General features: G+C 44.6%; 3 protein-coding genes, 1 long non-coding RNA gene and 1 pseudogene across 5 annotated transcripts in view; 2 read left to right on the forward strand and 3 right to left on the reverse strand.

The window, feature by feature from the left end:
• The window catches only part of LOC121105765, a 13,367-nt gene extending 4,363 nt beyond the window's left edge, over window positions 1-9,004 (forward strand). Inside the window, exons 2-3 of the long non-coding RNA XR_005838413.1 lie at window positions 1,310-1,515; window positions 8,322-9,004. This is a non-coding gene — a long non-coding RNA (uncharacterized LOC121105765). The remainder of the gene's footprint in view (window positions 1-1,309; window positions 1,516-8,321) is intronic.
• A 10,293-nt stretch (window positions 9,005-19,297) lies between these two features.
• On the forward strand, window positions 19,298-49,686 carry DLD (dihydrolipoamide dehydrogenase). The gene is made up of 15 exons (XM_008703616.2): window positions 19,298-19,447; window positions 21,109-21,187; window positions 29,786-29,865; window positions 30,367-30,435; window positions 31,169-31,238; window positions 33,506-33,606; window positions 33,948-34,091; window positions 34,489-34,590; window positions 45,816-46,006; window positions 46,577-46,747; window positions 47,037-47,156; window positions 47,261-47,294; window positions 47,709-47,846; window positions 48,748-48,837; window positions 48,925-49,686. Exons 1-15 carry the CDS (start codon window positions 19,409-19,411, stop codon window positions 48,988-48,990), a joined length of 1,494 nt encoding a protein of 497 aa, XP_008701838.1. The 5' UTR covers window positions 19,298-19,408; the 3' UTR covers window positions 48,991-49,686.
• Window positions 28,269-28,369, reverse strand: LOC121105979 (annotated as a pseudogene).
• A 2,465-nt stretch (window positions 49,687-52,151) lies between the features above and the next one.
• Window positions 52,152-118,555, reverse strand: LAMB1 (laminin subunit beta 1). Of its 2 annotated transcripts, XM_040644400.1 has the most exons (33): window positions 118,504-118,555; window positions 117,240-117,415; window positions 114,605-114,740; window positions 111,538-111,611; window positions 105,331-105,519; window positions 105,179-105,242; window positions 101,416-101,618; window positions 99,029-99,149; window positions 97,343-97,531; window positions 96,990-97,169; window positions 96,743-96,855; window positions 95,192-95,271; window positions 87,883-88,018; window positions 86,786-86,944; window positions 85,833-85,960; window positions 85,454-85,577; window positions 84,805-85,009; window positions 82,096-82,239; window positions 81,654-81,885; window positions 78,348-78,511; window positions 77,486-77,710; window positions 75,992-76,206; window positions 75,239-75,335; window positions 66,715-67,084; window positions 64,062-64,246; window positions 62,955-63,196; window positions 60,123-60,326; window positions 59,359-59,503; window positions 57,318-57,525; window positions 56,952-57,093; window positions 54,102-54,278; window positions 52,637-52,796; window positions 52,152-52,481 (listed from the first exon to the last, which is right to left on the reverse strand). In XM_040644400.1, the coding sequence occupies exons 1-33, from the start codon at window positions 118,538-118,540 to the stop codon at window positions 52,345-52,347; spliced, it is 5,361 nt and encodes a 1,786-aa protein (XP_040500334.1). In that variant the 5' UTR covers window positions 118,541-118,555; the 3' UTR covers window positions 52,152-52,344. The 2 variants fall into 2 exon arrangements, with proteins under 2 accessions (XP_040500334.1, XP_040500333.1); XM_040644399.1 differs by lacking the exon at window positions 118,504-118,555 and having other exon boundaries at window positions 117,240-117,772.
• Window positions 118,556-137,426: 18,871 nt separating this feature from the next.
• LAMB4 (laminin subunit beta 4) overlaps window positions 137,427-143,703 on the reverse strand; it is an 89,596-nt gene continuing 83,319 nt past the window's right edge. Inside the window, 2 exon segments of the mRNA XM_040644401.1 lie at window positions 137,427-138,196; window positions 142,894-143,047. Of these exon segments, the coding sequence (XP_040500335.1) occupies window positions 138,057-138,196; window positions 142,894-143,047 (294 nt within the window). The 3' untranslated portion in view covers window positions 137,427-138,056.

Genomic DNA, 143,703 nt, shown 5'->3' on the forward strand with positions numbered 1-143,703 from the left:
GGGAGTGCTTTACAATACATGCTTCTTCTTCTTCTTTTGAAAAATATTTATTTACTTTAAAGAGAGAGGGAGAGAGAGAGAGAGCGCATGAGTGAGTGGGGGGAGGGGAAGAGGGGAGAAAGAATCCTGAGGAGGACTCTGCCCTGGGCGCAGAGCCCCACGCAGGTCTCGATCCCAGGACCCTGAGATCATGACCCGAGCTGAAACCAAGAGTTAGCCACTTCACTGACTGAGCCACCCAAGTGCCCCTACCATGCGTGCTTCTTAAATAAATCTACCCCCTTGCTACTTCCAGGATTATCTTCCTAAAATTTGTCATCAGGATCAGAATTCTATCAAATGTCCATTCTTGGAACTGCGGTCCTGGTGGGGCTGTGACAAAGGCTCGTAAGAAGTAGCAATTTTCTGGGATCAACGTCAGGATCGTGCACCATAGCACTTAATTCCTGCCTGTGGAATAAAATGTTGTTAAGAGATCGATACATACTAGGGGGCAAAAAAATCTGAATTTACTCATGTATTTTTCTCACATAAAACAAAGAACAGCATCAATCAGCAGTAGGATAATTCATACTCGGGCTGTTCAACGGATAACAAGAAACCCGAAACTATTAATAGCATTCTAAAGAGATAGCCCACACCTCCCATAATTGTAACTTGTTATAATTTGAAGTTGAGGTAAAAAGTTGTCCTTTGGGAAATGATTCGGTGATCAGAGGAGAAGTGGTTTAGAGGAAAGATCACAGTATTTGATGTTCAAAGGCCTCACTCAGGCCCTGAGTCCATAACTTACTGCTTACTTTGAATGTGTTTTTTCATTTATACAACGTGGTTAATACCACTACTGCTAACGTATTCTTCAGTGAGTTGTTATGAGATATGTATGTGGAGGTGCTCTGGAAATTGAAAAGTATTACATCGTTATTGTTATTATTATTAACCATGAGGGAACAATAGCTGATGAGTTGATTACTCTAGCTTCATCAAGAATTGCCTTCTAACCATTCATAAGACAATATTTATCAGTTAAGAAAAGTAACTACTGGTTTTTGTTGAAAAAACTGTAATACGTGGCAGATGGTAAAAAACACTTGAATAATATGAGAGTATCTAGTAAAATGTAGATTTATCTTCCTTATATCTTTCAACCCCTGTCTTCTTCCCTGAAGGAAATTAATTGCGTCTTGAGTATCTTGAAATTTTCTATACGTACGTGTAGAAAGACATATACTTTAAATTGTAGAAGTAGGATTGAACTCTATTTCTATAGAAATAAGAACATCGTTCTTCCTCTCGCTGTTCTTACTAGTATATCCCGGCAGTCTTCAAATCAGCAGGCGTCTTCAACGAAGATTTACCACCTCAGCTTAGCCTCGAATACTAAGGACACATCAGCCCGCGGTGGACATTTGGAGGGTTGCTATTATATGCAACACCGCAGAGAATAGCCTTGAACATTCATCTGTGTGCACTTGTGGAAATATATTGAACTGGATACTTCAACACTTGAAACAGGTAAAGATATCCAGGGACCTGTCCCGTTCTAAGGAGATGAATTGCATGCGGGTGGGAGGAGTGGGATGTTGTAACTTGCTCCTGCCTAGGCGAGGTTCCCAGGTCTACAAAGTGAAGGCAAACATCACAGGGCCATAAAGCTGAAAGAAATAATTGTCACAGTTACCAAGAAAAATCTGTGCTCCCACTATTCCATTCAATATAGTGCTGTAGGCATCTGGATTCTGGAATCTGCACCAGTTTTAGTTTTACAGGATCATCCCTTTACTGAGATTTTTATTAAAAATTTTTTTTTAAAAAGGAAAATTCTAGAATAGGTTACCTGCCAGGGCACCTATGTGGCTTAGACAGTTAAATGCCGGACTCTTGATTTCGGCTCGGGCATGATCTCAGGGTCGTGAGATCGAGCCGATCGAGCCCTGCATCGGGCTCTGTGCTGGGCATGGAACCTGCTTCAGATTCTTTCTCTTCCTCTCTGTCTCCACTTTCCCAGCCCCTCTAAAAAAAAGAAGAAAGAAGAATAGTTTACCTGTAATTAATGTCCATGGAGTCGCCCTGAGTTCTGTTATTCTGCTATTGTGTGTGGGTCTGGGAATGCTTACAAGGTAGTACCTAATAGTTCCTAGGAAAGACAAAGCCAATAGAAGTGTCTTCCTAGTCGTAAGTGGTGGCCTTCCACTTCCCCTTCCACCTTTCTAATTCATTCTCCAGTGCCTCCAGTGCCTCCAGTGCACATGCCTTCCAAAGTCTGCTACATTTCATTTTAATTCAGCAAATATCTACTGGGTGTTCACTGTGTGCCAGACACAGTCCTAGGCTCTGGGGAAAGAAGTGCTGATAACCAGGTACAGTCTCCACCCTCATAGAGTTTACAATCTCCTGGGAAGGGAGGGGATGCAGAGAAGTAAACAGGCTTTCATTCATTCACCCATTTAAAACACACTTAATAAGTGATTCCTCTGGGCCAGGCGCCATGCTAAGGAGGTAAAGATAAAAAGATGAATAAGATGGTCAAGGCTCCAGACTTCTTGGAACTTATACTTTAGTGAGTAAGATAGAGAAAAAACAAACCCCACAAATAAGAGAATTATAAATTGTCACAGATTCTATAAAGAAAACTGGTGTTGAGACAGAGGGCAAGAGAGGGTCATCCTTTAAAAAGGGTGAGTCAGAGAAAGTTTTTTTGAGAAAGTGTCGTTTAAGCCAAGACTCAAAGAGGAGAAGGAGCCAGCCCTGGGATTAGTGGAGGGAAAGAGAGTTCCAGGCAGAGGCCACAGCCTATGCAAAGGCCCTGGGCAGGCATGAGGCTGGCATGTTGAAGAAATCAGAAGAAGCCAGAGTCAGAGAGTTGTGAGTGAATGGAAGAGAGGCTTGAATGAAGTTTGGGAAGTTCAAGGTGGTGTCATTCAGGGCCATGGTAAACGGCTTGACCCTGATTTTGTACTAAGCACAATGGGAAGCCAGGGCAGGATTTTTATGCCAAGGAATCCCGATCTAATTTGTGTTTGAGAAAAGTCACTCTTGGTACTGGTTTGTGAATGAATTGAAGAGGGGAGAGGGGGCAAGAATGGGAGCAGAGAAAACATGTAGAAAGCTTTTCCAGTATTCCAGGTAAGAGGTGAGGTGGCGTGGTTTGTGATGGGGCCGGTGGGTGAGTGAATTGGAGTTAGAGTTGAAGCCACATTCATCAAAGCTTTCTAAAGGAATGAAGGTAGGAGGGAAAATAAGGGATCAAGACGATCTCTGGTGTGGGGTTCAAGAAATCGGAGGGCTGGTATCAGTGAGACAGCTGAGATTTACAGGAGGAACAGCAGACCAAGGTGGAGGGGAGGGCAGAGAGGGAGTAGAAGTGGAAGTTCCTTATGATGTGTCTTGGGGACATCCCACTGGAGGGGTTAAATAGGTAGGATGATATACTTTGATGGGGATGACGGTAGATCATGGTTTGAGAACTGCTGGGCACTTTGGTCTCTTAATATGCTTGTGCAAGTAGAAATGTCCAGCAGATGATAAATGACCCAAATCTGGAGCTTGGGAGAGAGGCCAAGGCAAGAATTCTAGATAACAGGGGCACCTGGGTGGCACAGCAGTTAAGCATCTGCCTTCAGCTCAGGGCGTGATCCCGGCGTTATGGGATCGAGCCCCACATCAGGCTCCTCCGCTATGAGCCTGCTTCTTCCTCTCCCACTCCCCCTGCTTGTGTTCCCTCTCTCGCTGGCTGTCTCTATCTCTGTCGAATAAATAAATAAAATCTTTAAAAAAAAAAGAATTCTAGATAACAGATGAGGTCAGACTGGTGAAGAATTCAAGAAAAGGAAACAAGTGATTTGTCACCTGCACCTCTGCGTCATTCATGCCAACCACAGCCAACCACCCCCCCTTTCTCCTCCTATCATACTACACATGCCACAGTGTACAAATGTGGAGAGTCCTCCTAAATCTCCCCAAAAGTCTTCACTCTCAGTGTTGAAGCAGAGGATCCTGTAATTGCCTTCAAGTGAGTTGGCAGGGGAGTGACATGAAATCTTCGAGTGAAATATAGACCTTTTCTGCAATAGAGTCTATTTACCATGGTAAAATTTCCTTATGCCCAAGTTGATTGATTATTAAGGATTTGTCACAATAATAAAACTTGGCCAAATAGGTGTGACTACTGGGTATCACTGCAAAGATTTTGTGTTTATGAGATTCAGTTTCAGTATTGAGTTATCAGTTGCACCTAAACAGTAATGTTTTTATTGCCTTGATAAGCAGGAACAGGATTACCCTAAAGGATTACTTTAGTATGTTATCAGATTTCCTTCCACTTAATATTTTTTACTCATCCACAGTTTGATTTTTTTTTCCTTTAGGCCAAATCTAACAAGGTTTAAACTCTTTCGTGTACATCTAATTTCTTTGCTTCCAATATATAATAAAATATTTCATTGACTTGAAAATTCATAATACCATCTCAAACAACTGTAAACTTAAAAAATATGTATTTCCAACTTAAAAATGTTTCCTCCAGAAGAATTTTGGGCGAAATATTTATCTTCAAAATATTTAACAATCAGTACTATGTGGGTCCTAACCAATCGGGAAGATCACCGGGCATACACAACGATTACAACATTGCCATTGTGTCCTGGCTGGATACTGGCCTTTAGCATAGCGTTAAACAAGAACTTGTTGATTTCTATTTTAAGGCGGGGATTTCAAACTTGAAAACTTATAAGAACCAAGAAGATGATGTATGTAAGGGAAGGAGGCTGAGTGTAAGGCAAATACAAACTGGTGAGATCTGGTCAGACTTGAAAGCTCAACAGTTAACCCACAGAGGACAGTAACTACTTAGCTTCAGCCAATTGTTGCCATTAGAAATGCAGTTGGAAAGGAATTTCAAAATCTGGATTTTGGGATTATGGGCTGGGGGTGGATCAAGGGCTGCCAGGTGGCTCATCTGTGTTCTAAACCCATTCCTGAGCTTTCACTGGAAAAAGTACAAAAGTTTCTCATTTGTTTTGAATACTCTTTGGCCAGGATTGACTCAGAAGAAAGAAAAGTTTAGGACTCTTGTTTCTTTGAAAAATATCATTGTATTTTCTATAATAAGCCTTTGTTTATTTAGGTGTATACGAGGAGAATAATAGGAGAATTACACTGCTGGGTGAATGTTTATTGGTCCTGTTTTAAGGAAACATGAACTTTATAGTAAACACAAAACTGCATTGTGTTATACCTTATGTAACTTACAATCTTTGGCCTTTTCCTGACTCTTGGCTTTTGTACCCTTTTTGCAGAACTGGATTCCCCCCCCCCCATTAAATAAAATCAAACATAAATGTAAAGGGGTAGAAGTGATTCTGGAGGTCACCTCTGTCTCCTCTTGCCTCCCAGTTGGAACCACTCCAGATTAGTCCAATTTCAATTATTTTCTTTAAAGCAGAAGAGTAAGGGATGGGGGAAAGAAGGAGAATAAGTGGAAACAGTAAGGATGGGGGGGGGTCTACAACATAATGAAAGCAAAAAGGGTATTTCTGAAAAACTAAAGACGCAAGAGATTTAGCTCTTATCTCTCATTTCTTATTTATTGAATAAATATCTATTGAGTGTCTATTATATATCAGGCACGGTTCTAGCCTCTGGCAATAGCGCAGACAACGTCCCTGCTCTCATACAGCTTCCATCCTAGTGGAGTTGATAATGACAAAGTAAAAAGAAATAAGTGACATAATTGCAGAAAGTGATTAATGCCTTGAGAAACAAGGGTGATGTGTCAAGGAGAAAGTGAGGAGGCCCCTTGTCTTTGTGAGCTCAGGCTACCATCACAAAATACCATAGACCGGGTTGCTTAAACTACAGATATGTTTATTTCCTCAGAGTCCTGGAGGCTGGAGGTCCAAGATCAGGGTGCCAGCATGGTTTGGTTCTGGTGAGAGCTTTCTTCCTGACTTGAAGGTGGCTACCTTCTCACTGTGTCCACACATGGTGGAAAGAGAATGAGAGGGTACACTTTAGTGTCTCTTCTTATAAGAGCACCAATCCCATCATGAGGGCCCCACCCTCATGACCTCATCTAAACCTAATTATCTCCCAAAGGCACCATCTCCAAACACCATCACACTGGGATTTAAGCTTCAACATGTGATTATGGGGGGGGGGGGGCCACACACAACTCAATACTTAGTATTCCACCCTTGGCTTCCCAAAATTCATGTCTGTCTCGCATGCAAAATACATTCATTCCATCCAAACAGCCCCTAGAGTCTTTACTTGTTCCAGCATTAACTCTAAAGTCTAAAGTTCAAAGTCTCATCTTAATAGCATCTAGATCGGTACGGGTGAGACTCCAGGTACAATTCATCCTCTCTGGCTGTGAGCCTGTGAAACCAAACTAGTTATGTGCTTCCAAAATACAATGGTGGGACAGGCATAGGGTAGACATTCCCATTTCCAAAGGGAGAAATAGGAAAGAAGGAAGGGGTGATGGATCTCAAGCGAGTCCAAAACTTAACAAGGCAAATTCCTTAGATCCTAAGGCTTAAAAACAATCCTCTTTGGTTCAATGCTCTGCCCTCCTGTCACCCCCATGGCTCTGTAGAGCTGCTCTATCCCTTCAGCCCAGCAGGGATCTCTGCTGGGCTCTCTGCCAGGGCCTCACCCTCTGAAAGAAGGAAGCAGCCTCATCCCTGGGCCCATGGTGGGAGCGGCAGCTCAGATGATCTCTGAATCACCTTTGGTTTTATTCCTCTCTTTTCTTGAAGAATGACACAAGTTTGCAGCCCTCCCTTGCTCCATCCAGTTTTCTCTGTGTCCTTTAGTCTCACCTGGCAGAGTTTCCACTGGAACAGTTCCATCTCTATTCCTAGCTTCTGCTGAAACAGATAATTAGATTCATCGTTCATGTTCATGCTAATCTTCTTATCAAATGGTTCTTCGGCCACATCCCTAGCACTTTTTTAAAGAGCAAGCTTTGTCATTTTTTGCTACTTGGCTAGGCTGAGAATCTTCCAAATCTTCAAGTTCTCGCTCCTTTTCACTTGACAATTGCATTGTTCAAAATTTATCTAAACCATTCCATAATATTGCTCTTTGGCATCCATTTTGCGAGGCCAAGCCCCCTGCGGGGGCTTTTACTGACACGGAGCCCCTCCCTTGAGCACATGTCCTAGATAACAGCCTGCAGAGTCGTAAGTAAATGTAGGTTCCTGATAGGACTCCCTCAATGTCCTTGTGGTAAGCCCTCTCCTCTCATGCTAGGGCCTTACCCTTATGCACACCTTAGTAAGACCCTGCCCCCAAGCTTAACAAAACCTAGCTATTTTTGGTATGAGTTGACCAATCTGGTCTTAGCCCAGGAACTTCAAAGCACTCCACCTGAGGACTGTAATAAAGGCATACGTCTCAAGTCCTGCTGCGTTCTTTCTACCTGTACACTGCCTTGACCTCCCCATGTGGCCCCTCAGGGGGTTCTGTGTAACTCCGCCAGGCCCTGTGAGCAATAAACTTCCCTATTTTGCTTTCTCTTACAGTATTTAGTTGAATTGTAGCTCACCTTCTGAAAGCCAAGGGCTCTACTTACCAAATGTTAATTAAACGAAATCACAACATCCTTCAATTCATCTTTCTCCTTCATCTCACTATGAGCAGTCAGGAGGAGCCAAGCTGCACCTTTAACACTTTGCTTAGAAATCTCCTCAGCTAACTATCCAATTTCATCACTCACCAATATCTCCCTCCACAAAACACTAGGGCACGTTTCAGCCAAGTTCTTTGCCATTTGATAAGACTGCCTGTCCTCCAAGTTCTAATAACATGCTCCTCATTTCTGTCCGAGACCTCTCCAGAAATGTTCTTAATGCCCACATGTTTTAGCAGCCTCTACCCATTGCCCAATTCCAAACCTGCTTCCATATATTTAGGTATTTGTTACAATAGCGCCCTACTCTTGGTACCAAAATCTGTATTAGTCAGCTTGGGCTGCCATAACAGAATACCATAGACTGGGTGGCTTAAACAACAGAAATTTATTTTTTCATAGTTCTCATGGCTAGAAGTCCAAGATCAAGTTTCCAGTGTGGTTGGGTCCTGGTGAGAGCTCTCTTCCTGACTTGTAGATGGCCACCTTCTCTCTAGAGTGAGCTCTCTGGTGTATCTTCTTATAAGGGCACTAATCCCATCTGGAAGGCTCATCCATAGCACCTCTCTAGAGTGGTGATCACAGAAGGCTTCTCTAAAAGATAGCATTTGGATTGAGACCTAGAGGATGAGAGAGAACCAGGATTTCCTTCTGATTTGTTTGCTGTTGTATTCCCACTCCCTAGAACAGTGCCTGGCAGAAGGTTTAAATGTTATTATGAATGAAGATAAGACTGAATCAATGACAGAAGCAAGCAATCTAAGCAGAGCTGGGAAAAGAGTCTTCCAGATAGAAGGACCAACAATGCAAAGATCCCACCATGGGAAAGGTCTTAGCCCGCTGTGGATCAGAAAGAAAGCCAGTGTGTCTGGAGAACACAGAACTGGGGACTAGTGGAACGAGATGAGCCTGGCAAGGTAAGCAGTATTATCAGATGTTGCTTGGTGATCTGTACTAAGTGCACTGTGCCATTCAGGGATGAAATCTGGAACAAGGTTCTGGATTCAAATCCCTGAACCATCACTTACTACCTGTGGGACCTCGGGTGAGTGAGTCAACCCCTCTGAGCCTCAGTCTCCTTGTGTATAAAATGGGAAAAATAACAATACAGATAATGATAATATAAATAACAATAAATAATAACAAAACAATCAGCTGTTTTGAAGATAAAGTGAGTTTATTTTAAAATGAGCTCAAAAGGTCCCAGTCAATAATTGTGAATAGGTGGCATGTTTCATAACGTTTATAGTTTGCTAGGAGGTTCATGTGTCTTCTTACCACGGGTGTTCTGTCCTTTGTGAATTACCTTTTTTGTTACTGTTGTTATTCACCAATTTTTCCACTGGGATGTTCTGTTTTTTTAATCGTTTTCTGACTTCCCTTTGAATATTATGAATATTAAAACTTTGTCATGGGCATTGCAAATATTTTTCCTAGCTTTTAATTTGCCTTTCAATGGTCTTTATGGCATGTAGCCCATTTCGAAATTTCAAAGGTTCTTATAGTCAATCTATTCTTGTACTATTTTAGTTTCTTAATCATACAAGGCATAAGAATACTTTCGCATATTGCACCTATATTTCTTCTAATACATTTTACATTCTTATATCTAAATCTTTGTTCTAAAGAATTTTTTTAAAAAAGAGTGATATAAGGGGGTGCCTGGGTGGCTCAGTTGGTTAAGCATCTGACTCTTGATTTTGGCTGAGGTCATGATCTCAGGGCTGTGAGATCGAGCCCTGAGTTGGGCTCAGGGCACTGAGCGTGGAGTCTGCTCAAGATTCTCTCTCTCCCTTTGCATCTCCCCTCTCGCACTGTCTACCTCTGTCTCTCAAAAAAAAAAAAAAAAGGAGTGATATAGGGGTATTATCACTGTTAGCACTTTGGTAAATATTTTTTAATACATAAATACGTATTTATAGATATATGCATATAATTTTATATAAGTGTGATCAGAGGCAAACTAAATAGCCCCTCTCGGCATCAACTACCACCCCTGTACTACCTGCCCTCTAAATAAGGAAAGGGCTGGAGAAGGGAATTCATGGAGGAGTAGAAGTCAAGAGTTCCTGGCCTTTTGGTAGTGAGTTTATCCTTCTATCTATTGGGAAGATTCTTCCCCACCTCATCCCCAAGCAATGTGCTGTGGGTCTCCAGGAGAATCACCCGTGAGAAGGGGAGACCCACCCCTCCATCCGTGGTCGGATACTAGCTGGGCAGTCAGCCACACACGCAGTCTGCTGTGGGCGGAGAGTCCAGTCCGCTGAGCGTTCCAAGGAGAGCTTGATGAGTGTCCCCTGAGGGTAAGGGATTTTCTGTGTCACGGAGACTGGTGTCTAATTCTTGTCTAGAGATCTCCAAAGACAGAGGGCTCTTTGCACTAGTCCTTTGAGCAGGGCCGGAAGGGACTGTGGTATAGTGTGACTGGGGAAAAAAAGGTTGGGTGGCAATCTTACCCCCATTTTCTGTGGTTCTTGGAGAGCGCTCAGAAAAATGAGCACGTCTAGCCCCTCACTCTTCCATCATATCTGCTCCTTCTCCTACGCTTCCTAGTAGATGAAAACCATCACCACAAACCGCCAACTGTTCCAAGTCAGGAAACTGAAGGTCATTGTCATCTTCCTCTCTTTTACCCCTTACCTCTAGTCAACTGCTAGCTAGCTTTATGGCTGTGTATTCTTACAATTTCCTCAATCTCTCTTTTTTTCTCTCCACCTCGGGCATGCACCCATTGTTGCTTGGGTTACTTTAAGAAGTCTCCTAGGGTGAGGGAAGCCCAGATTTTAAGGCGACATCCCCGAGAGAGGGATGGGAGAAGTCCTTGTTCTTGTTGACCCCAAAGCCAGGAAAACAAAGAAAAGTGAGCATATTCCAGTTCTCAAACCAAAACAAATAAAATAGACCCCAAGCAAACAGAAAACCTGCTCTCCTTCACCCATTGCTCTTTGAGTAGACCCTGACCTTTCTTTCTTTTTGTAGAAACATATTTATATTTTTCTACATTTTTTACAAAAAATGTTTACATTTTTTGCCTACATTTCCTTACCACTCAGTTTTCAATTTTTGAATTATCCTTTCCAACTTTTTGGCTGAAATTTGCTATTAAGATGATCAGTGTCAAATACAAAGGTGTAACAATTAGGAATCTTTTCTGTTGCAAGTGATCCGACTTCCAACCTAAACTGGTGTGAGCGAGAAAGGGAGTCTGTTAACTCCTGCAACTGAGGTGGCCCTTGAACTAAGGGCAGGCACGGCGTCATCAAACACTCAAAACAAATAAACAAATAAACAAAACAAACCACCAAGAAACCATTTTTCTCCTTTTATTGGCTGTAAGACCTGGTGTTGGCTTCATCTTAGGGCCATGCATGGGAGCCAGACAGTTGCAGTCGAAAGAAACGGAAGAAATGAAACTTAATTTATTTTATTTAACCTAGTGTATGCAAACTATTATCATTTAATCAATATAAAATATTACTAATGAAATATTTTGCATACTTCTCTTACACTTAAAATTAGCATTTTAGCAAGGCTTTCCAAGTGATGATTGCGTGTGTGTGTGTGTATGTGTGTGTGCGTGCACACGTGTAGGGGGGAAATAGCTCTGAAACGAACTTTGAGAAACACTGTCCTATAGGCCCTTTTCTTTCTTCTGTGTTCCCCAAATCACATTTGTAGTGGTGGGAGTGTTGAGTGATCACCTGAAATATATTTTAGCAATTGAAAATAGAAGGCAGTGTTGTTACTTGTTAGATCAAGGTTAGACTTGATGCTTTAATACTATTGCATGTTGCTGCCACCTGTTGGTTATAAGACATATTGCAGCCACATAAACAACAGGACGGGTTTTGGTGTTTTGTGAGCCCTTGGCATTTCTGGCAACACTCCTCCTCGACTGTATCTTGAGATGACTTTCCTTTGGAATTTCCATTCATGCCAGAGCATGGAAAGTCTTAATAGATTGTATTATGAATTCTCAGACTTATATTTACCAGGATGATTTTTTTTCGGTCTACTGCGGCACACAGATTTCTCCCCCCCACCCTTAAAGCCCTTGTTATCCATATTTTTTTAGAGATACATTTTGAAATAGTTTCAGAATGAAATGATGTGACTACTGGGTTTTGCTTTAAAATGAAACAGGAGAGGGGCGCCTGGGCTCAGTTGGTTAAGCATGGGACTCTTGATTTCGGCTCAGGTCATGCTCTTGGGGTCATGAGATCGAGCCCCGTGTCCGGCTCCGGGCTGAGCGTGGAGTCCGCTTGAGATTCTCTCTCTCCTTCTCCCACTGCCCCTCCCCCTGCTCATACACTCTCTCTCTCTCTCACATAAATAAAATGAAACAGAAGGGAAATGTGTGGTGATATACGTGAAAAAATATTGGCATTGAGCTCATAATTGTTGAAGCTGGTGATGGATATATGAATATCATTATATGATTTTGTCTATTTTGTATGTGTTTGAAATGGTTCATGGAAATTAAATAAAAAAGAATTACAAGATTTTCTGTCTCTCAGCACAGTACACAGGATCAGACATCCTGTGGCTACTACCTGATTTGTCAATTAATTGCTACCATGAGATAGAATTTTGGCATTTGTTAGGAGAAAGTTATTGTCTTTTTAAAAGATGAGCTTAAAAGAATTGGCTGCACATTTTTCCAGCAAAATGTTAGATGGGAGCATGTTTTGGCTTCACAAGTAAGACTCGTTTTGTCAGAAAAATAATGATAAAGTATAACACCATCAGCACAGGGAAATTTTGCAATTCATTAAGAGATGCAGAAAGAATGAATGGCAGATGACTCTGAGCATCTTTCTTCTGGGGTCTAGTAAACAAATGAAGAAAATACCTACTTGGCCTGTGGACAGTAATAAAAAAAAATACCTAATTTGTGCAGGTGATGATTACGTTCTTTAGTACGGTGTATCAGAAATCCTGCTTAATCACAGGGATAGCTATATTCCCACAGTAGTTACATCCCACAGACACTGCTCATCTAATCTCATTACATCAAGTTCATTCACTGACCTGCCACTCCCTCCCTCCTCACACCCCGTCATGTCAAAAACAAGGTCCAGTTCCTCCCTGCTCAATACATTTTTTTTTAAGATTTTATTTATTTATTTGACAGAGATAGAGACAGCCAGCGAGAGAGGGAACACAAGCAGGGGGAGTGGGAGAGGAAGAAGCAGGCTCATAGCGGAGGAGCCTGATGTGGGACTCGATCCCGGAATGCCGGGATCACGCCCTGAGCTGAAGGCAGACGCTTAACCGCTGTGCCACCCAGGCGCCCCCTGCTCAATAGATTTTCTTTTCTTTTTTTTTTTTTTAAAGATTTTATTTATTTATGTGACAGAGAGACAGCCAGCGAGAGAGGGAACACAGCAGGCGAGTGAGAGAGGAAGAAGCAGGCTCCCAGCGGAGGAGCCCGATGTGGGACTCGATCCCGGAATGCCGGGATCACGCCCTGAGCCGAAGGCAGACGCTTTAACGACTGCGCTACCCAGGCGCCCCTCAATACATTTTCTAACTCACCACCACAATTTTCTTCTACATTATTTCTAGCTCTGTTAATCCTTGGATATAGCAAAACCTCACCTCAACATGTATTTACTCCATATCCTATTTGGATTCTTTCTTTCAATTTCTTAATGGCTAGGATGACCTCCTTAAGTGGAAACATATGATGAAATATGTTGAATGAGATAGAGCAAAGGGTATTTCCGATTCATCTCCCTTCGAGTACCATTTCCGCTTGAAGGGGTTTAAATTCTGTGAGGACAAAGTCTGTGGAGAGGAAGTCTTCCATAAGCTGGCAGAAAGTGGCCTTGAGAGACACACTCCAGTTCCCCAATTGCTCTTACCTTAATCTCAGTGAAAGAGAAACAGGGAAAGAGACAGAGCCACAGAGAGAGGAAGAGGGAGAGAGGATGATGTGTAGGCGGCTACAGGGAAGCATCAGGAATTTTTCAGTTGGTTGAACACATCAACAATGTAATTGTGTGGCTCAAATCCATAAAAACGGTTAGGAGTAGAGAGTCACTTAATAAAAAGAGTCATGGGCCTGGAATCGGGCATCCTGGATATGAGTCCTGCCTTAATCACTTTGTAGATGTCTGGGCTTAGATGAGTAGTTTCATCACTCTAAAGCCGGGGTTTCTCCTCCTCCTCCTCCTTCTTCTCCTCCTTCTTCTCCTCCTTCTCCTTCTCCTCCTTCTCCTGAAATGATGACCCTAATGCTACCGGTGTCGGGGTCTCTCTGTAGACCAGAGCCAGTGTTTGTGTGACACATTCTCATAATGCCAGTCACACAGCCACTCTCAGAGATCCTTAAAGATTCACGCTTCGTGACCACCTTAATCCCTCTCATGGAAAATGGACCTGCAGAAACTCAAGTCAAGTGACTCCAAATGTATTTTGAACGTGAAATCGATGAACTTGCTTGATACATATCCCAGCATGTGAAAGCAGTGTGATAATAATTTCCCATTCTAAGGACCTACTATGTGCCAGGTGCATTATTTAAGTTTTAAAAAATCCTTTTAACCATCTTCAGTGTAAACATTATTCTATTTCACAGATGAAGAAACAATTTAGAGAGATTAGCAAATTTGTCCAAGGGCACAAGCAAAGTGAATTATAGAGGGATTCATGACCCGAAAGCTTCTGCCCTTTCCCTCTACCACACTGTAAATTACTAGCTTTTTTTGCCCCTTATTTCTCCATGCCTGAGAAGTCATATTCTACTTGGTTTTCCTGTCAATATCCTACCCACCCTCAACGGCCAATTGAAGTGATAGATCCTGCACAAAGACTTCCCTCGGGTTCTAGCCTGTTGTGATCTTTCCACCTCCAAATTCCTGTAGCTCTTATCTTTTCTGCTTACTTCCGTGCATTCAGTAATGCTTTCAGAGTGCCTGTTCTGTGCAAGTCACTGTACTAGGCTTTGGGGATCTATCAGCGAACAAAACAGACAGGAATCTTAGCCCTTAGGGAGCTTAGATCCTTGCGGGAGCAGAAAACTTTACCAAATAAACAGAAAATAATTGCACAGTGGGCTAGAAGACGGTCAGTGCCATGGAACAGAATGAAGTGGGAGCAGGGAGGAGAAGGAGGGTGAAAGGCAGAGCTGGTGTTTGTCAGGGCGTCAGGACAGACCTTGCTGAGAAAGTGCAAGTTTTGAGTAAAGACATTGCCTGGTCTCAACTGGATTGGGAGTTTTCTGAGATTAGGGAGATTTGTGATAACGTGTCTGCCTTCCTTTCAGTATCCCACACAAAATTCTGTACCTTGTTAGGCGAACAATAAACAACGCTTGGCGCTTGTTGGTTTATTGATTTCGCACATCAGTGGCCTAATATCTTCGTAGTTAGGATCATTTTGGAGCATTAACAGCCAATCCCTCCATTCCCACCCCTCCATATACATTTCCTTTTAGGAGTTTCCTGCAGAGGCCGGAGTGAAGGACATAATGGGAGAACACTGCCCCCTTCTGGGCAGGTGGTATTGGCGCTTTGACTCTGAATGATTTTCCGTTTACCTACCCGCTGTGAACTACACTGTTTGACTGGTTATTTCCTACTCAGTCACCCACGAGTGCCTAGATTAGCAGTTTGATATAATTTTGTTGTTGCTGTTTAAGCATCATCTAAATAAATAAAATTACGCAGGAAAAAAAGGAGATGATTAAGAAATGAGGGGCAGTTATTTCCTCAGTAAAACCACAAAATCTCCAAAAGAAAGGGCTGTATGGCAGTAACTCTGGGACCATTTGAGCTGCTGAGTTTCACAATCGATGGGGAAAGAAAGTGCCAAGGAACTCGGTGCCGTACCAATTAATACGGTGTCCGGCGTGAATGGCTGTAGCGTAGAATTGTGGGGTGAGCAAGAGCGCACTGGAGTTTGTCACTTAGTGACTGCAGGACCTTAGCTTCGTTATATAAATGCTCATAGCTTCTGTTACCTTCCCTGGAAACTAAGGTTAATACCTGTCTTGCAGTGTTACGAGATTTAAAAAAAAAAAAAAAGGTTCATTTAAAGTGTCTGGCACACAGTAGTTTTTCAATATATGGTAGTGTACCACCCATGATTCTGGGTTGCAAGTAATCTCGAAATAATCTCTGGTTCATTTTTGCAAAAAGGAATTTGTTGGCAGGCTGAGAGCCACAGAACCAAGGTAGAGTTTTGAGAAGGAGGCAGGGAGCTAGACAGCTCCAGATGACATTTTCCACAGGAAGGGTCTGAATTGGACCCTGTCATTGCCACTACCGACAACCAACACTGGGGTCACTGCAGCTGCCAGCAGAGTGAATCCCAGATTGTCATCACACGGTGGTGATCCTTCAAACATAAAAAGGGAATTCCAATAAACAACAGCCCCAAAGTAAGAAACATCTACTATAGATTGCTACTGTGACTATTACATGGTTTTCTATAAGCCAACTCTTAGCAACTCAGTGGAACAGCTTTACCACTGGAAGGGATCTTGTAGCCCCCATTTTAAAGTATGGGAAACTAAGGTCCCAAGAGATGACTTATGCTAAATTACACAGCAAAGAGCAGTTACATCTAGAACTTAGGTCTCCTAATAGTCCAGTTGCCCTCACAACATTCTTTCCCATATGTCAAATGAGCTTACTTCGGGGAACACTTCCTCACTGTTTGGATCTTAGCTCAAGCATCACTTTATTAGGGGAGACTTCTGTCTCTAACTTGTCCAACTAGTACAAATGCCCTCCTAGATCACCACAGCACTTCTCATGATTACACTGCTCTGTTTTATAATGAGGGTGTTTAGTGGTTGCTATAGCCCCATTAAGATGTAAACCACAGGAGGGCAAGGGCTGGTTCTGGTTTTTGTTCTGGGCTGCTTTCCCAGCTTTTAGCACAGCACCCAGCACACAGCGGACCCTCAGTGATGATTGGATCAGTGAAGAAGTGAATGGATAAAGAGAGCCTGTGGACCATAAGGACAATTCAGATTATTATTAGAGTTGTTACTTCTTATTGCAGTAGTTACTATTTATACTACAAGTGTCAGGTGCAAGTCTTTGACTCCTCATCCATTTGGGCTCCTCTTTTCTTCCTGCTTATGCCCTTCACCTGATGTTCACTCGTCATTGACTCTGCTCTATCCCTCCCCAACCCCCCCATCCCAGGTCTTCCCGGTAGGGGAAGTTTCCAGAATAATCCCTCTACCCACTTGAGGATCTTATTTCTTTTGCCAGCCTTTCAGAAAATCCACTGATAAACCAGTTTACAGGGCTGGGTGAAAATTAAGAGGAAAAATGTTGGAAAGCCTCTAGCGCAGGGTTTTAGGACATCTCAACAGATGTTGATTCCTTTACTCTTTTTTCCCTAAGGGGAAAGTTGTAGCCAGCAACTGATAGCTTATTCTAATAGAGAATGTTTGGAAAAAGAACAATAGGAACGCATCCCTTAATGGGAAGCTTTCAGGCCAGGAATTAGGGTAGTGGTTGGGTGGCACAGAAATATTCTAAGGGAAGGGCAGTTAAGGATCCCTTAAATCCCACTGTGTAGTCATCACCAGTTCTGCCTTTGTCTGAGGCAGTTTGGAGGAGAGTGGCAGTATATGGGGCAAATAAAAGTAATTTAACAAATAGTAATTGGGACTTGCTTCATGCTGGGCACTGTATTAAGTGTATCATCACTATGACAGCTCCTTCTCACTATCCTCAGACACTCCCTTAAAGGAGCGTTATCCTTTAAGAATGCATTTATTCCTGAAAGTGTCAATCACTACCCATATGCCAGCAAACTTGAAAATCCATGCCTAGAGTTTCTAAGTTCTAGACTTGTGTTTCCAGTAACTATTGAAGATCTCAAAATGGGTTGTCTAGCTGGCATCTCAAATTCAAAGAACTTGACTCATTATCTTCTCCCCAAAGCCATTCTGTTTTCCATGTTTCCTATCTCTGTATCGGTTTCACTACCCACCCAGCCGTCTAAGCTAGAAATTTGGGATCCATCTTCAAAGTTTCTCTCGCTCTCATTCTCATATTCAGAGTTGACAGAACTTGGTGATTATAGCCAACCTTATTGACGGCTCACCTGTACCTTTTTAGCCCTCACTTTTCCTCTCCTTGCTCACCCACAAGCCTTCTTATTGCGAGCATCAGAGATGCTGCCTGAGAGCCTTCTCTGGCTGCTGGTGCTCACTCTGCCCACGTATGGGGCAAGCCAGAGTGCCAGGGGGTTAAAGTCCCTGGGAGGAGTCCTCAGCTAATGACTGATGGGAGTTGATGGATGTATTTTGAGTAGGACAACTCTGAAGCATGTTCTCTGCTATCTCCCAGAGGTCTCCAGTGAGTCTGAGCACCAATTGTTCACAGTGGTAATCTACTCATTAACATATCTGAAATAGTTACCGTCCCTTTTTCAGCCCCTATCAATGCTTGTTTGGATCACCTCTCAAACAAACTCATTGTGCTCAAATGCTTATCTCTGGGCCTCCTTCTAGGGGTAGTCAACTAAAACAGTGACCCATTAGATAATGGACTAAAGGCAGGAGCTGAGAATGGCTACACAATTTTTACTAGGGATCATTGGCTATTTGGAGGTATCATTAATCATAAGTGAGAAAATATGTATTTTTAAATAAGATATTGGATAATTGAAACTAGGTGCTGGTAGGATCACCCAGTTGGATGCGTTCAGTAGACAATTGAAAATATAGAATTAGAGATTGGGAGAAAAGTACGGACTAGAGAAAAGGATCTAGGAGTTATCAGTGTTTGTAGGCAGGTGCTAAAGCCATGAAAATGGTTAAGATGGCTAAAATGCTGTGTATAGAAGGGACAGGGAGAATGGAATTTGGGTGACAACTAGCAGCCTCTATAATAAACACTAAATAAACATCATGGCTACCTTCTTCCCTAAGACTGAGTACAGCTAGGTAAGGAGTCATTTCTAACTAGTGTCTAAACCCACAGGGCCCAGCACAGTGCCTGGGCAGTAAACTTCAAGAAATGTACAATTACGTTTTATTCACACTATATAGTTTTCACAAAACAAGAATCAGACCTTAAACATCTACGCTCAATCTTGAAGACAATGTTTTTCTCGGTCTCTTATGAAAACCTAAAGTCTAAACCACTACCCCACCGATACTAATTTGCTTGAACAGAGAAGATAGTGTGTTTTCTGTGTTTTGCCAGTTAGCTTAGAGTAGGATGTTGGTGATGCCCAAGTCTGTAGCCCCGTCCCTTATACAGTATTTGCTTTGAGAGGAGAGGTTATGAAGCAGTCATCTTTCCTCTGCGCGACCTCGGGGGTATTAACCTCTCAGGGCCTCATCCAATTAACTGGTAATGCTCCTAACCCTTCATATGGTTGCTGTGGAGACGGTGCCTGGAAAGAGCTGAGATTCCTCAGCTTAGCACAGTCAAGAACCTGTAAAGCCTCGTTTTCTGCAGCGTGCACGAAGCAAACGATAGTCTTGTTTGTTTATTTCGTCCTCCAAGTATAAGATCACATTACAACTCCTCACATTTTCATACGACCGGTAAAATGGTACCGCAATCCCTCGCTGCCAGAAAGCACTACGCTTCTTACGACAGTGCGCGACTCCGCGCCTGACAGGAACGCCTAGTCCCGTGGCCCCTGACGGCGCGGGCCAATCGCGCTGCTCCCGACCCATGACGTAGGCTGTGCCTGTGCATGCGCAGGGCGGGGAGACCTTGGCGAGGCGGCGGCGGAGGAGCTTAGCGGACGCGAAAGCATTGGCGGAAAGGAAAGTTGAGCAGCAACATGCAGAGCTGGAGTCGTGTGTACTGCTCCTTGGCCAAGGTGAGGGCCGACAGGGTGGGTTCGTGCCGAGCCAGAGGCGCAGAACGGCCCGCTGACGGGGTCCGGGACGCGGCCTAACTTGAGGGGGAGAGAGAGGCCGGCTGTCTAGCCAGGACGGAGCTGGGACCGGGGCGGTGGAGAGGCCCCTACTGTTGTGTGACGGCCAGCAGTCCGCTTGCAAGCCTGGGCTCTGGGACATGCGGGTCACACACAGGCCTCTCCACCTTGGCAGAGGAAGTACAAATCGCACTTGACCCGTCTGGTCTTTTCATACCCTCTACCTTTTACTGATCCTAACCCCAGTCCCTGAGTGGCAATGGGCAGGTAACCTTGGGGCCGCTCCTTGAAACATCCAGAAGCAGTCAGCCCCGAGAGGTTGCCCTAGGGATTCCTCAAAGGCCTCTTCATTGTTTGCAGCTGTAAGCTAGCGTTCACTGCCTTGTCTCCTAGAGGCTTGCATTTTTAATTGCAGCAGTTTATCGTTAAGACAGCTTTCCCTTTTCATCCACGTACCGAATACAGCCAGATTGTATGTATGTGGGATTGTGGCTGGGTACTATATTGATGGATACCTTAAAGATAGTAATAAGATTCCTTTGTTTCTAAGATGAGTAGTCTGTGTTCTGAGAGTTAATGTAATATGCTAGGAGTCATACTTCTAGGCAGAGGCAGAACTGGGACTAGAAGTTAGGACTGACGTTTGGTCCGCTCCTCTTTGGCCTGCTGTCCTGATCTCAGGTGCCTTGAATTGCCTTGCAGTAGAGTACATTGCTGCATGAGTGTGGGTTTCATCATCTGCCTCTCATTTACCTGGTGTGATAAGAGCTATTTGCATTGTTTCTTTGTGCTTCACTGTTCATAGAGATTGTTCTGGGGATCATGATGGACTTTGGGAAATTGTAGTAGCTCTTGAATGTCAGTAGTAGTGCATTTTCCTAAGTTAATCTGGCCTAATTTTCTGTTCCCCAGTTAACTGTTCAGGAGCCTCTTCATAGGTTGTAGGTGGTAATTTGAGATAGGAAACAATCATTACAAGTAGATGATTGTAATAATAAAGATTATTGGGTACTTAAGTTAGAACTTTAAGAGCCCTTTTTAAAAAAGATATTTATTTGAGAGACAGACTGAGTGAGAGAGAGCACAAGCCGGGGTGGGGGAAGAGGCAGAGGGAGAAGAGGTCTCCCCACTGAGCAGGGAACCTGACATAGGACTCTATCCTAGGACCCCTGCCTCCTGACCTGAGCTGAAGGCAGATACTTAACTGCCTGAGCCACCCAGGTGCCCCTAGAAACTTTAAAAGCCTTAATTGTGACATTATAATGATCTCTGGCACCAAAAATTAGCCATGCTTTCTGAAAATTAAGTAACACTTAACACCTCTGAATAACACGTTTTGGGTAGGCTTTAGGCCGTATTTATATGAGGTGGTTTATTGAATATTCATAATGAAAAGATAATGTGGTGAGCTGAGGTTGTAAAGTTTAAGTAATTGTTACGAAAGAAGAGAAATTGATATGTAACCTCTGTTACATAAATAAAACCTCTTATATAAGTAAGTGCTTGACACATGTGCTCCAAGTCATTATGTTTTCACTGACCTTCAGTAGTTCTATTTTGAATTCATATTTTACATAATACAACATTTTCTTTCTTTTTTCCAGAGAGGCCATTTCAGTCGAATATCTCACGGCTTACAGGGAGTTTCTGCAGTGCCTTTGAGAACTTACGCAGATCAACCAAGTAAGTACTTAGTAATACAGTTTTTCCTCAAATAAGCTCACAGATCCTTTGTGTTAAAATGTAAAAGCAAGTGAATGTTAGAGTAATAATAATCGGTCATAGAATTAATTTGTCCATGTATTTGTTCATTTAAGTGTTTATTGAGCACCTAGGATGTCTAGGTGGTGAACTAGGCAAAGCCTTGCTCTTTTGGAACTGACAGTCTGATGGTAAAAAACAATACTCAAGTAACAGGAAAATATTTTGGTTAGTGATTGAAAATTAAAGCAGGTAATTGGGAGTGAAAAGACTATTTTAGATAGGATGTCAGGGCTTTTCTAAGGAGATGACGTCTGAGTGAAGAGAGTGACTGAGGTTATTTCAGGCACAGGGAAACAGCAGTGAGAAAGGGTCTAAGGTGAGAATTAGCTTGTAAGGTTTAAGGCATTGCAGGAAGGCTGGTGTGGCTGGAGCAGAGACCCATAGGATGTGAAATCGGAGTGGTAGGCAGGGATCAGATCATGGAGGACCGTGGAAGTCAGGTGAAGGACTTTGGATTTTACTCCAGGTGTCATGGAAAACCACTGAAAGGTTTTGAGCAGGGGAGTGATTTTTTTTTAATGTTTACATTTCAAAAGTTAATTCTGTCCACTGAGTTAGATTAAGTGTGTTGGTGGTTTGACACTGTGTAGGATGTTGAGATGACTTTTTTGACATTCTGGTTGAAAATTCTGATGGGCTTGTCAAAACATTTTAAAGGCTGGAAGGATATACCCTGAAAGGAAGCTATGGAATATGGTTATTTTCTTCTTGTTCTTTTTTTTTTTTTTTTTTTTTAGTATTTTTGAAGTTTCTGTAAAGGATGTTTGTTTTTAAAACTGGAAGTTAATGGGTTTGTGGTAAGGTATTTTAGCCTCCCAATACCAAGGGTATTATTTGAAATCATCTGTTTTGACATTTACTGGAATCGCCCATATAAGTAAAGTTGCATTAAAACTTCATTGTAGAAACCATTAGCTGGTGACCATTAGTGTCCCTGCATTCTCTGAAATAATTTTATCCTGTACCTTAACTGCTGCCAAACTAGTATCATCTGAGATATTTTATTGTTGGAAGAAAGAGTAGTGGGAGGATTTCCGTCACCAGTGACCAACAGTGAATGATTTACCTAGCTTTGAAAAGGGCAAGAAATCCTTTAAAAAATACTAATTTGATGGTGGGGAGAAGAGTTGGACCCATGATAACCTTTTTTTTTTTTAATGTTTCATATTTGTTTACAAAGGAATATTTTTTTTAAAGATTTATTTATTTGAGAGCAAGGGAGCAGGAGGGAGAAGGAGAGAGAATCTGAAGCAGACTCTGCACTGAGCACAGAGCCTGACATGGGGCTCGATCCCACAACTGCGAGATCGTGACCTGAGTTGAAACCAAGAGTCTCAAGGCCTAACTGACTGAGCCATCCAGCTTCCCCGTTATACCCTTTGTTCCTTTTTTTTTCCTTTCAGTTTTATTGGGATATACTTGTTATACATCAGTTGTCTTTGTTAAATGGGAATAGTACTTGTTCTTAACTCAAGCAACAGGAGAAATGTTGGCTTTTCATTTCCAGAGCAGACAATTAAAGATGTTGTGGCTAATTCTTCACCTTTGGAATTAACAAAGATTTATTCAGTGTCTTCTATTTGCCAGGTAGTCTTTGAGCAGGATCTTAGATTTTAATGGAATGAGGGTAACTGAGTGCTCATGAATCAAATTGTTTAGTGATTCCTTGACCTTGAATAAGTTATAAATCCCTTAGCACCCACATTAATACAGTGTGTAAAGTCTTTGGTTGGGTGAAGTAACAAGCATTGCATGTTCATATTTATATTTATCTGAGGTATTTATTATTTTTTTGAAAGATTTTATGTATTTTGGAGAGTTGAGAGAGAGAGTGAGCGCGAGTGAGCACATGTGCTCAAGCGGGGGGGGTGGGAGAGGGACAAGCAGACTTCGTGCTCAGCGTGGAGCCATATGCAGGGCTTGAACTCACGACGCTGAGATCATGACTTGAGCTGAAACCAGGAGTTGGACACTTAACTTCACGTGCCCCTGAGGCATTTATTTAATGGCTGTCTATTCCTGAAGGATTTACAGTCATTAGGGCAGGTCCCTGTGATTGTTTAATGCCTTTAATGGTACAGTAGGTACTCAGTACGTATTTATTGAATAAATATGAAAAATGGGACTATGTCTGGTTTAGTGACTGCTTTATCACAAGCATCCAGTATGGTGCCTGGTACAAAGTAAGTCCCCAGCAACAACAATAATAATATTAACTGATTCCCTGAGAGCTTCTGTCTCAGGCAGTCTTTAATCCTTGTTGCCATCTTACAAGATATGTGCTGCTCTTTCCCCCTTTTGTAAGTAGAGGTGCTGAGTCAGGAGAGGTCCAGCTAGGAAGTGACAGAATTCGGAAAATTATTCTGATTCTAGAACCTACAGTCTTAATCTCTGTTCTGTTTGGTCTGCTTCCAGTGAGTATTGGTTGATCAGACCAGCTTGAGAAGTTCAAAGCTTATTATATATAATACAGTCCCTGTTAAAACATCTGGATGGGGGCACCTGGGTGGCTCAGTCTGTTAATTATCTGCCTTTGGTGCAGGTCGTGATCCCAGGGTCCGGGAATTGAGTCCAGTATTGGGTTTCTTGTGCTCCCCTTCCCCCACGTGCTGGCTCTTGGTGCACTCTTGCTTGCGCGCTCTCTCCCTTGAATAAATAAATAAAATCTTAAAAAAAAATCTGGAAGATGTTTGAATATCTGTATGAACGAAGTTCATCAAAATTTGAAGAGTAGTGTGTATTATCATTGGTAGGACCTGGACCTTCCATTTCATAACAGGAATGGACTCCTGCCACTTAATCTCTCACATTTGCTACATTCATTCATTCATTCATTCATTCATTCAGCAAATATGGACTATGCACTATGTGCTGGTTATTGGGCTGGTTGCTGGGATAGAGCAGTGAACAAGTCAGACAAGATGCAGCTTTAATAGTTTATAGTCCATTTGGGGAAGACAAACATCCAATAAATGATTGTGATAACGACTTCACAGGCTAAGCATCTGAAATCTGTATATGGATTGTGAATGGTCACAGAGTTCTCTCCTAAGGAGATGATGTTGATATCTGAAAAGGGTTGGGGTGCGAGTGGGTCTGGGAGGAGGTGTTCCAGGTAGAAGGAACAGCATGTGGGAATATTTTGGTGTGAGAAGGAGCATAGTGCTTTTGAGGAGCTTGAAAAGGGCTGGTGTGGCTGATGTGTGTTGAAGATGGAGTTGATGACCTTTGCAGATAATGGAAGACCCTAACTCTTTATTTTAAGGGCAGTTGGAAGCCATTGGAATGGTTTAAGCAGAGGCATGATAATGATTTGTTTTTAAAGGGCATTCTGGTTGCAGATTGGAGTTTTTATTGGAATGCTTTTTCTTCTTCTCTCATTAGAATATAAGAACCAGGGCTGTGTCGTTTTTAGTTATCTCTAGACCTTAGAGTAGTATCTAATGTGAAATGCATGCTGTCAGCATTTATTTCTAGGTATATGGAACAGAATGTACCTAGGTAGACCAGCATAATTCTGTGGGTGTAAGCTAACTGTAATTCACTGTTGTGGAAGCTTAAACTGCATGGTATTGGCACAAAAGCAGAATGTGGTGGATGATGAGGCTAGAGAAGAGATTTGGATGCTGTATTTGGGAACTTGGATTTTATCCAGCAAGAGACAGGGAGACCTTCCTTAGCACCTGGCACAGTTTCTGGTGCTCAATAAATATTTGTTGAATTAAAAAAAAAAAAAGAAGAGGGAAACCAATGAAGGAGGGGAGAGTAACGTCTGAGTTGGATTTTAGTAAGAGATAACACTGGGGTAGCAGTGTGTAGGTTGGGAATGAGATTGGAGGTTGCGAGATTGGGAGGTGGATCTGGGAAGGAGGAAACATTTATTGAGTGCCTCATATGCACCTGCCTCTTCCCAGGGTCTTGACTGACATTATCTCTGACCTCACAACCTTGGGAGGTAGGTATTACTGTCACTGTTATTCCTCTGTTACATTAAAGCCAGAGAGATTAAATTATTTGCCCAAGAATTTAGGAAGAGGTAGAGTCCATATTTGAACTCCAGTTTTTCTTTTTTTTTGAAACTTCAAATCCTTTTTTCTTTTAGTATATTTCTCCTTTATGGATTAGGGAGGTTGTAGGGTTATCATCAGAAAGTAAGGTATTAGAATTCAAGATTTTAGAAGCTGAGCAGTTTTGGGTGATGACAAATATAGGGTGTAACTATGGAAGGGTCACTAAAATAGATTGGAGATTAAGGCCATTGATAATTTAAAAACAGCTCCCTCGCTCCCAACAATAAATAAACCTTACCAAGTAGCTCTTATACTCATGTTGTGAATTTGGTCATTAGTGATTACTGCCTTATGATATCTTTTCTTATTCCTTTTCTTATTTTTAAAAATAAGCTTGATTTATCTACATTTTGATATGTGCCTGTTTTCCCTAACTATATGTTAGGTTACTGAAGGCAGTGATTTCCACAAAAGGTGGATATTCATAAATATTTGTTAGTTTCATTATGATAATGGAGGAGCTTCTTGTCGTTTTAGTTGGCGTTCCTGATTTCCCTGGAGATGATGGGATCATCTGAGTGTTTTGAGTGGCCTTAGAACGAAAGGTGTAGGAACAAGGGCTTCTAAATAGAAAGAACCTGCTCTGAAACCTGGCTACATCAGCTACTAGTTGGGCGGCCTAATGCAGGTTATTTAGTTACTCTTGGCCTTATTTTCTCCCTGTGAAACGGAAGTATAATAATTGTGTCATAGAGACATCAGGAGGCTTATGTCAACATGAAGACACGTTGACAACATGAATAAGACAACATGAAACATTTAGCTCACTGCCTGGTACAGAGTAAATTACCCATATGGTAGATCTCTCGGACTGACTTCTTAGTATACATCTTGCAATTTGTTGATGACTATAATTGATTTGTAACTTGACACCTTGATTTCAGTGGTAGCCTTAATAACATGGTGTGCTTATTTTCCTCACCATGTTATAATAAGTAACATTTGTAGAATACTTTTTCCTGCCTTTTCTCCAGTTTGTTTCATGGCATTAACTGCCATGTCTGTTGAAGTCAATCACGCCTGATTGTACCTCACTATTTTTTAAAGTATCAAGCTGATTGTTTTTTTCCGGGTAGTTCACTGCCTCCTAAAATGCGGATTGCTATCCAACTGTCTTCTGCCGTATTTCTAACTTAGTCCTCTTTCTCATGATACCAATTTGTATATCCTATTCAGTTTTTCACTCCAAAAGGCTAAAATTTTCCATCTGTTTCATTGAACTATTTGTCTGTATCCTGATTTTTAAAACTGTGAAACAAACTGACAAATGTTTTTTGACAAGGGGATGGTAATGTGTTGTAAGCTTTGACCTGCATGCAGCTTTTGGTATAGGTGAGAGCCAACTGTTGGTTTTTCCAACATTTTATTGTGCAAAATTGCAAACATTTAGAAAAGTTGTAAGAATTTTACAGTGAACACTCATAGATTGTTCCACTAACATTTTACTGTACTTAAATTATCACAGGTCTGTTCATCCATTTATCAGTCCACCTTTTTTGGTACATTTCCACGTATATTGCAGATATCCCCTAAATACTGGCTTGTTTTTGAATGTTTGTCACTGAATCACACCCTCCTATATTCTCAGCTGACTGATCTTTAGATAAATACTTCATTTTTCCCCTCCTTTTTCTGTGCTCCGTAGCACATAATGGAATGGTACATCTAATATCTTCAGTGAGAGGTGAATAGTTCTGAATTTCTGGTATTTTGTGTAGTTAAGAGAAAAAAACGAAGATCACATTGGGATCACATGAAATTCAACTTTTTTTGGCTTTTCTGTATTTAAATTTACTTAATAAACATATTTTAATCAGAAAAGATGTTAAAAATTCAAAAACCCTGCTTTTGTAGCTTTTGTTTCATTACTGTGCTTTAAAAATTAGAACCCAAATTAAGGGATATTGTTGAGGCCATTGTTTGGTTCAAAACTTGAAAATAGATATGCATTTTATCGTATACTTAATTCTGAATATGAATCCGGGAACCAAGCAGTGTAGCCAAACAGCACAAATGGATCAGTGAAAATTGAAGCAATACTTTTTTCATGTGTTCGACTAGCTATATTTTTTTTGTGTACTGAGTAATCCTAATTATCATCTGATATAACCAAGGAGAATCAGTCCTTGTATTTATTCAGTAGGAAACATTCTTAGATTTTGTCAGTTGGATAACTTCTTAGTTATCTTCCAACACTGAGGTTCCATGATTTTTTTTTTTTTTTAAGATTTTATTTATTTATTTGACAGAGAGACAGCCAGTGAGAGAGGGAACACAAGCAGGGGGAGTGGGAGAGGAAGAAGCAGGCTCCCAGCGGAGGAGTCCGATGCGGGGCTCCATCCCACAATGCCGGGATCACGCCGTGAGCCAAAGGCAGACGCTCAACGACCGAGCCACCCAGGCGCCCCTCCATGATTCTTTTCAAGCCAGCAAAGGTTTTTTGATACTAGCACTCCCATCCCCTGGGGGATAGGTGTTTTGTTGGGCAAAGGGTGACCAGAGATCAAAATTGCCATCTTCGTAGGTCAGAATGTAGCTACCATATAGCAAATACTTACTATGTATGTTCCAGATACTATGCTAAGCTATTTATATATGCTATTTTATTCTGTATTATGACCCTATGAAGGAGTTTTTTTTGTGCTCTTTATTTTGCAGATAGGGCAACTGAAGGTAAAGCAGGTTAAACTATTCTCAGGTCAGATAGCTAGTAATTATAACACTTGATTATTGCTCTCGGGGTTTTAGTTTATGATATTTTAAATTTGAGAATAGAATACTGTTGAATAATGGAATGACCACTGGAAGTAAATACAGAAAGCTTTATTTTGTCTCTTCCACTCACTTGCTAGGTGACTTTGGGCAAGTTAATTGACCTCTCTGAACCTAGCGTTTCTTATCTGTGAAATGTCAGCTATTTTTATTTATTTATTTTTATGGAGCGCCTCACGAACGTGTGTGTCATCCTTGTGCAGGGGCCATCTTCTCTGTATCGTTCCAATTTTAGTATATGTGCTGCTGAAGCAAGCACTGAAATGGCAGTTATAAGGCATTCCTCCTCCTAGGAAGTGCCAAGAATCAAACAGGATAATAGATGTGAAAATGGGTTATAAACTGCTAAATGTTTGGGGTTGTAAGGACAGTGGAGGGGGAGGAGAAAGAAGGGTGACTGTCTCCTAACAATTAAAAGTGGTTATAGCTTTATTTGAACTTGGCTTGAGAACAATGGGAATAATTGGACTTTTCCATTAGTGTTATACTTATTACATTCCTAAGGTTGCTGATACAAAGTTTAAATTTTGTATCTTTTTATGGTAAATATCCAGAAGTGTTCATTTAATGTTCTGGTTAGCCTGTTACCATAAACTGTACAAAATTTATCAGCATTCAAATAAAGTTCAAAACATGTTTGCCATCCGTTACAGGGAAGCTGATCTTTGTCTCTGTATCTCAGAAGTACCTGAAAAGGGTGTGATCAGTCTTACGTTTATTGGTAGTAATAAGGTATTATACAAATAATTGTCTTATTTAATCCTAACAATAAGTCATTTAAGGCAATGTTATTGTTCCTTTATGACAGAAAAATCAAGTCCCTTGGTCACGCAACTAATAAATGGCAGGGCTGAGATTTGAAGCAAAGTATGTCGGATTCCAAAGCTTTCCTGGGGCACCTGGGTGGCTCAGTTGGTTAAGTGTTTGCCTTCGGCTCCAGTCATGATCTTAGGGTCCTGGGATTGAGCCCCACATCGGGCTCCCTGCTCAGCTTGGAACCTGCTTTTCCCTTTCCCGCTCTCCCTTCTTGTGGTCTCTCTCTCTCTCTCTCTCTCTCTCTCGCTCTCTCTCAAATAAATAAAATCTTTAAAAAAAAAAAAACAAACTAACAAAGCTCTTTCCCTCATACAGATAATGTCTTTCAGTGTTACTAAAAACCTGTCTTGTTATTTTTACATAAAACTGTGGAATTTAGGAAGGTCAGTGGATACAGTGGATATAGAACTCAGATGTGGGGTGCCTGGTGGCTTAGTCTGTTGAGGGTCTGACTCTTGGTTTTGGCTCCGGTCATGTGTGGAATCAATCCCGTGTCAGACTCTGGGCTCAGCGGTGAGTCTGCTGGAGATTCTCTCTCCCTCTGCCCCTGCCCCTGCCCCCACTCGCATGCACATGTGCACTCTCTCAAATCTTGAAAAAAAAAAAAAAAAAACCTCAGTTGTATTTCCATATGTCATAATGAACAAATAGAAAATGAAATTTAAAAATCTGTGCCATTTTCAGTAACATCAAAGAACGTCACGTGCCTAGGAATGAGATAGGACTGTGTAGAAAATGCTGGTTATTTTGTACTTTCTTGGAGGTTTAAAATATCAGATTTTTTGTTTCTTTTTTTAATGCATTGTTTATGGCCGATATTAAGCAATTTACTGTTTATATTGATTTACTTTTATTATAGTCGATGCTGATGTAACAGTGATAGGTTCTGGTCCCGGAGGATATGTCGCTGCTATCAAAGCTGCCCAGTTGGGCTTCAAGGTAAGGTTTAGACTAAAATGTTGATACATTTTTATTTGGGAAGAGTTGATCGTATTCACATCATATTCGAATACAAAATTCTTTGCACATAAATAGTAATGGTAAATTTTTGTTCTGTAAATTATATTTAGGCCGAATGAAGAGTGTTTGTTATTCCATTGCGGTGCTCTCATGAAATAGTGAAGTCCATTATTCCCTCCTTCCCCCAGTACTTTGTACATTTGGCTTCTAATTCCACTTTGCAAGCTATGGTAATAGAACTAAGAGCAAGTGTTAATTAACGTTAAACAAACAAAAACATCTCTGAGCATAATTCACTTTTGGGTTAGCCTGCATTTAGCATTATTTCTGAAATGATACATTTTAAAGAATTCCGTATTTTGTTCTCACAAACCAGCTTCAGTAACTTGTTCTGTAGAAGAATTAAGACAGATGTGTGGGAATTTTAGTGTACTGAGACACGGCAGGTTATATCCAGTTAAATGTTTTCTTTGGTTGTAGACAGTCTGCGTTGAGAAAAATGAAACGCTTGGCGGAACGTGCTTGAATGTTGGTTGCATTCCTTCTAAGGTGAGCATGTGTTTTGTACAGTGCCGAGGTGTTTTTCATTAGCCATTGATTAGAAGGATGTATTAGGACTAGAACATTAGGCTAATAGAGTTAATAAAAAATAAACAACCATGGTTGGTGCACTGGGTGTTATACGCAACTAATGAATCATCGAGCCTTACATCGGAAACCGGGGATGTACTGTATGGTGACTAACATAATATAATAAAAAATCATTAGAAAAGTGTTATATAATAAAAATTAAAAAAAAAACAACCATGGTTGATAAAAAACCTGTTTTCTTTTGTGAAGCTTAAATAGTGCTTTCATCAGTCTGCCATACATTCCTAAAATTGCTTCTCTGTCTTAGAATACTCAGCCTTTCCATTCAGACAGGCTCTGATCTTCCATTTTTTCTCTTCAACTTTCCTTTACCAGTGAAACAGATAATAGGTAGTAAATTCTTCTCTTAGGTGTTTTATGTATGTAGACATGACTGCCTTTTTCACCTGCCACCCTGAAGAGTGTACTTACTCCTTTGATTTTTAAAGAAAGTAAAGATGTTTTGTTTTTCATTCCTGCTTGTTGAATGTTTTTTACGTCATTATTATTTGGCTTAGATTAATAACATAAAAACAGAAACTGAATTGTTGTAGTCCTTTGTATTATTCCATGTAGAGAATGTCATTTCGTAAGTGCTTTTTGAGTGTGTATATAGTCTTATTATCAACATTTGATCATTTTATCTATTTAGGCTTTATTAAATAATTCTCATTATTACCATATGGCCCATGGAAAAGATTTTGCATCTAGAGGAATTGAAAGTAAGTATACCTTTCATATTTAACAATTTTACCAGCCATATTTGAGTTAACTCTTTCGGCTAAGGCCTTATGTATGTCTAATGAGTGTGTAACATATGTTTTGTTGAGGAAAGAATAAAGAAGATCTTAAAAATGTAGAGAGATTTACTTAAGAGGGCTTAAATCCATATTTTTACTATGACATCTTCGTCTGACAACTTTGGTGTGAAGTCTGCTGTGTCCGTGTGTGTGTGTGTGTGTGTGTGTGTATGTGTGTGTATGAAGAATTAGTTTTAATTTCCATGAAACCTGGAGATCTCAGGGTGGGGAACTGGCACTGGATTCCTCATTGCTATGGACAGAGAAGGAAAGAAGGAAGGTAGGTAGGTAGGTTGGTTTACCTAAGTTGTTGGTAGTGGGAAGAACGAAGGAGGGGTGGGGTGCAGCACAGTGTAAAAGGAGGACATTCCATTTTACATGTTTTATGTGTGTGTGTGTTACATTCCATTCCATTTTGTTTATCTTGTCTCCTTCCATTCTTTTTGGGCTGTTTTCATTTCATCCTTTCTCACCTATTGTTGACAGAGTTTCCTGTTGTAGCCCTTTGGCCTCAGGTCAGTCCAATCTCTCAGGGTCTCTGTCTCCTCATCTCTGAGATACGTGTTGGTTGAACGTGCTGACTGCTGAGATATCCCTCTTCTGAAGTTGTGTTGAGTTGAGCAGCTTTATCTTCTTATATTGTTGCTTCAGAGTTCTGAGTTAAATGAGTGGTTAAATCCAGTTTATTAAAGTCTTTTATATTAAGTTTTTGTATTTAAAGTTTTCAGATGAGTATTTTTGTTAGCTTTTGTTTCATGAAATTGTTTCTTTTCACTTAGAATTTCAGGTGATGTTTTACCATTTCTATTTAAATCTCATCCAGACCTATCATCATAGGGTGTTTGGAGAATCTGTTGCCACAGTGGGATATAACGTTTATTTTGGACTGAATTTTTCCCAAAGCTGGACTTTTTTTTTTTTAATAATTTTTTACTATGTTATGTTAGTCACCATACAGTACATCCCAAGTTTTTGATGTAAAGTTCCGTGATTCATTACTTGCGTATAACACCCAGTGCACCATGCAATACGTGCCCTCCTTAATACCCATCACCAGCCTATCCCGATCCCCCACCCTCTCCCCTGTAAAGCCCTCAGTTTGTTTCCCAGAGTCCATAGTCTTTCATGGTTCATTCCCCCTTCTTTTACCCCCCATTCCTTCTTCCCTTTCTTCTACCGATCTTCCTACTTCTTATGTTCCATAAATGAATGAAACCATATGATAATTGTCTTTCTCTGCTTGACTTCTGTTGCTTAGCATTATCTCCTCCAGTCCTGTCCATGTTGCTGCAAATGTTGTGAAATCGTTCTTTTTGATGGCTGTGTAATATTCCATTGCATATATGGACCACATCTTCTTAATCCAGTCATCTGTTGAAGGGCATCTCGGCTCCTTCCACAATTTAGCTATTGTGGACAATGCTGCTATGAACATTGGGGTGCATATGGCCCTTCTCTTCACTACATCTGTATCTTTGGGGTAAATACCCAGTAGTGCAATTGCTGGATCATAGGGTAGCTCAATTTTTAACTTTTTAAAGGGACCTCCACACTGTTTTCCAAAGTGGCTGTACCAACTTGCATTCCCACCAACAGTGTAAGAGGGATCCCCTTTCTCCACATCCTCTCCAACATTTTGTTGTTTCCTGCCTTGTCAATTTTTGCCATTCTAACTGGTGTAAGGTGGTATCTCAGTGTGGTTTTGATTTGAATTTCCCTGATGGCTAATGATTTTGAACATTTTTTCATGTGTCTGTTAGCCATTTGTATGTCTTCATTGGAAAAATGTTCATATCTTCTGCCCATTTTTTGATTTGATTGTTTCACGTGTATTGAGTTTGAGAAGTTCTTTGTAGATCTTGGATACCAGTCTTTTATCTGTAGTGTCATTTGCAAATATCTTCTCCCATTCCGTGGGCTGCCTCTTAGTTTTTTTGACTGTTTCCGTGGCTGTGCAGAAGCTTTTTATCCAAAGATGGACTTTTTACAACATTTGAGAGGTTCTGTTTATTAAGATATGCTGTTGGCCTTTTTGCCAGCTACGATTATTGTATCAGCTAAGATTAGTACTGCCTTTTATACAATTCAGTAAGCATTAGGCTGAAATTTTCCAGATCTTGATTAGTGAAAAATATCCTATTGGTTTAAGAATTTAGCTAAGGACTAAAGATTTGTTTAACAAACTACAGTGTCTGAAGTTCGCTTGAATTTGGAGAAGATGATGGAACAGAAGAGTACAGCAGTAAAAGCTTTAACTGGTGGAATTGCCCACTTATTCAAACAGAATAAGGTCAGTGGTTTAACGTGTAGACGTCTGCTTTATTTTACGTACACATTAAACATTATGCTGATAGAGTGTTTCTGTTAGAACTTGTCTGGGCTGTTCTTTTGTTTTGTGGAGGGGTTTTTGCTGGGGGTATATCTATTTAATTTAAAATTGCACACTAACCTGAAATAGATTTCCCTGACATATAGAACAGATTTTTGCTGCACATGCATAGCCTTACTAAGTAAGGAAGCATTTTGTATTGGATGTGTTATTTAATAGAGTCCTTTTTTCTATTAATCATGTTTTTTTAATCACGAAAATTATTTTAAACTTTGTAAATCTATAAACATTATTTTATAAAGGTTGTCCATGTAAATGGATATGGAAAGATAACTGGCAAAAACCAGGTCACCGCTACGAAAGCTGATGGCAGCACTCAAGTTATTGATACAAAGAACATTCTTATAGCTACAGGCTCAGAAGTTACTCCTTTTCCTGGAATCACGGTATGCTTTTTACAACTGGTACAACTTCCCTTCAGAAAGACATTTTATAAACTACTTATTCATGCTATTTATGAACTTTGAGAAATTTCTAATTGAAATACTACATGTTGACAGTCATTCAGCTTTGGGAAGCTGACAGTCTTTATTCTGTGGTGATTTGGACTAGAAATAGAACACTTCATATTAAGATGGATTTGAATTCATTATGAAGTTAAAACTGTTTTGTTTTGAAATACCAAATGATGAAGTGAGCATTTTTAATGGGATTTGATAAAATTGAGTGTATGGATAGAAGTCATAGATGCTTCAGAACAAAAGCCTTAGTATTTTTTGTGAGGTCAGTTTGTAAATCAGTAGGTTTTTCCAAATAATTTTGATTGTATATATTTTCTTATAGATTGATGAAGATACAATAGTGTCATCTACGGGTGCTTTATCGTTAAAAAAAGTTCCAGAAAAGATGGTTGTCATTGGTGCAGGAGTAATAGGTGTAGAATTGGTAAGTAATGCTTTTTCTTCTCTTACTGCCTTCACGGAGCGGGAAGGGACTTGATGGTCCCCTGTTTGGTTCTTTGTACAGCATTATAAGCAGATCAACACTGAGTTTTGCTTAAACACGTGAGTCATAAAGAGTTTTCAGGACAACTTATTTGTGTGATCATTACTCAGGAGGACATTCACTGTTATTTTGAACTCTGCTTCCCTGTATCTGCCGGCCTTCCAGTTCCCTAGAACTGAATTGATTTTTTAAAAGTCCGACAGCCCTTCGGAAGATAGTTCTCATCTGAGCCAGTTGAATTTCAGATGTGACTTACGTGGCTCTTCCCTCCCTCTCCATCCTCATCTTGATCCCTCTTACATTCTGTCAGACTACTCGCAACTCTCTGACTACCTTGCCATTTCATGTTCTCTACCTGCCTTGTTCTCCCTTCCTATCCATCTGGCGACTTTCCTGTCTTACCAGTGACCTCTTCTCTCCATTTTTTTTTTTTCCAAAAATTTTTTTTTTTACTATTTGAGAGAGAGCGTGCACGTGTGAGAGAGCAATTGAGGGGACAGAAAGGGAGAGGCAAACTCTGCACTGAGCACGGAGCCCGATGCAGGGCTCGATCTCAGGACCCTGAGATCATGACCTGAGCTGAAATCAGGAGTCGGATGCACAACCAGCTAAGCCACCCAGTGCCCCTCTTCTCTCCATTTTAAGGTATCCTTTTTCAGGCTGTTGATATCACAAAGAACTGCTCTACTGAGATCACAGATTCAGACATTTTATTCTCTAACCATCACCTCGTTTCCTTTCTTCCTCAGTTATTCTCAACAAACAGGCAGTTCAACTTTATCAGCTGCTCTAGTCCTTAGGTCCCTCTGTTTTTTGCTCCCTGCATTTCCTGTCTTGACTACGTTCCTGATCTGCTTAGGTTCCGTAGCTCTTCACTGTAGCTGCTGTTCTTGAGTCCCTTGCCTCCTTGTTCCATCATCATACCTGCTGGGTAAAACTGGAGTCCTGATTAAATTCAGCTGTCTACTCTTTTTTTTTTTTTTAATTGAAGTATAGTTGACATAGTGTTACATTAGTTTCAGGTATACAGCATAGTGATTCCACAGCTTTGTATGTTATGCTGTGCTCACCACAAATGTAGCTGCCATCTGTCACTATGCAACGCTGTTACAGCACTATTGGCTATATTATTTTCTATGCTGTGTACCATTTATCCCCGTGACTTACTCATTTTGTAACTGGTAGCCTCTACCTGCCACTCCCTTTGACCCATTTTGCCAATTCTCCCACCCCTCTCCCCTCTGGCAACCCCTAGTTTATTCTGTATATTTACATGTCTGTTTCTGGTTTTTCTGTTCAGTTGTTTTTTGTTTTTTTTAGATTCTATATATAAGTGAAATCATATGGTATTTGTCTTTGTCTCTCTTATTTATTTCAGTTAGCATAATACCCTTTATGTCCATCCATGTCGTTACAGATTGGAAAAATCCATTCTTTTTTATGGCTCACTAGTATTCCATTGTGTATATAAGAACATCTTTATTTATCTATCAGTGGACAATTGGGTTGCTTCCATATCTAGGCTATTGTAAATATGCTGCATTAAAGATAGAGGTACATATATCTTTTTGAATTAGTGTTTTCATCTTTGGGTAAATACTCAGTAGCAGATTACTGGATTGTATGGTATTTCTATTTTTAAGTTTTTGAGGACCTCCATACGTTTTCCACAGTGGCTGCACCAATTTACATTCCCATCAACAGTGCATGAGGGTTCCTTTTTCTCCACATTTTGCTAACACTTTTTATTTCTCACTTTTCAATACCCATTCTGACAGGTAGAAGGTGATACCTCATTGTGGTTTTGATTTGCATTTTCCTGATGGCTAGTAATGTTGAACATCTTTTCATGTCTGTTGGCCATCTTTATGTCTTTGGAAAGGTGTCTATTCAGTCCTCTGCCTGGTTTTTAATTGGATTATTTATATTTTTGGTGTTGAGTTGTATAAGTTCTTTATATATTTTGGATATTAACTCCTTATGGGATATAGCATTTATAAATTTCTTCTCCCATTCAGTAGGTTGCCTTTTTGTTTTGTTCATGGTTTCCTTTGCTGTGCAAAAGCTTTTTATCTTGGTACAGTCCCAGTTGTTTGTTTTTGTTTGTTTGTTTGTTTCCCTTGTCTAAGGAGACAGATCTAGAAAAATGTTGCTAAGACTTAGATTACTAGCTATGTTTTCTACTAGGAATTTTATGATTTTGGGGCTTACATTAGTTCTTTAATCCATTTTGAGGTTTTTTTTGTGTGCGGTGTCAAAAAGTGACCCAGTTTCATTCTTTGGTGTGTGCCTGTCCAGTTTTTCCCCCACCATTTCTTGAGGAGACTCCCTTTTCCCCATTACATATTCTTGCTTCCTTTATCATAGATTAATTAAGCATATAAACATAGGTTTATTTCTGGGCTTTCTAGTTTGTCCCATTGATCTGTCTCTTTTGTGCCATTAATAAACTTTTTTGATTAATAGTTTTGTAGTATGTCTTGAAATCTGAAGTATATATTGAGAATTACGTTAACTCAAGTTTTGTTTCTATTTCTCAAGATTGTTTTGGCTATTATAGGTCTTTTGTGGTTCCACACAAATTTTAGGATTATTTGTTTTAGTTCTGTGAAAACTACTGTTGGTATTTTGTTAGGGATTGCATTCAGTGTGGATTGCTTTGGAGAGTATGGACATTTTAACAATATTGATTCTTCTGGTCCATGAGCATGGTATATCTTCATCAGTGTTTTAAAATTTTCAGAGTATAGGTCTTTTACCTCCTTGGTTAAATTTATTCCTAGGTATTTTATTCTTTTTGGTGCAATTGTAAATGAAATTTTCTTAATTTCTCTTCTGCCACTATGTTATTAGTGTATAGAAATGCAACCAGTTTGTATATATTGATTTTTGTATGCTGCAACTTCACTGAATCCATATATTCTGATATTTTTTTTTGTGGAGTCTAGAGTTTTTTTTAATAGCGTCATGTCATCTGCAAATAGTGACAGTTTTACTTCTTTCTTACCAATTTGGATGCCTTTTATTTCTTGTATGATTTCTGTGGCTAGGATTTCCAGTGCTATGTTGAATGAAGGTGGTGAGATTAGACATACTTGTCTTGTTCCAGTCTTAGTGGAAAAGCTCTCAGTTTTTACCCTTGAGTATGATGTTATCTGTGGGTTTGTCATATATGCCCTTTATTAGGTATGTTCCCTCTAAACTTACTTTATTGAGTTTTTTTTTTTTTATCATGAACAGATGTTGAATTTTGTCAGATGTTTTTTCTGCATCTATTGAGGTGATCATATGATTTTTATCCTTCATTTTGTTAATATGGTATGTCACATTGATTTGAGGATATCGAACCATCCCCAGAATAAATCTGATCTCATCGTGGTGAATCATCCTTCTAATGTATTGTTGAATCTGGTTGCCAAGCATTTGTTTTGGATTTTTGCATCTGTGTTCATGGGGATGTTGTCCTGTAGTGTTTTTTTTTTTTTTTTTTTTTAAGTGTCTTTGGTTTTGGTTATCAGAGTAATGCTGGTCTTGTAGAATGTATTTGGAAGCCTTCCTCCTATTCGCTTTTTTGGAACTGTTTAAGGAAGATAGGTTTTAACTCCTTTTTAAACGTTTGGTAGAATTTACCTGTAACTCCATCTGGTCCTGGGCTTTTGTTTGTTGGAAGGGTTTTGTTTTTGTTTTTGGGAGGAAGAACACTTTTTTTCATACCTCAACTTGAGAGTATAATGCCTAGCTTCTGAAGCTTCTTTTTGGTTACGGATTCAATTTTGTTACTAATAATTGGTCTGCTCAAGTGTTGTTTCTTTCTGATTTAGTTTTGGAAGATTGTATGTTTCTGGGAATTTAATGGTTTCTTCTGTGTTGTCCAATTTGTTGGCATGTAATTTTTTGTTGTAATCTCTTATAATCCTTTGTAATTCTGTGCTGTTGGTTTTTATTTCTCCTCTTTAATTTTTTTATTTCCTTTATTTGGGCCCTTTCTTTTTTTTCATGAGTCTGGCTAAAGGTCTATCAGTTTCATTTATCTTTTCAAAGAAAGAGCTCTCAGTTTCATTGATTTTTATTATTTTTTAGTCTCTTTCATTTATTTCTGCTGATTTTTTCCTTCCTTTTACTAACTTTGGGCTTTGCTCTTTTTTTTTTTCTAGTTTCTTTTGTAAGGTTGGATTGTTTGAGATTTTTCTTGTTTCATGGCTGTATCGCTATCAGTTTCCATCTTAGAACTGCTTTCTCTGTGTGCCAAAAATTTTGGACCGTTGTGTTTTAGTGTTCACTTGTCTCCATGTATTTTTTTTTTCTTTATGCTGTCTTTGTTGACCCATTGGTTGGTTGGTTGTTTTTTTTTTTTAAGATTTATTTGAGAGAAAGAGCATGAGCAGGGGTTTGGGGCAGAAAGAGACCGAGAAGCAGATTCCCCTCTGAGCAGGGAGTCCAACGTTGGGCTTGATCCCGGGACCCTCTGATTATGACCTGAGCCAAAGGCAGACACTTCACTGACTGAGCCACCCCGGCGCCCCGAAATGCTTTTAATTTTAAATTTGGTGAAACCTGTTTTGTGGCCTACCATGTGATCTGTCTTGGAGAATGTTCCATGTGCACTTGAATGTATTTTGTTGTTTTTGGATCATATGTTCTATATATATCTGTTAGGCTCATCTAGTCTTATGTCTTGTTCAAAGACACTTTCCTTACTGATCTTCTCCATTGATGCAAGCTGGCTGTCCCCTCCTGTTACTGTTACTTTCTCCCTTTATGCATTTTATGCATATTTATTTTATGCATTTAGGTGCTCCAATATTGGGTGCATAGATATTTACAATTGTTATGTCCTTTTGTTGGATTGATCCTTTTATCATAATGCAGTGCTATTGTCTCTTGTTACAGTCTTTATTTCAAAGTCTGTTTTGTTTAATGTATGTATTGATACCCTGGCTTTCCTTTTTTCTTTTCTTTTCTCTTTTTTTTTTTTTTTTTTTCTAATCTCATGGAATGTCTTTTTCCATCCCTTCCCTTTCATTCTGTAAGTTTCTTTAGGTCTGAAATGAGTCTCTTGTAGGCAGCATATAGATGGATCTTGTTTTTTTATCCCTGCCGTCAGCCTATATCTTTGTTGGAGTAGTTAGACTGTTTACATTTAAAGAAATTATTGGTAAGTTTGTATTTATTGCCATTTGTTCACTGTTTCCTCATTGTTTTTGTAGTTTTTCTCTGTTCTTTTTCTTTGTGATTGATGGCTTTAGTGTTGTGCTTGGCTTTTTCTCTTTATTTTTTGTGTATCTGTTACAGGTTTGTGGTTTGTGGTTACCATGTGGTTCATATATAACATCTTAAATACATAGCAGTCTGCATTAAGTTGATGGTCACTTAAGTTTGAACATCTTCTAAAAGGATTTCATTTTTATTCCCCCGCCTTCCATGTTTTATGTATGTTACTATATTTTACATTTTTTGAGTCCCCTTAACTAATTTTTTTTTTAAATTTATAATTGTACTCATTGAAGTGGGCTGGAGCTGGGGGTGCCTTGGCCTGGAGGGGGATGGCTGGAGCCGCTGTGGGCTAGGGGCCCAGGGCTCACTGAGGCAGTAGGCCATTTGGGGCCCCTGGACCCCGTTCCTGTCTGTGCTGTCAGGGTGGAGGGGGAACGTAAACAATGGCACTTGTCAGCCTCTCCAGCTCTGGAGAGAATTCTAGCAGTTTCCCCTCCATTTGGCCCGTGCTATAGGGTTAGTAAATGAGTTTTCTTCACTTATATAGTCTTTTGGCTCTTTAAAGGATCGTGCTTTTTTGCTGTACCCCAGGGTGGGCAAATCTGCATGTGGCTCCTCAGAGCTGTCCCTCCGTCCTGCAGTCAGTAATGTTGGGGTCGGGTTCCCATCATTACCATGTCTCAGGCTCTCCTCCTGTTCTCTGCGTGCTCCCTCCGTCGTGTGACATTCGGAAGCCGTTCAGCCGCTCCTCGGTTCTTCAGGGGGAGCTGGCGCACCGCCGAGTGCAGCTTCCGGCTCGCCGTGGGAGGGGAATTCACGGTCTTCCGTGCTGCCCTCTTGGACACGTCTGGACTTTTGTATCTAAGTGCCTTTCAGCATCTCTACTTATAGATCTCACAGACGCTGAACTCGGTGCATTTATGACATAACCTTTCCCTCTCCCTCCTCCCTCTTTCACCCTTGAATAAACAAAACCAAACCCGTTTCTTTCTTAATATTTCTCATCTCAATGAGTCGTACCACCTTATATCTAGAAGCTGAAGCAGAAGTTTGGGAATTATACGTGACTTCTGTCATGCCGTCGTGTCTCCTGCTGAGTCAGTCAGTGGGTCCTAACATGATGCTATGGACATATACCTCACGAATAGAGCCTCCTTTTTACACGCATCTACTTAGATCCCAGGTCAGGCCAATGTCTTTCTTACCCTAAGTCTCTGACTTCTTTCATCTTTTTCTAACCTAATTTCCTCAGAGTGGCTGAAGTCTTCTCCTGTAACACGAATGTATTCCTGTCCCTTCCCTGCTAAAAATCCTTCAGTAACTAGTGAGAGTCATTAGGATAAACCCAGAAATCTTTAATGTGGAAAGGCCAGCATGATGTGGCCCTGGCTCAAATCTCCAGCCTCATTTCTAGTGCCTTTCCCTCTCAAACTATGTTCCACGTACAGCGAAATACCAGTTTCTGAACAAGCTGCGCTTTTTCTTTGTTCTGTAGGCCTTCTGTTTGGAACGTGCCTCCCTCTACAGGTCTCTGCTCTCAGCGCCTCCCCGACTATCCCCCCCATGCCCTTAGGTGCTCTTGCTGAGTGTTGCATTGCACCTGTCCTTGCTACAGTATTTATCACTTTACTGATCCTACTTGCTCACTTGTCTCTCAGTAACTCGTCCACTGCCTGGGGGCAGAGGTCATGGCTGTTTCACCAACCATGCATCTTTAGTGCGGGGCACAGTGGCTGTTAGTCTCGGGTTAGCTTTTATTATTATTATTGTTGCCGAGTACACATTTGTTAATAAATACCTTTCAGAAGTCAGCTTAGAAGTTACTTTTTTAGCCCAGACTTCCTTTTTTCTAAGAAAGTGTGCAAGTCTTTCTGTCTTTGAGTCTTGAGTATGGTACGTCTGCATCTTTGTATCGCCTGCTAGGTGACAGTATATTGCATTTGTTTGTTTATGTCTGCCTTTCCTACAGGACCATAAGCTCCTTGAAGGCAAGGACTGAGTGTCACTCATATTTGAATCTCTGTTGCTTTCCTTGATGCTGCTTACCCAGGGCCTGTAGATCCCAGATCGGTTATTTTGTCATCTTTCTGATCCCATCTCTTCTGTCAGGATCACTTGGAAATAGTGTTCAGAACTAAGTGTGATACTCTGCTTTATCTTGCCTTGTGTAATTCATCAGTCTGGGAAGCATGTGAACTAAGGCATGTGGCCTGTCATCTGATCATCTAAATTGATGAGTGAAACTGTCTCTGGTGTCCTTCACATCAGGAGGAAGTACTGAAAGCCACCTGACTCTGCCGTCTTTAGCCTGTTTATAAATGTATTTGAATCTCCACTGATCGTCGTATCTAAGGGATGTGAAGTTTTCTTTTTCTTTCTTTCTTTTCTTGTCTTGTCTTGTCTTGTCTTTTCTTTTCTTTTGGAAGACTTTGCTGGTAATAAAAACATCCTACGTTATTTATTATCCAGTTCAGAAAAGCCTTCGGAAGATAGTTTACATGACCTCTTTGGAACACTCGTCGTGGTATCTAGTGATTATCAAACCAGCTGTTTAAACATGTCTTCTCGTATTTAACAGAGATGTTCCACATTTCAAAATCTATTTCCCAGAATCTTCTTTTCACTTTTGAAAATTTTAGGCCATATGTTGCCTGTCTGGCTTCATTTGACGGTTCCTTTATGCCGATTAAGTTCCCAGAGTTCACTGACAGTGTCCCTGTCCTCAGATCATGATCGGATTTGATTGGAGAGTTAACTTATCAAAAATGACTAGTTTTCTTATCTTAATATTTCCTCTATTCATTCCACTTTGAAAATTGTTCTCATGGGTGAATAAAATGAGCAAGAAAAAGGAATAACATAGATTGACTTTCTTTTGTTGGTAAGTATAATAATACCCTGAAGCAGTAATTCTCTTTCTTTCATTTCAGCACTTTGGCCTTAGGGTATTTTTATAAATGTTGGGTTATTTTAAACATCTCAATATTTTAGGTGTCTCTTCCTATATTGAATGTTTTTACAAATGTCTTTTTAAAAATTTAAACTTATTAGAGATAATTCACTGTGTAGTCATACTTCTCTCTTTAATTTCTTATAAAGATTATTCATGTGACTGTCTTTTTATTTTTTCATAGGTTACTTTTTTCCGTTCCATTTTAATATAGTGCTTAAGAATGTTTTAGAATCAGATTTAAATTTGAATTTCAGCTCTGCTTCTCCGTGACTAAGTCCTTGTTAAATGAGCTTCTCTGAACTAGTTGATTCATCACAAAAATCCCCACTTTAATAAGAGTAACTGCCTTGTAGGATTATTGTTGGGATTTAGTAAGGTCATTTGTATAAAACACTTAACCCAGTGTCTGGCAGCTAATAAGCTCTACCATAGTGCCTGATGTCTAATATCTGGTAGATACTATTAGAGTTTTCCTATTTCTTAGGATTTTGAAATCTGTTTTCCTGAAAAGTAAGGCATTTGTCCAGCTCTCTGTGTTCATTATTCCTTACTTTGAATTCAAAATGATGCTTCTTACTGTTTCCTACTTTACTGTTTCTTTTTGTTGTTGTTGAAAATGTCATGATTTTGTTCTTTTTTATGGCTGAATAATACTCCTATGTATGTATACCACATGTTCTTTTTTATTTTTATTTTTTTGTTGAAGTATAATTGAACGTATTATTAGTTTCAGGTGTACAATATTGACTTGATGTACTCTTACTAGTTCTTACTTTCTAATTTAGGTTCAGAGGAGTGTATTTTTAACACCGTCTTTGAGATACAGGTCTATATCTTTCACCCATTTAAAGTGTACAGTTCAGTGGTTTTTTGGGGTTTTTTAAGTACGTTCACACAGTTGTGCAGTAGTCAGCACAATGTTAATTCCAGAGCATTTTCGTCACCTCAGAAACCCCACGTCCACTGGCAGCGACTCCACATTCCTTCCTTCTCCGGGGCCCTGGAAACCACTAACCTACTTTCTGGGATTGTGGAACTGCCTATTTTGGACTTTTCATGTAAATGGAATTCATGCAGTATGTGGCCCTATGTCTGTGGCTTCTTCACTAGGCATCACGTGCTCAGGGTTCTCCGTAACTCTTCAGAGCCAAATCCTCTGTTCTGTGTCTCAAGACATTTTGTTTATCCATTCATCCCTTGATGGACACTTGGCTGCTTCCCACTTTGGGACTATTACGAATAATACTGCAGTGAACGGTGTACAGGTTTCTGTCTGGACATCTGTTTTCATTTCTCTTGTGTGTAAACCTGGGAGTGGAATTGTTGGGTCAAATGATAGTTCTGCGTTTGGCCTTTCAAGGGGCTCTGTTTGCAGAGCGCTGCACGATCATCCACCAGCGGAGTGAGTTTGGTGGTTCCACGTCCTCCCAGGAGTAGCAGTGGTGCTTTTTTCGATTTGAACCATTCTCGTAGGCGTGTAGTGGTAGCTCCTGGGCGGTTTAATTGCGTTTCTCTAGTGGCTTGTAATGTGAAGCATCTTTTTATGTGCTTATTTTCCATCTCTGCGTTGTCTTTTGTGACCTACCTCTTTAACGATTTTGTCTGGGTTTTTTTGGATTTGCTATTTAATTTTGAGAGATCGTTGTGCAAAGGATCTAAATTCTTTATCATAAAGATGTTTTGCAAATATTTTTTTCTCCGTCTGTGGCTTGTCTATCTCTGTTCTTGATATTAGCTTTAGAAGAGGAGATGTTTTGGGGCGCCTGGGTGGCTCAGTCCTTAAGCGTCTGCCTTCGGCTCAGGGCGTGATCCCGGCGTTCTGGGATCGAGCCCCACATCAGGCTCCTCCGCTATGAGCCTGCTTCTTCCTCTCCCACTCCTCCTGCTTGTGTTCCCTCTCTCGCTGGCTGTCTCTATCTCTGTCAAATAGATAAATAAAATCTTTAAAAAAAAAAAAAAAAAGATGTTTTTAATTTTGATGTAGTCTCTCTCTTTTTTTTTTTTTTCCTTTTGTGGTTGTGTTTATAGTGTCGTATGACCCTAACTAAGGGTCACAAAGATTCTTTTCTATGTTTTTGTCTGTAAGTTTTATAGTCTTGGGTTTTACACTAAGGTCCATGATCCATTCTGAGTTTTGTATATGCTGTGGGTTTTTAGTGTCACGGTACTGCCTTTAGTTAGCGCTCTTTCCAAAACCTTGGGAAATGTTTTAAACGAATACATAAACCTAACTGAAAAGGTAAACCTCTTATTTTAAATTACCAGACGGTTTTAATACAAATTCTTGAAAAGGATATGTTCATTGTTCTTCGTATTTTATATAAGGCTGTAAAATTACATTCATCTTGCGTATTTTGTAAGTAGGCATCCAGATGTTTTGTTAAAATGTTGTCAAAAACCAGCATTCAGTTTAAATTATAATTTGAATGAAAAACATGTTTCTGTTGAGAAAATAAAATATGAATCCAGTTTGATATTTTACAAATACCAGGAACTAGTAGAGAATCTTCTTTCCCACTTGTTTCCCTCTGCCTGGACCAGTTCCCTGTGTAGCTCATTCCCTCTCTTTGTGCACATGTCAGTCCCAGTGAAGCTTTCCCCATGACAGTGCTCTTTAAAATTGCAGCCTTACTCCTTCCAGCAGTTCTGGTTCCGCTTCCTGATTGCTCAGAGCACTTTACTATCCTCTGTGTGAATTTTACTTAATCTGCCTCCCTTTCCAGAATATAAGTTCCCTGCGGCAGCATTTTGTTTACTGATGTGTGCCTGGCATACAGTAGGTGCTCAATAAATGTTGAAGGCATGAACAAACTAATACATGAAATAGATGAAATTTATTTATTTGCCACGGTGTTCGTTTTGAACTTCAGAGCTTCTGATAGGGACATGTCAACAAAAGAGAATATCCGACAACAGATTATTTATGGTGCTTCAGTAAATATTTGCTCTAGAAACCTTTATTTTTATTTTTGTGATTTTTAAAAATTACTGTCTACAGGGTTCGGTTTGGCAAAGACTTGGTGCAGATGTGACAGCAGTTGAGTTTTTAGGTCATGTTGGTGGAGTTGGAATTGATATGGAGATATCGAAGAACTTCCAACGCATCCTTCAAAAACAAGGATTTAAATTTAAATTGAATACAAAAGTTACTGGTGCTACCAAGAAGTCAGATGGAAAAATTGATGTTTCGTAAGTATGCTCCATTTGGTTTTGATATATCTTTATCTGTGTGCTTAAGGAAAACACTCCTTTCTTCAGAATCAGATTTTTTATGACTTAGGACCATTTTATTGCTTAATATATAACTCCATATTGCATATTAAATCAGTCCATTGAAATTCATGAAGAAGTTGATGCTAGAAAACTTGATCCAGTGTTCTCACTGTAATGTACTTTCTCATCGTATACATTCAGAAATATTTAAACTCTCAACGTTCAGTAAAACTCAGTATTTTTAGGTATACTGTGTGCCTGGCGCTCTTATCGAATACTTCTATAACATAATGAAAGTACTTGCCTAAGGTCACGCAGCAAGTGAGGGACAGAGCCATTACTTCATCTTTCTGACTCTAAGACCTATGTTCTACTACCTTTTTTGAGAGGTTTGGATGACTTCTAGAAGATTTGTACATGTTTTCATTGCCTGACTCCTGTTTGCTAGAAGTGTCAGCAGCGCTTGAGAAACGTCTGGCTACCTTTCTCAGTCTGTCAGTGGTTTCTGTCGATGCGTGTTTAACAGTCACATTATTTGTCGTCTAGTATCGAAGGTGCTTCTGGTGGGAAAGCCGAAGTTATCACGTGTGACGTTCTCTTGGTTTGCATTGGCCGACGACCCTTTACTCAGAACCTGGGACTGGAAGAGCTTGGAATTGAACTAGATCCTAGAGGTAGAATTCCAGTCAATACCAGATTCCAAACTAAAATTCCAAAGTAAGTTGGATAATTATTTGCATTTTCAAAAATTTAAAAATTAATTTTAAATACTATTTTGAAAATAAGACTTAAGCTCTGGCTTTGGGGAAGAACAGTAAACTTCTATGTGGAAACAAAAATAATTGAATGTTTTCGTTACCCAAAGATGAGAACCTGCACTCACAGATGTGTATCTTACATATTTTTTGGTTACGTGGTAACTAGAAACTTCTGTTACCATGGCATAATGCAGATGAGTGGCTGTGATGGCAGAAGTTGACTGCGTTTCTTTCCATCTCTGTGGCAGCATCTACGCTATCGGCGATGTGGTTGCCGGGCCAATGCTGGCTCACAAAGCAGAGGATGAAGGCATTATCTGTGTGGAAGGAATGGCTGGAGGCGCTGTGCACATCGACTACAAGAAGAGGTAATTCTGAATGCGGGGTAGTTTTAATGCCATCCTATGAATTGAGTTAATGACAGGTGGCTGAGACTCATTTTATTATTAATACATTTTGAAATTATGTAGAGCATTATAGTTTCTGTGTTTCAATTGAAAGAAGAGGTAATTCTGAATGCGGGGTAGTTTTAATGCCATCCTATGAATTGAGTTAATGACAGGTGGCTGAGACTCATTTTATTATTAATACATTTTGAAATTATGTAGAGCATTATAGTTTCTGTGTTTTTTCCTTTGTTGGTAGCATAGAGGAAACCATTCACTTGCCTGCCTTCAAACTAATAATTTCAGAGTGCTTACAGTTTCCTTTGAAATCTACCCAGATAGACTGACATGTGCATTTGCTGGTGTTCATACCCAAAATGTATTTCATTAGCAGGCAGTTCTGGTCTTGCCCTCAGTATACTCAGAAGAATTGCCTTCTTGGGATTTATTTTCTGAACAAATAGTAGATGATTGCACCAACAGGAGTGCATTTTTTCAGAGTTTATGTAGGTTCTTACTTTCTGTCTCTCACAGGGTATTGAGTACAAGGTTGGGAAATTCCCCTTTGCTGCTAACAGCAGAGCTAAGACAAATGCTGACACAGATGGCATGGTGAAGATTCTGGGACAGAAGTCAACGGACCGGGTGTTGGGAGCACATATTCTAGGACCAGTGAGTATCCTAAGACCCCAGATCCCATTATGATTTCTGGAAACTGTTGCTGTTTAGATTTAAAGCCAGCTGCTGTTTACATCCTGAGGTTATATACCAGAAGTCGTGTGTTGTTTCTGACAAGGCGACCGGTAGCACTCTTACAGGCTGGGCCATCACATCGTCTGCTTTCCATACCGCAACTGACGTTATCCTCTTAAAACTTACTACACCGGGCCCCTTGCCGGCCGAAAACTCTCCAGTGGCCCTTTTCCCGCTTCGGGCTGTTGCATACGAGGCCCCACTCCATCTGTCCTGTCTGCCTTCCTGACCTCTTGCCTTTCCGCTCTTCCCTTTCACTCATTATTTCCCTGCCTCATGGGCCTTCCCTCAGTTTCCTAACAGGCCAGTATGTTCCCATTTTAGAGGCTTTGTGCTTGTGCAACCATGGCTTGGATTGCTGTACCCCAGGTCTTGGCATGACTGGCTTCTAGGAGGTCTCAGCTCAGATGTTACCTCCTAAAAGAAGCCCTTCCTACCACTGACCCTGAAGTAGGCACTTCCCCTTGGGATCTGCTGTAATCGTGATGATAAAGCAGTGGAGTCCTTAGTCTGGAATACATTTTTCTGTATACATGCAGTAACTTTAATATTCACAATTCTGGGGGGCAGGAGTCGCTCTGCCCATTTTTGAAGGAAATAAATGGAATGAAGCACACACAGTGAGTGCTTGAAGGGGCTCAGTGGTAGGATTCAAATCCAGGCCAGCTGGCTCCGGAGTCCAAGCTCTTCATTTCTGTGCCACCTTTTCTGTTAAGCTTTTCTTGACCGGAGGCAGATAGTTATGCTCTAACAGCGAATCCTGTTAGCTTGTAGTTTTTCCCATGGGAAGAAAATGACTTCTTGGTCTGTGATTTTAAAGGGTGCTGGTGAAATGGTGAATGAAGCCGCCCTCGCGCTGGAGTACGGAGCCTCCTGTGAAGATATAGCCAGAGTCTGCCATGCGCATCCGGTAATTATCGTACAGAGTTAGTGGTACCTCAGGTTTCTTCTCCACCACAAATATTTGGTTTCTAATTCTAAATTTTTTCCCTTGCAGACTTTATCAGAAGCTTTTAGAGAAGCAAACCTGGCTGCATCATTCGGCAAATCAATCAACTTTTAAACTAGAAGATTATATTTTTCTGAAATTTCCTGGGAGCTTTTGTGGAGGTCACATTTTTGAACAGGAAATGCTCACAGCTCCAAGAATTTTTAGGACTGAATTATGAAACTTTTGGATGGTTTTAATAGGTTCGGACAGAATGGAATAATCTCATCTATTTTAAATAAATTTAATATTTTGTTTCAGTGCATTAATATTGCAGAAAAAAAGCTACTTATAGTAGCATCCTGGAAATTTTTCTTCAACCCATATTTTCACGCAGTTTCTGAAAGATTCGACTTCACTCAATTTATGTTACATAGCTTTTATCTCTGCTGTTGTAAAATTGGATTTACTTACATGGATGGAGCTGGCGTAGGGTATGTGAACCAGCTGTGTTTGAAGCAAGGTGATCAAGTTATTTTAAACTTGGTTTTCATATTGGAAACAGTCATTAGAATAATATTAAGATATGTATAAGCCAAACTGATGTAAATAAAGTGAGATGATCTCTCACTTGTTTTATTTAATCCCCAAATTCTTGCAGTTTAGAGGTAGACTTTATGTTTAAATTTTTAAGGACCCGTTGAGGTCTGTAGTCTGTAGTTACCCAGTTAACCAAAATTAGGAGGTCCGTGGGATTCAAATATTAAATGAAGACGTAAATGTATTACAGCAGGGAATGAAAATACAGAAATAAACAGTCTTAAATATTCACTTACTGGTTGTTTTGAGTGAATGTCAAGATGGTCCTAGTTCTTTATAACTACCTGTAGTATATATTCTTATTTCTGTTTATTATTCCTCTTCTAGGCCTGGATGTATCTTTTTACCACACTGGGGGACAACGTTAAGGCATTTCAAAGGTCCTTACCTTTCATCTGTTTTAGTGATACCGACTAACTGTGGAGCATACACTTTTTGGAGACACAGCATACAGGAAAATTTAACCTGCTGTCTTCTGTGGATTTCCAGTGTATCCATGGCTGGGTAAATGACTGTTTCTTTAAAAGAGTGCTATAAAATCGTATTTGCTGATTAATGTTTAAAATGGCCAGCTCTTGAAACACTTCAGTAACAAAGTATTAAATGTTAAAATAGGCTTTTGCATATTTTAAATTTAAGAATCAGATTAAGTAGTTCTCAAATTTAGGATAGCATATTCTTGAAAAGCTATCTTAAAGTAGTAGAAATATGCAAACTAGGTACTCACTTGATTGCAACTTAAAGATCACAGCCTAAGAAAAAGTTTAGAGAATGTCCCTGTGTCAGCAGAAAGCTATGTGGGGTACGATACTGTCAGTAGCTCAGTTAGAAGGAAAATGTTGAGTCGTCTTCAGGTTTTAATTGCATCATCAATGGGTCACATTTCCCTTTTTCTTCTATGTCCAGTAGTCTTGGATTGTATTACGGTCATTATGAATGATCCATTGTAAAGACTCTGGATGCTCTTACCTACCTCTGAAAAATAGGGAATTTCTGTTTCAGGAGGCAGTTAACTTGGCTGAACCCCAGTTCCATCATCTTCGCTGGGGGCGGCAGCTGAAATGTCTGCTCTGTTGTTTCAGCTTTACCTCGGCTACATTACGTCTATCCCATGCTTGTGTAGTTCATAGGTCAGTGAGACACTGGGCAAATGATGTGTAGAGTTCGGAGGCCCTCCCCACCATGCCACACTCTTCTGGGGCTCCCCCCCCCCCCATATAGTAGTTATTCTAGTTGCTCCTGACTCAGTCCTCCAATTCCTTAACCGGTAAAACTTGGCTTCTGCCCAGTGTGATACTTGCTAGGACCTACCTTCAGTTGAAAAGCCATTAAAATTGGGGAGTTTCACCCAGTCCTGGTCTCTGTCAAAACTTCTCTCTACCTTCTGCCTGCTTCTGGTTGGTCTCCAGGACCTTTAGTTTAAAAAATACATATTTTGTTCAGAGTTTGCTGTAGTTATTATAGGAGGGCTGGCTTGATACGTGCTACTTTGCCATTATTGGAAATGACCTCTTTTAAAATCTGAATTCACAATATTATGTGAAGTGCTAGTTCATTCAAACTTCAAACATGTCTACTCTGGGGTGGTGGGGAATAGAATTAAGTCCTAGCTATAGAAACACACAAAATAGTTATATCTAGGCAGGAATGAAGTTGTGGGTATAAAACAGGTTTTAAATACTCATTTACCATTATTTACTATTTTCTTGGCTTGTGAAGGTGGGAATTAGTTGTGCAGTTCCCTGAGCTGATTCAAATGAGTGACTTCAAAGTGACATCTTTAGTTGTTTAGCTGAAAAGGAAGGGGTAGTAGTAAAGATCTCTATTTTAAGTAAAATATGTAAAATTAAGGGGAAAAAATCAGTGGCTGTAGTGGGTGGGGTAGAAGCACGTTGCCAGGTGGTAGGATCTGTACCTAAAATGAAGGGACAAATAATTACCTTGAAGGAGAGCGAAGGTCGCCTTATTGTTTAAATTACATCTGTTTCCGTAACTCTTGTTGAGGCCCAGCTGCAGCTGTGTTGCATGTGGGGGGGTGGTCAGGGGTACACAGAAACCGTCTTGCTCTAATAAGAATTTGGAAAAAGGACCACTTAGGGCTTGGCCCCTCCTCCAGCCAGCTCAGCGCTGAAGTTGACATGGGTTTGGCAGTTGGAATACAACTGTTTTCTTTGTCCTGTGGAATCAGTGTTTCGTGATTGGTTTGGCCTCACACAGACTGTAGCAGAGTCTTTAGTTTGTGAAATCTAGTAAAGTTGTAGCATCACTTCGATTGCTTCTGCCAACGGAGCAGGGCCAACGTTCATCAGCTCCGGCTGGACTTCATTTCAGCCTTCCCCTCACCACCTAGAATAAGGCCAGGATTGCTGACACTTAAAAGCCACACTTTCCTGATTTTCTAAAAAATGCTTTTTGTTCTCTTTCCCAGAGCAAGGAGTATTTAGAGGAGTTCTGGAGATTGGAGCGACTGAGCAGCCACTGAAATGGTGATGGGGGCTCAGGCTGTAGCCTTCCCCTCCGCCTGGGCACCCCCCCCCCCCCGGGAGGTGATGTTTGAGAGACAGATGTGGGGAGGATAGCAAACAGGTAATAGCTTGTTTATAGACAAATTAGGGTCCCGTGGAGGCAGTCTGTTTATAAAACCACCTTACATTGAAAATATCCTTGCTTCAAGGGATTCACTAACACGAAGTCAGTAAAATTTAAGAATTATCCCAAATATATATTTATACAAAAGCACTGTACTTTAACTCCGTACAAAATGTGATTAAAAACATTAAATAGGTATAGGTAAGGAGTTGTATTTTAAAGATCATGAAGTCAGTTTTTTAAATGAAGCTCTTTTCCTCTGGTCACCTCGGCCCCCTTTGAGCCCTTCCTCCTCCTCCTTTACAAGCAGGTGCTATAAACAGCAACTTTCTGGCTTATATCCTTTAGGAGCGAACGGACTTCTCCTTCCAGTCTTACTAATTCTTGAGCTTTATCTTCTAAATATTTTTGATTGTCCTCATATTTTCTTTCTAAATCTGTGGGACATAAAAAGAAAAGGTCTGAGCAAATTATATTCAGCTTACCCTTTCAGCCCGTAAGGCCTAAGACAACAGATTTGCAACCTTTTAAATAAATGCTGTGCAGGTCTTGATTTTACAATACGTGGTGACAGCGCGAGCCTGAGACCCACCTTTCAGGAGCTGCAGCTTGCTGTTGGCTTGAGCCAGAAGTGCTTTCGCTTCATTTTGTAGCATTTCAGCTTTCCTTCTGGCATCTGCAGATTCTTCGGTTTTTTGAGCAATTAATTTCTCTACCTTCTTATACTTTTCATCAACTTCACTGTCCAGATCCTGCAGTTCCATTTAGACACACAGAGGGGATACATGTAATCACTTGACATTGAGTATCCTTGTGGCAAGCTCGGAAGGGACTCAGGCTTTAAGCTATGGGTGTAAATAATTAAATATTCTGAAACTGTGTTTAAAATGAAAGACATTTTGGAGTGGTGGCAGGTCTCCAGGGCTAAGCCTCCTGTCAGTTAATATTTTTCTCTAGAGACGTTGCAAGACAATTACGTGGCGGTAAAGAAGGTGGTTTGCTGTGATATCAGAAAATCCATTTGAAGAGCTGATAGGACCATCTGGATCGTGACTGGTGTAGGGTGTGTAGAGATTTAAGGGAAGTAAGGAAGGGGGAGATGAGAAATTGGTGAGGGTTTGACAAGGTGGTTGCAGGTGCTTCTTTTGAGAAACGCTGTTCAAACAATAGCCATTGACGGAGGGATTTCAGTGTCAGGAGGTCTTTGCCATTTTTGGAAAAATGCTCTGTAAAAAGACTACTAGGGAGACGTATACTCTCAGAACTGTGAGAAAGTACAAACCATGATAGAAAAAACGGACAGGGTAGTACACTTTTCTTACTGTTTGGTTCTCTTCAGAGGTGGAAGGTGGTCACCCTTCTGTAATGCCTAAAAACTTTAGTCAAGATTTTTCCTTGAGGTTACTGTAAATTTCAGTTTATAACTCCCTACTATTCATTTAACAGTTGGCACATTCCCCTTAAAAGTGTAAAAAGGTTTCTTTGGAGATAAACATTTGCCCACTGAACATGTGTTTTAATCATTACTTGGCTTCCAATGAAAAATTTGGGTTGTATGAGATTTTCTCTGCAAAGTGTAGCACCTTTCAGTAAGAAGCAAGGGGTGGTTAAGTCAGAATGAGTGTAGAAGACATGAGATTTAGCTCCCTGCTAGTGGTTCTGACGGACTCCTTCAGCTTTTTCTACCCTGCTTTTCAAGATTGCTCCAGGGGCCCAGTAATTACCATATGCCATAAAGGCCTTCCTGATCGAATTACCGAAGTAATAAGCTCTGGGTGCTTGTTTTAAGACTTCCGCCCCTAAGTTAATTTTATTTTTCTGTCTCCTTATCCAAGTTCGGATATGAGGGTTTAAGTCAGGCTTCTTGGCCACCTTCATATCCACTCCCACTCTTCTCCATCTGGGTCTCTAACGACTGCTATTTCAAAACAGGTCACTGGGGAGATTTCTGATGAGTAACTGTTGGGTCTGCGTCCCTTCCTGGTTCCAAGGAAGGCAACCAGGAGATGTGTGGCTCCTGTACGAACACAGCTGTGAAATTACAAAGCTGAACCTACCTCTTTAACATCATCTGCGCTCTGCTTCACAGTGTACACCACTTTCTCGATATACTCTGCCTCCCCAGAGTTCTGGGCCGCCTTCCGCTTCAGTTCTTCCATGTTCCTCTCGAGCTCGCTGATGCGCTGGGAGGCGTTGAGCAAGGTCTCCTCAGAAGCAGTGGCTTCAGACTCAATCTACGAGGATAAGGTCAGTCACCCAGCAAGCCCTTAATTTCACAACAAGTGGTAGGGCGTGCTAGGAATACAAGTTCAGAGGAAGAGTAAAAGACGGCTATGCTGGTTTACTCTGGACCCAAAGAAAAAAAATCACTAAAAGGAAAATAAAATTTCAGGAAATCTTCTATAAAGTAAGCAACTTTATTCTTTTCATAATTCTGATGATCTGTCTAGGCTGGCAGTTCATGTAAGCTTCTTACTGAACCAGCCCTTAGACAGCTTGATATGTTGAGAAAGCATGTTAAGGACACCTGCAAGCTTTGGCTAAACAATGGTCACAAATAAGCAGATGTGAGAGGAAGGATTTCCACAGAAATTTCCAAATTCATGTGGGGGGGAAAATAATAACTCCCAAGTCACCTTTCATTTTTCTTGTCAACTCTAAATGTTAAACTCGAGGGGAGGCTATGGGTCTTCAGAAACTACCTGGAAAGTTGAGTGTTACTACAGGCAGACCAGGAACGTTCTTGAAAAGTCACTCTAGGACCGTGAGATGGCATGTCATCTGGAATCCATAAATAGTCTTTTAGGGAAAAAATAGCTGGGTAATTGGAGAGGATCCACATATCTCTTTTCAAAGAATAATCAGTCAACAGTTGATTTTTAAAAGCTAGCTCAGGTAAGCAGTCTGACCCAAGACAGAAGAACCAGTTTCACTGAGCACCTAGTTTTTTGTTGTGTTTTTTTTTTTCTAATTACCTTCAAGGATGGGTCTAGTCCATAGAATTAAGTCTGAAACTAATCAATATAGACATGGCAAAATTTGTTAACCTAAAAGTTTACCCATTAATTTAACATAGAAAAATATTCTTAGGGAGTAGTTGTTATAATTCTTAGAAGATAAGCTTTATAGTTTTATTTATAAATGAGTGAATCGGTTTCGACAAGCTTTCATTAATAGCATAGTCTAGTTTAGAGATTCTTTTTGCTTCTTAACCTAAAACACTTCCTGTCCCCCAGGGTCCCTGAAAACTATCATTATTCACTTGCATTGTTAAGCCAAATATCCCACCTATAATTTGATTAAACCCTGTATTTTCCATTTTGCTTTTCGGAACTTAATTTTTTTTTAATGTTTCTTTATTATGTTAGTCAACATACAGTACATCCCTGCTTTCTGATGCAAAGTTCGATGATTCATTAGTTGCATATAACACTCAGTGCACCATGCAATACGTGCCCTCCTTACTACCCATCACCAGTCTATCCCATTCCCCCACCCCCCTCCCCTCTGAAGCCCTCAGTTTGTTTCTCAGAGTCGGAACTTAAAAAGATTTATTTATTTTAGAGAGCGTGTGTGCCTGCAAAGAGGGGGGAGGGAGAGAGAATGTCAAGCAGAGCATGGAGCCCGGCTCAGAGCTCAGTCTCAACACTGAGAACAGGACCTGACCCAAAACCCAAGAGTTGGAGGCTTAACCAACTGCATCACCCAGGTGCCCCAAAATTTATAAAGTCACCTAAAGTTCATTAAAATGTTAACAGCACACAAAGAAATTTGCAAAACCCTAGAGATAGAAAAAACAGAATAATCAAAGGGCTTAGAACATAGTCTGGTGGAAACATGTAATTTTTCTACACTTGAACAAGAAGGGGCCTTATGTATACTCAAAATTTAAGAAGGGAAAGTGGCCAATGACGATAGAACTGGGGAGGACAGGTTTGTAACAACCAATGGTAGGAAAAGCAGGTTGAAAGACCACCTCCCAGGTTTTAAACATTAGGGGTTGTTGGTCTGGTAAGTGTGACAATGCAGACTAATGGCATCTAATTTCAGAGCATATCCTGAGAAGGTGGGTAGGGATCAGAGGAGTCCATTTTTATAAAACAAATGAACTTCCTAAAATTGGATGGAAAGATTTGCTTGTAGGACTGCTTTTTGAAAAATGAAAATTATATTTTCATTTCTTTTAAGTGATAGGATTTTTAGAATAAAGCATTAAGTGCATGTGAAAAATTCTTCGTGTATGCTTTTACTAGTCAAGAGAATTCTGCATATGATAAGTTTCTGGGACACCTGGCTGGCTCAGTCAGTAGAGCATGTGGCCCTTGATCTCGGGGCTATGAATTCAAGCCCCACACTGGGCTTAGAGTTTACTTTAAATCTTCCATGCATTCTGAACAAAACAGATGGTTCAACTATAAGATCCCTATTAGGTTCATCTAGAACTGGGGACTAAAAGCATTTTGACCTTCATGGCTTTCCAGCAGTTTTAAAAACAGTAAAATTTTGTGAATGCTCACCTCATAAATTTTGAGATACTGGTCTTCACGACGTGGGTTGCTTTTGGGCTGCTTTATAACAGCAGGAGTTTCCTAAAACTAAATTTTGAAATTAATACTATCCTCCGATACTATTCAGTAGTCTATGTGAGTCCTTGAAGGAACAGGAGATAAAAACATACACACTATGAAAGTGAAGGGGGCTGAATGTTCCAGTGCCTTCAGGGTCCTTTTTTCCCTGAAAACATAATGCTTTTAGCCCCCGTGCTAAGAGAGTCATTCGGCTTTAGTGAAATCAGAGCCGTCCTTTCATGCACTGCTGTAGGAGTTTCCACATCACCATCAAACACGCTTACTCTCCAGGTAGAGTCTGTGAGTGTTCTGCCCCCACAGGAAGGATTATACTCTTACCGAAGTTAGCAGGTTCTGGGTTCCTTGGATGTCTTCAACTGCTAGCTTAATGGCTTTCTCGGCGGCGATCTGGGCCTTCTCTGCCTCCTCCAGCGCCTCCTTCACCGTGTCAGCTGTGACTTTGACATCGGTTGCGTTTTTGCTGAGTGAAAGAAGGAGATGATCTATGTAAACATGAAAAAGTTTTTTTTTTTTTTTTTAAAGTTCTGAGAGGAAGCATTTCTTTTAAAGAACAGCCTTCTTGGAATGACCCAGAGAGACTCACGGAGGTCATTCTTAGAAATTTCTGTGGTTAAAGAAAGATTTTTTTACTCCCTGCTGGACACACAGCATAAGCCCCCTAAATGCCCCACCGTCTTCACATACCTGGCTCTTTTAGCTTCTTGCAGCAGCATCTCCGCTCTGGCCACGTCCGCAGCGCTTTGCTGTAGAATAAGCTCGACCTGAGACAGGCTTTCAACTCGTTCCCGAATATCTTCGGTCAGGTTCTGTAACTGCTGCGGGGTGCTGGGCATTTCCATCTTCAGCACTTCGTTAGCCACTGCTTCAATGCTGTCCAGATCCGCACTGTCCTCTGTGGAAAGCAAAGAGGTCCGCATGAAGTGTCACAGTCACGGATGCGTAACTCACTTCGGGGCACACCAGGTGACCCACATTCCGGGGTGACGCCAAGATGTAGGCACTTCCTGTGTAACTATTTATAGTCTGAGTAGTTACATGTGGAAAAAGTAACTACTGGAATTTGCTGTAGACTGGGAAGGTCGAGGAACTGATCAGGTTTTGAAGGATAATAGGATTTGAAAGAAGATGGACATCTCTGGAAGGAGAGACTGTATGGGCCACGCATGTCCTGTGAAAGTCAAGCAGAGCAAATGGTTCAGATTACAGAAGAGTAAAATTTTAGAGCGAGCACTCACATGCAGATGGGGGAAGGGGAGAGAATCTCCAGCAGACTCTGCGTTGTGCGCAGAGCCTGACACGGGGCTCAGTCCCACGACCCTGAGATCATGACCTGAGCCCAAACCAGGACTCGGAGGCTTAACTGACAGCCACCCAGGCGCCCCGAGTAGCACCAACTTTGAAGTGAGGTTGGAAGAACAGCTAGGAGAGTACTGTAAATGCAGAGGTAAAGAGCTGATATTCCTTATATAAATTAACTGGATTCTGCTAGTTACAGGAAGGGAGAAGATCCAGTCAGAGAAGAGAATCTGATAGCATATTATCACAGAAGCCAAGGAATTTCAAATGTCTACTGTGAAAAGTGGTCAGAAAAATGCCCAAGAGGTTAAGCTACGAACATGCCATTGATTTAAGGGTTTTTTTTTTCTAACTATTAAAAAACGTAAAAATGCACCCCTCAGGGTTTAAGCACAGGAAAATATTTGATCACATGTGGCTGCCACAGGATATTTTGTAAGCTATCCAAAGGAGTACCATTGGCTCCTTTCTTATTGCCCATTTTCCTTGCTAACAGAATACTATTTTGTTCAGGCACCCACCTCTAAGGGAAGGTAAACTTAGAGTTAAATGCTGATTAGTCTGCCAATGATGGCAATCCCATTCCATTTGACATTATGCGTGGGATGGGATGCTTTTCTGGCTGGTGAGATTTATGGAGATGACTGCTCTAGGCTTCTGGGGAAGATTTCCTTCCTTTAAAAGATATACAACAGGTGGTCTCTTCTTCCATTAGGTATTATTGAGGCTTTGTGGCAAATTTGAAACTTTGGGCAGCCACCTTGTAACCAGGAGGAAGTGGCCTGAGAACAAAGCAGATATCCTTCTACGTGAGCCCCAGAACTTCGTGCTATGTGATACAGTGTGCATCTTTTTTGACTAAGTCTACTTCAGTTAAAAGTTTTGTGTAACCTGAGGCCAAAACCATCCTTTACTGGTAACACTCGGACTGTGACCAGAAACACTTAAGAGCTCGACCACAAACTAGAGATTTTCTTTTTCTCTATAGAACACGAAGCAATAGAGCTAACCAGAAGTATGATGTCCTGCAAATAATAGGATTGCAAAGCTCTGCAGGCAACATCAAAATAAGCCACTACTTTGAGGATCTAATGAGATTACACAGAATGTCATTAGATCCTCAAACAGATTCCGAATTCAGTTCTCTCCACGTGTGCTTGACTTGATTTCCTACTTGGGTGGGTATCCTATCTGTGTCTGCGTAGCATCAGAGGAGACGACTTACACACACACAAGCTTAAGAAATGCCAACATTTCTTAACATGGATTTTTTTTTTTTTTTTTTTTTTGAAATGTGACTTTATTCCCAGCCAGAATTGATTTTCTCTAAAGTGTAGCCTTGAATTCTGGTCTCTCAAACAGACTTTTAAACGTTTTTTATATTCAATGAGAGGAAGAAATGTCTGAAAGTCAAAAACCAACTCCTTACGGGTCAGAAAGTTTCTGATTTGCTTGATCAGATTCCTCAGGTCCTCGTTGCTCTTGTCCACTTTTTCTTTGGTAGCGTTGGTTTTCAGCAGGACGTTCTGAGCGTTCAATTTTGCCTCATCTGCCCTCAGTTTTGCTTCAGAGACCTAAATATGAGGAATAAATGACCCAGGGAACGACTCACTCTTTCTACGGCAGACCAGAATACTCTAAATGGCCTACAAAATGATGCTGAAAAGCTATGCATTTGGAACCATGGGTTTTAGAAACAAATGTCTCTCGCTCAGCTGTCCTGTGTTCCTCTGTAGACGGAAGTCCTCCGTCTACAGCTGTCCACACAGTGTTCTCATACAGATCAGGCTGGGGCATAAACATTTTCTCCAGTTGTTTCTAACTCCTCCAGAACATTTGGTGGCCTATGAAATACGATGTTAACATGGTCGCTTTAGAAAAACACTGCGTTGCTCAACATGAATTTTTTTATAGTACAGCTCAATCTGTTATTCATAACCCTGGACGCATGATAAGTAATATAATGATCTCAAATCATTGTCATGAGAAGAGAGCAAATTCTTAAATGTTCTATGAAGAAAACCTCCCCGTGTACTTTCTTTCCCTGACCTCACAAAAGCCGGAACTTTCAGACTTGACATGTCCTTGCCCTGCCCCTTTCATTTCACCCTGGAGAACCGATCTCTCCCTTCCAGATCCTCCAGCCTGTCAGTGAGAGCCAACACCACAGAGCGAGGCTGTGCACTGAATTACCATCTTGGAGAGCTGCTCCACCTCGGCCAGCGCGCTCAGGACGTCTCGGTCGAAGTCCATGGCTTTCTGCCAGGCTCCGTGTGCCACCGTGACCAGGCCCCCGCAGCCAGGTCCCCCACACTTCTTCTCGCCTTCATCCGTTCTGCAGCCAGGGCCGCCGCACTCCGTCTCGGAACACGAGGCCCCTGGGGGCGTCCCGCAGGTCTGCAACGAGGGGGAGCAGGCCCTGGCCTTCAGAGAGGGAGTCTGCCGCTCAGCACAGCTGTGCAGGGCCTGGGTGGCCCCAGAGAGCGTGTAGGTGGTCCTCAGCAGGGGCGCTTGGGAACACAGTGTTCAAGGGGGAGAGAGGAGCCCGGAGCTTAGGAATAAGCTGACCTACTCACTGCCAAGGAAACAGTTTACAACGCTTCACCAGTGCCTTCTGCCCCGATGAACTGGAATGCCATCTGGGCGCTGTGTGGGGTGCAAACATTATCTGCTGCGAGGCTGAAATCTGCCAAGAGGAGAGCCAAAGAATGCTTCCCCTTTATCCTAAAGCATTGGATTAAAAAAAAAAAAAATAGGTACTGAGAAACTTTTTTAGACCTAGCACCATGGTCAACTGTTCTGGTTCATAGAGTGACCTAGAAGGCTCCTTATCTGGCCTTTTTTTAGACCTTCAGATCTAGTGAGGAAGACAGGCTCACTCTCCATAAAACAGCCAAGAGGAGGTCAGATGCTGTAAGTGGAAAGGAAAGCAGACAAGGGGAGACCATGGAGGGTTGTAGTCATCGGGGAAGGATGAGCTGACTGGTGAAATTTGAGCAGGGGAAGTGGGAGAACATTCCAGATATGAGAGGGAAACAGAAAACAGTAGGAACAAAGGTAGATTTAACTTTTACAAATAAGCAACCCCCGCCCCCCCCCCACAGTTCTCCTTCCCCAGATTCCTCTTCCTTACCTACCAGAAACTTCCAAAGATCAGAGCCTGACCATGGCATACACACGCAAATGGATAAATGATAAGTTTGCTACATGATGGAAAAGGCTGAGCAGGGGGAGAACTGTGCAGCTGTCCCCTCACACTGAACAGAGGCAGTGAAAAGCAGATAGTGCTTCCCCGCAAGGAAGGTACTCTTTTTAAGAAAGAAAAAAGTTTTTCAATACTCAACTCCTTAGACTAATTTTATGATGATTATAATCCCATTATATCTCTAATAGTCTCTCGTGTATCTGGTTTATAGCACATAAAAAGCTTCAGAAAAGAAAGTTTATTCTTTGTGCTCTAGAAGAACATGGACCTTAAGAAAAGCACAAGGCCTCAGGGACGCTTTCTAAAAACAATCTGACAACACACGAGGAGATCTGTTTTGTATCAGCTGACAGGCATGAAAAAAACCAACATGGGTCTAGCTGAGTATACACAAAGAACGGAAGGTCCTTGAAAAACACAAAGGGACAAAAACCTCTCTACCCAAGAAACGTCAGTATGCAACCTGTAAAGGGAGATGTCAGGAAAATTCCATACATCCAATGAGCAACCAGAAGCTGGCCAAACCCTAGGTTAGCTCACCCAATGGAAAAGCAATCACGGGAAAAGGGCACCCTTTCTTACGGGCCCCACTCCCTCGCTACCCTCTGATCCAAAGCAAACGTCCTTCAGCACGCCCAGCTGCTTTCACTTTAGTGTGTGCATTTTATTTGTGATTACTGGTTTTTATTAGAATTTCTAAGGAAGGAATCAATCCTGGAAGGAAAGAAGATTGAGAGAACTGTCACCTCACGCTGTATATACTGAATTTGTCCCCTAGGAAGCACAGTGGACACACTGCTCTGGGCCTCCATGTTTCTACTCAACCATGACAGGAGATCTACCTGACTTCGATTCCCACTACATGCTATAAAGTGTGATAACACATAACCCTGTAGGCATCGATGACATTTGGCACCGTACAGTAGTGACGGTCAGTAGTGTTTGCCAACTGCAGAGAAAGCGAACAGGTGGGGCAGGTAAGGAGGCAGGGAGGGAGGGGGCTCTTCACTCAAGACAACATCCTAAGGAAGCCTCAACTGTCCCCCAGCTTCTCTGCATCCATCTGCCTCCTGCTTCTGTTGTCCTCTGTGTTCCTAACGTAAGAACACAAGCCCTAGTCTGTGAACAGTACCCTCCAGATTCTCTCAGTAGGTGTCCTTCCCTGAAAAACAATAAGGAAACGAGGACGAAACAGGCAGAGTGTGGCATTTGCTGGCCTTCTGCCGGGTCTCCATTTCATGGGCTCTGGAGTTACTCTCTAAAAGCTTCTGGGAAATGAATGGAGTTACTCTCTAAAAGCTTCTGGGAAATGAATCTAGTTTCGCGGTTGGTCTCAGGGTTAATCTTCACCAGGTAAAGTTACTGGAACAAAGGAACATTTTGATTTACACCCAGGGAAAAAATTCTTGTGCTCCTTTAATTTTTAACAGTCTCTCCCAGAATGGTTCCCGAATTGCTCCACAGAGAAGGGAGGTCGCACTTCGAATCAGAACTACGTGAAAAAAGAGACGTGCACCCTTGGAAGGGTTCGCATTTGAATAAGAAGTCAGCAATTCAATGTAACAGTCTGGGAAAGTAGTCCTGATTCTTTGTATCACAGAGAAACCTCTGGAAGCTGGTGTGTGGGGCAGGTGCGGGGGTCGGGAAGGCGGATGCTGTTCTGATCTGGCTTGGTGGTGGACACCCATAGGTGGTCCAGAACGGAGGCCAGTTTCACTTCTGTGGGTTCATTTGCAAAGTGAACAGGATTACAGACACAACAGGGTGGTTTTTCTTCCTATTGCATCATAGCCTTGGGGCCAAACCCTCAAAAACCTTACCATTTCGGCAGCCGCTGAAAGGTCTAGACTTTGTAGTTTGCCTGCCAGTTCATCCAGAAGCCTGGCCTGTTCCTCTTGTTTCTCCCTGAACTGGGCTTCTCGATCCATCATCAAGTCTTCTACTCTGTCCCGGGTGAGCGCCGACTGCTCCACGGTGCTGTTGGGATCTGTGGTGGAGGCGTTCACCCTCTCCTCTGCCTCTAGAGACATCTGGAAGTACTTGGTAATGCTATCCAAGGCACCTAGGGCACGAAATGAAATTTCCCGCAGTGAAACCTCTTGTGCTCGGTCTCAGGAATGACGCCCGGATCTGGTGTCTGCTGCCCTCAATTTACTGTATGGTTCTGCTCTAAAATTCAGGGACTAAAATCTTTGTGAAGAAACAGAACTTTCCCCCCTTGAGCAATGGCTATCCTTTGTCCCATTAGCAGCTATCCTGGCTCTGGGGGATGCCAAACATCTGGCCGCAGAATTAACTCAGTCATGCAGATGTTTCTACATACAGGCAATCTTCCAGTTCTTTCTCAATAGCCAACAGAGCCAGGCAGCCTGCAGATTACATATCCAGATATTTTTTTCTCTTTTCCTAGTCATTTAACTATTTAGATCCACTCAAATGGCTAGTATGACATATATAAAACAGCATGGCATATTTTGGCTTTGAGGACCTAGCCAGAAAGATAAAGGATCGTGCGTAGAATAGGATGGTTAGTGGGATCTGACGCTGCAAAAATTCTTTCCTCATCAGGCAACATTCTTGAATATAAAAGAATTTGCTGAAATATCGTGATTTCTGAACTATTTGAAAGAGCCCATTTCCAAGAAACGCCAAGGTGGTTAAACCATCCACTGAAAACAAATCAGGAACCAGATCCCATTCTGCCGCTCGCTCCGGGGAACCTCTGCCGTGTCTTAAGCTCTCCGAGTCCCAGGTCCCACGTTTGTAGGCGTGGACTATAATCCTTATTTGTGCCAGAGACGCGGGGAGAAAAAGCTCTACGATTATTAGAAAGCACTGCGTTTTATTCTGAAAGTGCCGTACTAGGGGGGCAGACAGTGGGTTACATCCATTGTCCGGGACTGCGTATTTGCACAAAAAATGCTCACCCCGAATATCTGAGTTTTTGATGAATTCCAATTGCTCAGCAAGCTCTTTCACTGTGTTGTCCAGGTTTTCTGCTTCTGTCTGCAGAGAATCTAGTTCTCTGGCTGTGCTGTTGCTTTGTGAAGCTGTGTCGGACAATTTCACTTCTACTTGAGCCATCTTTTCTGAAACATCTTTGGTTAATTTCCTGTAAAGAGGAGGAGACATTTGCCAAGTAAAATAAACCAAAGGGGAGTTTTGAAGTCTTGTTTTTATATTTGCTACAAATACCGTGCCCCTTACTCTAATTTTAAACCCATTCCAAACTTTCTATTTCCAAGTCCTGGGTTTTATTCTCTTGATCATTAAGAGACTGTATCAAATCTAACAATTTTTCTTTCTTCAAAGACTTTGAAGAAAAACACAGACGTGCCCATCAGCTGTGTGGTGGTGGAAGAATCCTGAAGGGATTCTGAGCACCTGAGCAAAGGTCCAGGGCATGGAGCTCCGGTTTTGAATGTAACAGTGTTAAGCCCATACAGTCCCACAAACTCAAAAGACATAAGTGACTCCAGTGTAGAATCATGCCTCCCAGCCACCTGCCAAAAAAATACTCTTATCTGAATCTCAGGGATCACCTTCAAGATGGGACATGCAGAAAGGAAGTCTCACAGCCACCAGGAACCACGGGAGTCACCAACAGGAGTTTTTCATATACTTCCCCGGTGGTGAGGCCCCATCAAAGGACCCTCCTACTTCTACCAACAAGCAACCTTTTTATTTCTCAAAAGAAAGAAGTTAGTATCTACCAGGATGGACTTTGATACACATTCAGCTTTCACAATATTTCATTTGTAATCTAAACCCAACTGCATTTTCTTCTGTATTTCACATCTCCAAAGCTGTATTTTAAGCATCTATTTGTATATTACTTATAAATACTGTGTGTGTGTGTGTGTGTGTGTAATCACAGCGAAAGTAATATTTAAGAAGACCTCAGTTCTGGGCTTTACTGGGTCACCTAATTCAATGTCTCCTCAGGGAAATACTAGTCAGTATAAAACACTGGGAAAATGTAGGGGGGGCTGAAAGGCTGGGGACCATTTGAAAAATGCCATGTCAGGCCGAGGTAAAATCACAACCCAACTCAAAAAGTACTTAAAAGGATTTGCATGTTAAATTACATTTTATAAACCCAGCCACTTTTTCCTGAGGCAATCATAAGATAGTTTCTTTTTTCAGTGCCTTCTGTTCACCTGCTGATTCACAGAAGGCTTTCCTTTCTTCTCAGCTCTCCTACAATGCTACGATTTTTAAAGAAATCAAATCTAACACTGTATTTTTTAACAATGCCACTTTGGAGCCTAAGACACCCATCTTTGGATGTTGTGTTGAATAAAGATTAATAAAACCAGTTTCCCTGAGATGATTACTGTCCCTGCGATGAGATGACTAGCGAGGGTAGTAACAGTGCCATTTCAGGAATGTAATCTCTCCTCTGGCAGGCTCTCAAAGGACACCCAGCTTGTTTTGTTCTCCCTTGGGTGCATGAGACCAAGGCCAAAAATCAGGTCTTAAATAGGCTTGTGCTCGAACACAGCCTTCCAGAACTTGTTATTGCTGTGTTAGGAGACTGAGCTGTGCACCGTCTTTTTAATGAGCTAAACTTCCTCATTAAATGCATTATCACCCTGTATCAGATGTTTCCTAACGCTCTGGTCGACCACATGCTCTTGGACACAAAACGTCCGGCTTGGAACCAAGGGACCAGCTACTTGAAATCTAGAAGGTCCAGGAAGGATCTCCCACGAGGTGCCTAAGCGCACGTCAGCTATTCCCTTGCTGCGGCTTACAGTGCTGAAATGAAGAGTCCATCTGGCTTCCTAGAGAGGCTGATTCTGGTCCCATCACATGGAAAATGTGGAAAGGGAATTTCCAGGAGCAGGAGAAATGGTCGAAAAATGATCCCCGGGAAGTTGAGCATCACTCAGAGCTCAGTTCTCTCTGCTTTCACTGGCAAAACAGACCCTATGCAGAGAGGATTACCCAGAGAAGGGCTATGAGGGGAATTTTCCACTGTGGTGAATTTGATATAATCAGAGAATGGAGCACTGCTCTAGCGAGCCAGCGGCAGAGCCGCAGAAAGAACTTGGAAATAGGGGTCTTGCTGTGGGTATGAGTTCCTGGCTAGGAGCAACACACAGTAACAACGACTTGCATTCATCGTGTTCTTGGCAATTACACTATCGTCTCCTAGATCAACCCTTCTGCTGCTCTGTAAGGTAAACGTAAATCCTGCCTTCCCCTCCGTAGGAGGGAAGAGAGACGCAGCCTGAGTCATTCAGATTCTCTGGCCTAGCCACTACCCAAGCCACAATGCGTTTACGGATCCTCGCGCTCGGAAGCCGCCGTCCTTGCCACGCTGCCAGCTCGGAGCACCGTCTGCAAAGAGGCGCGCTGAATGGAACCCGCGCACATTCCACGGTGCAGCCTCCGGAATTTGGTCAAAGTTCACTCGCCCAAATGCCTGGAGTAAAGGCTGCTGGAGAGCCACTGACCCGGCATCTGTGTTCGCGCACAGCGCAAGCCACGCTTTCTGATGGAGGCACCGAGCCTGGCGTCTCTCATCAGGTGGAAACGAGACTGAGCGCGCTCCCTGGCCCAGGGACTACTCACTCTGCTTCCTCAAAGAGATCCCCAATGTTTTTCAGCGGCTCCGCGGCGGGGCTCTGGGCCAGGATGTCTCTGATCTCGTGGACTTTTTTCTCCACCGAGTCCACTGTGTCCCGGTATGGCCCGATCACACCACTGATCTTCAAGGCCTTGGCTTTCTCCAGGAACTTCTGGGTCCGATTGGTCAACTCGGCGATGATCACATCCCAGAGAGCGAAGCACTGGTGGCAGGGAGCGCAGTCGGGGAAGACCCCTGAGTACCCGCGCGTGCACTTGTCGCAGCGTGGACCCTCGACCCCCTCGACGCAGACGCACTGGCCAGTGGACTGGTCACACTGCGGTGTCTCAATGCCCCTGGGGTCACAGTCACAGGCTGGAAGGGAAACAGCACTGGATAATCCACTAGATCACAAACTTCCGCGACAAAGACCGGCATTCAGAAGCCGCAGTCCTGTTTTCCCCAAAGGCTTCGGGAGAGACTGGAGCAGCGTCGTTCCCCAGCACAAGCATTACCTAGACACGTGCTAACCACTTACTAACAGTAATAATTTCTTTAAGGTAACACGTAGCATGCCTGGCATTGTGGAAATGGTTTACACGCGCCGTGTCACTGAACCCTACAGGACAGGTGACTTGCCCCAAGTCTTACAGCCAGGAAATGGCCAGGCCAGGATTCAAGAATGTTCAGCCTGCTGCAGCGTCCAGTCTGTCCTCTTAAGCTCCCGCCCACCTCTGCCTCCCTTTGCTTTGGTCTTCCCCACAGACGCTATCAGGGCAGACAACTCAGGTGACATCCTGACCACACTCACGGACCACTCCTGACACCCCCCGCCCGACCTGGTCACCAGACAGAATGGTGACTACCTGATGAACTGCGATGACCGTGACAAAGAGAACACTCTATGAGAAAGAAGTCGCAGGCATTCTAAGTATCTAGTTTAAAGGCTTTCAATTAGGTAGGGTGTGTGGATATCCACCACCGTGATAGCCAGGCCCAGCGCTAAGAGCACAGGCGCACGGGATGTCAGAAGCGAGAGAAGGGACCTGGGAGCCAATCGGCCCCCACTTCTCACTGGTCTGACAGGGCCGGCACCTTAGCCACAACCAACCAGTAGAGGGTAAAATCAGCGTCCTTGGCCAATGGACCTTGGCTCACATTACTTATCACAATGCCTGTGCCATTGAATCTTGCCTTAGAGCCCCAAATCTCAAGAAACTAACTTTTTTTTTTTAAAGATTTATTTATTTTAGAGGGGAGGGGCAGAGGGAAAGGGAGAATCTCAAGTCACGGGGGTGAATCTCATGACCTTGAGATCCTGATCTGGGCCAAAGTCAAGAGTCGGACGCTTAACCCACTGAGCCACCCAGGCGCCCCGGGATTAACTTGGTATTTCACAGTATTTGTACAGTGTCTGAAAAACAAAAGGCCCATACGAACATCTCTGGCCTTAAATCCTTTCTGGGAAAAGGTGGTGGATACAAAAATATACAAAAAACCCACCTCCCCAAAACAAATATATTATTTCCCTGAGGACTCCAAGGGCAGGAGTCCATCTGACACCATCGCTCCCATTCTCTGTACCGAGCACTGGGTAACCTCCAACTAGCGTTCAACGGTCTTTGCCAACTGAGGTTCTAACTTCATTTTCGGTACAGGCACGCAAGGGACATTTACACACCCCTATAAAACAAAGTCCTCCTCCTAAAAATGCAAGTTCGACTGTGGCAAAACAACACATTCATAGTCTCAGTGTTGGAAAATCTTCCTGGGTCAACAGCCACTCTTGGTCCCTGAAAGACTCACTAATGAAACATCTTCCAGAAGCAGTTTCCCAGAGGGTCCTGAGATTTGCTCACTAGTCTCTACCCTCTAAACCCAGAGAGATGCGTTGGTCGCCCATTCATGGGACCCTCGCCACATCCTGCCTCTTATTACTAGTTTCTCTCTCACTGCCTTTGTTGGCCAACGCCACTGAGCAAGTCTGAGGAGTGCCGCAGTGGGGCTAGAAGGCTCCAGCTGTCCGGCGGCTGCGAATCCTGCCTTCCCCACACCCCAGCTATGCAACTGAGGAAACTGAGTCACCGACCTCACATCTGTAAAATGGGGTAATAATGATACCGACCCCACAGGCTCGCTTTCAAGATATGGAAGAGCTTAATTCCAAAGTGCTTAGAGGAATGTCCAACTCACTGTGAGCACTCAGTGAACATTTTTATTATCCTCACTTTCTGTCATGCAAATGTCTGGTAGCTTCCTGACCAGAGTGTTGCTTGACCACATTTCCATTGGGGAAAAAAAAAGCTGTCACGGCCTCATGTTTATCTTTGTATACTTGCCAATAACATCATGATTTTTTTCAAAGATTTAAACTACAGAATAGTCCAGTATCCAACCTTTGGGTTGAAAACATAGCATTCCCTTAGTGCCTTCGGTTTTCAAAACTAAACTTTTTTTCCCCTTAAGCATATTGTTTCTTTCCAGGCACTGCTGGCATTTTATTTTTCCTGTATTTTGGAGGGACACTCTTACGAGTCAGGGAGCAGCTTGAGCGAGCTGTGAGTAGCGTCAAGGGTGTTCCCTGCACCCTTATTTCTAGGAGATGTTCCCGGAGAGAAGGGTTCCATGATCAGTAAGTTCAGGAAATCCATACAAACCAACCTCAAACAAACCTCAGCACACTGAAGGCTCAGGAGTTCTGCAGGAGAAACCTCGTTTCAGGTCGTTTTTACCCAGCTGTATCCCAAACTCATCTGACCACAGAATCTTTTCCTAGTGGAAGAGTGGGAGACCCCCCCCCCCCGAGAAATACCACTGCCTTCATCAGTTTCTGAGGATCAGAAGAACAGGAAGAAATTTGATAATGAAGAATTAACATTGTTTAAATTTAGACGATTTGAACATTTTACCAAACGTTTGGTAAATTCAGACATCTTTCAGACAGCCAGAATTTACACGGGCCATCCAGGTCCTAGAGCCTGTCAAACTTGGGCGTACAGGAGAATCACCTGGAGGGTTCATGAAACACAGGCTGCTCCCCCCCGATCCTCTCCCCCAGATTCGAATCCCTAGGTCTGGGGTGGGACCTGAGAGTTTGTATTTCTAATGGTTGCCAGGTGCTGCGGACACACCTGTCCTAGCCTTCCTCTTGTATGTTAATGCATGCTTGTAGGGGGGGAAAGTAGGGGAGAGGACAGTGAGAACGGGAGAGGGAAGGAGGGGGCAGGCAGGTAGAGGTGAGAGAACGTGTGTGTATTCATCCTTCAAAGGGTGGAGCCGGAGCAGAGGCAGGACTTTGGAAGCTGACCAACGCCGGCTGGTGCACAACCCTAATGACCTTTGTAAGAAGAGGAATGCGTGACGCCATTTGTAAAGAAATGCTTCGACCCCCGCTGGTCCCAGTAAGCGGAGCCATGCGGGCCTAAGTGGCCCAGGAGACCTGTGCCTACTTTACCCTCTCTCTGAGGCTTGGGACAACGGAGGCAGATGGTGCACGTGCTTTTAGTTTAGAAAAAATTTTCCCCATGGATAATGCAAAGGCACACGTTAATTCAGCCCTAAAGAGGTTCTTACTGAATTCATACTTGGGTCAAGGGATGGGTGCATATATTTTTTAATTTCTCTAATAATTTTTCATTTTCTTGCTCTCATTTTTGCCATAGGCATCTTGGAGGGGGGCGAACATGGGCCCCAAACTGTAGGATTTAAAAGGCAGGTGCACTCCCGTGAAGGCTTTGTCCTTCTCTGGGGATAGGGCTGCAGTCCAGGCCGCACAAGGGCAGGCAGGACTCCGGCTCTGTCCAAAAACCAGGACCACGTTAGCTAAACTGACCAACATCCCTTTCCTCTAACTGAAAAATAAAGAGTCACATTTCACAGATAGCCGGACTGCACTTTTGTCACTGAACACTTCCAGCCCGAACTTTCTCTGGAAGGTCACCAAAGGACTACACTGTATCAGGCTTTCAAACTGCACTGGGGAGACCGCTAAGCTCCCGTGGACATGCGCTTCCGTCTCTGCTGCGCTTTCAGAACTGCTCCTCTCCTGGGGACACCTGGGAGGCGAGCACGGGAAGGCCCACGTGCACCACCTCATACAAGGATCCCCCCCCCCCCCAACAGTACTTCCCACTGAAGCAGAAAGGTTGGTTTTCACCTGACAACTGAAAACTTCACGGTCACTGGAATTACGAAGGAGACCCTCCAATCCTAACTCACATTCGCTGGGATCTAAAACTCAGACACAAACTATGCCCACGGTCTCTGACAAGGCCGATGGTTGTTCTCTCTTCAAAGGAAGGGCTAGGGGTCTAAGTGGACCAGCAGCTCAGTCCTGCTTTAAGAAATGGATTCTCTGGCAGAGGATGGAAAACTTTCTCTTGGAAAAAAGAAAGTATTTAGCAAAAGTTGTGGCCTGATCTTTAAGATGAACAAGTCAGGAAGATGAAGGCTAGCGTTTGAAAAATGAGCCCGTAATCATTGGAACGAGCCATTAAGAATTCCACTTTCATCTATAAATACATTCTCAGTTATGTGGTCAGTTTCCTTTGTTTCTACTAAATTTTCTCATCATTTAAAAAGGTGATCTCTAAGAGCTAGGTACATGAAGAATGCACCCAGTTTACAGATATTGAGGCCTAGAAAAAAACACTAGCAAGTCGGGGCGCCTGGGTGGCTCAGTCGTTGGGCATCTGCCTTCGGCTCGGGGCGTGATCCTGGCGTTATGGGATCGAGCCCCACATCGGGCTCCTCTGCTGGGAGCCTGCTTCTTCCTCTCCCACTCCCTCTGCTTGTGTTCCCTCTCTCGCTGGCTGTCTCTATCTCTGTCGAATAAATAAATAAAATCTTAAAAAAAAAAAAAAACACTAGCAAGTCAACCCCAGAAGAGGAAACGTTAGCCTGTGTGCCTCTTATTCAGTAGGTTTAACTTCCTCCTTCCTTTACATCCATCCCTCTCCAACTCCAGGCCCCTCCAGCAACTGAGGAAAGTCTATCCTCCATGGCCTGGCAGTCAAGGCTTTCACAGTCTGGTGAAACCGAATCTCCCCCCAGTGGGTCCCCAGGATGTGGTTTCCTGGGGGCGCCCCGCCCCCCACAGCCTTGCTGCTGCATATTGTCCTTGTTGTCCTCTAGCCAGGACAAGAATTCCTCTCTAAAAACCTGTCATCTGGGGCGCCTGGGTGGCTCAGCTGGTTAAGCATCTGCCTTTGGCTCAGGTCATGATCCAGGGTCCTGGGATCGAGTCCTGCGTCAGGCTCCCCACTCAGAGGGGAGCCTGCTTCACCCTCTGTACCTCCCCCTGCTCGTGCTCCCTCTCTCTCAAATAAATAAAATCTTTAATGATTTTGCTTTAAATTCTCTACCTCCTCAGCCCCACCAATTTTTTTGGCCTTGCTAAAAAGGTTTGGGGACGAAAGGTGGGAAGTAGTGATTTCACTTGCAGAAATGAGCCACCTGGCTCATCAAGCTTTGTCTATAAGGGCCTGGATAGGAAATAGTTAGGTTTTGCAGGCCACAGGTCTCGGTCACGACCACCCAACTCTGGCGGCTTAGTGTGAAGGCAGCCACAGATGAGACACAAACGCACGGGGACAGGCGGTGGGCTGGATCTGCCCCAGTGGCTGTAGTTTGCCTGCCCGTGGCCTGGCCCGCCCTGCAGGGGACACACATGCTGTGATTAGGATCATACGAGATAAGCCTTCCCTCTACTAACAGAGTAGCTGTGGCCCTCTGGAGAAATTAAAGCTGATTTCCCAAGTCACGCTGCAAATAAAGACTAAGGCGGGTGGTTGTTAAACCCGGCCTGAGAAAAGAACACAAACGTCCTAAAAATTCATGTCTAAGCAAAGGAACGCACTTCATTTTTCTATTAGAAACAATCTGAAATGAGAAACAAGCACGAAAGCCTTCTCACCTATGCCCCACATTTCCCATTTGCGCTGGTTTAAGAGACACTGGCCTTTTCCAACAGCCGGAGGCCCTCCCTTTGCTATCTATGAATCAACAGAAAGATTCCCCATGTGACCCTTTGACTCCTGAGGGGCACAATGCAGAGCTCGGAGCTGAGGTTTTCTCCAGCACGTTCGCTGGTGGGTGGATGGGATTCTCTCCACCCCCGGCACAGTGGTGGGCTTGTTCAGACTTGGATGACTGGCCAAGAGCCCCAACCCGCCTGGACAATAGGAACATTCAACAAGTTATAAGTTTGAGGCTCCACTCATTTGTCTCTCACACAACTACATTTTTTTCCATAAGGAGAAAACTTCACTATGACCTTAAGTCCTCCTAGAAGCATGCTGTTTACGATGTGGCACCAGAAAGTCTCAATCTGTGCCCTGGAAGATTTGACACTGAAGACCACTTGGCAATTGATTACCTATTTTGAGAAAAGTAGTCCCATTCTCTCCTCAGGGTTGCATCTCATTTCGGATAACACCTATTCTCGTCCCTGCTCATTGTCGGACCCTGTCCCCCCATTTCCATTTGTGACCACATTCCAGCCCATCCAGAGCCCTGATCTCCATGTGCTGCTTCATTTTGGCCCGTCTCATCCAGTCATACTAGTCCGGTCCCGCTGTCATCCCGTTCACACCAAGGCCCAGTGGCGGCAGTGACCTCCCCATGGTTAAGTCCCAACTCTCTCTCTCTCTCTCTCTCTGGAAACTTTGCAGGTTAGGAACTTTCTCCAGTCCACCAGGTTGTCAAAAACATTTGGGTCCCAACAGTTTCTTACATAACAAGATGACCTTTCTTCTGGATACAACAAAGTATTTGGTAGACATGGATGCCATGGATTTCCCTCTTTGCAGTTTCTAAAACATGACCTAACTTTTCAGCAGAACAAGTTGATACTGTTCCTATAAGCCACAGTTGCTCTGACAGACTCACAGCTGAAAGCTGGAAGATGAAAGGGGAGGGGTAAAGTTCTGAGCATTCAATGAACAAGTCTCTGATTGACTAACTCCGGCGAACAGGCTTTTCATGCACACAAAGCTGAGATGGGGCAAAAGGTCAGCAAGTCTTGGAGGCCAAAGCTATTTTGCCAATGACACATGCTGGTGGAACCGGGCTGTAAAGGATGATAGAACCTTTATCTGAAGCAAGGCAAGCCCTTGGGGCATTATAAGATGGCGGGATCTGCGAGAAGAGTGATTAGACCCTGGAGAAACCCTGTTTTCAACAGGATGTGACTAGTGGGAGCCAATCTGGAGCAGGCGTCCCACTGAATGTCACAGATCTTGTGGAAATGAGAAAATCAGATCCCGTGAAGAACCAACACCTGGACTGATGACCGATGAAGGGAGAAGCACCCACACACACTGCAGTCATCACTTCTGTGGAACAAACCTGAACCTGAGATGTGGGTACAGACCCTTCTGGCTAAGCCTCCACTGAAACAAGAGATCCTGTGCTGTGTATTCGGGTCTTGTCCACTGAGGTTTCCCCACTGTTAAGGAACAGACGGGTGGACTTAAAGGAATACACGGTATCGCTGTTTCTCATCTTTGATGGGAGATACTCAGTGAGCCACTAACTTGAAGATCTGTATTATCTCTTGCCACAGCTGTATCCAAACAAGAAAAAGGTCACTTTTTATTTAGAGTCCGACAGGGACCTAGAGTTTCAGATGTGCCACAAGGAAACGATATCGAAGAACAGTTTAAAAACTACAAAGATAGTTATCCGTACTTATAAGCTTGAAACGTAGGGAAGAAAAGCCAAGCAGGAAACAAAGACTAGGAAACCGGAACGGAAGCAATCTATCAATCCTTCCCACAAATGCTTTTGCTTTAAGATTTGAAAAAGTTATCTGGCAGGTCAAAACCAAAATTGCAACAGCGTAAAAATTAAGCAATCCTTATGATTCACATGATTTTAACAAGTTTTTGTTCTGAAGACGACGTCAAGTTTTCCCCTCATACTCCTGTTTCATCATAAGCCTGAGTGGAAATCTGGCTTTTGTTCACACTTAACAGACTTGGAGCTCCGGTCACCCACTCCTTTGCTGGGCAGCGCGATGCTCGGATATGGCCCTTCGGTTGCCATCGGTGGGGACAGCACGCTAATGCGCCGAGGGCCTGAACTGTCAGCAGAATCTACGGACACACTGGAACCAAACGAGCGACCAGAACCACCGTTTAACCCCCGTGTGCTGACAAGGAAGCGGCCACAAGATACCATTCGCAGGGGCGGAAAAGGATCAGTTCGCAGAACTAGGTCGTGAAGATGAGCCCGTGTTGGTTAAAAGCGTGTAAAAAAGCCCTTCTGTGAGTCCTCACGGTAGTACACGCCTTGGTGCAGAGGCACAGATCCCCCCCAGGGATGGAGCTGGAAGTCAGCAGCTCCCCCTTTACTACCTGCCCTTCCATGGGGTGGGATTTGTTAGACCGTTTAATGAGCACGAATTGCTTCCGTCACGAAACCTACAAATCAATTCCCCGGTACCGTCCTTGAGTTTACGAAAAGCGGCAGCACACGTCTATTGCCCCCGGTGCGATCAGCGCCCCCCGAGAACACCCGCGGCCTCACCTCGGCACTCCACGTTGGGGTCTCCCCAGAAGAGCTCCTGGCACTCGCTGCAGGTGCGGCCCCCGAAACCGGGCATGCACTGACACTGCCCCGTGAACTGCGGCCGAAAACACAGCGCGTCAGGCGGGCCGGCGGGCGCAGGGCAGTCCGCGTTTGCAGTCCCAGGGGCTGGCTAGGACAGGTGGGATGCAGCCGTCTGCCCCCCTCCCCGACTCTGGCATCCCCCCCTGGGTGCCCAGGGGCCTGCCGGCCTCTCCTGACTGTTCTGTGGCAACGAGGGTTGGAAAGGCCCAGAGCACATTACGCTTTATTTACGGGTTTCTTTACACGCTGCTAGTGAGCCTAGGCCACCTGCGACCCACCTGCTGTGGGGAGCAGGTCGCTCAGGGTGTGTCAGGGAACAACAGTACGGCTTACAGTGCCCGTTGTGGCCCCGTGCCTCATTTCAAGCTGTATCGCTAAGCAGAGTCTGGTTCGGCAGCCAGGTAGTGACAGCCTGTCCATCCTGATGGGGTGGGGGGGACCCACAACAGTGGGGGCAGCCCGGATGAGCCCCCAACGGGAGAAACGGTCGCCAGTCTGTGCTGTTTGCTGAGCTGCGCACCCTGACAGCAAGGCTCTGACCACAAGGAGGTGGGGGGGCCCTTTCCTAAGCGGGGCAAAGCCACCGAATGGGCTAGCCACCCCCTGGACTCCTAAAGGGGCGTCCTCTCCTTATGCGCGATGGCCTCGCCCCCAGCCGCAGTGCCTCACCTCGTTGCAGGACGGCCCGAAGGAATGAGCAGGATCGCAGCTGCACGGGTCACAGCCGGTCCCGCTGGCCAGCTGCCAGGTGTCGGGCGCGCAGCGGTCACAGTTCTGCCCGACCACGTTGGGAAGACACGAGCACTGGCCCGTGGTTTTGTCGCACTGGCAGTCGGAGCCGTTGCAGTGCTCTGGCACCGTGCCCAGGTAATTGCAGACACACTCTGAAAAGGAACGGTGCGATCCGAATTACTTACACTCAACAAGTTCACAAAATCCGTGAAATACACAGACGATACAAAAGTTAGCTTCGTTCTAATGGCTTAGATCATCCCCCCCCAGGTTTTGGCCTGGAAACACAAACAAGAGGAAAAGGAATGGGGGCGCCTGGGTGGCTCAGTTGGTTAAGTATCTGCCTTCGGCTCAGGTCATGATCGCGGGGTCTTGGGATTGAGCCCCGTGTCACAGTCCCTGCTCGGCGGGGAGCCTGCTTCTCCCTCTCCCTCTGCTGCTCCCCTGCTTGTGCTCTCCCTCTTTCTGTCAAATAAATAAATAAAATCTTAAAAAAAGAGGGAAAGGAATGGAGGTGATTAAAAAAAAACCCCAAAACACACAAAAAAACAACAAAACAAACAAAAAAAAACACCCCCACTAAAACTGCTGTTTTTCAGAAATTCTTACGACATAGACAGTTCTGACATTTCCCAGGCTGGTGGGCCCCAGGACACATTTTGCCGACCAGCATTTCTGACATACTCAGAGTTAATCAGCTGCCGGCAAATCATGTTAAAATCGAGGATTTAACTGGAAATAACAACAACAACAAAAATTAGATGCTGTGGGACTTGAGACATCATGACTTCCAACACTCGGCAGGGAGCAGCAGTCACGAATATATCAGACCGGGCAGGTAGAGGCCCTGTGAGCGGGTGAGGGAATCCAGTCCGGCTGGTCCTCCACATTCCACACGTGCTGTATAAACAGCGGGGCCTGGGGGTGCAGGGGGTGCAGGGGGTGCAGGAGGAGCTCCGGCTGATCTCTCGGTAGGACAGAAAGTAGGAGTGCTGAGAGAGACACTGGAGAGACGTTCCTTCCTTCCTCCCCTCGGGCGGGAAGGCTCTATCCACCAACGGCAGGAGGACAGGCGCCGACCGGAGCGGGTACTTGGACTCTACGTCCCGGCCCGGCGGCAAGTGCACGGACAGGACCTACAGTCCATACTCTGTTGGGTGGCACTGATCACTCTGACACGGCTACACAGCTTCCCTTCCGGTTGCCTCCCTCAGGCCCCGAACCACATCTCGAGACTACAGTCCTGCCAGAAAGTAAGGATGTAACCAAAAAAAAGTGTGGGGGGGTCAATCTCATCTTTCTTTTGTCAAAGAGTACACGTGACAGGTGTTTGCCCAGATAAAGCAGACCCCCGAAGAACAACATCCCCCCGATAGAGGAGAAGGCGGTGGAAATCGCTCGAAACGCGGGCAACGGGAAGCCGCGGCTTACTTCGACAGTCCTGCCGCAGGGCGTCCCCGTAGTACCCGGCCCGGCACAGCTGGCAGTGCTCCCCCTCCGTGTGGTAGAGGCACCTGAGGCACCGCCCCGTCTCCTTGTCGCAGGCTTCCGGGTCTGTCGTGTCGATGTTGTGGTGACAGCGGCAAGGCTGACAGGAGCCCCCCACATCCGAGGGATTGCCAAAGAAGCCGGGGGCGCAGTCGTCACACCTGGAGCCTAGGGACCAAGCACAACCCGTTCAGCTCGCAGCCCGACACGTCCGGGCCCCCCGACATTAGCACCGGCCCGGGCGGTGCTGGGCCCCTGGCCGAGCCCGGGGTGACCGCGTCACTAGCAGGGAAAGAGGGCTTGCAATCAGTGCCAGGATCTCTGAACCGCGGTGAGCGCCACGGATATCTGAAACCGTGGCATCAAGGGGGGAGTTAAAGGGTGTTGACAAGTAAGGGCGCTCCTGGAGTGTGGACGGGTCACGGGAGTATAACCGACAACAGAGAACGTATCGAGTTTGGCCAATTCAGCTGTCTGGGCATGAGGTTCCGGTCTTCCCTCTGCCCGTGACGCGGCCACTTCACCACGTGGCGCCTCTTCCGCCAGGAGCAGGTGAGGGGATTTACTCATGGTTCAAATGCCCTTGCTCTCCGGCTCGGTCTTAGAGTGTCGTTGCGGAGACCCAAGAACTTACTCAACGCCACATGCCAAACCGGGAAAAGAGCATCTTTGGTATGTCACGTTCCCGTCAGTTTTAATTAAGGCTTGTGAACAGGACACCACACTTTCTCACTCTTGATCTTTTTCCTTCGTGAACAACTCAGAAAGACACGTCCTTTCCTCCAGAAGTCTGGACCTTACTTACCAATGTATCCCGGGTGACAGACACAAGCCAGCTGTAAAGTCACGGGGTCCTGATAGCAGCTACTGGCGAACTGGCGGCCGCTGTCGGGACCGTCTGGGCAAGGACAAGGGCGGCAGTGATCTCCTGACCCGATGATGGGATCGCCATAGTAACCGGCCAGGCACCTGCACCAGTCCCCGGAGAGAGAGCCATAAACCACCATGGTAAGAAACCCGTCACAAGAAAGAATCTTAGAAACCATGTTCTCTGCTTGGGAACATTCAGTCCCCATTCCTCAAGATTCCCCCTTGAAGGTTTTCCACTGGGGCAGCGGTTCTCCCATGTTAGCTCCAATCAGAGACCCTTGGAGGGCTTGTTAAAACAGGTTGCCAGGCTCATCCCTTCATCCCCGACTTACTCGGTCCCGTGTGATGCTGATGCCGCTCGTCTGGGGATCACACGGGCCAGGGCGCCGCATGGGGACCCACTCACTCCTCCCCAGAAGAGGTACAGCTCACGTGCACCCTGCTGTCCTATCAGCTGCCTGCCCTGAGCATTCTGTCTTGCATTAAAGAATCCAGGGAAGGAGGTGGGTGTGGCGGGGGGTGTGGGAAGCCAGCGTGTGGTTGTCTGTCTGTCTGCCTGTGCCCGGGAGGGGTGAGGAGTTAGCGAGCCCACAGGTGGCCCGTTGTGCATTCCAGCCTTTACCAGTAATCCAGCTGATAAGGACCCTCTCCAGCTGCAGGACTCCTGTGTCTGTCAGGTGGTTTCAAACTAGGACGGGCATGACAAATGTCATATATCCACTCCCACCTCCTCTCCTTACAGATCAGGGATCCACGGTGGGTTCCTGACTTGCAAGGCTTACACAGCCAGTTAGTAATGAGGCAGGATTTGAATGCAGCCTCCTGACTTGTAGCAAGGAATTCTTTTACTCTGTGATGCTGCTTTTCAACATGAGGGATTGCTTCGGTTATTTTACTTCCTGTAACATAAAAGGGGGACGAGACTTTGGAGATCCTCTAATCCAACCTAGTTCTTCCATCAGCAGACGGCTGGACACTCAGAGGTGAGCTAACTCACCCAGGGCTACGGAACAGGCCAGACGCAGAACTGAACCTGAGGTCTGAGGACTTCCAGTTCATTTTGCTTTTCATGGTTTCTGTTGTTTTGTTTTTGTGTGTTTTTTGGGTCATTTTTGCTTTTTTTCTTTTGAAGCAGAGGTAATATTTTTTTAAATGAGGCGGGGGAAGGGAAATGAAGAAATAGAAGGGAAAGCTGTTCGGAGGAAATTAACCTTCTATTTAATTAGACACAGGATACAAGCACGTGTTCTCCAATTCTGTGCCGGAAAGTCAGTGGAGATGAAGCAGTTTTGTACAACGGGTTCTGAGAAAGTTTTCTAGGCGGCTTTTCTAGGTGAAATAAATCCAAATACCTCATGATAGAAACTGAGTGTTCATTTCCTGCCTCTCCCTCCACTTCCCCCCTTGGGAATGAGCCGAGCCTAGAGCTGCTGTTTAAATTCACAGGACTGAAACTCTGCTCGTCTTGGAACGAAGAAGGGAAGGATGAGAAGTTGGCTCACAGAATCCCAGAGACTTTAAGAAAGCTTTGTCATCCAAATGTAGGGCTAAACATTTTTGTCCCTCCCACACCCCTTCACATTTTCCTACAAGAAACAAAATGCTTTACAAATAAAATCCAAACACAGTCACAAATATCGAGCCAGTTCTTCTCACGGGATGCTGGTCCCACCACATTGCCCCCCGCCTCCCCACAGCCCCGTGCTGGATTTCATACCTGCCTGATCCACGACCACCTATGTTCCCCCTCTCACCCTCTTGTTCTTTTTAATCTGATTTTCTCATCTGTCTGTCTCTTTCGAGCTTATTCTGTCTCCCAAAGAACAATAATGAAAATCTTAATGCAGAAAACAAGAGATGACATTATTAATTTCTTCAAGTCTTGTATAACTATTTCCTTATTACTTTCTTACAAGGCAATTTTGTAGTTGGAAGGAATAACTTTTATTCAATAGTTACTGGAACTGCCAAATTTTCTTTTAAGATTTATTTATTTACTTGAGAAAGAGAAAGAGAGAGAGAGAAAGCCCACAAAGGGAGACGAAGAGGGAGAAGCAGACTCCCCGCTGATCTGGGAGCCCAACGCTCCCAGGACCCTGAGACCATGACCTGAGCCAAAGGCAGATGCCTAACCGACTGAGCCACCCAGGCGCCCCTGGAGCCTCCAAATTCTTGAACAGCAGTCTAGCACAGAGCCGAAAACCCCATATTTGCTTCCACGCATATCTTCCCAACATAAGTTAATCATATATTCAATTTCTCGTTCATCTGATGAACATTTTTTGCACTGAGGCATTTGCTGACATTTTAAAAACAAAAGTCCCAGATAGAGTGGATGGATGTTAATTGAGGTGAAAGATAAGACCGTTACTCCAAAAAAAAGGCAGTTCTGGTTGCAGATCTGCCTGTCATCAGTAATGAACAGTGTAAGTCAGCATGTAATTTCATCGTGTGGGTTATTATCTACTGAGCTTGGCCGTAATGTTATTAGGGGCACATTCTAGGTCCTCTTTTGCTGTATCCAGTGCAGTGTGCTTTACATCCTTAATAATTATTCAATTAATTTGCTAACTGGAAAACAGGTCTACTTTTGCACATTTTATGTGGCCTCCTGGAAGCTGGAACTGCATGGAAGTGTTTCAAAACCCAAAGCTGTCTGAAATGCCTAATTCTATTTGGATCTGGTTTCTGCTTTGACCCAGAGGAGCCGTTCACATTTCAGAAGGCTCGTCCTGGGCGAGAATCCGCTGAGACCGAGGATTTCCGTCCAGATCTAGGCTGACCTTCAGGATGAGCTGGGTGGCTCAGTCGTTACGCATCTGCCTTCAGCTCAGGGTGTGATCCCAGGGTCCTGGCATCGAGCCCCACATCAGGCTCCCTGTTGGGAGCCTGCTTCTTCCCCTCCCACTCCCCCTGCTTGTGTTCCCTCTCTCGCCTGCTGTCATTCTGTCAAATAAATAAATAAAAATCTTAAAAAAAAAAAAAAAAGCGCTCCAAGGGGGGCAGCTCATGTGTGTTCTCTGCCGTACCCCAGCACCAACACGGCACCCAGCACACAGAAGGCATCCACTACAGGCGCACTGGATAAAGGAACGAGTCCCTAGGAAATACGGAGGTGGTCAGAAATGAACGAGCCTTCTGGAATCTGGTCGAGATTGTGCCTCGTGCTTGTCTAAGACGCTGTCCACTCAGCCCAAAACCATCTCCTCCTCATAACTTTCGAGAGGCCGTGAGCACGTACCTTTCACAGTTGTGCCCCGTGGTGTAGTCCTGGCAGCCCAGGCACGCCCCCGTCCCTGAGTCGCAGTCCTCGGCGTGGCCGTTACACTGGCAGGGCTGGCAGCTTGGGAAGCCCCAGTACCCGGGTAAGCACCGGTCACACTGCCGAGCGTACACGCCCTGGAAACACTGGCACTGGCCGGTGACGGGGTGGCAGAAGGCATTGACGGATCCTTGCAGGTGGCACTCACAAGCTGAAGAAAGAGGCAACGGTGGGACTGCCTTAAGAAACTCCTTCAATGCAAACACGCCCCCAAAGAGAAGCACCCCGGCACCCGGTTCAGAAGGCTCAGGGCTCAGTGATCGGTTTGCAGAGCAATGCCCCGCCTTCCGGAGGCAGGGAACCCACACCGCTATGTCTCAGATTCATCTCAATGAACAGGGTACGGTTCTGATTAACCTACGTCTGCATCCGCTGGGGCCAAAGCCGAAGGTGCCAGGGGCACATCTGTCGCAGGTTCTTCCAACCACGTTCGGCCGGCACTGGCACTGGCCTCCGTTGGGGTCGCAGACGGAACTTAGTGAGCCCTGGGGGTCGCATTCACAAGCTGCAGGGAGAGAGAAAGGTCAGAACCCGGTGACGCGGAGCAGATAATCCCAGGAGAGAAAGGAACACAGCAAGTCACACGGGCTCTGAACCGGACCACCCCTTTCCTCCGGGTCGCTCTGATCCTTCCTCTTTACTACCTTGGCTCATTCAGAATTCCCATTTCAAACGTCATCCCCACAAAGAAATGGAAAAAATGTTCCATGCTCATGGATTAGAAGAACAAGTATTGTTATAATGTCTATGCTGCCAGAGCAATCGACACATTCAATGCAATCCCTATCAAAATACCATTGACATTTTTCACAGAGCTGGAACAAACAATCCTAAAATTCGTATGGAACCAGAAAAGACCCCATATAGCCAAAGGAAGGTTGAAAAAGAAAACCAGAACTGGTGGCATCATAATTCAGGACTTCAAGCTCTATGACAAAGCTGTAATCATCAAGACAGGATGGTCCTGACACAAAAACAGACGCACAGATCTATGGAACAGAACAGAGAGCCCAAAAATGGACCCTTAACTCTATGGTCAACTAATCTTTAACAAGGCAGGAAAGAATATCCAATGGAAAAAAGGACAGTCTCTTCAAGAAATGGTGTTGGGAAAACTGGACAGCCGCATGCAGAAGAACGAAACTGGACCATTTCCTTACACCACACACAAAAATAGACTCAAAATGGATGCAAGTGAGACAGATCCTAGAGGAGAACACAGACGGCAACCTCTGTGACCTTGGCTGCTAGACACATCTCCAAAGGCAAGGGAAACAAAGGCACAAATGAAGTTTTGAGACTTCGTCGAGATAAAAAGCTTTTGCATGGCAAAGGAAACAGATGACAAAACCAGAAGACAACCGACAGAATGGGAGAAGATATTTGCAAATGACATATCAAAGGGCTAGTATCCCAAAATCTATAAAGAACTTATCAAACTCAACACCCAAAGAATAATCCCATCAAGAAATGCGCAGAAGACATGAACAGACACTTCTGCAAAGACGACATCCAAATGGCCAACAGACACATGAAAAACTGCTCCACATCACTCGGCATCAGGGAAATACAAATCAGAACCACAATGAGATACCACCTCACACCAGTCAGAAGGGCTAAAATTAACAAGTCTGGAAACGACAGATGTTGGCGAGGATGCAGAGAAAGGGGAGCCCTCCTACACTGTTGGTGGGAATGCAAACTGGTACAGCCACTCTGGGAAACAGTATGGAGGCTCCTCAAAAATTAGAAAATGGAGCTACCCTACAACCAGCAATTGCACTCCTGGGTATTTACTCCCAAAATACAAATGTAGTGATTCGAAGGGGCACGTGCACCCCAATGTTTACAGCAGCAACGTCCACAATAGCCAAACTACGGAAAGAGCCCAGATGTCCATCGACAGATGAATGGATAAAGACGATGTGGTGTATATACGCAATGAAATATTACACAGCCATCAAAAAAATGAAATATTGCCATTTGCAATGATGTGGATAGAACTAGGGGATATTATGCTAAGCGAAATAAGTCAATCAAAGAAAGACAATTATCATATGATCTCACTGATATGTGGAATTTAAGAAACAAAACAGGATCCTAGAGAAAGAGAGGAAAAAAATAAGACAAAACCAGAGAGGGAGATAAATCATAAGAGACTCTTAACCATAGGAAACAAACTGAGGGGTGCTGCAGGAGAGGGGAGTGGGGGGATGGGGTAACCGGGTGATGGACATTAAGGAGGGCGTGTGATGTAATGAGCACTGATGAACCACAGACCTGTACCCCTGAAACTAATAATACATTATATATTAATTAACTGAAATTAAAAAAAATAAAAAAAACAATGTCACCCCTATGATGGATGGGAGGGAAGCAAGAGGAGATGGGGTTGGCAGAGTAAAGCAGTTTTCTCCGAAGGGGGGTCATTAAGGTTTTCTACCCTTGCCTTCAAAGCTCAACTAGCACAGACTTTAGACTAAAGCCCAGTGACCTTTGGAAGTGGTCTGACCTTTCAAGGAGAAAAGCACATTTCGATTGTATAGGATGCTCCCTGATTCCATCCCAACTCCCCACCTGCCTACAGAAATGCTGCATCCTTACGGCTTTGCCCCAGTCCCAGTCGTGATTGCGTTTTTTTTTTTTTAATTTAAATTCAAGTTAGTTAACATAATACTGTATTATTAGTTTCAGAGGTAGAATTTAGTGATTCGTCAGTTGCATGTAACACCCAGTGCTCATCACAAGTGCCCTCCTTCATGCCCATCACCCAGTTGCCCCATCCCCCCCACCCACCACCCCTCCAGCAGCCCTCAGTTTGTTTCCTACAGTGAAGAGTCTCTTCTGGTTTGTCTCCCTCTCTGGTTCCATCTTATTTTTCCTCCCCTTCCCCTATGGGATTGCATTTTTAATGGTGCTCTATCACTAAAATACTCCTTAAAAACAAAAAAGACAAACTGTGGTCACTGCCTGCCTCACACCGAACTTATAGGGCATGCCTTCCCATGTCCCATGTCGCTCGTGAAGCCACGCACGCTTGGCCCCAAGCAAGAAGGGCCGGGATACCTACCCAGGCCTGTCTGGTGTAACAAGGCAGAAATACTGAAGATTATGTTTCTGCATACGTCGGTCATTGGTGTTTTCACAACGCTCCTACTGTTCTCCAGACATCTGTATCTCTGAAAGGTTTCCCAGGCGCTGTTGGTGACCAATCCATCCCCTGACCCTCCCACGGTGAAGATGTCCAGTGATTTACAGAACGGCATGAGAACAAGCTGGGAAGAATCAAGAACAGCGAAGAGCTCTTACGGTGGGGTCTGTGTCATCTACCAAAGCAAGTCAACACATCAAAGCCCCAGATGCTACTCTGACTCCAGCAAAGGAAAAATCAGACTCACTCGACACAGTGAAAACCTTCCCATTCTTAAATATTCTTGCCAGAAAAAGTTCAGATACACCTTACATTGTCTGATGGCTTTTGGAATGCCATTTTTAAGATGCTTTTTATTTTCACAGACAATCCACTTGAGTAAATCCTTTTCCCAGGGTAGAGTTTTTATTAAAATCCATAAGCCAAATGGCTTTGGAAGCAAGAGAAAATGATTGTGCCTAACCTCTCCACGCTACCCCCTCCATAAAACCCTCTGGGGAAGCAGAGGGACACTCTCCGCCCAGCTTTTCTCCCGTAACCTTCACTCTGGAAATGACCTTCCACTTACAGAATCGATGANNGTGTAGGGACTCTCCACGTCGCTATCGGAGGACGTGTACTGGGGCAGCTCCAGCCTCACTGTGTAGTTCACACCCTTCTCAAAGCACACGGGGCGTGGAAGGACGACATACCTGCCCCCAGATGAGAGGGGAAAATACCAACACAAAGTCAGCGTGACATATCCAGTCAGTCCTTCCATCCATCCATCCATCCATCCTTCCATCCATCCAAGCTCTACATAAATCACAGCGAAGGAAGAAAGGCAATGGTCTATGATTGGCTCCGGCTCTGAAATGGTAACTGGACGACTTGCGAGGCAAGGTACCAGAAAAAATATAATAATCTGCCTATCCGTTCTATGAGCAGCAAACCAGTGTCACACTGACCTCGAGCCAGGCGATAAGGACACCACCTGGTTGTCATCATCGGGAATAGTGTTACCACATCGGCTGCTGGTTGGGATCTTTCCAGGTCGCTGCACTGTGATGACAGCTTTTTCCCAGCGGTCAGGGAGCTACGGTAAGAAACAAACCATCAAAGCAGCATCCGTACTGGCCCACTGCTGCCTGTTTACAGAGACCTCTCCCAATCGGTCATTTGCCAAGTTTAAATGAAAAAAACACTCACTTGCATTTCCCTTCCCTCTTTCCCATTCTCTCTGCTCTGGCCCCAACTCCAGCCCTAATCTCATCGCACCTAGACACGGAATAGCCTCCCTGCTCTCCTTGCCTCTCCCAGTGCCCTCTCTGGCTATCGGGCCACACAGCTCCAATCAGGACCATCCCCTGCCCAAAACCCTGAAATACAACGTCCAGGCTCATGGGCTGATCCCAGCATTCTTGCCAACAGCATCTCCAACGATGCCCTTATCTAGCTACGAGGAAGCTCTCTCAAAACACTCTCCCTCTGCTCACACCGTTCCTCACTTCCCTTCGTGTCAAAATTCCATCTCTGTTGTAAGGCCTAGAACTCACTCTTTATGGGACATTTTGGCTGGTGCAGCTGGGCTGGTGTAAGATGCAGGACAGTCTGTACGTCTGCCCTTGCCCTTTCCACCTTCGGCCTTGTATTAAAGGTGGGGTGTGCGTCCGAGCCTGGGCCGTGCAGGCTGTGAGGTCAAGCCTACCACCACCTCAGGCCTCAGCAAGGCCAAGAGCCTCATGAGGGATCACTAAAGTCTTGCAAAACTAAATTCAAGAAAAATGTTCATTGTCGATTCCACAGGGGATAGAAAGTCAGAGAGGCTCCCCTATTCTAATGCAACCTCCAAATTTCACAAAAACTGTATCCATTGTTAGAAGATACTTCTACCGCCCCCGGTAGTCCATGGAAGGTTTACCTGTGGTTCGTAGCGAATCAAGATGTCATACTCCATGGAATACGGTATGTTGTCAATGAAAAACTCCAAGTAAGCCCCTTCGGGCACTCGGACGAAGCCCGCTCCGGTCCAGGAAGGAATCCGGTCCTGGATGTACTGCCGCTCCGCTATGCTGACCCCCTGAGAACAAGGGGGACAGTAGCTAGGCTTTACTTAAAATGGATTTCAAGGAAATGTAACAGCAAGCCTAGGAATCACGAGCTATTGCCCAGATTTTCTACAAGGCTTGTCCAGGACGTAGGGGACGTGCCTTTCTCACTGGCATGCGTTTCAAACTCCAAGTACAAGTGAAGAAACGTCCTACAGTCACGAGTGCTCACTGCTGAGGAGCTGATTCTGGTTGTCAGGGAGACCGAAGAGCGATCAATTTCAGTTCACTCAAGCCCGCGTGTGAGTTTGTTCACAGGATCACAGATAACCACCGTGATTGGTCACCTCCGAAGACCAAGTCCTTCCTTCTCTATACGTACGGAGGTGGAACCTGCATTACCTGCCCTCAGATCTGGTCTGGCCCTGAGACTTCTGACCAACAGAACGTGAGAAAAGGACCTTCTGAACCTTCTGAGCCCCGGCTCTAAGGGACCCGGCAGTTTCTCTCTCCTGCTTCTTGGAAGCCAGACGCCGTGGAGAAGTCTCACTGTCCTGACTCCACTGCGCTGTGAGGAAGTTCAGGGCAGCTGCTTGGGGCGGGGGGAGGGGGGGGCGCGGAGAAGAACGCCCAGCAGCCTCCAGCTGACAATGCAGATGTACCTTTGAAGCCACTGCGTTTTGGGAACGGACGCTGAAACAAGGTCCTATTTACCGTGTTAGATCAACAGTAACTTTGGAGCCTGAGTAGAGGAGTGGGAGAACGAAAACAAACACCCCCAAAAAACCCACTAAAAGCCTCATTAGTGAACCTTCCAAAGTCTCTTTGTGAGTTACAGATCTACTTAGCTTTAAATAGGACTGCTCTCAAGAAGGCACGGTCCCCATCCCATCACCGACAAGAGCTGTAAAAATGCCATTACTGCCCCCCAAACCCGGCTTTTCCCATTTGCCCAGTACCCCCTACTTACAGGCCCAAAGTTGGCATCTTCTGCTTCGTAGATGTAGTGATCCAAGGTGGTAAAGTAGTACCCGGATTCCACCTCGTTGCACTGACGCCCGATCACGTGGGGGCGGCACCCGCACTGGCCTGACTCCGCCGAGCAGCTGGGGCGGCGGCAAAGCCAAGTCAGCTGGGTCACTGCGCTTGTAAATGAACCCACCTGACACACTTCTACATTTTCTACTAAACATCAAATGGCTGAAATATTCAGGTAGGGTTTTCTTATTTCTTTCAGAAAATAAGTATGTGGGGGGAAAAATCCTGCCTATGAATTAATCGCAAACTCTGGAGCTGAAAGCTCCCCATGACCTGGTCTTTCCGGTTCCATCTTGCTTGTCTTTCTTCAGCCCGCCCCACCCACACCATGCTGAGGTTTTCTGTGGATACCACCACGTTCTTCTGGGGGTATCACCACGTTCTTCTGTGGGTACCACCACGTTCCTGCTTCGATCTTTTATATCTTCTGTGCCTGATTTCCAACTGCAATCTCTTTCCTGCACCTCAGACCTGAAGATGCAACTTCTAGAAGGTCGGCTCGGACTCGGCAGTCCCCAAGGTTAAGGACAGATCCCAAAGAGCAACACTCCACCCCTCCCCTGTTCTCTGCTGGGCAGAGGACACTGCCAGCCGCTAAGTCGACCGAGTCAGAAACCTACAAGTTACTCTCTTAAGTCTTTCACATCTAATCAGGAACCCAATTCTGTGACTTCACAGCCTAGCCTCTGGCACGTCTCCTCCCTCTTTCCACTGGCTGTGCCATGCCTTTCTTCACTCCCTCACTCGCAGTAAAGTCGGTTCCAGCCTTCTCATCGGTGTCCTTGTGGCCAATCTTCCAGCCTCCCAGCCTAGACTACCACCGCCCACACAGCTCGCTGCCCAAATGACCTTCCTGAGACGCATCGACCGTATCACTTCCGGGCCTTAAGCAGGTGCACCAGGCTTCCACAGTCTGGCCCTTCTCTACCTCTCCCCTCACTTCTCCAACCGTATGGAGCCGTTACAGTTTCTCCCATGCGCAGGGTGATGCAGACCCCTTCCCTTGGCTTACGTCACTCCTGCAGCCTTGAATACCCTCGTCCCCTAGTCACCCAGCAAAGAGCCACCGGTGCTTTCGCGATTCAGCTCACAAAGGACTCTTACTGTGGCATCACCTAACACTCTCCACCCCACAGAACGAACCACCTTCTCTCTCCTGCCACCACGTCCCTGCAGGAGAAACCACGCGGTCACAACACGTACGACACAGCTTGTCACGTAGTAGCTGCTCGTGAAAGCGGAGGCGCTGTGTTTTCAAACCTCCTGGTCTCTGAAAGCCCAGCCCAACATTCGTCCCTCTCGTGGCGTCGTCTTTGGTTCCTGCTGTTCTCGAGTGCTGCCTTCGGAGGTCCCTGCTGTTCTCTGTGTGGTTCAGACGTGTATCGCTTCCTCTCTCGTAGCGCATATACTGACAGACCCATCGGACCCCCTGCTAGACGGGCAACTGCTTAAAAGCTCGGCCTGTGCCGCCGTCACCTCAGTCATGCCCGTTTCCCCGTCACGGGGCCGGGCCCCGCGCCCTGCACACACAGCACGCTCCAACACGGGGGGACAAATAGATGCGTGAAGGACACGCATTCTGAATAAAAAATGTTAAAAAAAGAAAAATAGGGGATTTCGTGTAAAAGATAAAACTTTTTTTTTTAATTAAACATACGGTTTCAGGTAATAAAGGCCTCTGGATAGACTGTCATGTACTCATTTTGTTCTCAGGCTATGTCTCTCTTTCCTTGGGTACAAGGTAAAGCCAAATTATAGGCACCCATTCTTACTTCGTTCAAGTCAAGATGGGGTTTGGAATCGTTACTTGAAACCCATTCCCAAAGTTCAAATCCCAAAGTTCAGTTTGAACCAAGTATCCAAGGCAAGTCACAACTCCCAGGAAGATGGAACGCTCCGAGGTTTGTCACCAGTGTCCCCACAGCCCTCCCCCGGTCCCACCCAAGTCTTCTTCCCGCAGATCATGTGAATGGCTCCTGCCACACGGGAATACAAGCGCTAACATCCCGCAGCCGATTCCCAGAGGAGGAACCCTCGTTGCGAGTGGGACCTAGGCCTCTTCTGGCACAGTCCACGCACAACAGCCATCTGCAAAAATGCAGGCATCAGACATCACGTCCCATGGACAAGAGAAAATCCTTCTTTCCTCCCCAGCAGACAGACACTTCCTGAGGGAACACGTGTGTAAAAACACGAACCCCCAAAGAAAATGACTAGATTTTTCACGTGCCATCACTGGAGAGCAAGCAAATGAAGGGGAGGGTACAGACGACAAGCAGACACCCTACTCCTACTTCTGAACATGGAACAACTCACGAGAACCCAACACGTGAAAGGAGGTCCCGTACACCTGCCCTGCGATCACGCGCCTCTGTGTCCACGGTGGCCAAGGGTTGTCTCCCACAGGCCCGGCTCCACTTGGACACCCAGTCCTTTAATGAACGCGTTCTTGCGGCTTCCTCTGGCCCTGACTCTGCTGGGCCCTGCCTGTGCGTTTCCAGCCACGAAGGGGACACTCCCCTCGCTGGCCCGCTTGTCCTCTCTGCCTCTGCTTCGTCCCCAACTGCTTGTCACCTCTCACGTGGACATTCCTTCAGCTCTGCTATTTCTGTCAGATTTAAAATTCTTCTGATTTGGGCTGAGACATGACCTTCCCTGTCCTCCATCCTCGATACCCAAGTCTTATTTCACAGTGTCTCTCCACTCAGCAGGGTCCTCTCATTGCCACTGCCACGGTCCAGCATGCCATCAAGCCACACCTGTCACTCCCATGGTCCAGCATGTCACCATACCATCCCACCAGCCACCGCCAACCCAATCTTCCCCCAGCACTGCCTTCATCAAAACCCACAACTGTTTTTTCTCTGCTTTTCTCAAGTCGTGATGCCTCTGTCTGGTGGCCAGCAGCCTCGACGACCCAGCCTCCGAAAACCGCGGCTGCGCTTTCTAGAGCCTGCCCTTTGCTTTCCGATGAGCCACACCGCTCACTGTCTTTCGCAAATATTGACCAAGCAAACACTGGCCCTGGGAGCCGTGCTTCCTGCTGTCAGTACGCTCACATTTTAGTCCATTGTCAATTGTCTTCGGAATCAATCCTTACTTCTTTGGTAACTCCATTATTTTGAAAGGATACGGAAGAAGACAAATGGAGGGAGAATAGTCCCTGCCCTAAAGAGCTTACCGTCTAACTGGGGAGATAAATAGTCGAGCAAGCGACCACAACAACAGAGCAAAATGCAGCAAGTGCCCCAACAGCCACAAGCGAAGCTTTCAGGCTGCAGAGGAACCACCGTTCACCTGGTTGGGGGACTGGGGAGGGGTCGCGGAGGCCATGCTCCGAAGGTGGCCAAGAACCATGACACACAGAGAGAGGGCAGGAATGACAGGTGCAAAGAAGGGTTATGGAGGAACGTGAGCGGAGCCCGTCATGGTCAGACCAGGTCTTGATCACGTGCCACACGCACCCCATCTCTGTGCCTTCACCCGTCTCCCTCATCCCCACTAGAAGGCCCTCCTGCCCCCCATCACACCTCCCAAACCTCTCTCAGCTTCCAAAGACGAAGCTCGAATCCTACCTCCTGCATAGTGAGACAGAAGATGACATGGAATTACCCTTCCTGTGTTCAAGTAAAAATCCTGTCACATAGAAATGGTACCTTCGATAAGTTTATACGTCCCCCCCTCCCCAGCCCCATACACCCCACCAAATTTCTCTGTGACTAGATACAGATTCCATTTGGGGGATCAGTAAGGTAGAATAATGATATAAGACAAAATAAGTCAGGCCCCGGGGCAGGCAGTATAATGGCCCCCAAAGATGTGCACATCCTCACCCCCCAGATCTGTGGCTATGTTACTTCGCCTGGCAGCGGGGGGTGGCTGCTGATGGGAGGGAGGTTACGGACCTCGACATGGGGAGATTATCCAGGGTTGCTCAGTCTAATTGCATGATTTCTTACAAGTAGAAAAGGCAGGCAGAGAAGTGGGTCAGGGAGATGTGACTTGAGGGTTTGACCCCCTGTGGTTGGTTTTGAACATGGAAGCTATGAGTTCAGGGATGTGGGCAGCCTCTAGAAGCTGAGAATGGCCCCTAGCGGGCAGCCGGGGGGATGTCAGGAACCTCATCCTACCACCGAAAGAAACGGAATTCTGCCCATTCTGCCAACGACTCCGATGAGCAGGAAAGAGTTTCTCCCCGAGGGCCTTCAGAGAGAAACACAGCCCTACCAACACTGATTTTATTCCAGTGAGACTGGCCATGTCTGACATTCAGAACTGTAAGATAATTACCTTATGTTGTTCCAGGCCACGGAATTGCAGTAATTCACTATGCCAGCAACAGAAAACTGATACAAGCCCGATTTTTCCCTCAATGGGTGAAGGCCAAGATCATACTAAGAACTGTTTTCTCATACATGTAGAAATTAGCCACTTACTTATAAAAACTTTAAATAGTGATAAGCAGAGAAAATACTGTATAGTTTCAACTTTTCTCTATCACTAAGAAATTAGCACAAAAAAGGAAAATAATCACTCATGAGAACCACACACTGTTCAACACAGGTATCCCTCCCATAATTCTGATTATAGATAAAAATGGTTCCACATTGATCAGCACTCAACGCCATCCATTCTGCCAGGGTAGCTTCCCTCCCAACATGCAACCAATTAGGATACTTTCTTAAATGTGTTCTGTCATCTCTTTATTAGGATTAACTTCTTCTCTTGTTCTAAAGTATAATAAATTTCATTTATTGAGCCCCTGCAAGGCCCACAACGTTGAGTATGGAGACAGATGCAAAAACAAGTAAGACACAATCTCTGTCCAGAGACCTTTTAAGATACTAGCAGCGACAATACAGAGCAGGATGAAGTAAGTCCTAAAAGAGATGCAGAAGGAATGTGGTGTTGAAACCCCAAGGGCGGCCTGCGGACCTCAGTCCAGAAAGCAGGAATCTTCAACAGAGTGCTGAGCTTCAAGTCAGACCCCAAAGTTCTAAACTGCATTGATGCAATAATTTTGAGGCATGCTATAAAGTTGTATATAGTTTTCAAACATTTACGAGGAACGTTTACCTAGCAACCATTCTGATTTATTTATTAAAGTAGGTTACCTACTAGGCAAAGCACCATTAGCCTGGCCTTAAGTCATATTATTTAAATTAGGGCTTACTTCATTAAAATATTCCAAAATCCAGATTACCTGTCAACATAATAGACATGGATTCATAAACTCTTGCTCTACAAAAAAATCCACGGCTCATCACACAAAACATTTTTAAACCTCTTCCGCTTCACATGGTTTTTACGCTCAATTCTGTCCCTGGCCAAAGTACCTAGGGAAGGTCTGCGATCACATCTAAGAATTGCCAGTGCGATACAGAATGCATGTTTTGTTTTTACATCGTAAATATCTTGTTTCTTGAACTCTTTTACTTGATCAACATTTATTCCATACCTACTGTGTACCCAAGGCAGAGCAAAGGAATATCATCAGATATTTACGCATGGATGCAACAAATCATTCAGCGAGTCTCTCCTAAGTGCCCGCTACACACCACGCATGCTCCTTGGAGAATCGGTGCTTCGGAAGACTTCGTTAGAGCCTCTATTACCCTACGGGACTCCTAGAGAAGGTCCTTGTGGGGGGAAAACTGAAGAGGACCAGTACCAAACACCGCAGAGTCACACGAGGAGAGAAATCTGTTAACGTTCCTTCTTTTCCCCACCAGTGATGCTAAAAGATAGGGCACCCCATCAATCACGCGAGGAATGTCAAATTCCCTGCTTTAAGATCTTCACTAAATTTTTTTACTTTGCAAACTCTCTTGATCAGCACAAGATTTCTAGAAATTCTCACAGGAGGAACAAGGGACAGGCCAGGGGCTCTGTGTGGGCGGATTTAAAGACAGGAAACATGTGGAATAGAGAAACAGGAAAGGAGTGAGGAACAGAAACCACTTAGGGTAAAGGCACATAGGACATTCCTGAGTTTATGACATGTGGAGAACCGTGTACGCCCCTTTCATCTAATCAAGAATTTTTGGAATGATGACACCTTTGCGTTGAGCAAGCAATGACTAAAGGAAGCAGCAGGTATTCGGGGAGTCACAAAGGAAAGCTGGAGAAGTGATTCCAGAAGTTTGTCTTCCCTGCTTTTATGGAATTGTCCTTGCTTCCTCCCCTCTGGAGGTTTTCTAAGAACAGAAATTCACCCTGGAGTTCCAGAGGCTACATGCTGTACCGAGTTACTGCAGTACCTGGAACAGAATAACCCCAGATACGGAGGCCAAAGAGAAGATGTTCTTGCTGCCTAAAATCCCATTCCCTCCCAGCAGACTACTATGGTGTTGGGAAATAATCTTGGGAGAGTCGGGGGTTTTTAGTATGGAGCTCGCTTGATGAGTTCAGCTTGCTGTCTCAGGGGAGAGTCAGGCCACAAGGAAACATCTGCCTACCCCTCAGCAGTCACTTACACTCTCTGCCAGATGTTCTCAATCTGACCCAGTTACAAACAGAGACCGAAATTCTCTTTGAGTCAGAGGTGGTTAATTTCACTCCCACGAATCTAACATCTTTGCCAAATGCGGACTGGGACTCATCTCTGGCAGAGCCTCACGTCTCACCTCTTCAAGGGACACCAACGTGTTTCGATAACTAAAAACAATTACATGCAATTTTCACCAATAGACTTGGAAGTTGGAAAGAAAAAAATAAAACCAGAAAGAAGAAAATGAAAAGATCCTTAACACAAATCCAAATGGGAGTTCATTTTCCATTGTTTTAATTTTTTCTTTTTTTTTTAAGATTTACTTATTTGAGAGAAAGAGAGAGCACGAGTTGGGGGGGACGAGAAGAGGAGAAGCAGGCTCCCCATTGAGCAAGGAGCCCAATGCAGGACTCGATCCCAGGACCCCAGCATCATAACCTCAGCCAAAGGCAGAGGCCGAACCAACTGAGCCACCCAGGCACCTGGGAATTTTTTTTTTTTAATGGGCACACATCGTTTCCATAAAGTACAACAACACTATTAAAAACTAAGAAACCTAAACATACTTGGAGTCTTCAAAGCTAACCCTCAGAATGACTAAATCTTTGAAAGCATTAAGACCCCAGGTAAACTAAAGGTGCCTATACTTTGTGCCCCTTCTTCAGAGATACTGTCATGCTGCTCCTGGAGACCGTAAGGGCTCTCTGAGGGGACCGAGCACAAACAAGAGTGTATGTGTGGCTTCACTCACCTGTTGTTCAAGGCCCCTCCAAGGTCACAATCACAAGGTCGACATCCATCCAAATCATTGCTTAAGCCCCAGTGCTCTGGCTGCACAACAAAAGATTTAACGTCTAAAGGTGGGTTCCTGTCATTACACAATAGACTCAACAAGAAACAAGTTATGGCGTGTCCTGCTTGTTCCTCCAAATGTTCTTTCCTGCCGTGCAAGCAGAAAGCCTTTAAGGGCAACGAGCATGAGCGTTCTCAACTAAACCCCAGGCCACAGGTCGCTGGGGTCATAACCACCCAACGCCAGATCTGAGGAGTTTCTCTCCTGAGCAAATAGCCTTTGTCTGAGAGTAAACAAGAGCGAGCAGCTAAGTTGCCAATTTTCTTCATTACAAGTGCTCTGGCACTAAGAGAGTTTTGGCAAATATTTGGCATTTTCCCTGAGTTCAGCCTGTCAGAAACTCCACAAGCAAAGCTCTTCAAAGGACTTATCTATGTCCAAACAGCATAAAGCAAGTATTTTCACAAGTAAAAGGTGAGATCACTGAATCCTGAGTGCACTGGAGATGGAAATAAAAAGAAATAAGACAGAATCTACCCAGAGGAGAAGATCTCTCTGTACCTCGACAAATAGGCATTTCCTAATGAGCAGATAAAAGCCAGGCGCACTCATTTAAACCAGACTTCCAGAAATTTATGTTAAGAATCTATCTGGATATACGCAAATATACATATTTACAGGTCATGGACATAATTTGGGGTCAGTGGACCCCCTCGCACAAATTATAAATGAAATTGCCAGAATGTTATAAAAGATACAGGGCGATTTAAAAAATTACTCTTGTAGTCACTTTACCCAGAATCACTACAGTGAACTTTTTGGTGGATTTCCTTCCAGATTTTGTTTTTCTTGATGCAATTTTTTCCTGCACAATCAAGATACTACTCACATCCTGTGGGTTTTTTTTTTTTTTTTAATATACCAGCAAGAGCATTTCGTCATGTTATTGTCATTTTCAAAGGCAACCAAATACCACACTGCACAGAATCCCCCAAATTTACTTAACTATTTTCCCCATCGTTGCTTCCAAGTTTTTTGGCTATGATTAGTACGAGACGAAATGAGTTTTCTGGTGACTACGTCTCTGTCCAATTTTCTGCTTATTTCATTAGGAAAGATTCCCAGAAGTGGGATTACCGGGTCAAAGGGTATGCGCATTTCTAGAGGCTACTGATAACGTACTTCCAAAATGCTTTTCTTGCCAACTATGAACCAATGTGCATCTCCATCAACAGCTTAGAGAACCAGACCCTCATTATGTCCTAATAGTTAGCAACCCCATTTTTAAAAAACTTGTTAATTTTGTCTATAAAAATGGTATTTCACTGGGGTTTTATTTCACAGTTCTAACAGCAATGGTGACTATCTTGTCAAAATTATTCATGAGTAATTCTTCTGTGAATTGTTTGCGTCTTCTCATATTTACAAAGAAGGCTGACGGTAGACCCTACAAGAGCGAACCATGTCACATGCAAAACCACCCGTCCCACGTAATTAGGATTCACCTACCAGACACTGGTCACAATGCTGTCCTGTCACCAGACGCTTACAGTAGCAGTAACCGGTCTCAGAATCACAAGGACTCCCGCCAGGAATCGTTCCCAGAGGATTGCAAGCACAAGCTTTATTAGAGATAAAACGAAGTACAGAAACACACACCCAGTGAGCGCCAAGGGGTAGTCTGGATTTAGAACTGCAAAGCAGAACGGGAACCGTATACACGAGAACTCCCAGCCTTTTTCACAAACGTACTTACATTTGCAACCGAACGGATCTTCAGCACTTAAACCGTAGAAGCCTTCTTTGCAAATTTCACAGTGCTCTCCTTCCACGTGTAACTTACACCGGCACTGACCAGCAATGAGGCCGGTGGAAAAGTCCGTGTAACTGTCACAGATCCCCCCGTTCTGAGACCCAGCTGGGTCACAGGTGCAGCCTAAGAAGAACAAAGAACACAATGAAGGCAAGACGGCAAGACTGCTTCAGCATCCTACACTACGGTTAAAATAAAGCAAGTCCGCTGCTCACACCAGGGTTCCCAAGAGAAGGATGGTGACCCCCTGGCTATTCCAGTTGAGAGGTCCTACATCAAGCTGTTTCCCCACATACGTTCGCAGACGTTAGGGTCTCGGACATCTCTCTCCGGGTGCTGGAAGTAAAACGGCTTGCACTGCTCACAGTTGCGTCCCATCGTGTTGTGCTGACAGTCATCACACACCCCTCCGGTGACGTTTCCAGTGGCCAAGTACACCGCCATGTCAAAGTGGCAGGAGCTCGAATGTTCGTTGCAGTGACACTCTGCGCAACAAGACCCGCGTCAAGAAAAGCCCTTGGAGTCAACTTACCGATGGAGGATGGGGTTGCTGGGAAGAGGCTCATTCTGGAAACCAGGGATGAAGTTCAGGCAACATGGCAATTAACAATGAGGCACCCATGACAAAGGACACGTCCAACTGACATGCTGGAAGCTTTCCAAGGGTGAGCTTTCTGAAATATGAATCTGCTCGCATAGGAAGACAGTGGGCTAAAAAGTAAAAACCTCTGGGGAAAGTCCCCTTGGTGGCTTATTAAGAGGAGGCTGCCACCAGGTGGAGGACGGGCTCGGACCGGGGAGCGCCTCACCCCAGAGGATCTCCTAGGCCATACTTTCTGGAAAAGCCCGCTTGGGCTGCCGGCTTTGAGGAAGGGGGTTCCCTTCTTCCCCATTCCCAGAAGCACACCCGACTAGGCTCTTCATCAGAAGAGCCATCTGGCCGGCCTTCCACGCACGCTGACCCTCTGCGGGCCCACCGGGCAGTCCCCTTGTCCAACCCAGCTTTCATATCCTCTCACTCTCTGCTCAGTGACCCACATGGACTCCGGTCTTCTGGAAATGAAGCTTAGCTCGGCTTGGTCCTCCCTGGGCTCTACACTCTGGCCTCCTTGGTCTCCCCCTGCAACACAACCTCCCGCAGGGAGGGGCTGTGTTATACCCAGTGACACGTCCTCAGTGCCTAGCAGACAAGCGCCCGCCATGCACCGGTTGAATTAAACCTTGGAATCATTTCCCCAGCGTAGACTCTGTGTTGGTCACAGGAATGTCCTTGGGGCCTTGTGCTCTGTGTTCTCCTTATCTGGACTCTTTCCCCCTTCCCCACCCTCTTTCCCTACTTTCCCCCCACCCCTCTTTCTTCTTCTTACCAAGACAATCTTGGCTCTCATCAAAGGTTGCTGGCTTGTACTTACTAACAAACCTCGCTCACTCCAGCCCTCCCTGGTTTCTGAACTTCTAGAACAGTCCTCAGTGGGGGAAGGGGCAGGCACACTGCTCCTCCTTGAGGGGAAAGTATAGCAGAACCACTGTGGGGGATGCTGGGGGAGGGTTTCAAACCACATGTCTTCCCAGAGAATACCCCTGGGTGGGCTGGCTGGCCATGTGCCATGGGCTGCAGCCGGGCTGGCATAGAAACAAGGCCAAAAACTCTACTCCGTATCTCTTAGGCCTTAGTGATCTACCATGCCATATTTTTCTTTCGTTTTTCTCTCATGGTCATCTTACCTTCAAGACAGGTACAATGTCAGGGACACCATCTCCACCTTCTATGAAATCTGCCAAACACACGGGCTGCTGTTCGGCATGCTCGTGCATTCACTGAACTGAGTGGATATTGGTCTCCTAAGAATTTCCGGGCGAAACTGGCCAAAGGGTAATAACGTTTCTTCCTTTTGCAAACTAAGGTACCATTATAGCGGCTCTAATCAGAAAATGGATACGAGCCTGAGGGGATTCCAAATGCCCCTCTGCTGGAGACTTACTTTTACAAGCATTGCTGTTTCGACCTTCAGCGGGTCTCCAAGGTAAATCGTGGTAGAAATCCATGCACTGTTCGCAGTTCAGGCCCTTGGTGTTGTGCCTGCACATGCAGTGCCCGTGAACCTTGCAAGTCAGAAAAACAGCAAAGAGCAAAGTAAGAGAGCAACCGATGGCCAGACTTTCTCCACGGCCAATGGAAGATATAAACCCCTTTTCATTCTAATCCTCATCTCCAGCTCCCCACAATGAGGATCTGTTTTTATTTTGTCCCTCTCCATAGTGAGTTCCGTCTTTCTGATGGCTCCGACTCCCACCTCTAGGAACAGTTCCTACTCTAACAGATACTCAAGTACTGTTTTCTCGAAGTATCGATGAAAAGAACCCAGATGCGTAACATCAGTCACTTAAGAATTAAAACACACACACACACACACACACACACACAACTGGTTACTTAAGAGTAAAAAAAAAAAAAAAAAAAAGACAAAAATCTATGCCCCAAAGAAACCTATTTTAAGAGAAATCAACAAAAGTTATAACGCAGAATTAAATGTACATACACCACCTGGAAACCGACTCACATTACTGCAAGCTTCACCACTATGCCACATAAAAGAATGGGTTTTTTCTTCTTTGGTTTTGTTTTTGACTTCAGGCACAGAACTCCATTGTTTTTCCAAACCAAAACAAGATTCAAAAATATTAATCATTTACCACATTCACCTTTTTTTTTTTTTTTTTAAGAAAGGAAATAGAAAACCTCAGAGGAAAAAGAATACAAGTTATTTTGCTTGATGAAGGGCCCAGGATGTCTCCAGCAAGCTATGCTGAAGCCCCCCGAGGCACATAAAAGATGAATTTTTTCCATCTACCAAATACATGTGTGCATGGGCACCTCACCGTAACACACTAGTTTCTACAGAATGGAATTCAGGAACAGGACAGGTCCGCCCTGGGCCCAAACTGACAGGAGTGCAAGTGAGCAAAAGAGTAAAATCGTCCCTTTCCAAGCTAGTTTTACACAGAATTAAAAAAAAAAAAGGTTCCAAAGCACACAGCACAGGACTCTACACAATGTCTGAGCCAACAGCACATTGCACGGAGACCACGGATAGTGACAAGACTACGGGACATGAGCTACACGCCAGATTTGTTATGCTGAAAAGTAAACACTACGTACCTAGCATTCTCTGAAAGATACAGCAACGAGATTACAAGGACATGTCCTCCCTTTAGGCTCTGCTAAAAATGCAACTTTATCTACGGGGCAAGTGTTCTAAGTGGAGCAAATGGGGAGAAGTTCAGCCGGCTGAATGCACGCGCTCCTGGACCTTCTCAGATGAGGACTAAGCATCTTGGAAAAGCAAACAGCTTTTTCCTTTCCAAGGCAGGCAGGCACACTCTTCATCAAGGGAGGCCCAGAGTCCCATAACGGAAGGAACCCTGGGGCAGACTCAGGAGAGCTAGACATGAATTTCCATCTGCCCCTGACTTAGGGCCCCCCGGGGAGCTATTTAATCCCCACTCCCTTCTAATAAGGATAGCCCGTGGAGTAAATCCCGTTTAGCTCTAAAATCCTACGGGTCTGTAAGAATTACCAGTTCACTGAGAAATGGCCAAAATACCCTAAGTTTATCCATTTGGCGAAACACCCAAATCCCCAATTTTTAGAAGTACATGAATTGACAACACAGCATAAAAGTGGAAAAAGAATAAAACGAGAAGAAACATGTAAAGAAACAAAGCCCACTGGATTCCTCAATCATATCCTGCGGTTCCAGGTTCAAATGCCCCAGTTCTCTGGGCCGGGGCCACTTCATGCCTTGTTGCATAGAGACAGGAATGCTTGTGGTGTCTAATCTTCCCTAAAGGGAAGGAAGATGTGATGGCTATTTAGAAAACCTCTTCATCCTTATTGACTCAAAAAACATCTACCGTAGCAGCAGCTTCCTGCAACAATTTCCAAAAATTAATTCTTTGTCTCTGACATGAATAGCCCTTAGATTCTCATAGCCCCAGAAAGTTAGCAAAGAGAAAACCAGCCATCAACCACCAGTGTGGTGGAAAGAGCTAAAAGTCCGTCTGGAAAAATAAAACCCCAAGAAATGGTAAAAGGTTTAAGGTAAAACTAGCTTCAAATTGCTTTTGGGGATCATCTGTCTAAAGGAGAAAGCCTGGGGCACCTGGGTGGCTCAGTCGGTTAAGTGTCTGCCTTTGGCTTGGGTCATGAACTTAGGGTCCTGGGATCGAGCCCCACATCGAGCTCCCTACTCAGCAAAGAGTCTACTTCTCACTCTCGCTCTGTACTCTCCGTTTCTCTCTCTCAAATAAATAAATAAAATATTAAAAAAATAAATAAAGGAGCAAGCCCCCGAGACTGCCTGCTTACCATTCCTTCTACTTCTTCATTGACTCCATCCACGGGGGCGCATTCGCTGGCATGGCCGTAGCAGAAGCAATTCCCTCGAACCACCATGTCATACACCGCATAGTAATACTTCTCTCTGATTTCCATTCTGGAATCCAAAAGGTTATCACCCAGAGTGTGTAGCTTCACAAACTTGATTCGCAAGTTGGTGATTTTTAAGAGATCTGTGAAGGTCACCAAGAAGACGGGAAGTCTGATCAAACAAGCAATACCTCTTTTGCAATTATATGACATCTCTTTATAGAAGGTATGACAAACAAAAATGGCTTAACCAGAGGCTACGCCTTTGTGTGGTCTAGATGGCCAGACCAGTAAAGCTTGACCTAACGGGACAGCCTCTGGAAGAAAGAAGGGCTGCTCCCTCCTCAGCAGTTTAGAAAGAACATCAGACTGTTTCAGGAAAAAGTGCAAAAGCAGAGAAATTTAAGAACACAGCTGCACGGCTGCCAGAACCCACTGGCACACAGGGATCTCAACCACTGCGGTATCATCTGATGCCCACAGCAACGAGCGTCGGTCTCAAAACCAGAGGATTCCATGCAGGTGGGAAAGGGTTTATCGACACACTCCAATTCTCTTGTTACAAGACAGTTAGGACGAAACATTTTTGTGTTTATTTTTGGAGGAAAAAAAAAACACTGTCTGAAATTTCCCACCGCATAGATGACATCCAAGTTGCTAAAACAGATTCAACGCTATGGAATAACCGCTCTTGAGGGACAGAAGATCTCCACCACATTTGACACAACATCACAGTCTCCCACTTTTTCGCCCTCGTTTGTCAACCATAAGCATAAAGGAGCTCAGTATTAGGGCTTGGGGCAAGTGGTTTTTTCCTAAACCTCAAGTTTGCTTGTGGATCAGTTTCTCTTACTCTTTCTCCTCTCCCGGCTCTATAGTTCTATGCTTATTGCAGATGTTGGGCTGCCACTTATATTCTGTGGTAACTTGATAAACCAAGAGCCGTTCATCCTGCTCCACCAGCGTTTCCCTCAATGGCTAAGTTGTTCTCACTCAAGTGGACCTTGAAAGTCTCACGAGTCCATCAGTGCCCCCATGTCCTGTGTAGTCTGGAATGGCCCCTAAGCTTTACTCTCATCAGTACCACACAGGACAACAGGGCGCTGGCCCAGGGCATCGGAGACTTTCCAAGCCCAGATACAATTTTAACGACTTCGACTATATGCACAGGGGACAATGAAGACTACAGACACAGCTGTGGGTTGGAAGGGACCGTCCATGAGTGCATGCACTGAACGGAGGCTCTTTGTAAAACCACAACTGAGCAGAGGAAGCGTGGTCCTGCTTAGCCGATGGAATCTGCGAACGCCAACCTTTCCTCCCGCACAGAGCGAGCACAAGCGCCCACCGACGAGCGGCCGGCCTGCCGGAGCGCCGAGGACCCCTGGCCTGATCTTTGTGGGAGCCCGCCGAAGAGCAAACGCGCCCCTTCCCCTCCCGCCTGGCACGGCCGACGACGGCCAAGCCCGCACGCGGACGGCGGGCGTGAGGCCAGCACCGCTCTCGAAGTCCGGCCCCGAGCTCTCAACAGAGGGACAACGGAAGAGACTTTAGTCGTTCCCTGGACTACGGAGTCCAACCAAAGCATCGTCAGTTAAAATGGATGCCTCTCGAACACACACAAGATCTTCGGAGGCCATTTCACAACAAAAGACAAGAGAATTATAATAGCGACACGTTCCCCGAGTCCCACAAATGTCACCCAAGAAGGAGCAGACCGTGAGTCCTTTCAGGCCCCCAAGGGGCGTCCGTCGCGGAGCCCGTGTGGACGCTTCTCACAACTGGGTTTCGAGAGCAGGGAGGGCGGGCCTCACAGAGATAGCACAGGCCTGGATGTGCCATAAATATTTGTCCTATAACAGGATGAATGCGTAAACTGCAGACCAGAGATAGTCTGGGCCGCGTGTAAAATGAATTTAAGTGGGGAAACGGCACTTTTCTGGCAATAGGTCCTGGACGTCTTCCATTTTACTCTTCCACGCGTCACGCTGGGAGGGTCTAGGGGGCCTTAGCGTCAAATGGGGCCCTCCTCAGCGGGGAACGACCAGCATGAATCGGCCCTGCCTCTGCTCTGCTGACTACCCCTTCGCGGCAGGAGAGGGAGTCTCACCCCCTCACTGAGGTACGGGGACCAGGGCCACGCAAGACCCAGGCCACGGCTCGTGGCAGCATTAAGAACAACAGCTGCTTCAATTCACTGAACACTTTCTGTGTGTGGGTCAGGCAAGTCAGAAGGTCGTTGCTAGAACTCATTTTCCCTCCATAATGATGCCCAGGTCAATATTACTATCTCTACGTACAGATGAAAAAACAGAGCCTAAAAAAAAAACAGGTTTAAGCAGATTACTTGCCCAAGATCACAGAGCCACGATCTGCTGGAAGTGGGATTTAAACCCAAGTCTGTTGGACACCAAACCCTGTTCTTCTAATTAGTGCATATTTTGCCTCCTAAGATGATCAAACTGTAATTCTGTAATAACAGAAGCATGGTTGTTACATGCTGGAAAGAGCCCTAAATTTAGAATCATTACATATGAGTTCAGGATCTAATTGTCCCCTTATGCACATTATTCCAACTCTGGGCCTCAGTTTACGCATCTGTTAAATGGAAATACCACCCTCATCTGACGGAGCATATTGAGCGTGGCTGACACTTCTGAGTCCCACCCCCCCACACCCCGTACTTTTTTCGTTTCTTCCTTTGACAAGAACAGCCCCAGGCAAGAGCTTGAGCGGGCACATGGCCAAATAGCTAGAAGTTTCCCCATGTGACTTGAGGTTGGCCACGTGACAAAGTTTGGCCGATGGGATGTGAACAGAAGTGACATACAACTTCCATGTCGTCTGCCCTTCTCTTCCTCCCAATCCACAGGCTGGGACAACATGGTAGTGCTGGTCCAGCTCCAACCATGCAGATAAAGACTACAAGACAGAAGGGACTGGGTGGCCTAACAGCTAGGGTTGCCAGATGTAGCAACAAAAATACAAGTTGCTCGGTTAAATTTGAATTTCAGATAAACAATATTTTTTTCAGTAAAGTCTGTCTCAAATATTACATGGGACATAGTCACACCACCCACAAAGGTTGCACGGGATATCCTTGTACTAGTCACAAGTACTCCGTGGGATCTAGTTATTCTAAAAAAATAACTTGCTATTTATCTCCAATGCAGATTTAACTGGGCCTCATCCTTTATTTGACCTGGTAAGCCTACTTGCAGCAACTGAGCTACCTTTCTTCTCGGGAAAGCCCTCTGGATGATTTCGTAAGAGAAACTTCTATTTTATTTGAACCACGGTATTTTTTGGGACACTTTGCTACAACAGCTTAATCTGTACCCTAATTTATATATACATATGTTACATAATATATCCAAATTATATAGTATATATTTTATACATTATATAACATATTTATATACATATATATTATACTGAGCATTAAAATAAGGTATTACGACCAGCATAATTGTTTGAGTACTTATGACATAAATATTTTACTCTAATCAAAACATGTTCCCCATCAGCAAGCACTTTGATTCCTGCCAATTTCAAGGATCTCTGACTGGGTATTGTGGAGATAAAAGGAAAGAGAAGGTGGATTCAGCACTGAATGTTTACATTCGAGGTAGCAGTGCTCTGGGTAAGAGTTCTTCCATGATTGCTCTTTTCCATCAAAGCTTTTATTCGAAAACAAGCTTACTCTGTATCCTGGGACTGTAAGGATCTTCTATTCTGAAAGCAGGATCTAAAGCACGAAATATCACCTAAAAATAGATATAAGAATAATGGGTATTTTTGCAATGATCAAAAAGGATTTGCAAGTAGAATGTAAAATAAGAAAAGCAAGCAAACCTCTCCTTCCGTTGAGGGTTCGATGTCGGAATAGCGGGAATCACAGATTATATCGTCCACTTTCTTCATGGGGCCGGTGGAAATGCCTGGAAATGAGCTCTCGCAGTCATAGGCAAAGTATCTGTACACGCCCCAGGTTTTCCCGAAGTCAGACGATCGTTCTATCAGCATAGCGGCAGGACGGAATGTCTAAAGGTGGGGTAGAAAAGGCTTGTTTGATGTTTATTGGTGATCTGTATTTTCTTTTAAAAAACATCTCAGACGAACATATCACTCAACTGCGTGCCACAAACCCTGCCGGCATGTGGTTGGTATTTCGGACTGTGGCTGGATTTCAAATACTTCAGGCTGTCGCACAGAGCCTCCCTTGCAGGCAAGCTCCTAGCCTCGAAATGCTGCCCTTTCTCCCACCCTAACAGAGATGAGTAAGCTGTTTCTCTTTGGCAGCTGATTACAAGCGGGACTTAATAGCAAACACTCTTTGGTAGAGACCGTCACCACCCATAATAGGACTGGTTAGGTTGCCTGCTTATCATTCATTCGTGTCGTCGTTCAACAGCTGTGTGCCTGATTGCTGCTCGGTAGACAGTGGTCTGCAGGTGGCACGTGGCCCCAGGAAGCATGGCTCTAAATCATTTATGACCACAGGAGAGTCTCCTGCAGTGTGCTCTGGGAAAATGAGAGGAAGGAATGACTGACTCAAGAAGCTGCAGAATCCTACGATTCCGCTCCTAGCTCTCCTGCTCCCCAAAGAACCGAAAACAGGGACTCAGACAGATACTCATAGGTGCTAACGTTCACAGCGGCATAGTTCACAATGGCCAAAAGGCAGAAACCCCTCGAGTATCCAACAAAGACGAATGGATAATCCCAACACGTCAGACACGTGAGAGACTCTTACCCAGCCGTAGAAAAGAAATGTGGATACTTCTACATCATGGATAAACCCTGAAGACATTCTACTCCGTGAAAGAAGACAGACACAAAAGGGCAGGTATTGTGGGATTCCACTGATAGGAAAGGTCTTGAACAGGCAAGTACGCAGAGACAGAAAGGACATTAGAGGTTTCCAGGGGCTGGGGGAGAGGGCAATGGGGAGTTATTGCTTCATGGGTTGAGTTTGTATTTGGGGGGATGAAAAAGTTCTGGAAATAGTGATGGTTGCACAACGTTGTAAAGACCCAATGCTACTGAATTGTATATTTAAAAAGGGTTAAAATGGCAAATTTTGTGTACCGTATATTTTACCCCCCCCCCCCGCCCCCACAACACACACACACTAGCTAGGGAATGCTTCAGAGAGAAGATGGCCTCAAACTGGATCCTGAAAGGGTAGGGGTCTTCCAGGCAGCAGGTGGAGGTGGCTGGAGGAGGCAGAAGAGGCTGACCAGGGCGGGGGAGGCAGGAATTTGCTGGCCACGCAAAGGGGTTTCCTTTCTTTTTATGCCACAAAAGGGGAACACCGAAAGACTTAAGCAGACAGAATGATCAGATCACACTTCAGAAAAATAATCCTGGGGCACAATTATTGGACACAGAAAAACAAGAAACAAAAAAAACCCCAAGAGACGGAAACCAACGGAGAGAAAAAAAAAGAGGAAGGTCTTAAATCAAGCCTTACAGTATGGTCAGAGAGAAAGGATGCAGTTGCTCTGAAAACTTAGTGAATTTAGTAAAATACACTGAATCGCACTTGGCGATCCATCAGGTTTCAGTGGAAAGGGAGGGAAGGAAGGGAACACGAGCACCAGAGCTTGGATAGTGGGGGGCGACTGTGCTGAGAGCAAAGCCACAGAAAAGAAGGCAAAAGCAACGGAGCTTGACCGTGGATTTGGGAATCACTGTCGGCATACGATATCTGAAACCTCCAAAGGTAGATATCCTCCCGAAAAGCAAAGGGCAAGATAAAAGAGCCAAAGTCATTGCTCCAGAAAATGCATCCTCCAGGGCGAGCAAAGAAGAGAGTGGTGCCAGGCCCTTGACTTAACTCATTTCTTAATCTTTTAGGGCAGAATGGTATCCTCCCAAATTCTTACGTTGAAGACCTAACCCCTCTTGTTGAAGACCTAACCCCTCTTCCCTCGGAATGTGACTGTATTTGGAGATCGGGTCTTTAAATGGGTAATTAAAGTAGAATGAGGTCTCACAGTGGGGGCCCTAATCCTGTGTGACTGTCGCTCTTTATAAGCAGCGGCAATGAGGATACAGGGGACATGTCCAAGGGAAGACCAAGGGGAGAGAGAAGAAAGACCGCCACCTCCAAGCCAAGGAAATAAAGAGGCCACAGGAGAAGCCAACTCTGGCCACGCTTCAATCTTGCACGTCAAGCCTCCAGAGCTGTGAGACAGCACAGCCCCCCCCCCCCCTAGTGGGCTCTTTGTTATGGAGGCCCCAGGAAACTAACACAGCCTCTCAACAGTCTTCTGACACATCAGAACTTGAGGCTCAGACACATTCACTGACTTGCTAGCTAGATTCAAATCCAGGCTGAATGAGGCCCAAACCCATCTTTCTGCCTCCCTGGCTGATGGCGTCACAGCAGACCGACAAACGGATGTTACAGAGGATGGAGTACAAAGGCCAGACTCCTGGAAACTGAGGCAGGACGGAGATTTGGGAGGGTGTGGTAGGCAGGGTGCACTGAAGAGACGAAGCAGAACAAGCTCTGCCAGGGGCTCAGGTCTCAGTGCCCGAAGAGCGGGTACAGACGTTTGGGAAATGGGAGGCATGTTCCACTGCAGGGAGAAAAAGAGGACAGTTGAGCCAGCCCAGCAAAGAGAACCTGGAGAGACCCTCCCTTCTGAATTAAAACCAATGCTTGGGAGAAATTTGGGTGACCACTAATGGTGAGATTAGTCCATTCCCAGACGACCTTCTGCCTTCCTTAATAATCCTGATGGCTTTGCATGGATCCAGAGACAAGGGTAAGAAAACGGAAGGTCACATTTTGACAGATTCTCAGACTTACTCACTTACTAGTTGCTTGGGTTTTTACTTTTTTACCTCTTCAGGAATATAAGAAAATGGTACTTTATTCAACTCAAGAGTACGTGATAAAGACGTTTAAAGTAAGGGGGGAAAACCCTAATAACAATCTCAGCCCAGACAAGTTCCCCATGAGACCTGCCTCCTGGGTGGTGACATCCGGGGACAGACCAGCCTGATGTCTCCATGTCACAAGGGACCAGAAAGGAAACGCCTTACAGCCAGTGCTGGCTGAGCTTCTTTCTCCCTCTCTCCTGGAAGCTTCTGGGTCCCAAAGGGCCACTGACAGAGTTATCCAATTTCCCGTGGAGGTAGGAGGCTGCGGAACCCAGGACCACACTGGTGCGATCGGAAAGGAGGCCCTTCCACACTCTTCGCTTACTCATCTGCCTGCTCGAGCCTCACGCCGCAGCACGGCTACCTCTGAATTTCCACTCCATACCAGAGCTACGATTTTGGAAACATCTGGCTATCGACCAAAGCACACCGGGTATACGTCACAGGAGTGTTGCTGGCCCACAAAAACCCGGTCCACTTAGCACGCAGCTGTCTCCACGGCAAACATGTGTTCCTCACTGCCACCTGCCCCCATCCTCGCTCCTGTCGCCCCGTTGCCACACTCCTGCTTACTCAGCTTGGACACCCAAGAGGTCTTGGCTTCATCCCGCTCCTGCCCTCCGTTCTGTTGCTCTTCTTCTCATCCTTCTCCGATTCACGGCTGAACCTTTGATTCCAAAGGTGCCAACTGAGGACTCCCGTAAAAGTGGGCAATGATTCTCAGCGGCAGTAGTAACGGAGGGTAAGAGTATGGCAGCAAGGGGACGCGTGTGACTTGAAAAAGCTTTTCTGATAATACTTCCAGAACTCCCGGGATGGCAGGGGCGGCTCCCTCCCACGTGAGAGTCAGCCCTGTCTCTGCATGAACCCCAGTAGCCTCCTAGGTGAGCCCCCCATTAACACAGACCTCAGCGAGGGCCTCCCCATGAGGCCTCGGTTCTCAAGGTCCCAGGCCCTCCTCTCGGCTACCTTCCTGAAATACAGTCTTGTTTTCTTGTCCATGGCTCCCCATTTCCTATACAGTTCACACCTCTCAGCCAGGAGTCCCGGTCCTTCTGACTGTCCTCTTCCTTCCCTCTCCCCCTCACGGCCCTGAGCTCAAGGCAAATCTACGCCCAACCAACCCGGCCTGACCTGTCCACCACCAAGGCTTTGCTCTCAGACGGCGTCCTCTGCCAAGAATGGCTTTTCTTACCCCTCCTCCCACTGAGATCCCGCTCACCCTTCCCAGCCCGGGTCAAACGCAGACCGCTCTTCGCAGACCGCTCTTCGTGAAGCTCTCTCCTTTAGCCCAGGCTACGATTAATCTCGCCCTCCACGCCCAGAGTGTGTGCTGTCCGAACTCCTGCCGGGGCACTTAGCACCCTCTGGGATGTAAGTTATTTGCAAGTCTATGTCCCCCTCCCCCCCCAAGATGGGAAGGCCCCCCCGCAGACAAGCAACCAGGATATCTTTAAGATCTCCAGCTCGGGTCCCAAGGCATTTTCTTACAAACAGATGGCTGAATTCCTGGATCCCCTTACTCGGTCAGTAAATATCTATAGAGCAATCACTACCGGCAAGCATCAGCATATATAAAAACGCTCGCATTCCCATCAGATGCCAGGCGGCAAGATTACGCCTATTCCGGAGCAGAGGGCTCGGTCACCCAACCCTAGCACGTAGGTGTTCTCATTCTCCCCATTCTTCCCTCCGAAGAGGAAGCCGAGGCTCTGGCCACACGTGTCAGGAAGGGGCAGAGTGGGGACTTATACCCAAGCCTGTCCAACCGCATGCATGTCGCTGTGCACACGGGAGCTAGAACCCGCAGGAAGGAGGACTTCTCTTTCACCGACTACAGTCCGAACGCTTGTGGCCGTTCTTCATGTCTCTGTTCGGTCACCGCCTCTGTGCCCTTCCGCACTTGCGTGCAGTTTCCTCTGTGGTCCGCGGCACTCACGTGCGTGAGTACGTAACTACAAAACACGTACCCAGAGGGCCTCTGGGGGCACGCAGACTCAGAACGACCCATGTAGGCACACAGCTGCCCTTTCCGAAATAAAAGACAGGGCCATCGACATGAATGATAATTTGTATATTTTTAGGCGTCCCAAAACATGCTGGCCACACCCTCATGCACGGCGAGCTGAGCTTGGCCACAGTGGATGAAGGGAGGAGGCACAGTGTTGAGTTGCTTAGTGAGAGCCCCTGCCTCCCCCGCCCCCCCCCCCATATCAGGTGTCACAGAGGAAACGTTCCTCGTTCCTCGGAGGCAGAAGCAACAGCACCTCTTGGGTGGGGGATGGGGAGGATTGGCAGGGGACAGGGGCTCAGGACTGGGAACCAGCAGTCTACCATGCGTCCTAGTCACGTTCTGCTTCAATGCCCATCCACGCTCCTTGGCCTCCCAGGCTTTGGTTCGGGGCACGGTGAGACTTTCAGGGCTACCCACGCACATGGTCAATCTCTCCCTGGCACCTCTTCCTAACCTGAGACGGTGCAGCTAAGGCCCCCGACTCCAACCAAGAACTACCCAAAGTGATTTTAATCTGAGAAGCAAGAGGTAAATTATGGGTTTTACGTGCATCGACGTGTACTTTAAGCCATGCGAACGCTGTCATTTCCAGACAGCTGCTTATGAAGAAACAAAGGGACTTTGTCCAGAGAAATTCCCTAGCCCTGGAGTCATTTTACATCTCTAAAAGAAAAAGGATGAGAAAATCCGCATTTAAGAAGGCATATGCATTTCTTAAGGAAACTGCAAAACTGTTCCCACAAATTTGCAAACCCTTGAAAACTAACGATAATACACTTCCTTTTCAGTTACCGAGCTCAACATTAAAACATCAACACAAGGGATCAGGGATTTACTCTCCAGATGTTTTATTGTGGTTTGGGAGAGAGTCAAAGCTGCCTCTCTCCATGGGGAAATAAAAAGATCTAATTAAAAGTTTACAGTTGAATTACCTTAGAATAGAGGCTCGCTCTCTCCTGCTTGCCATGAAGATAATTTGTTAAACATAGTTATTCATGCCCATCTTAAAAAGCTGCTCGATGATCCCAATTTATGGCAACAATAATATTTAAGTTCCCATTTAGGCCAACTCACAACAGACATCCATACTGAAAAGGGAATTACACAGAACTCTCAACATGTCATTTGTGAGAAAGTGACGAATTCCTTACCTTGAAAGTCATTATGAGATGAGTAAAATGGAATTCTGCTTCCAAATCCAGTTGGATCGTTACATTTTCCACGCCTATAGGAGATTTTTTAGAAATAAAAAAGGAAACAGTAAGGTAAACAGGGACCTCTGTGAACAGTTGGGATGGTTGTCTTAAATTCTCTTTATGCCCCTCATAGAAATCCTCCTTGCATTCCATCAGGAAGTGAAGCTAAAGTCAAGAAACCTGTCTTGGGGTAGGAGGTGAGGCACAAATCAGGAGGATTCTCCAGGTTTCCACAAATCATTCCAGAGTTCACCATATTGAATCCGCTCACCGGAACAAGACGTCTGGCAGAATGCCTCTAGTTGCTGTCAAGAAAGCAGCTTTTGCTTAGGAAAAAGTAAAACATCTTCCAATCCTCTAAGCCAAGAGGCTCTCCGAGGAAAAGGAGGGGGTCACTTCCTGTGCACAGGAGGGGTTCAGCCTGCTGCCTAAAGCAAGGGACCTAATCCTCCTCCAGGCCAAACGCAAATATTCCTTTTTTTAATGCAGCAGCAAAGAAAATAAATAACATAACCACGCATGTTAGTTACACTCCCATTTAGAAAGACCTATCCCTGATGGGGAAGCCTTTGGACGCATTGCCACAACCCATAAACAATGCCAGAGAAAGAATCGGTCAAATAAATAAACGGGCCCAGAACAAACACTAACATCTTCCCTTTCAGGGGGAAGCCTGAGCAAACAAACGAGCCTTTGCAGCATGCCCCGAGGGTCGGTCAGTCCCACGTTAGTACACTAAAAAGGCCACCGGAATTCCAGAGATGGAAGTACTCCTCCTCTCCATTACCTCGGGCCCTCCAGCCTGCCCTCCAGTTTGCTACAGGAGACCTTCCCCCGTTTCCTGGGCTCCAGAGAGCTTCGGGGGTCCCCCTTCTAGAGCGAAAGAAGTCTTCGAGACAGGAAGACAGGAATGTGTCAGAATGAATCATGTCAGGGGCTGGTGTATTTTCAGGAAATCAGTAGGACTTTTGAAATAAACTCTCCCACTGGAAAACTGCCAAGCCAATGGTGGGGGGTGGGGGGTGGTCACTGAAACGGATATGAGTTAGTTGGAATGTTAAAGAAAAACATTATAATCACACTAACCAACCTTATCTAACTTATTAAAAAGAGCCATATTATAAGCCGACTCTGGGCCTTTCGGAGTGAAATGCTAACTCAGCCACCATGTGTCTCTTCTCTCCCAGGCTTTTAAAAACCTGCAATGTTTGTTCAAAATGAAGAGATAACAAAATAACGTAAAGTACAAACAAGACCTGTACCCTTTCTGTAACATAAGAACATAGGCTGCAATGTGCGCCCTAAAAGCACATTCCATTTTAGATTTAGAACCTGATAACGCATTACAGTTTTTTTAATAAGGGAAGAAAAATCCACAAAGAAACAAGAGGATTCTTTTATGGCGTATTTTAATTTGTCAGACCTAGGGATAGATCACTGGGAAGGGTAAGTGAAAAGTAATGGATTGCCCTCCAAACCCGTTTTGATGCCTGAACACCAAGAATTTAACGTCACCACCTGAAGCTCCACATGGACGAAACCCACAGAAAATGGATCAAATCACATCCATGAAGAACGTCTTTAATGATGAGCGATCGGACACCAGGGAGAGGACGGGGGCAGTAACAATGAGTGGACGAGGCTTCAGCCTAACCTCATCTAATCTCTTGTGACAGAGAATGTAAGCCCCTTTACTTGAAAATCCGTCTTTCTGGCATTTGGCCTCTCTTGCCCCACAAATTCAAACTTGCAGAAATTGATGAACTGCTGATGTAGCCAAGAAAAACCCTCCCCTAGAACTATGGCACGAGATGAACAATTTTACTGTCAACTTGACACTAAAGTTGAGGTGTCCTTCTAAAGGTCTTTTCATGTCACTGAAGAATGTGGGCAGTTGGGACATGATCCTGTTTGGAAGCAGCTCTCTGCTATTTCCGAAGTCCTTTGTGACTGGAGTACAGACTTACAGAAACTTCTCCTTCACACTGAAGTATCAACCAACATAACCTCCTCTAAGAGCCGATAAGGCTCTAATGGACACATGCGTTTTGAGGACCGGTCTGTCTCAATCTGGTAACCAACGCAGTCCCAAGCTTGACCAATGAATAACCAACCCTCTCCAGAAACCAACAGTCTTCTAGAAAGCAAGTACAATTTCATAGTCAAGGACATGGAAGTCTAGTAAGGGAGTTCCTCTTTATAGAACGTTAAATGATAGCAAGCATCCGAAAGCTTCCCAGGGATAGGACATATATAATGGAGAGATCTAGTTGAATCCATACTCTCTGTGGCCAAGCCTAGGTTCACTTCTTTGAGAGCCAGAATTCTCATAATTTTTTGGAAGATCTAATGGTACATTGTTAATTAAGAGACACAAAAACTCTACCTTTATTTCCCAAAGTTCAGCATTCAAGTTTGAAACAAGTGCAAAACTCATTGGGGCTTAGTTTCCCAGTGAAGAAACATCAAGCTTGATGAATTCACTAAACCCAAACCCCGAGGCAAAGAAACGAAAAAGGGGCTGGGTTGACATACTCACTAGGGAAATTGAGTTGGGGTGACATCTAGGTAGACGGTCTGAAAATTTAACATCTAGGGCTGATTCATAGTACTATTACTGAATTTCCTCTAGAGGGAAGGACGGTGATGGTAGAGGTGGGGGCTGCTTCTGCCCTTTCCTTTGGGGTTAATCAAAATGAAAGAGTCTATATTTTGTGGAAGATTCAGGGCTGTGCAGGGCCTTCCCCACCCCCAACAGATATACCCCACCCCCGCAAAGACTCCCCTCAGGATGAGGACTACGAAATACCCCTTGGGTCTAGCATCAAAGACTGCTTTCTTATAGAAAGTGCATGCTTCGGGAAGATCAGATTTTACCAAGAAAAGTTAGGGCAAGATAGTAAATCTGCCAAAGGCCATAATTACAGGGCAGAGAAACCAGTCAAGATCACAAATACCCAGGAGCCTGTAAACTCCTTCCAGGTGACCAATCACACTCAGGGTTCCCACACCAACCACATACCATTTTCAGATTGCCACCAAATCTTAAGGCGGTTTGGAGCAAATGTAGTGACCACATTTTCAATGAGATGACTGTCAGGATTGAGGGTCTCGTGATAAGGATCTTGTGAATTGCAGATGAAGCATTTTTTGTCCTCCTGAAAGGAAAGTTAGTTTTATGAGTCTAGGAAGCAATCTCTCTCTCTCTCTCACACACTCACACACACCCCAAAAATTAAGCCCACAATACAAAAATCAAACCTACTTGCTTCAAGAAAAATGAACGTGCCAAAATTACTTATGTGACCCATAATGTGCCTTCTGCTTTTTAACTGATGGGGTATGAATTACTCCTGAAAATTTCCTCCACTCTTATAAATTCAAGGTCGAAAGTAAAAGGCGGCATTGTTTCCACAAGCTATTAATTTAATCAAAATGAAATTTCTAGGCATAAGCCTTCATCTCAATGAATAGCTCGAGAAGCTTACTCTTCCAGTAAAATGCATAAGAGGCATTAGAGAATTTTTGCTGACATAAAGCAAACTGAAAAATGAAAGGGGGGGGGAAAAAGAACAATTCATTCGGCCTGATTTTCCAAAACCTACATAAGGCAGAGGCCAAGTATTAGGCAGATGTATTTAAGCAGCTTTGGGAAATACAGAACCAGTTTTCTCAGCTTCTGCTCTGCCCAAGCAGTGAATTAATGGTGGCAGCTTGCGGGCTAACCTAGAAACTGCTCAGAATATTTGGCAAGTGGGTACCAGGCTGTGCTTTGTTGAAAGCACTATACACCGAGACCACCCCGAAGAATGCCAACACTGACCTTACTGAAGCTGAGAATGGCGTCTATAGAGATCCACGTACATCGAACAGCATTTAAGCAGGGCTAATATTCTGATAAAGACAGTATCAACAGACCGTGCTTTTATGTTTGTATTTAGGTTTGTATTTATCGAGCTATTAGTTATCCCCTTCCTCCCAAAAGGATTTAGGGACGAGCAAAATGTACTACAAAAAAGAGAACAGAAGCCAGCAATGCAATGGGTCCCTGCACAAAATACTTAAGATTCCTGCCTCAATTTTCAGACCCATTAAATGTTTGAGAAAAGTGCACACCCAGGCCCTTTCTTTAGGTTCTGATATCTGTAAAGAGCACTCCACACTTTCATGACTAATCGTATAAACCAGAGAGTTTGCCTCTACTTGGCTTTGAAGACCGACAATTCAATTCTCATTCTGGTCAGAGCCAGTTTCAGAATCTGGTGATTCATTTACAGGATGTCCTCGCCTCCCAGGTAAAGGTTAACACAATATATTAGGTAAAATTTACATGCTAATATTAGAAAAGGTATCGACTGCCTTCATTAACTTGTAGTCAGGGAAACTAATACTGGAGAACAATTACCAGAACTTAAAAAAAAGTTTAATTATAGCCACCCTTCTAATCAGGAGGAAGCAGTCTAGACATCTCTGTAAAAACCTGGAAGCGAATGAGCAGAATCCACTTGACCGCATTCCTTTGGTTTAATTTATCAGGTCTCCAGAATGGGCTCTCGGCTTTGTAAAGTGACTCCATTTTAAGGCAGCCCTGGTGCGAACCATACTTCCTCCCAAAGGGCAGGTGTACAGGTAGGTAGAGGGACCAAAACTGAAGCGGTGGGCTCTGGCACTTGCAACCGTGTCTGGCTAGCTGCCTTTTGCACGCTTTAGAGGTCAGAAATATCAGTCTACTTTAAAAAAAAAAAAAAAAAAGAAAATCAAGCAAAAGCCTTCTGATTCTAGGTAGTTGGTTTTAGGTCTTTTTAAAAAATATTAGTTTTGGGACACCTGGGTGGCTCAGTTGGTTAAGTGTCTCCCTTGGGCTCAGGTCATGATCCTGGGGACCTGGGATCAAGTCCCACATGTGGCTCCCTGCTCAGCGAGGAGCCTGCTTCTTCCTCTGCCCCTCCCCCTGCTTGTGTACACACACACACACAGACACATGCGCACACGCTAGCGCTAATAAAATCTTTTAAAAATGAAAATAAAAATTAGTTTTGACTTTGTAAAAACGTAACCTTTGAAATCTAAGATCCTGGCCCACTGTTAGAAGCAGCACCCTGAAATTTCATTTTGGTCCTTCTCTATCAGGGTACCATGGCAACCAGGGCATTTTGAAAAAGTATCTAATGGAGGCAGGTGGGGAACAGCACCAGAGGAGAGAAAATCAGGTTCAGCAACTGGAGTGACCTTGCAAGGTATCTGTCAGCGCTGCCATTCCCTTGATCCAAACGGGAAAAACCCAAGATTGCTACTCAGTATAAGAAAAAGAGGATAAACTATCTTTTACACATATTTCCAAGGAAGACAGATTTAAAATAAAGACAAAACCCAAACCACTCGGGACTTTTGAAGGCTCCGGGTCAGGATCTGGGGCAGCCCTGCTTTTCCATACTGACTGTGCCGGTGGTGGAGGCGGCAGGAAATGTTTGGCGGATACAACTGTGCAAACGGAGATGGAGCAAAAAAGGGTGAGCAACCAGTCTAATCCCGGGACTCCCCGACTGGCCGTGCTTCCTATCTGGATAGCTGGCAGGATGTGGCGTCCCCAGGGCCTGGCCCCTAGGTCTGGACCGGAGGCGGCGCGCGGAGCCTGGAGCTGGGATGTCCGCCCTCACCTGGAGGTGGCTGACAATACAGTACGGCTCAGGCTTGTGCAGCCCGCACGTCGAGGTCACCGAGAGCTTCTGTGCTCGGCCGATGAGAAGGTCGCCCGTGGCGGGGTAGCAGCTGCCCTCCGCGCAGCCATAGCTGAATTCGGGTTCTTGAGCGCGCACCAGGGCTCCGCACAGGGCTGTGGAAAGGGCAGGCGACCGGGGACGTGGGGAGGAGGGCACAAGTAGGGGCGGGAACAGAGTAGGTTCAGAAGAAAGCAAATGCGCAGAAAAGAGGCACCACGCAAAGATGAGCGAGGGAGAGGCCGGGACGTAGAGAGAGGGTTCGGAAAGAGACGCACGATCACGTTGGTCCGTCAGCCCAGAACATCCTTGCGGGGAGACCCACAGACACTCAAGCCCACCCAGATCAGCCTTGGGGAAGCAGCTCCAGCCACAAAAGGTAGAGGTGCAGACCCGCCACTTCCATTTGCCTGTGCCTGGACCTGAGCGCTGGGAGGCGAGAGACCAAACACCCATGCGCGCACCGGTAGGGAGGTGAGTGTATGAACCTCTGTGCACGCGGCAGCCTATGCATCCTCAGTGTGAAACCGTGTGCGCGCGCGCGGAAACGTGAGTGTGGGGTTGCGGGTGTGTGGGGGTGCACGCTCGGAGGTCCCGAGCGCTTCTTTGGGGACAAGGTAGCAGGACTCGCAGGGGGCGCCGCTTTCCCAAGCAAGGGGCGAGTGGACAAGTCCCTGCGGCTTTGGAGTGCCTTCAACGCTTCGCCATTCCAGGGAAGCACCCGGTCCAGCTGTTTCTGGCGCCATCCGGGGGCAAACAGCGCTGGTTAATTGAAGCCACATGGCTCCAATCTGTTCCCAAGACTAAGCCTGCGCTCAGCTTGAACACTTCGCTGGGAAATGGGTTCCAGGGGAGCCCTCCGCGGCAAGCCTCCAACCCACCCCAGGAAGCCTGCCCCCGCAGTGGAGAGACCCACAGAGAACCCGCCGAAGGTGTAAAGCCCGGAGCAGGGGCCGCGGATCCCCAGTTCTGGGCACAGAGCCCCCGGGATGCGGGTCCGCGGGGATCCTCGCGCTTAGTCCTCAGCCGCCACCGAGGGCGCTGGCGTTTAATCCCAGGGTACGAGTCCCACCCCAGTCCCTCTCCGGATCCTCTAGGCTCCCTCGAAGCCGGCTCAAACGGCTTCGGGGTCTTCTTCCCCATCCAAGCCCACTCCTCTTCCCACCCTCCACCGCCCCACCCCCCACCGCGTCCGCGGAATTACCTAGGAAACTGAAAGCGAACACCTGGAGCAGCCCCATGGCCAGTCCCTGCAGCCGAGGGGACAGTCCCTGCAGAGGAGGGGAGAACGCAGCCGCCAAGCCGCCTGCCCCTTTCTCCCCCGTCTTCCTTGCTGGAGAAGTAGAGAAAAAAAAAGCAAATGTTCAGAGAGAAGAGAGGGGCCCCTCCATTTCCTGCCGCCGAAGCGGGGAGTTGGAGGGTCGGGAGGGGAAAAAATCGCGCAGGCACTTTGTCCTCCTCACCGGGCGGTGCGAGCGCTCTCCCTGCCGCCGGCAGCCCCGAGCCCAAAGAAGGGAATTAGAAAGTTTAGCCTTGGGAGGAACCGGGGGAGGCGCCTCCGCTCATGCGCACACAGAGAGCAGGGGCTGAGGGGGCGGGCGGCCACCGCTGGGCGAGGAGGGGGTGAGGTCCGGGTCCCACCCTCCCGGGGCGCCTCTTTTGTTTTAAGGCCGCGCCTGCGGTCGCTGCGGGCTGCGGGGCGGCGCGGGGGGCGGGTGGCGTCCGGGCGGGTCGCCGAGGTAGGTGTGCGGATCGCGGCGCGAGGGGGGCCCCCCGGCGGGACCTACCGCGCGCTCGGGCGTTTACATTTGCAAGGAGTGAGTCACGGAAGGGTACCCGGGGCCACAGACTCCCGCCCGGGGCACCCGGGGAAGGCGGGTTAACCCTTTAGAAAGAGGGTCGACCTGTCAGGTTCGCTGCCGGGAAAGAAGGGAATCCGGTATCACAGCCTGGGCTAGAAGCGACATCCCTGAGGTCTCCACGCCAAGCAAGGAAGCCGCTGCTCGCGGGCCTCCCCGGGCGCGCACAGTAACTCGGGACCCGCCTTTAGTCCCTGCCACCCAGGTGGCCACGGCATCGAATTACCCGTTTAATTGTTTTTAAAAATCTACTTCTTACCTAAATCCAGACGGTGGCTCTACTTCTGGTAGTTTCTCGAATGACACTATGGTTGGTGAGGCTTTTTCCCATCTCACGGTGACAGGGTTCGTTCAACCAGGAATGAGACACACTTCACCACCTCCACAAAGCGCCACCTCGGCCGTTCTAGAGAGGAACTCCCTAGTATACAAATGGGGAGGTTGGGGGAGGGGGGCTTTTAATGGTCCTGTGTGTGACCTGTCTGGTCAGATCACGGGTGAACAGAAGCTCACCCAACGCCTGGGGGTTGGGGAGGGAAGAGAGGCTGGCGGCCCGACGCCACCCTTCCAGTGAACTAGCCCAATTCTGCTGCCTTAGCGCGATGGATGGAGTCAAAGCTGGGGTCGCAGGAGTGCCCTGCATGAAGGGAGTACTGTTAGTCGCTAGTCCAGCCAGGAGATTTTGCTTGTTTTTAATTACCCCAGGGAGAAGGGTTTAAGTGGCTAGCTGGTCAGCTTTTAACTGAGCTGCCATGAAATAGGGCCCGGGGAAAGTTTAATCATTAGACCGCAAAGTAAAGCTGCTTTATGGGTTTATAAACGTCCTTTCTGCTGAGGGAGGCAGGAGTCTCAGGTCTTAGTGATGCATTAATTATTCACTCAATCAGCACTTGCCTTGTTGCAGCCTCCAGAGTAGTTCGCCTCCAAACAATGCCCAGGAGCCTTGGTGCTGGGTAGGCAGCCCAGGGAACAGAGAGAAAGCAGGTGCTGTTGTGAGGGTTTAATATGGCAAAGGAGGGTCTTCAGAGCTTAACTAAAAAATATTCAGAGGCAAATGCTTTCCCCCTTGTTGAGCTCTTAATACCCTGGGCCAAAGTTGCTTCTTAGTTTTTCATCCATACACATGGCAAGCATCCTTCAGTTGTGCCTCTTTCATGAGGCTGGCTTCTGCTCTGACAGCCACTGAGCCTTCCCTGCTACTCAGCAGTGGTATTTGTCCCTGGTCAGTGTCTTCTTGTAGATTGCAAAGAGTTACCTTCAGGGGCGCCTGGGTGGCTCAGTTGTTAAGTGTCTGCCTTCGGCTCAGGGCCTGATCCCAGAATCCTGGGATCGAGCCCCACATCGGGCTCCCTGCTCCACTGGGAACCTGCTTCTTCCTCTCCCACTCCCCCTGCTTGTGTTCCCTCTCGCGCTGTCAAATAAAATCTTAAAAATAAATAAGTTACCTTCAGCACAGTTCTAAAACCCCGCACCCTGACCACCTCACTCTCAGGAGTAAACATTACTGAGAAAGTTCAAACAAAACAAAACCACCCTCAACAAATCTCTTAACACATATGTGCAGGGAATAATGTATAGAATACTCATTCACCCTCTGACCATTCCATCTGTGAATTTGTCTCCATTCCCCATCCCAGAAAGTACTTTTGTCCTGGGAGTGTGTGCCTTCCCCTGACCTAGTAAGGACAAGGCTCTCACATGCAGACCTGCTCGATTTCCCCGTCTTAAGGGAAAAAACAAAACAAAACAAAAATCCAAAACCCTTCTCTATTCTCTACGCTCTCAACTTCTTTCCTCCTTTTGACTTCCTAGCCCAGGTACTTGAAAGGATGGTCTTACTTCGGTTTCCTTTTGGTTGCTCCTTCAGTCCATTGTAACAGGACCTCCACCTCCACCACTGGTCTCAGTGAGGACCACGGACCCTCTTACTGCCAAGTGCAATAACTGTTTTCCCCACTGGATCTCTTTGTGGCTTATCTCACACGATCACTCCCTTCTTGAGACTTTTCCTTCACTTCCGGGACACAATTCCAAAATTTTCCCATAGGACTCTAACTCCCCCTCTGTCGTTTCTCTTTCCCCTCTCTTTCTCTTAAATATAGGTGCTCCCAAAGGTTCTGTCTCCAGCGTCTTTTCCCTCTGAACACTCTCATCCATGCCCAGCCTCTCCACTCCTCAGCCTTGGTACTCCCTCCATCTGTAGCGCTAGCTTGCGCCTTGCGTGAAATTTACATCCAATTTTTCACAGCCTATTGAATGGTTCTACTTTGATGACCCATAAGTACATGTGTTGCAAAACCGACCTTCTCTCCCCACCCATCCCTCCTAGAACAAAACGTGTTCTTCTGTTTCCCGTTTCTGTTACTGGCCCAGCGATCCACCTCTGAGCACAGGACAAGCCTGGGAACACTAGCTGTAGGACGTGCAGGGCCCAGTGCACAATGAAAATGAGCACGTGGGCCCTTTGTTCAAAAATTAATGGTTTCCAGATGTTGACAGAGCATTAAACCAAGCCTGGGACCCTTCTGAGACTCTACAGTTCCCACATCCTTAAAGCCAGCCTAGCCTGGGACTCGTGTTGGACATTTCCCTCCCCTTACCTTTTCCTATGACTAGCTCCTGCCCTTTCTCCTTTACTAGCCGCCAGCCAACATGCTCCCCTTGCTCCAACATCATCACCCTTAGTTCAGTCTGTCCTCATGTCTGGTCTGAACCCCTGCGGAACCCACCCCTGCGACCCAGCTGCCATGTCTATTCCAAACTCTCCCTTTCTCCTTGTCCAATCCTATCACCACCAGAAGGATTTCTGAGGCACACCTTTGATTAGGTCACCCTCTTGTTCCAAAGCCTTCAATGGCTTCCCTCTGCCCTATGGGCTTCTTGAGGTTGCCTGTATACGTTTACTTTCTGCTCCATGGACCCTCACTGAGCTCAGCTTCGTGAACTACCAGCATCTTTAAAGCTTCACTTAAACAGAGTTCCTCTCTTCCCTCTCTCCACCCCCAACTCTGTCCACCAGCACCTTGTAAAAGCCTGTTCCAGCGTAAATGACATAATGCTGTAACTATTTGTTTATGCCCTTATCTCCCATAGACAGTAAGACGAGGCCAAGTATTGTGCAACATTGATTTGTGCATAAACATTGCACAATGTGACATGGGCACATTGTAGGTGCTCAATAAATGTTTCTTGAATGCAACTAAATAAAGACTAGGCTCCATGTTCTAAACACTTCTTTAAATCCTAAGTGTCCACTCTCTACCTAACATGTATTTCTAGTCAAGTAGAAAAAAATATCACCAGACTTGAATTCAATTTAGGAATACTTCCAAATTTCACTCATGAACAAATTCTTCCTCTCTGTTCTATTTCATAGGACTTCCTCTGGTTTCTGAAGATGTTACAAATTTAGGAGGAATGAATCACTTTTGTTAGTGGAGCTCGTGGAAGCTTTACTCCTGCTGACTCTGCACTCACCTTCTTGGCCTTTCCCCACGTGTCCTCACCTGGCACGACCTGTTTCAGCAGAAGGCAGTCTTCACTGGAAAGTTCGGCAGCATTTTGAATGGCAGATGGGACTGCAAATTGTTGGCTGTTCTGTCTCAAAGAATATGTCAACAGTTATCTCTCTGAGGCATTATTTGTTTGAAGGGGGGAAAAAACAACAACGAAGAACTGCTTTCAAGGTCACCTTCCTAGTCTTAGAATGCCACTTATGGGTCTCATTTTAAATCCTGGATTGATGTAAAACAAGGATGGCACATTCTAGACTTTGACCTTTAGGTTCTAAAACCTGGCTGTTCTTAGAACCTGTTAGGTTCTAAAACCTAACACTGTTCTCATGAAAAACGATTTTTGCTGTTTTGAAAATTAGATTTGAAGAACGATTTCACAACATTTGCAGCAACATGGACGGGACTGGAGGAGGAGATAATGCTAAGTGAAATAAGTCAAGCAGAGAAAGACAATTATCATATGGTTTCACTCATTTATGGAACATAAGAAATAGCAGGAAGATCGGTAGGAGAAAGAAGGGAAGAATGAAGGGGGTGTAAACAGAAGGGGGAATGAATCACGAGAGACTATGGACTCTGGGAAACAAACTGAGGGCCTCAGAGGGGAGGGGGGTGGGGGATCGGGATAGGCCGGTGATGGGTAGTAAGGAGGGCACGTATTGCATGGTGCACTGGGTGTTATATGCAAGTAATGAATCATGGAACTTTACATCAAAAACTAGGGATGTACTGTATGGTGACTAACATAATAAAAAATTGTTTTAAAAAATTAGATCTGAGTGTACTTTGTGAGATTTGGAAGGGAGCTAAAAAAGAATGTTCAATGACCAGGAAAATTCAGAACAAATGTCACATAACACTTTGTACATGTCCCTTTTACAATATGTGGGACAGCAATTTGTACTTTTGTGTTAAATGCCCTTGCCCTTAGGAGCTCTTTGAGGGCAGGCCCTGTATTTTATTGGGATTTGGATTCCCATCCAGTGGCAGAGTTTTTGGTGTACGGAATACACTAAAAAAATCTGCTTGCTGGATAAACAACAAATTGAATAACCCTTCCTTATAGCCATTAAGGAAACACATCAGGATGCTGTCACCTTCTAGAATACGGAAGGCCTGAATCAAGGAGGGAGTCATGGCATTTTCAGGCTTGGACCATACAATAGAAACTGCTATTTGGGCTTATCTTAACATCCCTTTGTCTGCTGACAGCACCCAGACGTTTTTGAGGGGACTAGTTCCCTGACACTGACAGCCCACCTAATTAGGATGGGGCCAATCCCTCCAGGGGCTCCAGGCTAATAATTCACTGCATTTCCATCTCCTCCTTCCCAGTGTTTGGTTCAAGGATGGGTATACAACTCAAATTTTCCAGTTAGGTAACTTCTGGGATTTTTGTGGGAGAGAAAATCTTTCCCCCTGGACTTAGAGTTATATGGAACTGGTGGAGGCCACTTGAGATCCGGGCTAACCACAGAGGAAGGCAGAATGGAGGGAAGCAAAAGGGCACGTCCTTAATGACCGTCTTGGAATATCTTGATCCAGCTATGCCTGAAGCCAGCAGACGTTACCCAAGCCAAGCCATTTTCGTGGATATGTAACATGGAGTTGTAAACCTTTGTTGCTTGTAGTCTGAGATTTGTGGGGGGGTGGGGGTGGGGTCTTTTAAACTGCAACCTACCTAGGTTATCATGATTCAAGCAGGCCTTTATCATTACAGTCTTAGAAACAGTCATCTGTCTATTCTTCAATATGTCAAAAGAAAGGTCACAAATGAGGACCCAAGTCTGTATTTGAATGTTTTCAGATGGTCACTAAAGTGACGGAACGTGGTCACATCCATGCTCTTCCTGGGCTTTCTGAATTTCAAGGCTGCACGACCGTGGAATTTTCACGTCCCACAAAGGCGGCAAGAGGACCCTCTAGATCCCGCTGGAGGGAGGGTGACACTTCGTACCCATCTATGCCCGTGAATTCCAAACCTCTTTAAAAATGTCTTATCTATATTTAACAGGAATGCCATAGAAACAGTCTAACTGGGACACATTTTCGGCTGTTTATTCTTTGTTTATGGATTTTAGCATCTGGTTGCTAACGCGGCACTTGAAAAATGAACAGGAGAGAGATTAATGGTTGAGGTAAAGCTCAGGAGCCTTAGCAAAGCTCTTAAAGTTTTTTTTTCATTTAATTAGATTCATAACAGGATTAACTTAAATGTAGTCAATTAAACATTTCAAGACTTGATTACTCGTCATGAACTAGTTTCATTTTTCTGGCATATTCTATCTTTCCCTTCGTTCAGGAGTGCCCTACCGAGAGAAGGGGGGCGGTAAGAATGTAAAAAAACACAAATACTTGCCAGTTCACATAAAATAAAATTAAAAACCCTTCCTTTAAAATGTCTTGGTCTCTCTGGTCAGCTTTTGGCCACGTTCATAGTTACCTTCACAAACAAGAAATTATTATAACTACTTACTTCAGAAATATTTAGCAGTTTTTATATGAGCTGTGTGCTGGGACAAAATACACTGGCATCTAAAATTTGAGGCCTGCTTTTTGTTTTAAAACCGGTGCTTGAAAATCGCCAACATCAATTGAGTCGGCGGCTAACAGTATCTGATAGTTAAGTTTTAGAAAAACTTTTGATTAAACTCCGTCCACCTCTTATAGCAATCTACCTAAAAGTGTATTCTTAAAGATGATTTTGAGAATTATATTTCGGTTGATGGTGTTACTTCCCTCGGCTTTGTAAGGATACTGAAATGCAGTAATAGCCAGAGGAGGAGAAAAGGACTTTCTGCATCCCAATAGTTTAACTTTTTAGCTCTTCCTTCACTTTTTAAGCCCAGATTCTTTCTCCATTTGAAATGTCCAGCTCAGCTCCCAATGAGCCCCGAAAGTCCTCACCACATTTCCCCGTGGGTTCCCAGTCCCACGCCCGGCACATGGCAGATAGGTCCCTTGGAAATGCCTATTGAATGAAAAGGCATTTATTTGGTCGCCTGGGTGGCTCTGTAAGTGTTGGGCTCTTGATTCTGGCTCAGGTCATGATCTCGGGGTTGAGCTCCAGCCCCACGTCTGGCTCTGCGGTGGGTGTGGAGCCTGCTTAAGATTCATATTCTCTCTGCCCCCACCCCCAGCTTTCGCCCATGTGCTTGCTCTCACTCTCTAAAACAAATCTTAAAATTTTAAAAAGCATTTATTTAACCTCTAATTTGAGTGTAAGTTTCAGGCAATATCTTCGTACCAGAGGCTTGAAACGACAGCCTCAACGGCTCTCTTGCTGCCAACCTAGCTCATAGTTACGGGTTATTAATTATTACCTCGGGGGATCCAGGACACCAGGTTTAGTAAGCAGGTTAAACGCTCCACTACTACTCATGGCTTGTACTCGAGTAAACCCTAGTTCCCAGTCCAGTATTTTTGCCCTGGGTTGATAGAGTCTTTGATCTGAGCACCTTTCAGAAGGGATAGGAAAGGGCTGGTTAAAAGACATCCCCTCTCTAGTGGCCACAGTCCTGCCTCATCATCCCCAACCACCATGCTGTGGGCCTTCTAGAAGCATTAACTCTACAGCTGCAGTTCCTCTAGAATAGGTCTGCTCTTCCGGAAGGGGCATTGATTTTATCAAGGCTGGTGACCAGTTGGGAAGGCCAGCCCACCCAGAGCCGAGTGGCTGCATTTTTATCACATCACGAACAAGTCAGCACTAGGCTTCGCTCCAGGAGTAGGTGCCATCTCACATATCGGGCTCTTTGCCAGACACGGAAGTTACAGGATGTGTCTGCCCTTTCCAAGATGGCTAATGGAATGCTGCTGTTAACCTCCCTGACTAAATGATGTCTCGGTGATCCTGTCTGGAGAGCACGGAATATGGAGCTGACGATTCCGTCATCTGCTCGGGACTCAAAGTGCTGTCCATCACCACTAGTTGGTGGGCTTCGACTTCGGCAGCTCCAGGTAGCTACCTACTCAGTACCTGGAGCCTTAGCACCAACCGCTCGCTCTCATTCTTCAACATTTCTTGAGTGTTTTCTATGTGCCAATCACTGCCATGTCCTAACGGTATATCTTCTACCCAGAGAAGGCCAGGGTTGTATGGACATGGATATGCTATTGCTAAGAAGACCCACAAGGGTTAAAGTCAAAGATGAAAGAACAACATTACAATGCTCTATTTCTATAAGCATATATACACTTACATAAAGGAATAGACAAGGGTAAAGTTCTAGAAAGACAGAGCAAACGGAGGATGGTGGGTACTTTCGGGAAAGGTAGAGGGATTATGTGTGGGATGGGGGTTAAATGAGGTTTTATTTTTTTTTTAATGACAGTCTATTTCTCTGTAACTGGCACAATTAATAGCAAAAAATCGTAACCCAAAGTTCTGGGTTTTGGTTTGTTTTTTGGTATCAATGTTTATTATATTTTGAATAAAGCATACGATAAAGATTGGCTGAGTCTGGGTTTTTACCTTAAAATACAAATTCAAAGAGCTAAGAAATTAAAATGGATTCTTTCTAGTCACCAGTGAATTCACTAAATGACATGACAGGGCGTTGCACTCTCATCTGTGAAAAAACTACAAAGACCAGGTGTCTTCACACACTCTTACAGGCTCTTGGAAATCTGGCCCCTATGTAATTACTCTCACCTCTGCATTCTCAGCTGTCAGCTCCACTCCCACCAAGCTCTTGCCTGCATATACTCACTATTCTCAAAACCTAAACACTGGTTTTTGGCTCATCCAGTCCCTTCTGCCTGGAATGCCTGGTCACTCTTCACTCTGCTCTGCCAAGACAGCTTCTACTTATGTTCACATGTGGAACCTTCTCAATTTCAAGGCCCACGTAGAATACTTGGGCATACACCTATTGGAAGAGATCTTTCTAGATTGTTCTAGACCAGCTGTGCCACGCATGAGGCCAGGCACCCCATCTCTTGCACTCACTGCCATTCTGTGCCCTCACTCCAGCACAGAACACGTCATTGGTATAAAATGAACGTCCAGCATACAGACTGTTCGTGTAGGAGTGTATTTTCTGTATTTGCTCAATGTCAGGTGCTTTGAGGGCACCCTAATTTCCCCAGCACTGAGCACGGAGCTCATCAGATATTTATTGAATGCATTCATTCAATAAATGCCTGGAACTATGCCCATCGTGCTTTCTGGGGAGAAATAATTCACAGGTAATACTTTAGCCAGAATGAGTCATACCCAATATACAGGAGTACTATGTATACAGAGCAAACTTCATTTTATTCCATGGGACATATAAGTGAGGAGTTTTCTGTGAAGTATTAATGAGAATACAATGTCAACTCAGCATAAACTTGCTCAGCCACTGCTCTATACCATGCTGTGGAGTGTGTAAATTCTCATGAGGGTTACCGAGAAGCTACCACACCTTCACCTTCATCGTGTGAAGCTGCAGGGTGATGACATAATGGCAAGTCAAGGTCCCCAAGTCTTATGGTGTCATCCGTAATGAGGATCATAACGGCACTAACTTAACGAATTGCTAGGAAGGTAATGGTGTGCCTTTCTGGAGGGCAATCTGAAATATTAAAATTTAAATTATGTTTAACTTTGTGGGAAAATATGCCAAATTATGCAGATAAAGAGGTTTACAGTATTGTTTTTAAACGAGAAAAACCGGAAAGGACTAATTGGTCCCATATTGATGGTCACTTCGGTTAAGTAATTATGCTGGACCCCTGTAACGGAATCCTTGACAGTTGCCTAAAAAGATGGGGGCCTATTTTTAGCATATAACTGGGGGGGGGGGAANTAGGCTCCAATTATGAAAAAAAAATGTAGATGTAATTTCTATTTTTGAGGGATTAAAAAGGGAAACCATCCAGGAATTGCCTACATATAGCCCCAAATATTAAGTCATTTCCCCTTATTTTTTCCATAATGAACGTGTACAGCCCTCGTTCTAAAAATTTTTACATCAAGATAGTTTCCTGTGATTGCATTCTCCAAAGTGACCTTTTATGTTCAGAAGTGAAGGCACTCTAATATAAACTCTAACCTAGAGGTAAGTGTTGCAATGTTCATATCCCTGAGCAAAGAGTGCCCTCTGCCCAGTCAAAGCAGAGGAAGACAGATCAAGCTCGCTGCTATCCCTACAATATGCAGGTATTTCAGAGAAACCGGAGTTTGCATAGAGTAGGAACTGTTGCCGTCTATTCGGGTCTGACTACAATGCTGAGCGGCCGTGATTAATTTTTTGTAACCACTTCCTCTGCTTTTATGTCCCAGTCAAAATATAGTCAACGGTAGTCACAGCGGAAAGTTGATTTTTTTCTTACGAAGAAATGTGTTTATACAGGTTTAAATCTTTCACATTGTCTGTATATTAGAGTTACTCCCCAAAGTGGATGGAAGGAAGAATGGAGTGTAAGGAGAAATTTTAGGATACACGTCTCTATGTATCTGCTGGATAGAATGTACGCGATGGTCTGAAGAGTTAGCTAGGCGTGGGATTTTAAAAAAGAATTGCAACTTGAAACCTAGCCTATCTAACTTTTTTTTTTTTACATTGGTTTGTAAGAAAGTTTAGACCGCTTTCTAAATGAAAGCAGTTGTTCTCTTAATCCCAAATATTTGATCTTTTCCATTAGTATTTTGCTTCCCTAGATGAATCATAATGCAGTATGGCCAACACAAAGCTGAACCTGAATGTCATAAAGATCCCCTGGTGTTTATCTTTAGATATGGGATGTTTATACAGCCCTTCTAAGCTTTGGGCTTCTTCCCATGGTACGAATCTCTGGAATCCTCAAACACGAGTTCGGCTGTTAGATTTTCAGGCTCCATTAAACTTCCATTCCTACTCCTCTCTAGAAAGTTCCCAGTATAGTGATGCTTTTAATAGGCTCAGTTGAGAATCAAGAAAAAAAACCTTAGATTAATTTAAATATGCACTTTAACAGAGCTGATAGCCTAGCTAGCCGTTTGGTTATTAGAGTCCTAGAAACTGGTTGCATAGCTTAAAGAACCACTGCCCACAACCAAGTAGTTCTTTATGTAGGAAAACAAAATAAACCTGACTACTAAAGCAAATGAATTTTGTTGAATACGCATGTATCGTAGTAAGTTTTAGATATAATGGAACTTGACATTTTAAATTTGGCCCACCTTGTCACTGGCTACATTGTTGCTTTGTTTTTAAGAACTACATGGAAAGCTTTGAGGACCGAAAATAATTCTGTCGATTGTGTTTGAGGACAACTATAAGCTCCCTTAGTTGGCTATTCTTAAGAGACGTCCTAGTCCCATGAGATTAGACGTGTTTGTTCACTCACATTAAGGAGAAGGTAGTTCTATTTGGTGAGCCACTATGACCTTTGTTTTCGCTCAAGCAGAATTGCTTTCTGTGAAATCCTTTCTAAGACAGGCCATTTATGTAAAAAATAGATTAGTCAACTGTAAAAAAAAAAAATGTTCTCCTGTATGTGATGGACTATTTAATAGAGCCTAAGACCAGTTAAAAGAGCAAGTGGTCTTGAAAGAGAGGGTCCAATAGAACGAGTATTGTCCTGGGAGAGGTTTTCTATCACCCACGCCTTGGCATTTCTGCCAACGAGCTATGTGACCCGGGCTAAGGTCACCTCCGTGCCCTTCTGAAAATGGGGGGGGCGGGGAGGGAATTCTTTAAATCTCTCGCAGTTTGGATGTCTTAAAGCTCTTTCCTGAAGGGGAGTCAAGATCAGGGAGAAGATCATGCGCAAAAGCTCCGGAGAGATGCCTGCAGCCAGCGTCTCTAAGTGTTTGCCCAGTTCTTTCTAGAACTTTCCAGATAGTCATTTTATAGTTTTTCCCATTAGAGGGACTATCTTCCACCGATAGATTTTTTTTAATTTATTTTATTCATTTTTTAATTTTTTTATTATTTTTTTTACTATGAACGTTTTATTTCAGTCTTTCCTCAAGCAAGTACCAGTACTATAGATTAAATTCTTGGTGCCACATAAGGAGGACCAGAGCGCTTTGCATGCAGTAAACTTCATCTATTACCACCTGGAGAATATAAAACACAGCCAGCCCACTATTTCCTAGACTATGGTGTTTGTCATCAAAGAACCACGGTTGTGCATGGAACGATATCAATATGGCTATGAATCAAACACTTAACCTTTAAAAAAAACATAATTCATATGAACAGGAAGGAAACACTGTACTCAATCCTGTATATTCTGATTAATAGGTTTAATATAGACTGTGGTAAGCTCGCTTTGCCTAATGAGGTTTGCTCAGTCGGCAGGCTGAGTCAGTGGCGGGCTGGTAGGGCAGAAGCAGCTTCCTAGAATGGCCAAAGCACTTAATGAGTAAAGCTAAAGATTTTGTGTAGGTTCAAGCTATTTCCCAGTAGGGAAAAGCTAGATGCTGATGGAGGAGCAGGCTAGAAGTCATGCTTCGTCTGATGCTGGAAGGAGAGGGGGACAATGCGCTCTCAAGGGTTGAGGGCAGGAAACAGGAGAGAACAAACAGGGGACTGTCTTCTAGTAAAAACTAAGCAGGCATCTACTGTTCCTAAAAAGCCTTAAAAGCTTATAATGGAAAAAGCCTGTGAAAACCTCAGTCACCATAGTTTGTCATTTTTCTGAAGCGTGAGAATCAGGGCTGGCAAAGAACTTTTAGGTGGAAGCGTAAGAGGAATGAAAAAAAAGTTCTACTCAGGCTTGTTTGGGGGGATTGGGTGGCAAGAGAAGAGAAGAATGTTTGGGGGGGGGTGTTGCACGCAGGAGGGTTTGATTAAACTAGTTTGTTGAATGGCTAAGGATTACCGAGGAGCCTAAACATTACAGCTGTATTTACATAAGTTTTGCATAAATCCTATATGTAAATATATAAACCTTCATATATAAAAAGGTTTTTCAAATGTGTTCCAGGTTTTTTGCTTAGCCACTTAATGCAGTCGCTTCCTCAATACAAAGCCTAATTGAATGCAAAGCGAGGCGCTCCCTCCCTTTGGCTCCGTGAGCTCTGCCTGGGAAGTGTAGCTGTTGCCCGGGAGGCCATGACCTTCCTTTGGGAGGGGCACGCCCTAATTTATGGCCCCGTGGCTTGGAAAATATCAACAATCTTGTAAACATACATTCATGGCAGAGGAAAAGAGTGACCAAGTGCAAAGGGAAGAACGAGATTGGAGAGAAAAGAGCAGGGAGCTTGGCTTGGGGGAGTTTTCAGAGCAAAGAAGTTTCCAGAGAAAGGATTTTCAGTAGCTACTAGAGGGTGGCAGTTAGAGCGGGGAGAGATGGGGAAAAGGATTTCTTTTGTCCTATGCATGGATTTGATTCCCATTTGACATGGTTTCCCCTTAATATGGGGTTAAAGACTCGCATTGTTCTCAATTACATTTTTAGGGGGGCCAACCCGAATGGTGAGCTGGTTTCATGTTACGGTGGAAAACTTCTTCATTCAGGGATGGTCCCAGGACTGTCTGCGTTGCAACAATCTGGAGTCGATTTATGGAACTAACATGTAAGTGAACAAGTATTTAGAAGGCTTCCGCACGGTGCTGAGTTCTATAAAGGAATCTAGAAGTGGCTGGACACGTGCTCTACATCCTCCCCGAAGTTACTATCTGGTTAGATAAGGCAAACTGGCAACGTAAGAGAGGACTTCAGAGCAAGCGTTTGCAGCTAAGCCGGAGAGAGACGACTTTGGGGAGGGGGAAGGGAGGTTTTCGTTTTCCTTAGGGAAAAGTCAGGTTTGGTGGAGAGACAGTAATCGGGTTTTTAAGGCGGACAACTCTGCAGGAGCGCCTGCGCACAAGGGGAGTGCGGGTGAGACACACACAAGGTGATCGCTACTAAGTAGGGCTCCAAGGATTTCAGGAACACGTGACTTCTCACAGCCCTTCCACCTGGGAGTGCCCCTGGCGGTAGACCAGGTAGAGCCCTTAGCACTTCACAGCTGAAGCAAATGAGGACATGGAATCCAGAGGCTGTGAATCACGGGAGGTCATGTAGGGGACACGCCAGAATTTACACTTATCACCTGACCCTCGGTCCCACTGTGCCCGCGCTGTGGCCAGAGAGGGGTCGGATTCCATTAGTGCCTCAGAGATACTAAAGGGGAGGTTGGTTCGGCGGTTTTAAAGGAGACCGAAGTCACAGTGACCCCACACAAGAGGTTTGCTTTTCTATCTGGTCCAAGTTCAAGGTGGCAGGCAGTCTAGGGGAGCCAGGCGTAGACAGCTTTAATCCGCACACGTGGCAGCATCCGTCTGGTCTCTTGGTTTAATAATGGGGAACGCTCGCACAAGATTGGCTGGGACTGGGGAGAGCAGCATCGGGGGTTCCACAGGTCCTGTTAAGTCACCTTCCTACACACTCGCCTCGATTCCCCGTTGTCACCTGCTCTCCTCACCGGTGGCCAAGCATGGTGAGGACGCCCTGTTTCATGCTGTCCTATCCTTTATAGCTTTCCTCCACCCTGACCACATCTTTCTCCACAGTCCCCCTATTAAACGGTTCTAGCTTGTACCCTCTGCGTCCTGCTGGGACCCTGACTGGTAGTCAACTAGGGATTTCGGTTTGTTTCGCCTTATTTCACCAGTATTATCCTCATCTACGTGGTTATACCTGACTCGCCATACGCTGGCCCACGTGAAGGGGAAAAAGACAAACGGAGACGGTCTTAGTTTTCTATTGCTGCTATAACCAATCACCATAAACACGGTAACGTAAGAGGACACAGCTTTAGCCTTACAGTTTCGTAGGTTAGAAGTCCGACGCGGGTCTCCCACGGCTAAAAAAGGTGCTGCGTCGCTGTGTTCCTTTCTGGAGGCGGTGGAAAAGAACCCCTGTCCTCGCTTTGTCCAGTTTCTGGGCTCCACTGACGCCAGGAACATCAGAGCAAGCCCTCCCCGTGCTGGTATCTCGCCGGCTCTCTCTCGTCTGCCTGCGTCTTCCACTTTTAAGGGCTCTTCTGATTACATTGGACCCACCTGGATGGCTCAGGCTCCTTGCCCCGTTTCAAGGTCAGCTGATTCATACTGTAATTCCATCTGAACCTTAATTTCCCTTCACCGTGTAACATAACATAGTCAGAGGCTATGGAAGTGAGACGTGGATATCTTCTGAGGGCCATTATTCTCGCCTACCACAGGGGCTGAACAGCTTCCTTTCAAGGCTGTGTCCTTGAAGTCGCACACAACACTCTCACGAACATCCTCCCGGCCAGAATTCAGTCACATGGTCACACCGAACTGCAAGGGAAGTTGAAAAATACTGTCTCTAACTAGGCAGCCCCATGCCCCTTTAGAACATGGAGGAATTCTAGTCCCCAAAGAACGAAGGCAGAGAGTAGATATTGGATAGCAATTCTTTGGGGTTCCCTTCATTTTGCCACCTTGGTGCTGTAGGTTAATGGCCCTTAACTCCTGGCCCCGGGCTGCCCGTCATCTGAGATTGGTTTCCAATTGAGAAGATAGAATTGTTTCCTTAATGGACCACTCCTGTTACCTCATAGCGATGTTTCCTGATCTTCATTCTGATGAGATGGGCTGGTTTGCCAATGTTTCCATCCGACCTCTGGTAACGGGGCTGCCTCACGTTTCCGGGCCACCCACACTGTCCACCATCTTGCTCTCCCTTCCACAGTCGGAGTCCTAGATCCCGTCTGCAGCCCTGTGAGTGTCGCCTGGGTCCGTCCGTCTCTGTAAGCCCGGCCACTACTCTCGGGCTCAACCTTGGCTGTCTATCTCCTGCCCTTCACTCACCGCTGCTCTGAGATGCATGGAATTCGGTCTAGACTTCTCTATGCTGGTCCCTCACACACCTCAAGAGACTTCCCAGTGCTTTGCAGTTGTAGTGTTCTCTCAACTCATTTAGGAAACTATTAGAATAATTCTAACAGAAGCAAAGAAAATTCATGCTGATGCAAGGCACAGCCAAGTGTTCTTCCGTGAAAACAGATGGAACCTTCTCGACACAGACTACGTGGATCTAAAACCAAGCGAGAGGGAAAGTCTGACACTGTTCACAATTATATCCAAAAGCCTCACGGGCAAGATTTTACTTCCTATACCCAACTTTGCACTCCGGTCACTAAGGAAGTGTGTTTTGACTAGATGACACAACAGTTGCACCACGGAGTTGGAATACATACCAATACCCAGCTCTTTCAGATAAACAGGCCAGAGAAGGGGAGGGGGGTATCATTTGGTTGGGGTAATTGATCTCAAGTCTTAAAGAGAAATTGAGCTTTTGTTACACAGTGGCAGCAGGGAGGGCTATGACTGCCGTCTAGACAATCCGGTCCTGCCAAGTCCAAGGGCACATTCTTGGACAGAATCCAAGACAGAATCCCCAGGAAAGAAGGTTTGGGTCACTCTACCTGACGAAGAGATGCTCGCTGAAGGCGGAGGGACGATGGAATGAGTGGGAAAGCAAGGTCATTAATCCCAACGCAGCCTCTTTAAGAGTTAACAGAAGTATGCGGTCTCAATCTGTGTTCCTCCTGTGATGTTTTGTACATATTTATAGTTTTCATTACAAAATATAAAAATGTATTTAATTTTCTTTTTAGTTCCCTTCTTTCCCCTACGACTCTATACTTGTGTGCCGGTGGTAAACTTTATCATCTGGATCGTTAAGTTGCCGACATCAGAGACCGAACTGTTAACAGGAACGGAAAACAGTGAGAGCACAGCTGGATGCCCTCAGCGAGTGATGGGACTTTGGGTTGGTTTCCTTGAAGACAGGGTGGAAGTGCTTCTAGAAGGCTGAGTGGAGGAAACATTGCGTCTGGTGGAAGAGTTTTTGTTTCTGAATCAGATGTGGGATGAAGAATGTATCATGGTATTAGGAAAAGGTGGACTATAATGGCAATTTGTAATTTTTTGATGCTTGCCATAGAAACACTTCCCACCTTGGAAGATTCCAAAGATAGGTGGAGACAAAACTCCCCTCTCACTACCAAAGCAAGAGGCTCAGGCTATTTCTCCTGGGGATTTTTGAGTCATGCGAGAGGGACACGAGATCCAAGACAGTTGCGAGTTAACTGGATGGTGCAGAGACCAGTAGGGTGAGCGCTGCATCCTTACCTGAGTGCTCCTGGGTGTGACCTTGGATATATTCCCAGATGCGTAAGTGTCCTTGGTTACATTTTCCCCAGTCATTTCTCCAACTCTATGTGCTATGAGATTACCTTTAAAGAAATTCCTTTCCTGCATAATAAGCTGTTATTGTTTGTATATGTCAATGTTTGCATCCAAGAGCCAGACTGGTAAAATCATAATATTTAATTGGTTTTTTATTATTTGGATTATTTGCATTTTTAATATAAGTAGTGCTGCAATGAATTATTCACAAAGCTTTTCTCCCCCTGTATTTAAGATTATTTTCTTAATATACAGGTTCAACTGGGTCTCGGGTTAGATTTTGCTACACATTTTCAGGTGACTTTGCAACGTATAGAAGATACTGTTTCACCAAATCTTTGCCTTGGTCACATCTTGAACAGGGGATACAGCAAGTGATAGAAGTTAGAAATGATGTATCCGAGGAAGATTTTTTCCCATAGGTACATTTTTTTAAGATACCCAAAGCTTCTCATTTTAAACACCAAAGTTTAGAAAGCATAACCACTTTTTAATGACAATCTTTCCAAAGTGCATCCTATCCTCCCTGACCTCATCAAACTGCGATCCCCGATCCCCGGAGGAGATTGATGGGTTTATCTCGCCCTTGGACTTGATTCCCCAGATTACTATGCTTTCCTTAGGGGCTGGGGAATTGTTTACCCCTGGTGACCTCAACAGCCTCCCGGTGTCAGAGGACAGAAACTCCTTCCTCTTTAACCCTTTCCACACTCTCTGGCTGTTACTTCTATCATCTCCCACCGCTGCAAAGCCAGAACAAGTCGAATGTTGCTATCGCAGACAGATAACCACGCTCGTGAAGGTAAGTCTATCACCTGTCCACGGGTGCATGTCAGGATCCTGGTGGGAAGGCTGCAGTGTCTTCCACCCCCTACACTGGAGTAAACAACTTCGATTTTGTGACCGTCTGTGTTTCAACTCTGGTTCAGTTTGTGTATCATTTGTTGGTAGAAGTTTCCAGATGTCTAAGTGCTGGATATATAGAGCATTGCAATCATGCGTTTCAGCAGAGATTTCTGGTGGGCTTTCCGGTAGAAAAATTTCATTTCATTCTTCAGGATCTCCAGGGAAACTGCAATTTTCCTAAATAACGTATGTTTTAAGAAATTTCATATTTATGTGTAATCCTGAAGCCCCTTCGTTGAATTTTTAAACCCATTTTTTTATGAGTCAGTCCTTAAGGGAGATGACTGCAGCTGCTTTCCTCTTTCATACACCAATGTTGGTGTCTATTATTTCTTATTCAAAAATGTGGGGCCAAATTCCCTTAAAATCATCCCTCTGAGGGATAGCTTTCAGAAACAGAAGCAATGGTGCTCGGTTATAAATCATACATGCAAAAAAAAGTTAATGCAAAATCATAAACCCATTTTGAAATGAGGTAATCTGATCTTTCACACCAAACACTGACAATGGGATTGCTGTTCTTTCAAAAATCAGTAGCAGATTTTATAGCAAAAATACTTGCGGACAGATTATGAAAACTAGTTCAATATTTATCTTTTTGAATATTGTTTCAGTGCCATTTGGGGCAAACAATCCTTTGGTCGAGAGAATGAATATACAGGGATGTGGGTGTAAAAACACGTTACATTTTGAATTGTATGCATTTTATTCAGAATAATCGTTTTATAAAGCAAATCCAAATAAAAATAAAGCACAGGACAATCTAGCACATGCCATCCAGATTAATTCCATCCTAGTGTTAGAGATGTTGATGTATTTCAGCTTAATTTGTTTGAATTTATTTTCATTTTGTTTTACTGTGGTAGGAACATTTAAGATGAGATCTACCTTCTGAACACACTTTCAAGTGTACGATGTACTGTTGAGTTACATACGGTGTATAGCAGAACTCTAGAATTTATTCATTTCTCTTCACCAGAACTTTATGCCCATTGATTAGTAACGCATTTCTCCCCTGGAACCCCCTCCCCCATTGGCAACTTAATTTACACTTAGGTTCACTTGACTGAAGTGATGACTGGTAAACAGAATACCTATTTATTTTGTACTTGTCATATGTCACGAATCATTTTTACATTATGAAAGGGAAAGGAGGGCAAGAGGAAACGTTTCTGAAGCCAGAGACGATGTCTCAACTGCCCCTTCTATTCCACGTGGAACAGCATTTCCTTGGCCCAGCTCAGATCTTTGGCTAGGAGCTGGCTCCAGAGGCTTCCCAAGTTCTGCACAGCTCCTCAGGGTTTCTTGTCAGAAGCCAGAAAAGAAGGCACAGGTGACTTTGCACTTCACCTCTGCCTAACTATAGCAAGTAGCATATTTATTCTCTTGCTCAGCAATCTCGTTTTTGATGGCAACAACTTGATCTTCCAATCGTTTCAGTTGGTCAGCTTTTTCTTGTCTACTCAGATGCAGATCTTGGATCTTCTTTTCTAAATCTGAAACAAGAAAATGAAGTCAAGGATAGACTTGGTTTTGATGGGTTCTTCCTGGATACCCACCTTATATGAAACAGGATTTCTGTGCCTCTTAAAGACATATTTCACTTTGCGTTTTGATTCAACAGACAAAACATTTATCGTCACTAGGCTTCTCAAGGTTTTCACACAAATCAGAGGAGACGAACTGATGTTTTTGTCTAAAAAGTATTTTATACCTAACGGCATTTATCAATGCCAGTCCAAAGCTAGTTAGAGCTTTTTAGAAATGAAAAGGCAGAGGATGAGCCTTGATTGGACTTGTTGAATATTTCCACAGGTTTGCTCTTGCTGTTTTAACTTCATTTTTTAATGTGTGTTCATCACGTTAGGGGTTCTCAGTCTTTCAGTAAAAAAAAGACTGACATTTTCATTTCTTCATTCTGCTCTGCTGATATTCAAGCCCCTGAACAGGAAAAGCAAAATGATGCCTTTCACTCTTATCCATCTGTCCGTCCATCTATCCATCCTTCTATTTATCCATTCATCCATCCTTCCTTCCAGCCAGCCATCCATTTATCTATTCTTCATTCGACAAATACCTGGGAATTACAGTAAACCCCAGCAAGTGGATGGAGGAGGTGGACAAGGCCACAGTTAGCAGTGTGAAGTGGCTTTTAGAAAAAGAAACCGCCCTTAGGTTGAAGCAGAACTTCTTAAAGAAGGAAGATAAGTGTCGCACCTCACCCGGACGGGTCACACCTGGACCATCGGGGGGCACTGTCAAACTAGCCTGGAATGTATGTTTAAAGGAAGGAACCGGATTGCTGAGGAAATCTGAAAACTATCCGGTGAACAAAAGATGAATTAACCGGTGATGTTTCATATAGAGAAAGAGGAAGATTCAGGCAGGTCCTGTAGCTATTTTCAAGTATTTGAGGCCTATGAAAGCAGAGGAAATGTGTTTTGTCATCCTGAGGAAATAGAATGAAACCAGCAGGTGAAACCTCCATGAAGGAAGACTTTGATTATAAAGAACTTTCTAGCAGTCACAGCCGTTCAAAGAAAGAGCTGCTATGGGAGACAGTGAGCATTCTGTCTCTCGAAACTTAAATAGAAATCTTTTGAGATTGAAAAGGAGATTCAGCACTGGAAGTGTGTTTGTACTAACGGGAAAAAAGACCCCTGCGCTTCCACCACAGAAGCGAACGAGGCTGGCTGGTTTCTCTTCATCTGCCTGCCTACGTCCATTCTCCGTCCCGCTCTGTCCTGGAAAGCTAGCCTCAGCGGATGACATCATCCGGCTCCCGGGATCTCTGCAGCTCGTTCACACTTGGCCACTGGACAGTTCAGAGAAGTGATGGGGGCGGGGGGTGGGGTGAGAGTGGACAGGCTGTCCCCATGGAGCAGAAGGTTCTGGCAGTTCTTACACCTCTCCCCTCAGCCTGCAAGGCGGCCCCTTGCCTTTGGCTCCAGTATTCGGAGAGCGGCCTCAGAGCACTGGCCCTCCCACGTCTCCTGCTCCTTTGGGCCCAGGGATGCTGATGGCTTTTCACTGCGGCCGGTCACACACCACCGCCACACCCTTGGCCGAGTCTCGGAATTCCTGTGCGTTTTTAAGAGTTGCTCCCACCAAGAAGTAGAGGCTATTTGCCCTCTCCCCTCAAACCAGGTCCAGCTGTGCCTATTGTGTTGACCAACAGAAAGTAAGAGAAATCAATGCGCAGGACCTCAAGGGCCTTACAGCTGTGCTCATTGTCGGGAACCGATATAAGCGAGTTGGCGAGCAGCCTGGGATGAAAGACCCCGTGGAAAAAGGGCCAGCATCTCAGTCAAGCCCCGCCCCAGGCGGACCAGCCAGCTGACCCCTCAGCCGAGAGCAGCAGCTGCTCGAGTAACCTGGCACAGACCCGCGGAAAACTACCCAGGCAACCCACAGAAAGACCATGCATGGCTGCTGTTCTAGCCCCTAAATACGGGGAGCCCTTTATTACACAATGAGTAGATAACTAAGCCAACTCTCGTTGTAAATACATGATCCAGAATCACATCGAAGCGTGCTGCCTGCTTCTCGCTGGGACCCTGGCTGCAGACTGGGGACATCTCTCCACTCTCTCCACTTTGACCCTGCCAACGTGAGGAAAGGCTCCTTTCTGGGATCCCCTGGGCACTTCTTCCTACCTGGTGGAACTAGCACAGTCCTTGTGGTCAGACCCTTCTGGAGTGGCAGAGTCAGGAAGGTGGTCAAGCCAATGTCTTATTTTCCTACCCTGTTGAGCTGTGAAAACAGTTTTAAAGAGAGCAAAAAATGTGGAGTGTATGATTTTAGACTTCGCTTAGAAGGAAGGCCCCTAACTTCTCTTCCGACCTAATTTCAAAAACTGTGGAAATTCTAGTCTATGGGAATAAGTGGAAACAATTTGGGCCTCAACATAAAACACAAGACAAAAAATATTCTCCCCATGTTTTTGCTCCTACAGTTAGGACCATGTAAATAACAGCAACTGATTTTCATATTACCTATGGGGGGTAAAAAACAAAAAGCAACATTCTGTCTTTTTTAATCTCTCCTAGTAATTCTTTTAAAAAAGTATTAGGAAAATACTGAAAATGACAATTATGTAAATTATATAGATGTAAAAGATGGAAATTATATAAATAATTATATAAATGTAAAAAGGGGTGTTTTCCTCTTCATTCTCCCCCTCCCCAGAGATAACGAATGTTAACAGTTTGGTATGTATTTTTCCTGATTTTGGCCCACATCAATGTTGCATTTCCATTTTTTTTCATGTCATAGTGGTGATATGAGTGGCTCTAAGGCCAAAGACTCATTTTATAACAAAGAAGCATTATTATAACTGAGGAGTCTTGGCTGTTTCAATATCTTGAGAGTTACTTATATTTCAAATGAATATGACTAACTTTAAAGTTTTGGAGACAACTAATGCAATCAAAAGTAAAACCAGACCACTCATCAGTGGATATTTCTTGATGATTTAGAGGTAGTTACTAAGGGCATGATGACTGCCCAGGAAAATCATGAGTACCCGTTGTGGGGAAAACAGATTCTAATTAACTTTCTGATCCTGCGATTCTATGTTTACCATACTTGGTGCGCATCAGAATTTCCATTTTTGATCAAAATCCTGGTCCAGACTATGGCTCTTTCTGGAATGCTACCTACAGATCTATGCAAGATGACAGTGCCTTGGAGTCTAGATCATAGTGACTCCAAAACAGTTATTTGCATGGGAGGAGAAAATAAGCAGCGGAAGTTAGGACGGGGTTTCTCAACTTTCTTAACATCCACACCCTTAGTACTCTGGGCAAAATAACTGTTTATCATTGGGCTGTCCTGTGTATTACAGAATGTTTACCAGCATCCCTGCCCCCATCCACTCGCTGCTAGTTGTACCCCTTAGTTGTGACAAGCAGAAATGTCTTCACTTTTGTCCCCAGGGAAGGAGATGAAATCACCCATGGTTGAGAACCAGGGGGTTAGGAAAAGGGCATTTCCGGTTGACCGAAGGCAATGGGAATTTGTTCTGATGAACGCAGAGTGGAGACTCACTGATGCCCTTTGAAGTAAACCATGCAAGTGGCTTGTTCTATTGCAGTCGCCAAGGCACTCACCCAATTCCTACTTCCTCGACTCAGTGGGCTCATAGGTGGTTGAACTGTGCCAATGGTAAGTTGGTATAAATTCTACCACGAAGGTGGAGTATTAGGTTATTGTCAAATTGGTGGAGCATGTCATAGAATCGATAGAACTCTCATTTGATCCAGCAATCCCCTTTCTGTGTATATATCTGAAGGAAATGAAATCCGTATCTCGAAGAGGTATCTGTGTTCCTGTGTTCATTGCAGCATTATTCACAATAAACAAGGTATGGAAATAACCTGAGTGCCCATCAATGGATAAATGGATAAAGAAAATGGGGTGTGTGTGTGTGTGTGTGTGTGTGTGTGTGTGTAAAATTCAACCATTAAAAAAAGAAGGAAATCCTGCCATTTGCAACAACATAGATGAACCTGAAGGATGTTATGCTAAGTAAAAATAAGCCAGAGAACGAGAGGCTGTGGACTCCAGGAAACAAACTGAGGGCTTCAGAGGGGAGGGGGGTGGGGGACTGGGTTAGCCCAGTGATGGGTAGTAAGGAGGGCACGTACTGCATGGAGCACTGGGTGTTATACGTAAACAATGAATCACGGAACGCTACATCAAAAACTAATGAGGTACTGTACCAGTTCAATAAAGTCTCAAAGGATTAAAAAAAAAAAAATAAGCCAGAGAGAGAAAGACAAATACTATATGATCTCACTCGTATGTGGAATCTAAAAAAAAAAAGCTGAACTCACAGAAGCAGAGAGAAGAATGGCGGTGCCGGGGTCCGCGGATGGGGGAAATGGGGAGAGCCTGGGCAAAGGTACAGACTTCCCGTTTTAAGATGAAAAGTTTCTGGGGATGCGATGTTCAGTGTGCTGCAGACTGTTAACAATACTGCATCGCATGGTGTATGTGAGTCGATCTTCAGCATTCTCACCATAAAAAGAAAAAAGTAACTACATGAGCAGACGGATGTGTTGATTAACTTAATCGTGGTCATCATTTTACGACGTATGTGTCCATCAGATCGTCACGCTGTACACTTTAAATACCTACAATTTCACCTGTCCCCTAGACCTCGATAAAGCTGGAAGGAAAGAAGAGATACCTGCTATTCGTCTTATCTTGTCCTCTGTATCGGTGGCCAGTTTTTCTGCTGCATCTTTGAGCTGCTCCACTTTTTCTAACGTTACCTTGGTCAATCCTGTAGTGCTGGTCTTCTGCTGGAGAGCAACGTATTGGTTTTTCAGCTCTGCAAACTCCTGTAACACAGCAACGCACTCCCATCACTGGAAAATATTTACAAAGCAGGTACCCATGCATGATATTTGCCTGAAACTGTTCATAAAAGGAGCAGGAGGAAAACCATGATCCAGTCAATATGCTTGAGTCACCCTGATATTTCCAGGCTTTTATTTGCATTGGTTTTTTTTTTTTCTTTGCAGGCTGAAAAAAATCTCAGCTTTAGTTAATTAAAAATAAAATCGCTTGCGGCGCCTGGGTGGCTCAGTCGTGCTCAGGGCATGATCCCAGCGTTCTGGGATCGAGTCCCGCATCAGGCTCCTCTGCTAGGAGCCTGCTTCTTCCTCTCCCACTCCCTCTGCCTGTGTTCCCTCTCTTTCTGGCTGTCTCTGTCAAATAAATAAATAAAATCTTTAAAAAAAATAATAAAATTGCTTTGTTATAAAATAGCAATCATGGCTCATGCAAAGGCAATTATTTATGGGGCACCAATCATTTGTCTTCAACGACTTAAGGTGAGAGACACAGAGGACAGAGGTGACGCGATCCTGCCTGTGACAAATCTCTGGGTCAGCCGGGTGGGACAGCAGCCAGTGCAGGATAAAGGGCAGAGTGAGCAGTGAAGCTTTAAAAGCAAGGATATGGTTTTGGCGGGAAAAAGGTAAGAGAGATGGGA

This window comes from Ursus maritimus, unplaced genomic scaffold (assembly GCF_017311325.1).
Source record: "Ursus maritimus isolate PB19 unplaced genomic scaffold, ASM1731132v1 scaffold_3, whole genome shotgun sequence".
NCBI lineage: Eukaryota > Metazoa > Chordata > Mammalia > Carnivora > Ursidae > Ursus > Ursus maritimus.

Coding starts and splice junctions, on each gene's coding strand:
- DLD (XM_008703616.2), top strand. CDS start 19,409: ATGCAGAGCTGGAGTCGTGTGTACTGCTCCTTGGCCAAG. Junction 19,448..21,108: donor TGTACTGCTCCTTGGCCAAG/GTGAGGGCCGAC, acceptor TCTTTTTTCCAG/AGAGGCCATTTCAGTCGAAT. Junction 48,838..48,924: donor GAGTCTGCCATGCGCATCCG/GTAATTATCGTA, acceptor TTTCCCTTGCAG/ACTTTATCAGAAGCTTTTAG.